At 37.3% G+C, this 144,179-nt stretch overlaps 2 long non-coding RNA genes across 2 annotated transcripts; both read right to left on the bottom strand.

Annotated features, from left to right (window-relative positions):
- Positions 1–30,881: 30,881 nt before the first annotated feature.
- LOC138805680 (uncharacterized) lies at positions 30,882–92,390 on the bottom strand. The gene is made up of 8 exons (XR_011365619.1): positions 92,280–92,390; positions 91,519–91,627; positions 90,490–90,603; positions 89,788–89,966; positions 60,288–60,492; positions 40,638–40,846; positions 32,796–32,961; positions 30,882–32,617 (listed from the first exon to the last, which is right to left on the bottom strand). It is a non-coding gene; the product is annotated as an uncharacterized lncRNA (long non-coding RNA).
- A 26,702-nt stretch (positions 92,391–119,092) lies between these two features.
- Positions 119,093–122,269, bottom strand: LOC138805686 (uncharacterized). The gene is made up of 3 exons (XR_011365620.1): positions 122,240–122,269; positions 121,744–121,872; positions 119,093–119,206 (listed from the first exon to the last, which is right to left on the bottom strand). It is a non-coding gene; the product is annotated as an uncharacterized lncRNA (long non-coding RNA).
- Positions 122,270–144,179: the final 21,910 nt, after the last annotated feature.

Raw genomic sequence — 144,179 nt, 5'->3', positions numbered from 1 at the left:
GCCTCCATCAGAAAGAGTGACTTTGCCCCATTTGTTAGGAAATGGAAAGAGTTGGAATAAATTAAGTGAAGTAAGCCAGGTTCAAAGAAACATAGGTCCCATGGTTTCCCTTATTTGCAATAACTAGTACATGTATAGGACAAGCAAAAAAGCCCCAATGCTATGTACATATGACCATATAAGATGAAGTTAAGCTAAATGAACCCCAAGATAGGGACACAAATATCTCTTCTTTTTCTTGCTATTGTTTCCAACGTATTTATATGTACCATGTGATTTTCTTTTTGTTTCTTTGTATGTTCCTCCTCCATGGCATATCCCCTGTTTTCACTGTATTTGATGTCGGTGCCCTGCATCTTGTATATACACTTCTCTAATTCAGGGAGGAGAAGGGAAAAAACAAAATGTTTAAATAAGGATACAGATTGACCCATTGTAACAATGAGATGTACAAAATATTCTGTTGAAAATGAACTTTACAACTTCAGTGGGTGGGTGAGGGGGTAGTTGTGGAGGTGGGAGGGAAGGCATGGTGGGAGGAAAACAAAGGAGGAGGCAACAATGCTCAATAGGAAATGTACTCATTACCTTGCTCATGTAACTGTAACCCCTCTGTACAGCATCTTTACAATAAAAATTGTACAGAAAATAATTTGAGATGATACTTTATGCATTATGCAAGATGGTAGGATGCATGTCTAGTTATCTCTTTAAAAGCATTCCTTGCTTCTTCCTGATGCCAAAAAAGTGAAGCAATGCATTTTCCAGGTTCCTTCAAGCTAGTTGGGCCATGTGCTGAAACTTTCTTTAATGGAAGCAGCAGCAACATATCCAACCAGTCCTCTTCATTCCCAGAGTGGATGTGCCTGTGACTCAGTAGCATGATCAATGTCGATGAGATCAACACCTTAAGGAATGGCAAACTAGCAAACTGGAGAGGAGTCAGGTTCCCGAGTGCTTCAGGTAGCTTACTTACCTCCTCATCTCACCTCAGAGTGGAGTAAAGTTAGGTATTTTTGTAAGTATTTGGGACCTGGTGAGAGTATTCTAGACTTATAACAATAACATGGATGGTATTTGAACAAAACAATAACAGGGCTGGAAGATATACCTCAGTGGTAGAAGATTTGTCTAGCATGTGTAAACTCTGGGATCCAGCCCCAGCAGTGCAAAAACCTATCAACCAACCAGTGGAACAAGACAAAATAAAATGAAGTGGAACAAAAAGATAACAGGAAGTACAGAGAACTTAAAAAGCAGAATAGCCCCCCCCAAAAGAAAATATTAGAAGATGACTTCAGAATATATCTCAGTCCATGCAGCTAATAAAAAAGGTAGAAAAGCATGTAAGAGAACAGATAATAGATATCAAGTATCGCCAGGCACGGTGGCACACGCCTGTAATCCCAGCTACTCGGAAGGCTGAGCCCGGAGGATCGCTTGAGTCCAGGAGTTCTGGGCTGCAGTGCGCTATGCCGATCGGGTGTCCGCACTAAGTTCGGCATCAATATGGTGACCTCCCGGGAGCGGGGGAACACCAGGTTGCCTAAAGAGGGGTGAACCGGCCCAGGTCGGAAACGGAACAGATCAAAACTCCCGTGCTGATCAGTAGATATCAAGTATCAAACTAGAAGGTCCAGCACTGTAGGACTTTGAGAGAGGGATGAAAAATGTGAATAGAAGAAAATCATTATGGTAGTCCTATGCTAGTTCTCTTATGCAAAAGACAAAAGCAGTGAAATGAAATTGTCCTTTTAGGCACCAGGCTTGGAGTTTCCTCAGTGGGGTGATTAGAAGTGAGTATAGGAAGGATCCTGGGGTGCTGGGATCATTTTGTTTTCTGTTTGTAGTACTGGTTATCAAGGAGATGTTCACTTTGTAGAGAAATATTGGATTTGCTAAATAACTAGCCTTTGCTCTCAGTATATCTTATGTGAAGACAAAATTTAAGATGCATAAAATAAAGAAATAGAAATGTAAATGTCCATCACTGAAGGGAGCTGAATCTTTGCTTCAAGAGAGCATTTGAAGAATCCCCCAAATAGGACCTACAGAAAAGAGACATCATGCTATACTTTCTAAAAGTTTCCTAAGGACAAAGAGAAGATCTCAAAAGTTGCCAAAACAAAAAAAAATTAGTCGTGTACTTAAGAATGACAATAGAGCTCAGTGCCCATGGCTCACGCCTGTGATCCTAGCTACTCAGGAGGCTGAGATCTGAGGATCGTGGTTCAAAGCCAGCCCATGGAAGGAAAGTCTGTGAGACTCCCATCTCCAATTAACCACCAGAAAACCAGAATTGGTGCTGTGGCTCTGGTGGTAGAGCTCTCACCTTGAGCTGAAGAGCTGAGGAGCAGTGCCCAGGCCCATAGCTCAAGCCCCATGACCAAAACAACAAAAACATGACAATAGGTCATTGGCAAACACCTCCCCACTAATAAAAGTGCTAGAAAGAATAAAATAAATGCCTTTAAAAGTTTCACAAAATTACCTTGTTCTAGAATTCTAGAAGGAACCCAACTAATCAGCAAATGTGAGTTGTCACATCATATTCAGATATATGAGGATTCCAAGTGTTTGTCTCCTTATTCCAAATTAGTCTTCTGAGGATATGTTCTAGTAAAACAGAGGTTAAAAGCTAGAAAAATGAAGGTATTGGCTAAGAGGGATAAGCGAGAATCCACTTTACAACAGGAAAATCAAGAGTGTGAAGTTATTTCCATCTATCCTAATCAGCATGTCTTCTGGAAGAAGAGATTGGATTCCCAAACATGATTAGAATGGTTGAGATCTGTAAACCATCAATCACATTTTTCATCTCTTAAGACAACAGACACTTGAAAAAAAACAAACAAGATTATTGTGTCCTAAATATAAAACAAGTTAGAATCTGATGAAGCATAAAAGTCAGTATCCATTAACTTAGGATGTGTCTTAGAAGCATTCTATTTTGTGTCGCATAGGAAATTGTAGAGAAAGACAAAGGGACTAGGGTACCATATTGGATCTGTGGTAGCCTCTGTATTTACAAAGTCATAAGGCAAATGCTTCAAACCTTGGGAAAGAAAGTTAGACATTTAGACAGTTTTGTAAAACTTTCATTATAGAGAGCAAAGGTAAATGTTATTAATCTTGATCATCTGACAGTAAAATTACAATTATACCTATATCTCAAAAAATTAGGCTAATAAAAGAGACCACAAAAAATAGCATTTGTATGACTTCATTTCAAATCTTCATTGTCATGAGAGTTTTTCAAAATTGTGCTAAGTCACATACATTTGTCCACTTCTGAAATTCAAACAAATGGTTTGCCATATTATGAGCCAGAGCCAGATGTGCAACTTCAAATATGTGATGAATAAAAGCAATTGTTACACATTGTCAGTGAGCAAAATATTCAAAGGAATCTTCTGAAAACTCAACCCAGAACTATAAGTTTGCAGCCTCCTGTCTAGTACATGGAAACTCAAAATAAGTAGTTGGTAGGTGAATTAATACTTCTCTATATTGTTCTATTATTTTTCCCAACGCAAATTGCTCCTCTTTTCCCTAGAGTTGGTGCTCACATGATGGATATTTAGTTGTTTTTTCAGATCCATCCCCATATTATTGCATAATACCCAGGAAAAATACTTATCTATAGAAATCACTAATGAGAATGATATCTTTTTAGATAAGCTTTTATTGAGTTAATTTTGTTATGATGTTTCCGAATTAATTCACATCAAGGTGAGCTGTTACCTACCCACAGATTTCTGGTCAGGTATGCAAATAGTTATTTTCTTTTTGTTGTTGTTTATTGGGACTTTCTGTTCATTAGAAGCACTGTCCCCAAGATTGGTAGTGTTCCATGCACAGTGAAGCACCTAAACACTGCTTGATGTTATAAATTTTAAAACACAGAAGTGAAAGCTTAGCTATGGTGTTGTGCAGCACCGTAGTTATGTCAGTAAAGTTTATTTAGGTCATAGAATGTCCTAAAGTATCACATAATTAACGTTTTCAGTCAGTAAAGACTGGGAGGGAAAGTCAGTGAATTGGATTCAATGTTCTGTGGAAATACATAGATCTAGGCAGATATTGAAACAGAAGTTTAGGATATAATTTGCCTTGTGATGTTTGACAGTCATTGTTTATATTTTAAAAGTTATGTTTTTAAGCTACTTGGGATTGTGTTGGGAGGATCACTTGGTTTGTGAAGGAATTAGTCACAAATGACTTATACAAAATACTGTTATATAGTTGATTTCATCATTTTCTGTTGCAGGAAGCCACTCCACCACAGAATGCTAATATGCCAGTGGTACCCAGTACCTCTTGTATATAGGTTATTGCAAATATTGTTCTGAAATGCTTAACTTCAAAATTACATTTTTTAAAGTAAATAATTGTTTAAAATTTATTTTGTAAAGATATAAAGTACAATAGAATTTCTGGAGTACAGATTAAACTATTTGCACTAACACACGTGATGTGCATGATTTAATAAAATAACTTTACTCTCCCTAAAAAAAAAAAAAAGAAATCACTAATGAGTAGTTACCATGAAAATGAAAGCTGCAATTGTGCACATTTAATGCTCTTTCTGACTAGCTGTCTCTTTTCAGGAAAAGAAAAAAAATCTGTGAGGATTATGGCCCAGTGAAAAACAAGATGATACAGGACTGTTCTTTCAAATAGATAGACATCCCATACCTATTCAGTTCTTCCAGACATATCCAATCCCTGTGACAATGTGTTTCTGTTCCTCCTTTCACCAGTAGAGATAGAAAGTTTGATTGTCTAACAGAAAACTCCACGTTCATTCCCTACTGATCTTTAATCAACAGCCCAAAGCTATTTGTTAATTAGCATTTGCAACTAGCTTTTTTTCCCCTTCAACCCTTAGAGGATACTTGATGAACATGAGTCCCTTCCATATTTTGGGAAATATTAGAAGAATATTCTCTATGTAACATTTTTTCACTTTCAGAGGGATCTTCTATCTTCACATATGACAAGAGTGATTTTCTGATTCTCATTATTGACCCCTTTCTCCATATGATGTGCTATTATCAACCTGATTTTAAAGGGTAAATTCTCCCCAGAGATGACCTTTTCTTTGAAATGACACCTTTTAAGACATAAAATAAGAAAGCAGCTGACTTGAAACAATTAAGGAATTGGGTTTTCTTCATAATGATAGTGTCACCAGTGACAGAATTACCTGGTTGTGATTTCTTTGCCTCCAATTAGATATGGAACTACTTCAGCCTGAACCCCCTGGGATTCTATTCCTCTTAACTGCCTGGGTTTGTATAAATTCTTTGTGTTTTATGTCAATTGCCTTGAATAATATCCATTAGTCAAAAAGAGTGGAGCAGACATTTGTGTGCTCCTATCATTTCCCCATTTGGAGCCTAACGTCCAGGCTCTGGCAAGCTGCTAGAATTGTCATATATATATATATATATATATATATATATATATATATATATATATATATATATATATATATATATATGGAATTTGTTTGCAGAATGGCCAATTTACCTCAGGCCCTGTGTGGCTAACAATGAGTGAAAGAAATGACGGGCATGTCATAGCCTGTCAGCTGCTGTAATTAAGTAATGTTAACTGCCACAACTGCAGAAAGGGGTGGTTCAGAATCATGACACGTTAAAGATGCATGAGGCCTCCAATACCATGATTTTCTGTGGGAGAAAATCGAGTTCAGGGATGAACAGGTTCGTTCAAGGTCACACAGGGGCTTTATCAGGTCCTGATGGTATTGTAATTTCTTTATATCCACCTGCTCAGCACACTCAGCTGCTAGAATGATCCGATGCCAACCCTGTTTTGTTACATCACTACTCCTTGTTGGAAACCTTTTGTGAGCCCCATTGTTTTTAGGCTCAAGGCTGTGACGAGTGAGCAGCTGGCAGAAGCCCAGTACTCTGTCAGGGACAGGCACCTGCAATGATAAATAAATGGTCAGTGCTAACAGCAGCTGTAGGAATCACATGACCGAGAGGCAGCTCTTTGAGTGCATCTCTCCATGCATCATTGCAACAAGCTGTCTTGATTTTGGATAAACCCCTTCAGTAGTCTGGACCTTGATTTTCTCATCTACAAAATGATCAAGTTAAGACTAATTGATGGCAATGACTTCTCCAACTTGGAGATTCCACGATCCATTGTTTTCTTCAAAAGCATACTTGTCGAGATTTAACATATACCCATTTCCTCTGAGAATGTTCTAGCTTGCCCCAGCCCTGTCTTCCAGATACAGAATGAAGAGGTTGTACTTGTCCAATCAGAATCCTATCATTTTCTTCTCCTAAAGGACAGAAAAACTGCAGGAATAATTGAAATCCAATAGTATCCTCTTCTGAATGCACTTATTTCTTTCAATACATGTCCACTCTATTTTGAACTAACTTTGCAGCCTTGGCTTCCTTCCTCGACTCCATTCCTCTCTTCTACCATTCTCTTCCTTCTGTAGATTGACCTCTGATGCTAGCATGTTTCCTTTTTTCTTCCTAGCCTTCCTTGATGACCTTTATATTTTCTCTGTTTCTCTTATTCTTTTAGTTTTTCTCATCTAGTGGCAAACATCACCTGTCTGCCACCATCATGAAAGTCAAGGATGATTTTTCACGATGGGAAAAGCAAGCAGTCAATCACAAGTATTTTTCCTTTAAGTTGGAATCAATCTAGATGGATGTACAGCAGAATAGAAATTTCTAAAGTAAGAAAGATATTTTTCCCAAAACACAGAAATAATATTTCTAGCAGGAAATGACCCTGGTCTTTGCCCTTCAACATAACGGAATCATTCATCGAACTGCTTTCTTCATCTGATGGGAATGACCAATATAACTTCTACAGCCAAATATTCAACTGAGATGCTCAGTAAACTTGCAGGAAATCTCATCTCTGGTTTGTTATGAATCAACTAAGGGAAGAAAAGACCAGTCATACTCCAGATCAAGAAAAGTTAGTAACGGAAGCTTAAGATGGAGATTATCAAGTGTCCAAAGGCTAGAGTTTCCAACCTCTCCCTTGATACCCTTTGACCCTTAGCAATAAGCTTTGTCTCTGTGGCGAGAGAGGACGAAAAGAAACAGAGAAATAAAAAAATAAAAGGAAAGAGGGACCAACCCCTCCCCCAAACACACAAAAACTCAGCATGAAGGGAGAGAAATGAAGGTGGTTCTCATAAGGGAGTTGTTATTCCACGGCTTCCTGAAAGGTATTCTCAACATATGCATGCTGAAACACAGGATTCATTGCACGCCAGTCAGTGCGATTCCCAAGGCTCTGCTTTCATTAAATGCAATTGCTTTTCCTCGGGCTTTGCATTTGTGGCAGCACTGGTTATGGTTTGGGATATTTCATCCATTTGTGACCTTTCTCTCCTGACACCGTGCTTACAGGCAAAGTGTTCATGCCAGTTAACCTTCTCTGTTTTCCTCAAGTGACCTTATGAATTTCCAACAGGAAAAATACAAAATCGCCAATTTGTTTTTTCATTACCCAGAGGATAAACACAAAGTGGGGAAGCCTTTTATCTCGCCGCACCGGCAAACCTCCTCATTACTCAGCATCGAACAAACATTTGCTAAGAGTTAATAAATCCAGTGCATGGCTTGCTTTGTGCAGCGAATGTCCTACCGTCCAGGGCAATCTCTCATTAAGAAGAAAGAAATAGATTGTACTCATATTTTATTCATGGCTTCAGAATCCCAGGAAGAAAAAAGAATCCCCAAATTTATAAATATGGTGAAACCCCAAATAAAAAGACTCCTACTTTCTGATTTCAAATGCTACTTCCTGGCTTCCAGCCATTTCTAGGAGATTTTGATCCTTCTACACAATCGTCCCAACACTGGTGCCATTTTAGCCAACATGTCTGAGTGCTGATATTGTGCCCAGTGACAACTCACTGTGTCCCAATGCTTAAAAGGGACTGAGGTTTATTAAAGCAGAGCCCTGAATACATCAACTGGGCAATACATTTCATTGTCATCAATTATAAATATCCTCTCAAGACTATTTAGACCTCCCCTCCTAGCTCTCCTCTTCAGAGGACAGGTATCTGGGCAGAAGCCACATTTAGAGGCATCTGCAGAGCTACTCTAGCAAGTTTTAATTTACCGATGATTCCCTTTCAGCTAGCCAAGAGAGGCTTTGGTGATTTATTGGATCTGAGCAGAACTCTCATCCATTATAGTTTGTCTTAACTTAATCAAAGGTATCTTCTCCCTTCGGAGCACCTCACCTACAACACTCTGCGGTCACCATGATAAATGTGCCCGCTTGACTTCTTTTTCTGATTACGGTGAATGAAGCATCACAAGCAACTTGGTCCATTCTGTGAATGCCGTGGCTTTCGTGCAGAATGGGAGGGAGCAGAGGCTCGTGTGAGGAGCTGGAAGGTGATTGCACTGGGGTTTTGATGGAGTGATGGAATTGATGATTGGGAATGGAATGGAATTCACTGGGATTTCTTGGTTATTTAAAAGATCAAGAAAGCTAAGCAGTTTCCTTGTTTGTTAAAAAAGAGGCCTTTACATCCCTCTGCCACCTGCAAAACGCATACCCATCCCTGAATCCACACCACACAGCCACACTTTTGCACAAAGCACGAGTGACTTAGAACACCCATTCTCTGCCTCCTTTCTGAGCATAGTGATGGGTAGGAAGAAAGAACTGGTTATCTGCACAAATATGGACTAGAGGAAATAACAGGTATATTTAAATTTTTGTAGTGAATAAATCACAGTCAAAAGAAAAGAGAGCCATCTAAAAAAACCATGTCTTTTTCTACATGGCAGAAGGTTTGTTTTAAAAATGGTTTATGGCAACTATAAGTTATCAGCCTATAAACTTAACAGACTATTTTTAATAATGATTTTAGACAGATGATCCTAAATTTAAAATGTTATTCTTTGACTAATTCACTTAAATTCTCTTCTTTGTAAATTCTGAGATCTTATAAAGAAGAGATCGTTTTACTCACTTGCAACTGCTATGATTTCGATAAATATCTTGAAAAGGGCCATGTGTAAAAGGCATGGAAAAATCTCCCTGATACTAGTTTGCCTGCATACAGAATACAAGAGTTATGGAGCCATGGAGGCTCTGAAAGTTATGATAGGATATTGAAATGGACCACTGTAAATACATGTATCACTGGCGGAGCTTTCAGAAATTCTCTGTAGTTTAAGAGAAGGGAAACTATTAATTTCTAAGGCTCTCTATTAACCTGGCAACTGTACATACCTAGCAGGTGTTGGCCAGGAAGCCGTTTCCTCAGAATTAATGACATGACATTATTGTAGTAATTTTTCTAAGTCTCTAGAGTGTCCATAATTAAGAAGTTTAACTGTACTTAAAATGATATAAAGTGTCATTAGTCCCATGCTAAATCACTTCAGATTACTGATTTATTTTCCAGTGAAATTATCCAGGTGATTTTCTCAGCCTGACTAATGTAGAGCTTCACACATGAGCACTCCTTACAGGATGGAGCTTTGGGTTCTCCTTCCTTCCTTCCTTCCTTCCTTCCTTCCTTCCTTCCTTCCTTCCTTCCTTCCTTCTTTCCTTCCTTCCTTCCTTCCTTCCTTCGTTCCTCCCTCCCTCCCTCCCTCCCTTCCTTCCTTTCTTCCTTTCCTTCCTTCCTCCTCCTTCCTTTTTATTTTTCTTTCTTTCTTTCTTGGGAAAAAAGATTGCAAATACCACAGTATTATCATACAAAAATTCCTTGTTCATTTCCTTCAGTCTTGATGAATGTCTTTACTGAAGGAGGTGATCTAGACCAATGGTTCCTCACTTCCATGTAATCAATGGAAGCGTTCTTCTAAGCACAACCATTATCGAATGCCCAAAACAACTATAGCTGAAGGAGACAGCCAACCTTCTGCTACCCCTCACAGCTTCTAGAATTCCCTGGACCAAATGCCCTGTCGGCTCTTCTAATTTAATAATTTCACTTCCAAGTAAGAGTTCCATTTCATGTGTTTAGATGATTACTATACTTTTATTTTCTTTATCCATGTCCTAATAAAACTCAAAGAAGTGAGGGTTAGTACAAGGACTAGGGTGCAAAATTCTCTTACATATATGCTTCAGCATATTGCCTTAAATTAAAATGAACATAGATAAATAAAAATAAAGTAAAAAAATAGAATTTCCATATTGCTTATGTGCAGATTTCAGTATAACAGATGTATAACATAAAAATCATTTGTTTTCCTTTCTATTCTCTTCAATGTATCATTCTGTTGTAAGTAACTGTTTCTAGCTATGGCTTTTCTAATAAATTTAGTTACTTGGCTTTATAGAAATAATCTGATAACCAGTCCAGTATTGAGCACAGCTTTAGCCTAGTTTTGACTGGTAAGGTAAGAGATATTGTGCTATAATTCAAATGGACCAGGAATGGCATTGGATAGATAAAAGGGAATAATATCATGTGTTTGAATTCAGAAACCTGAAATTTGTGTCATTATCACTCATCCTTCCTTTTGATTGGCGATATGTTGCATTGTTTTATGTGAATTGTCCACAGTTTACCTTGTTGATTTTTCATCCTCCCAGGTGCTTTTGTGCTTTAATTTGTAATCACAACAACCTGTCTAAATCCTCCTGCCTAAAACATTTCCTTTTGTATTTCTATGTTTGAAAATCTGCTGTCATCCTTTGTGTGCAGAAAGCATGATGCTGCTCTTATTTTTAATGGTATCTTCATTTAGCTGCAGAGTTTCAGGTTGGAAGCTATTATGTTCCAGGCTGGTCTCATGGCTTGAACTCAGGGCCTAGTGCTATCCATGAGCATTTTTGTTCAAGTACTCTTATCATTTGAGCCACGGCTCCACTTCCAGCGGTTTGGTAGTTAATTGGAAATAATCATGACTTTACTGCTTGGGCTGGCTTTGAACTGTGATCCTCAAATCTCAGCCTCCTGAGTAGCTCAGTGACATGAGCTACTAAGTCCCAGCTGCTCCAGCTTTTTAATAATACTCTTGTATAAAGGAGTTAACAAAGCAGTTCATGAATACAATATATCTATTTCAGTGTCACCTCTTTCAATATTCTCACTATCCCTCCCTATCTTACCCACCCCTTCCTTCACTCTTCTTAATTGTAGAGGCTATATATTAGATTCTTCCCCTCTTCTCCTCTTCATTTGTCCACCCCTTTCCCCTTGACCTCACTTACCCCTTTCCAGTACCCACTTCCTGGTCTTTTATTTTGCTGAACTTTGACTTTGCCTTGCTAGGGAATTAAACTATTTGAGTTCTCCCAAGAATCTACCATATTTCAGTTAATACATTTGTATACCTTTACAGTGCTCCATTTTCTTTGTCACCATGATTTCCATTTAGAAGTATGATGTAGTCTTCCTGTGGATCCTTTTAAGTTAATGTATTTTTCTGTGTTTTAAGATCTTTTCTGGGTTTTTTTTCACTTCCAGTTTTCTTATTCTAATGCATTCAAATGTGGTCTTTATTATATGTTTCTTGAAAGACTTCAAATATTTTGAATCTGGCTGGAAGCCTTTCTTCCAAAGTTTTCCTTCCCCACTGTAACAGCTCTGAAGACTTATTTGTTTGTTTGCCAGTGCAGGAGCTTGAACTCAGGGCCTCCCATTCTTGTTCTGTTTCTTCATTTGTGGATGGTACTCTACCACTTGAACTATGCCTCCCTTCTGTATTTTTGCTAGTAAATTGGAAATAAGAGTCTCAGATCTGTCTGACTCAGCTGGCTTCAAGCCTTGGTACTCCAAGTTGCAGCCTCCAAACTAGCTAGATTACAGGTGGGAACAGTAGTTCTCAACTTTCCTTTATGTTTCTACACCACAATCAAATCTAGCCACTGAAGTGAGGGAATGGGTGACATTGTTTGTAAAGAAGTGTACTCTTTACCTGACTTATGTAACTGTAACCCCTCTGTACATCACCTTTATAATAATAATAAAAAATTCCATCCACTGAATTTGTAAACTTTCAGTCTAGAATTTGCATGAATTCTTAAATTTTCAGTATCCACCTTCTTCTGGAATTCTCCATTTCATTTTTTTTTCTAAATTTTCTTTAGCTGTGCTGAGGTTTGAACACAGGCCCTTACATGTAAGTATGCATGACCCCCTAACACTTGAAGCATGCCTTCAGCCCTTTTGGTTTTTCATTGTTGTCAAATCAGCCTCTCTTTTTGCCCCAGGTGATATAAACTACAACCCTCCTGTTTTAGGAGTATTCTCATCTTTCCTGTGAGACTGAAGTGTCAGGCATGTGCCACTCTACCCCAGTTGTTTTTTTGGTTGAAGTGTGGGCTCGTGAACTTTTTGTCCAGGCTTGCCTTAAACTATGTCCTGCCACTCTCATTTTCAGGGATGAGCCACTGATCTGATTTCATTAAGTTTTCAAGCATATGACAGTTTTCTCTATATGATTATTTTTTTACTGTTTCATCATTTATTCTCTGTTCTGACATGCTGGGAAAACTTTTATTGAAAATAGACACGATGTATAAAAAGCTATTGAGGTGATTTGAGACACTGATGTTTCCTTCCTCAAAATCTCCACCATCCAATGTAATAGCATATAAGCATATGTGGCTAGCTAAACTTACTTTAAATTAAATTTAGTTTAAAATGATTTCACTGTTCATGCTAGCCATACTTCAAACTCTCAGCCACTTGTGGCTACCTCGCTACACAGCACATGCATAGAACATTTCTATAGCCACATAAAGCCTTTTTGAATAGCTTTACTGCAGAGAAATTTATTTTGCTTGAGTTTGTGAATGAGGGTAAATTTGGGTTTTATTCTTTGAGAAGGTCAGTCTATTTCTTTTTCATCATGAAAAAGATTTTCACAGCCCTCAAGTGAAATTCTGAATTATTTACTGCTCTCTTCTCCCCTGTAATACTTTGGTCTCTAACTTCTTTGACTATCCATAGGTTGGATCACCTTCCTAATTCCTTAGCTTATCATTGTCTGCTTCTCCTCCCACTTTCCATTCCAGGTATCCACTATAAATAAGCATTTCTGAAAGAGGCTAACAAATGTTGAGCTTCTCTAAGCTCTCTTCATTTCTCTCTAGATTTTGGCTCATTACTATACTCAGTCTTGGTATTTCTTACATATCATAAATAGATTTTTTAATCCATCTTTTCTAGTTAGTTCAAGAGGAGGTTGGTTTGCTATCATCATAGCCAGAAGGAGAGTTTTCCATTCTCTCTAGAATTCCCTGTCATCAGGTTTTAATTATCTATGAAATATGAAGTTATTGAAATTGTCTCAAAGTTACTAATGATGTCTCTGCTATTGAGTTCAATGGTCAATTTGTACTTCATATCCCATATGGACTTACAGCAACATTTGAACTCCAAACATATATATTCAACTTCCAACTTGGCTTTTCCAATTAAAAATTTAATTGGCATCTAAAATGTAATTCATCTGGTTCTAAATCCTCAAACTTGCCATTCTGCTACTCTCTTAGTCTTGTCACTTCCATAAATGACAATCACACAGAATTCCAAGTGTTCTGACAAAAGTATTTTGCAGTCATTTCAGGCTCTTCTCCAGTGGCTTCCAATTTCATCCAGAAAACCATTCAATCATCACAGTATAGACTCTAGGCCTTAAATAATCTGTCTTCTCTGTCCCTTTTTACTTTATCTCCTCCCCTCCTTCTCCTTCTCCCCCACTTCTGCTTCACTCCAGACCCATCTGTCTCCTTCTTGCTCCTTGAGCATTAAAAGCTGTTTTCCTCAGCAGGATCTCATAGTAGCTCTTCATCTTAGCTTGGCTAACCAGGTGAATACACGTGCACACATGCACATGTGTGTACGTGCAAGCACACACACATACACAATTTTTATTAAAGCATTACTCTTCACAAAAGCTTTACATGATTACACCATAAAAATGACTAATTTTCCCATTACTTTCTATCCCTTTACCTTAGTTTTAAATTTTTTTGTGCTTATCATTACTCAACAAAGCTGTATATTGTTTTCTATCTTCTTTGCTAGAAAGCTCCATGAAAGCAGACACAATATATTTTGTTACTGCTGTATCTTCAGTGCTAGTCACATGAATGTAGAAAAAAAATCATGCACATTTTATACATGAGGAATGGGGAAAACCCCCAGAACACATGGCTACCGAGTGATAAAGCTCAGCTTGCACCTGACAGATTGACTCCAGAATCATCCTTTAGTGACATCAGGTCCATTCCCCAAATGAAGGAGGATTAAGTTAGTAATCTGGATTATATAACTATATATGTGTATATATAGTTACATATTATATATGTTTATGTGTAGATGTATATCCCCATAACTTTTCACTGGTTCTGATTCAACCTAAAGGGGAGGAAAAATAAATGATGGAGACATGAACTTTTCATAGAAATCAAAATAAACACATTAACTTAATAGTTACCATTTGGCAGGTGGAGCATCTATGGAATAGTCCCAGGAGAACATGATTGTGAAGTGTATATCTTACCCCTGCATCCTTTAGCTCTCTCTTTCTGCTCTCCATCCACTTTGAGGTGAGCAGCTTTGTTCTGCCATGACCTCCCCATGTGATGTTCTTCTGGCAAGATATAGGCCCATAGAAATGATGTCAAGTAGCATGAACAGAAGCCACTGAGCCCAAAATAAGCTGTTCCTTCCTATGTTGGTTTCTAAGTATTATGTCACAATGACAAAACAAAAAATGGACTAGTACATCTCTTTTAATAGACTTAAGATACACACCTTAACATGTTCTACTCTACAAGGTTTTATAAGTGATTGATGCTCAGTATGTTGTTAAATAAATACTGGAGAGTTGGAACACATTTCCATAAAGAGAATCATTACAGGTAAATTTAGTTTTATGCTTCAATCACTGAGTAAGGCTCTTAGTTCATTTATATTTAATCATGTGATGTGAGTTCTACTGTTATTCCTATTTGATGCAGACAAAATGTACACTCTGAAAATGGAGATGAATAAAGTTCATGTGACATTCTTCTAATCAGTAGATGGATGGCTTTATATTCCATCTGTGTTCAAACCCTGCGTGTATGGTGTATACCACAAGGTAACACATGCTTCCTATTAGCAATACTAATTAAAAATAGCTAGGCCATCCACACAGGATTTTGAGTAAAGATAGACTGGATTGCCAAGCACCAATAGTGAAGAACTGTTATAAACTGGATTGCCAAGCACCAATAGTGAAGAACTGTTATGTTGCAAAGTAACAGACAGTACTGCTTTGTATGGTGGATACTGCCAAAATGGAGCTCAACCAAACAGGCAAGAGACTGGTAAAGTCAAAACAGGGGGAAATGCACCCCTTCCTGATAGTAGATCGGTACTGGCAGTGAGTACAGAACAGTTTACCTTGGACTGGATGCAGAAGTACACTTGAACCCTTTGCCAATAACTTATACTCTGAGATTTCTTCACACGACAGTGGAAAAAAAATCTTTGAATAGCAGCTAACTAAATTATATGTTGTACTGGATTGAGTTCATCAGACATTCATTGAAGTTGTCCTATGTGCTGGGCACCAGGCAAGGACCTGAGCACGCAATGAATAGGTATGGGCTGTACAATAGACATGAAGAATACTATGTGTATGTGGTGGAGTTCATGAATGTCTGAGTAATGATTTACAAAATATACTCTTGGCTTTAAAGGAACTCACAGTCTGGTGAGAAGCCTGCTAAGTAAAGAGACGATCCCAATACAGTCTGACTTGTATTTTAAGATGTGAGTCCAGAGATGCGGGTAGACCGAAGAACAAAATGGACTACCTAACTGTAAGACCCCTTATGGAGGATAGAAGGTCATGATCTCTAATCTCTTGCATAGAGTGGGAAGTTTCCAACTAAGGAAATCTGTGGATCCCTTTTACTTAAACTATCCAGGATCCAGGAGTGGGGCCAGCTATTTTTAATTAGCACTACCAATAGGAAGCTCCCGTTATCTCATGGAATGTAGTACCATCCATGCAGGAGTCCAAGAAAGCTTGTGTTACCCTCGACTCTACCTCCTCCTTCCCTGCCTGTGTTCAATCAGTCGCAAAATCCTTGTCTAATATTTCTCCCTAATAGCTTTCTAATCTGTCCCCTGGTGTCTCTATCTCTGTTGCTACCAGTGTAGTTGGGTTAGGATAAATTCTCCCCTGGATTACCATGTGGGTCTCCCTGCCCCCTATCTTATCGTTTGCATCCACCCTGCAGCTACAGAGAACTTCCTAAGGAGCAAAGTGGATGAGTTCTCCCTGTCTCAGAATCTTAAGTGGCTCTCTATCGTATACAGATAAAAGAGAATTCTTTTTTTTTTTTCATTCATCTTTAACACTAATTCTCCTTGAACTTCTTTCTGAACCCGAGCCCCTGATGGACTGAATTGATTACATGATCTTGAATCTTGTCATGGCAGATGATGTTTCCCAGCTTAACATATGCTGCTGCTTCATAGTGAAGGTTCTACATTCCCCTTTCACCTTTCTTCCTTGGATTTTCTCCTAGTTATCCTTCAAATCTTAGCTGAGATGTGACTTTCTTGACAAGCCTTTCCTGGCCTTGTAAAAGACTGAGTTAAACCTTCTAATACAGTAGTTCTGATAGCACATCATAATTATTTACTGAGTCAACTACTTGTGCTAGAGAGAAGTCAGGGTCCTGTTAGTGTCTCTTTCTAATGCCTAGGGTAGCCTCATCACAAACAGGAGTTCAAGAGATATTTTTACTCAGTGAAGATAGGAAATCAGCTCCATGACAAATTTCCTCTTTTTTTTTGTTGGTCATGGGGCTTGTACTCTAGGTTTGGGTGCTGTCCCTTAGCTCTTCAGCTCAAGGCTAGCGCTCTATTGCTTGAGCCACAGCGCCACTTCCAGTTTTCTAATAGTTTATTGGAAATAAGAGTCTCACAGACTTTCTTGCCCAAGCTTTTTGAACCATGATCCTCAATCTCAGCCTCCTGAGTAGCTAGGATTACAGGCATGAGCCACCAATGCCCGGTTTACCTTTCCTCTTAATAGGGATGACACTCTGAGTAGAGAAGCTATCCCAAGGAACTTTATACAAGTTAGAGGTTGGATAAAGGCTGTAAACAGAGACCTGTGGGTGTCCCGATAAAAGAAGGGCAACTATGCAATATTTATATAATCAGTACTAACTGAATAGACTGAATAGAGGAAATGAGCTTGGCACCCAAAAGCTCTTCCCTGGCCAGTCTGGCCAGTATAAACATTGCCTCAATCATCATTTAACAGGCCACCTGGAAATACCTAGTCTTCCAAAGGTACACTGGCAGTGAAAACAAGAAAATTTCCATCCTCTGTCCCAATGACAAGAATGTAAAACTACATAATCCTTTATATCAATGACAAGAATATTTTTATATTCTGAATGTGATATAAAAGTCATAGCTCATTATGCATTACATTTTAATTAGAGAAAATGATATGGAAGTTAATGTGCATATTTTTTGTGTGCGTGTAGAAACTGCTACTATTATCAGCAAAAATAAAACACTGAAATAAGATTATTGAAAAGGAAGTATCATACCTTTGTTTCTAAAGAATTTGCATTGAGCTCAAAGAGAGCAAATAATGAGGAATGAAAGGAGGCTTTGTTATTCAGTGATTTCTTTGATCTGCCAAAATGTCAAATAATCCATTTAATCAATCAGAAAATTAAAAGAATGTGACAAACGTCGAAGTAGTGTGGGACTAGAGCTGTGCTGAGTATTTCAACTATAGCATGAAGCTATGTCACAATAGCAATTATTCAATGACTCATTTTTCTATAACTTTGTGGATGCAGGGGTACAATTTAAGTTTTCAAATTAATTGCAGCTGTGCTCTTATTTGAAGCTTGTATATTTTATTTGAGGATGCTCACACAAATTCTTCCAACTAATACTTGAATGAAACTCACTTCAATAGGGAGCAGGATGCCCATTTAGAAGCGATTTATGCTATGAATTTAGCTGGACCTAAAAGATAAGCAAGTATGTAAGTAATACAGGTTCAGATAGATAGATGGATGGATAGATGGATAGATAAATAGATGATAGATAGATAGATAGATAGATAGATAGATAGATGAGATATAGATAGAATGAATATTTGTAATTATGGAGCTGTTTGAGAGGATTAAAGTTGGTCTGGGGGAAAGAAAATGTTAGGCGATAAATACTTCCACAATATGCTAAAGCTGTGAATGAAGATGGCAGAATTAAACTCACTGACAGTAGTTCAATAACAGGGAGTGATGAGGTGGGACTTCTTTATTCAGTCTAAGTACTGTTTATGTGGTGAAACTCCTCTGAACAATTGACATACACATAAAAAATGAGTGATAGGAATGCAAAATAGGTCCTATTTGGAGGTGTAGGTCCTATTTGGGAGTGTAGGTACTAGTGGGAGAGGGGAAGGTGAAGGAAAAGGGTGGATATCATCAAAGCACTTGATGTTCATGGGTGAAAAATGGAATAATGGTGCTTGTGAAGACTGGCTTAGGAAAGAGGGAGAGAGTGAGTGAGGACAACAGAGTGGGCAATCTGATCAAGGACAGTGTATGCATGAAAATCCACCACAGCTCAGAAATTCATGTCTTTGGAATAATTTAAGGCTTAGAGATGATTTGGAGATTTTTGACATGAAATATAAAATACTCTGATAAGATGGAGAAGGGAAATAATTTATTTCAATCATTTAACAAAAGTTAAGTTCCTTCTGTATATTAGGTCCTTTGGTAGGTTCTGGAGGAAAAAAAAAGCAAAATCATAACTATTTCATACTTTTACAAAGTATAAATTCTAAGTATGAAGACCATAGTTTCTCACACACATGAGTAACTATGTAGAAATTCAGTCAAACATCACGAGAGAAAGAAATGAGATGGTTACCAATGGCTCACTCCTGTAATCCTAGCTACTCAGGAGGCTGTGAACTGAGGATCATAGTTTGAAGCCAGCACAGGCAGGAAAATCTGTGACATTTTATCTACAATTAGCCACCAAAAACAAGCTGAAGGTGGAGCCATGGCTGTGGTGATATAGCACCAGCCTTGAGCAAAAAAGCTAAATGATAGTGCCTAGGTCATGAGTTCAGGTCCCAGTACTGGGACAAATAAAAAGGAAAATAGAAAGAGGGAAGGGAAGGAAGGAAAGAAGGAAGGAAGGAATGAAGGAAGGAAGGAAGGGAGGGAGGGAGGGAGGGAGAGAGGGAAGGAGAGAGAGAGGGAGAGAGGGTGGGAGAGAGAGAGGGAGGGAAGGAAAGAGAAGGGAAGGAAGGGAAAGGAAGGAAAGAGAAGGGAAGGAAGGAAGGAAAGAAAGAAAGAAAAAAGAGAAAGGAAAGAAGAAATAGAGAGAAAGGACTTTGGGGGGAAACACATATCGGTCAAAGTTGATATAGACCAGAAGGCTGGGTCGATGACACACGGGGGAAGGAGGGACAATCACTAAGTGCATAGGATCATATATAATGAAGCATATCAAGGTGAATTCCAAGAATTGGAAACCAGAGGTTCTTATTATGTCCTGTATGTGGTTATTTTGATTTTTTTCTTTCTGTCTAGTTTTCTGTATCCTTTGTTTTGTATATAAGCTTATCTGATCCGTGGAAGGAAAAAGGAATCATAGAAATAGCAGGACAAAGAATGAACTAATGCAACAAAGATCCTCACTAGACACTATGTTGGAAATGAACTTTACAACTTGGGGTAGGAGTGGGGAGTGGTAAGTGGGAGAAAATGAAGGCAAGGGTAGCAGTACCTTACTTATGTAACTGTAAACCCTCTGCTCATCATTTTTACTGGGATAGATGTTAACCAGAGTGCGGTAGCATGTTGGACTGGGAGAAGTGTCTAGATGAGGGACATGAACGTAGACATGTGCAAGCATGTGTGAGAGTGAAATGTCAATCACTAAGGTGAAATGCCAAGTGGATGGAAAAGGTTGTAGAAGCAGACGGGATCTACTACCATGTGTACTACATGTACAACTGTGTACCATGAGAGTAACTTGGATCTTTCAAAGTATTGGAAACACATTAAAGGTTTTGTTTTGTTTTTGCCAGTCTTGGGGCTTGAACTCAGGGCCTGGACGCTGTCTTTGAGCTTCTTTTGCTCAAGGCTATCACTTAAGCCACAGCACCATTTCTTGCTTTTTCTGTTTATGTGGTTCTAAGCAATCGAACCCAGGGCTTCATGCATGCTAGGCAAGCACTCTACCACTAAGCCACATTCCCAGCCAGCATTAAAAGGTTTTAAGGAAGGGAGGGTCATCGATGTGAAACAATTGAACTAGAAGAGCTATGTCTACCTGCACTGTAAGGCAGGAGTTATGCAAGAGGATTCAGAACAGACTACAATAGTAATCTGGTATAGTAGTTTTGCCATGTTGGTCTTGGACATTGGTAGTGAGGATGGAGAAAAAGAAGATGATATTAACAGGTCAATAAAATGAAAATCGCTATGCATTGGCATTAGATTAGAAATGGATGAGAACATGTATCAAAGTTTATTTCTGGACTTTAGGGAGCTCTGAAGGAGGTCAAAAGTTTAGGGCAGCAGATATTTTGTTTCAAATGTGTTCCAAGTGACACACTTTAGTGAGAATCTCTGGAAAGGAGAGAAAAGAGGGAAAAAAGACACCAAACCTTGGATAACTTTAAATCAAAGATAGAACAGCCTGCAAAGGGAATAGAGCCATTGTTGGAAAGATTTTTTTTTTAATGAGTAAATAAATAAAATATCATTTTGGCATACAGACCAAATTGGCACAGAGGAGAAGATATATTTTTAAAATTCACTGATCAACAGATAGCTGCTATGAAATCAATAAAATGGGGAGTTAAATAGTCCATTAGAATTAGATTTAGCTACATGGAGGATTTTTGGTGACTTTAGTAAGAGCTATTTACAGATATGAGTCATATGTGATGGGAAAATTGGAGTGAACTGAGAAGAAACGGGAGGTAAGAAAATGGAAATGAGAACTATAATCATAATAATATTAGTCTATAGTTATATAATATGTTCTATGTTCCAGGCACTATTTTAAGCCACACTTCATTTAATCCTTACGACAACCTTTCAAGAAACATCCTGTGATTTTACCACTCCTCTAGAGAGAGGCTAAATCATTTACCCAAGGTCACTCACTATGAAAAATTCTCAAAAGAGGGTTTCTATGTAAGGAAGAGAAGAGATTTCTTTAGAAAATGTTGTGGGAAGTTACGACAGTAGAGATGGAGCTTTGGGGTATCTTGTCCTTTTCACCTTTAGAGAGAAGCCCATCACTTACGTATGCAGAGATAGGAAATGTGTGTCAATTCCCTCCAGGAAGGAGGGCGCTGGTTCTCATTTTATATCTATCAATCAGGAGAAATGAGGTTGCATCTCTCAATCATGCTTGAGGAAATAATGAGCCCTGCTCATATTACTGAGAAGGATCAGGACAGAAAATGCTTTGTGCAGAAGTGATCACCATCATCCTGAGCCTTTCTTTTTGTTTTTACACCTGCATGACTGTAGAAGGATCCAGCCTGAATCCTTATTTAAAGCGTGGAGATTGGGAGCAGTGGAAACTCTCAGTTCTGTGCGTTCTAGTTTTGATAGTTAAGGAAGTCATGACCTTGTCCGCTGAAGCCAGGGTGTGGCGGGTTGGATTGTAAATGTCCTTAAACATCTCAGGTATTGAAGTGCTTTAAACTCATGAATGGATTAATCCATTACAGTTTAATGGACTATGTGGAGGTCTTGGAAACTACAGGAGAACCTATAGGAGGTAGGACTAAGTTGCTAGAAGTGGGTCATAGAGTTTGTGCCCTTGAAGTGTGTGTTTTCTCCCTGCCCCTTCTCCTCTCTGTCTCTGACTTCCTCACTCAGGCCCAACAGAGTATCTCTGTTCTGCCACATGTTCCCCACTATGATATTCAGCTTTGACACAGGGGCCTAGCCCTACAGACCAGTGACCATGGACTGAAACAAATAAAACCATGCATCCAAGTAAACCTTTCCTCCTTTTAAGTTGATTTCCTCAGGTAAATGGTCACAGCAATAGAAAGCTGACCCACACGTAGAGTGAGATGTTGCTCCACCAGGAAGCCTTCTCAGATCCAAAAGGCAGCCTTTCATATCTTCCTTAAGCCCTGGTGTCCCTCTTCACAGCACCCAAACCACTTTCACTGCTAGTTCAGTCTTCCCACCATGTTAATAGTCCCCACTGGGGCCTGTGCTTGCTTTGTTCTTGGTAAGATCTCTGTCCTCATCACAGGACTTGGTGAATGAACCAGAGAATGAATGGAAAATCTCCTCCTTGAATTTTAAATGGAATGTCATTTTTGACCTTTCAGTGTCAGCATACAACACAGTAATCTTATAGATGCTATATGTCCACAATACTGTTCACCAAAACATTTCAGCTTATGAATGTCTGAGCTGGCCTTCAAGACTAAACTAAAATAGATTAAAGATAAGTAACTTGGGAGTCACAGGGGTAAGGACTTCATGGTCACATAGCTAGCCAGGGGCAGAACTAGACCTTCTTGCTATAATTCCTCTATCCTGTTCACTAATGGCTATTGCACATTGTGTTCTATGTTGCATTATGAAAAATTTCAATGCACTTCCCAAAGGATGGTTTAGTGTCTTTGAAATCTCTACTTCTTCCTTCTTCTGGGTCTTAGATATCCCTAGTATAATTATGATAAAGGTCCCTCTCATTGGCTTTGTCCATACAAGGAGGTAGAGATTGTCCAATGATTTCCTTCACAGAGACACAGTGAATCTTGACCCTTTGTTGCCCTTGTGGGAAGCAGGAATCCTGCTCCTCAAGTACTCATGGGACATCTTGCTCAGATAAGGGCTTCCTTTCCTTTCCTAACATCCTTCTGACATTTAGCAAGAATCATGGAAAACAGCTGTGAACCCAGGCAGAATGAAGGAGGGAAGTTAGGCTTTGAGCCTTTCCTTTTCTGAGCAAGTTTGATCACTGGACCTAAGGAAAAGGGCCTTTGTGGCTGTGCTGTACCAGCACTCTTTGATCACAGAACAGGAGCAAGTATCCCACTGCATAACCAAAAGCAAATGGTGGAAGAAAGACGGGAGCTGAAAAATGATCATCATAACAATTGCCACATCCAGTGTGCATCAGGCCTTGACTTTGCAGGCTGACATTAGAGAGATCACAAGAATACTGTGCAAAGGATCCCGTCAACTACACACATTTCTTTTTAGAGTCTCCATTTCCAAATCTTGAGAAACCATGGAGGACACTCATCTTTTGTAGTGTTGAATAGGATTATGTGTAAAAGGCCTGGCTTCTAATGGAATGTTGGAAGATTATTGTTTTCTTAATTCTTATACATATTGAAGAGTACAGAAATAGAATGAGTAGTGGGGAAGCCACATGAGAGGCTTAAAATAACTTAAAAATACTGGAGTCTGACTGTCTTTAATGATTTAGATTTGATAAAACAGGAAAAATGCATTGAAAATGAATAAGAAAAAGCCATGTATATAATTTGTACTGCTTGTGGAAAACCAGGTTTCTTTTGGTTGGGCCTTCTGCTTTTCTTTCCTTCAGTTTAATATAACTGTGATTCCCTGAAACAAACACATATACCTACTTATACACATAGAATCATCTTAAGCAATCAATAGAACATTCCTTACAAGTTCCTCTTGGAGTTTTTCTATTAGTTTGAGCCATTTGCTTGTTTTACTTAGCAACTTCTCTCTCTCTCTTTTTTTTTTTTTTTTTTTTGTCAGTCATGGGACTTGAACTCTGGGTGCTTTCCCTCAGCTCTTCAGCTCACAGCTAGTGCTCTACCACTTGAGCCATAGCACCACTTCTGGTTTTCTGGTGGTTTATTGGAGATAAGAGTCTCACAGACTTTCCTGCCTGGGCTGGCTTTGAACCACGATCCTCAGATCTCAGGCTCCTGAGTAGCTAGGATTACAGGCATGTGCCACCGGCACCCAGCATTCTTCCCATTTCATTAGGGAAAACAATAGTTTGTAATATTAGAGTTTATATTTAGAGGAGATATTCCAGGTGAAGACATGGATTCATGTACTAATATCTCTTCTCAGAATACAGTGCTCAATGTAGGCTATTAACTAGTTTATTCTCCAAGTTTCTGTGTGTAAATAAAATGAGCTCTGTTATTTGTTCATGTCATCAAGGATGTTAATTACTATTTGACCTTTAGCTGTCGCATTCCTATAGTAATTCAACTCAGGAGTAATATAAGAACTCCCTACCTGAATCATATGAAGATATACACAGGTGAGTAAAAAGTACAGGACAAAATTTTGAAGATTTCAAAGGAAAGTCAAAATATAACTTGAAATTTTCTATTGAAGTATATTTCTCTACAGAGAATGGAAGGTTGAATATGTGTATCATTGAAAACGGATGTGCTATGTCTTCAAAGATATATGTGAAAAGATATGCTCACTTAGTCATTTGCATAGTCTCCAAATGATGATCTTGCAATGGTTCCAGAAAAACACAAGAACTTTTTTTTTTAGTAGGAAGACCATACATGTAATTAATTTCTCTGTACTCACTATACATTTCTTGGTTATCTTATAAGAAAGAAGATAAATGTAAAGGAGTTAGATTGCGTAAGAAACTAAGATAAACAAAGGATTCTAGAAAAAGTTAACATCGCAGGGAGAACAGGTAGTACTCCTTGAAAGTTAAACTGTATGTGCTATAAATAGATCTAATCTCTCAACATCAAGAGATAACTTTGTGGCCATCTTGACATTCATTTTAATAAGGAACAGGTAGACCCTGTATAGAGGGTAGCATGGTGTACTCTGATGTTTATTAGCTTTCAACATATTTTCAGGTGCTGACTTGAGGCAGAAATCCTGAGTCCCTCACTCCTGGCCTTTTAATCATCAGAGGGATGGTTTCTAGTTATATTTCCTCATATGGAAAATAGGGGATCTGGAAAACATACTTTATAGCCTCCTTTTACTTCTCAAATAATGTCTTTTACTCTAAAATTATGAAAGCAAATAAAAACAGCATTTGGCAGGCACTTCTAGAAGGAACAAAGAAAAGAAAGGAGATAAAAGAGAATCTGGTTCCCTTTGTAGAAATCAGAATAACACTGATTTTTTAAAGTGAAACAAAAATTGTCTGACATTTACCTCCTGCTAGGAGTATGGCATGCATGAAAAGCAATTTTGTTGTGTGTATAAAGTCATATATATTAGATATGCAATATCTAATATGCAATAATACATATATGTACACATATATTCACACACAAATGTGTGTTTTGTTTTGTTTTGTTTTCCTGAATCCTAGTCTAGCTGTGTTGTCCAGCCTGTACTTGAACTCTCAATCTTCCCATCTTTCCCTCTAGAATGCTGAGATTTCAGGCCTGTTCTGCCAAGCCTGGATCCTGAAAACTAACTTCTGACTTAGTAATTCCACTACTAAAATTTTATTTTAAGAAGGGTGGACACAAATTGATGGGAAAACATGGACTGGAGTATTATGTTTAAAAGGGGTAAAGTAGAAAGCAGAGCTACCTAAGAAGATAATGGTTAAGGCTTGGCTAATTCACATGGTAAGAACTACATGTGTTGCCCTGTTTTATAATGTCACTATCTAGACCTACGAGTGCCAGGAAGTGTCAAATATGTATTAACTTGATTCAACAACTATTTGAGTGTCTACCACATGCAGGCATGATTATTGTCTCTGGGACAAAACAATCAAGAAAAGAGGCAAATTCTTCCAGTTGGCCTCTTGAAGTTTATGTCCTAGTGTGGTAAGACAATACACAAAGAGGCAAGTAGTATGTGTGATATTGGAGAGTGGAAACTGCTACCCAGAGAAGAAAAAAAAATCAAGATAAGGTGTGATGGGTCTGAAAGTGCAAGAGACACAATTGTAGAGTGGATGGCCAGGACAGTCATTAAGTCATTAAGAAGCTTTGAGCAAAGTCAGAGGTAATGAGACCGGTAACATTCTGAGTAGTGGGGATAGCTATTTCAAAGGCTTTAAGATAGAAGCATATTTCGCAATATTCCTGGCATAAATTTAGTAAGGCTAGGGTGGATGAACTGGGGGAAGGTGACAGATGAGATCAGAAAGATGGAGTGAACCCACGCCATTTGGGTCTTGTGGCTCACTGTAAGGACTTTCTATGTTTCAACGAGCAGTTAGGCACCAATTTTTACTTAGTCTTTGTTGTTTATCCTAATTTTGTACTATTGTTGTTCCTATAGTCTCTGATAAAAACAGACTCCCAGAACATATTTTTACTCTCTTGGCTAGGAAGTGTTTTATAGTGCCAAATGAATCATCTGAAAGGGCAGAAAGCTAATGGAGTGGACAGCCAACGATGAGGACTAATATTATTACCTTAAATCAGCCAATTTATTTTGCAGTCTTTGTGGTTAGGACAAAAGGGAGAGAGAAAGTAAAGAAGGCTGAATCACTGCCCCATGTCGGGATTATCCGAGGTCCACTAGTCAGTCCCTTTCATAGAAGGTCTTGAGAAGCCCAATGCATAGAATGCTGAGAGATGTGCTCCGTCTCTACCCTGCCCCACTCTTGGCCATCACCATTTTACTTCCATGTGGTCTGTGGGTAATCTTCTTTAGGGTGGCTATCCTTGGTAGATCTGACTCTAGAAACTTGTTTAGAAATAGAAACCTTATGCTCATAAAGGTCATGATGCTGGTCATACACAAAATTCCTGAGATCTGCTTTCCTTTGATCCAGAACCACTGGTCACATATCCCTTTAGTTATCCCTTGCATGCAAATTTCAGTGACATTAGTGATAAAGGCAGGCAAGAAAGTAGAGAGTGTGTATGTGGATCAGCATGAGTGGATTCCCTCCTGTGTAAAGACAGCTCAGAGTATTATACCTATTGGGGGAAGCCTAGAATGTGACTAAACAGCTTACCTTTTCCTTTTCAGAATGTAAAGTACTACCTGAAGAATGAGGAGATTCTAAACTTTATTTCATCTTCTTTGGTGGCCTTAAACTTTATTGTATCATTTTGGGATCTGAATGTGTCAGACATACATGTCTACCTAAGTGTGTGTTTGAATGTCATAGTTTTTCTTAAGCTATCCAGATTCAGTCCCATGACTGTTTACTCTGTATTCATCATCAAGGTGTTGGTAAAACTTGTGATGAACACAGCAACTTCTGAGGAGAGCATGAAGAGCATGGCCCCTTATTGCTGTCTGCCAGGACCCTGGTGAGATGAAGAGTTATACTCATTTACTTGTTGAGTGGGATCAGGTTTCATTGCTTCAATCTGCTGTACTGGCCGACCCACTTATGTCTACTTTCCACAGGACTACCATTGGAGACTTACTGCCACCCCATAACCCTGAAAAGGCTAGTGTCTATTGGGAGATATTGAGCTCTTACTGATGACTTTCCTGTGAGTTACCTGAGAATTATATGAAGTACTATAGTTTAAATACAACCATGTAAGTGTGTGTGTGTGTGTGTGTGTGTGTGTGTGTGTGTGTGTGTGTGTGTGTGCGCGCATGCGCACATGTGTGTTGGTATCAAATGGATCAAACGTATACCCATCCTTGAGACCATGGGCATGCTGATAGCAGAGTCTCATCCTACCCCATATGATTAATAGCTAATTGAAACCCACTGAGACTCAGCAGTAATTAATTAATCTAAGTGTGTCCATTAAATCTGCTATCTGCTTCTAATGGCACTTGTGAAGATATTTAGAAGCAAATATATTCTCCAGGGTAGAATACTTTGTGCACTGGAAAAAAATTCCAAGTAACCACTCATTGAAGCTTGTCACAAATTTCTTGACAAATTAATTTTAAATCTTTGACACTATGGAAAGCTGGCTGATAGTCTCTATCTTGGTATGGATCATTCCTGATTCTAAGCAACTTTCCTTTGCTCTGGATCCCAAGAGTAATTTTGTCGATGCCATTCAAACTACATTTTATCTTAAGTTAGTTGCCTCTTGGGGAAGAGGGAGGATATAGTTCTCGATAGTTCTTAAGGAAGGTATATTAGTTTTCCTTCTAGGGCAATGTAGATATTTTTAAAACATTGGTCAAACGCTCATTTTGTAGGAAGGCAAACATAGGAAGCAGAAAGGCAAGAAAAATAGGAAACAGGAAGGTAAAATACAACAGAAATCAATTTTATTAGAATTTTCATTGAAAAAATACAGAAAATCAGTAAAAATGAATATAGATCAAGAGTTAATTTTAAGACAGTTCAAACAAAAATAAACATACAGAAGGCAGTAAAAAAAATGACTGTAAGTCAATAGTCAACACTAAAGAGCTCTGGTTAAAAAAAAGAAAGAAAGAAAGAAAGAAATGAAACTAAATCCAACCTAGTTGTTTAAGCCTCATAGGGAAAGGAGGAACTAGGCATTGTTGAAGAACTCTTTTCTCTCTCAAAGGTGCTGCTTAGATCCAAAGGTGCTGTTTTACACTAACATCTGAAGGAAGGGAGGAGGGAGAGGAGGGAGAGAGAAGGGACCAGGAGGAGAGGGAAGGAAGGAAGAAAAACTATTTCATGAGCTTTTAAGACTGTGATATGAATTATTTCATTATATACTATATGGCTTGCTTCATTTAATCCTCACAACTCTGTGACATTGGTGCTACATCTCCCTGTTTTAAAAATAAGAACTGCCCAACATTTAAATGATTTATGCTAAGACACATAGTCGGAGTGACTAGAACCCAACTTTACTCCAAAGTTAATCCTTATTTCTTATTCTATCAAATGTTTCTCCACTCTCGAACACCCTTAAGTGGGAGATGGCTCTTGGTAGATTTTTTTTTAAATCTCCAGAGGTACTGATGTAGCCCATGCAATGTATACCTTTTCTGATTTTTTTAAAATTTTGATTTTGGTTTTTTTGGGCTTGGGAGTAGAGAAATCTGGACCCCATTTCCAACAGGATAAGTCTGGTTTGTCTATTTCTTCTCTGTTTAGGCACAGAAAGGCCTAGAAGAAATAAATGCTACCTGCCAGACTGGCAGGCTATTAAAGTTTTCCTAGAGTTTATTTGTTAGTAGAAAACAGAGGAAAAAAAATGTATGATAAACAGAAATGTGCAAGTTCAAATGTACATGTTAATTGATGATTACAGAGATGAGTCAACTCATACAACCTAGATTCTTCAGCTGTCAGAATCTAAGGATAAAGAAACTCAAAGACACACCAAGCACATGGCACAGCTACACAATGTCATTTCTCCACCACATTCACAGGTCCACTAACATTCTCTATACTGATGGTCCCTTCTTAGTTGATGATATTTCACTATGTATTTCATGGCTTCCATCCCTACATGAGACTTTATTACTATCACATAGGAATAAAAAGCCATAAAGCACTAGAGTGAATTTATCTTGGTCGGATGCAAAACTTATTTTCTTCACACGGCTTCACAACCATTTCAATGCTAACCGATCATTTCATGCTACATTAAGGAAACGTTTTTAAACTACATATAAGTGACAGGAAGCACACTTAAATTGTGACATCACAAATTAACAAGATTTTAGCCTTCAACGACATTCTTAGCTACAAGGACCAGGAAACAAGACCAGGAGACACTCGGCAACATTCAACCATTGAATTCACCAAAAACAAAGGACACTGGGGAAATAACCCCAGAGAAAAGCTCATCACTTAGACATTGAACTTGGAAACACATAGGAAAGACAGAGACAGACAAATCACTGGTACAAACTGGGGGGATTATTTCAAGCCTCTTGCTATCAACTTCTCTCTCAGGAAGTTTTGTTTTTCCCCCACCCACTGCTGGCTTTTAGAATTGTCATTCTGGGACAAGAGGGGAAGAAGAAGGGCAAGGTGTCTTGGCACCTGCTTGCCCTATGTAAGCTTTAAGCCTTCCATACCCAAATAACAAAAAAGGAAAGGAAAGGGATCAAACCTACAGCATAGTAAGGAACCACAAGTGTCATCCGCTCATCTCTCACCTTTCATAGAGGTCGACACCATTCCCCCTCCCTTACCTAAGAAACCAAGAGTCTGCCTAGGCCAGAAACAATAATGCGTGCAGAATGAATGAATGTAAGCTAAATCACTCAGGTCCAGACTCCAAGAACACTCATTATGCTGCATGCAAGTGGCCTTGCTCTCCGTATTATTCCAACACTTGTGCAAGTAGCCACATTGAAACTCAATTCTTTGGGACTAAGATCCTACTGATGTTTTGGCCTCTCAAAAATAAACTTAAGGAGCCTATTGACCAACTCTTGAAACAGCATTCCAGACTAATAGGCACTGCCTTCTGCTTAAAAGACAAAACAAAAAAACAAAACAAAAATTACGTTTTTCCAACTCAAATTGTAAAATTTAAAAAAAAAAATCTAAGAACTCCAGTTCCTTTTTAGAAATAAAAGCTAGGCCAGCTATTTCCACCTGGAGGTTTACTAGAATGAAATCTTGGTTTAGGTGAATCACAAGGAGACTGGAAATAGTTAAATGAAAGGAAGTGCATACATAAATTCAATTATCATGCATGAAACATGCAAATGATTTAAGCGCTGCATCTGAAGCTCTAGTTTATATTCATTAATCTCAGGTTGCACTTTTGAAGGAGAAAGACATGCTAATTGGGTCCAGATTAATGCACTCCCAAACCTCTCCAATTTGTTTTTAGGTGAGGGTTAAATGATATGTATTAAAATAAACACAGCTGCTCATCTGCCTCCACCTTACCTCCCCCCACCACTCCACCTCTACCTCTACCCCCAGCTGGCTACTTCCCAGCCTCACTGTCCCCCCAGATGGCTCACCCCTCTCTGCCCTCCCCCATCTGTCTCCCCTCCATTACCCAGCCTCTTCTTCCCTTAGAGAAGGCATTAAAACAAACTAGCATCCTAGCATCATCCTTTTGAAATATACCCTACTTAGTCATAATGATAGCCCTACTGATTTAGTCATTTCAGTATTTTCTCTTTCCCCACAAGTCCCCAAACTCTATAAAGAAAATTAATAATATCTCACATCCAACCATGCTGAGTTGTGGTATCTGAAATGTACACAAATGGGAAAAGCAGTCTTAACATATTTGTGGACAGTGCATTCTCTCTACAAGTTTGAGTGATCATCTTTTGGACAAGGACTGAGGGTGGTTTGAAAGAGTCAAGTCCCCAACTTGCTTAAAGCCCTAATGCTTACGGTTGGCATGGTGATCTTGTGACTCAGTTATGTGGGAAACTAGAGACTTGGGAGTTTTGTTACATGCTTCTGTGGCCCAAAAGACCCTTGCTTTCTTTTATCCCTCTTCTCTGGCAAACTTAACCTTCAAAGAAGATAGTTATTATTTATTTACTTATTTATTGAGACATTACTTAAAGACATAGAGGATATGTTTGGAGGATAATCTTATCCTGTAAGTAATGACACTTTTGAATTAGTAAAATAATCTTTTCTTGGATCTAATCTCCAGAAAAATAAAACAAAGTGTGTGGGGGGGAGGGGAGTGGAGTAGGAAGAGACCACGAGTTACTGGAGATAAACTTAGGCCCAAAGCTGAGATGGAAGGGGATCCTTTATTGAAGGCATAGCTATCAAAACCCCCCATCAAATCCCATCAAGGGGTTAAATCAGGCACACACATGTACACATGCACATATGTGAGCACGTGCACGCGCGTGCACACACACACAGCCTTCAAACTAATTTCACACTGAAAGTGACGTTTAATTTGAATCAAGCTTGTCCCCTAAGGAGAAGGTTGGGCTTGTCAGTGTAATTATTGGACTGGTATTCCCTCCCCTTTCCTCTTTTCATAGGAATTGGAAATTCAGATTGACCATTAATCATGATGTGACATATTCCCTCTCTCTCTCTCTCTCTCTCTCTCTCTCTCTCTCTCTCTCTCTCTCTCTCTCTCTCTCTCTCTCTCTCTCTCTCTCTCTTTTCCTATTCCAAAAATCAAATGATAGCCTTGAATCCCATCTGAGTCCCCATTGGTTGGCTAATTTTCCCAACCGGCATTCACAACAGAGAAGACAAGAACAGAGAGCACACATACACAGAGAGACAGAGATTACTGGACAGGCATGCACAGCACTGCACACAAAATACAGACAGCCTCAGGCTCAGAGGGCCTTTCCACCTAAATTGATTTCTGCATATTTGCAAATGGAAAATTAGTCATAGTAAATAACAACAAGAGTGAAAGTGATATTAAACCTGTCAACATGATGACAAATGGCCTGAGCACTCTCTGGTTAGGCAATACACTTAGGATAGTCATTGCTCCTAAAAGAGAAAATGATTACATGCTAACCAAACCCTAAGTACAAGCTAAAGATATTCACCTCATGAAGCCATTCCTCAACTAGCCCCTTGGCACTCGCCGGAATTATTCGCAGCACGAGCTCTACTTTCTCATTTTCTGCTGTCTCCATGTGGGTAATTTCTTTCTCGTGATTAAAAGTGAGCTTGGCAGATCCTTCAAAGCATGGTTTGAGATGTGGTGGGGCTTGGCAGTCCATCCTTTGTTTAAGGCAGATTTCTAAGATTCATCATTGGACTTTTAGCTGGTCATATCAGGGCCATCATTACCTAAAAGGAATGTATTTTAAAGACAAAAGTTGATAGGTATATTTACATGAACATATATATATATATATATATTTATATTTATATAGAGAGAGACAGAGAGAGAGACAGGCAGACAGAGAGAGACAGAGAGAGAGAGAGTGCTAAAACATGCCACTGACAGATGAAATGAACTGTTTACCTTGGAAAGAAAGGCGGGCTTTCTCTCTTCCAAATAATCAGTCTAGCTTTTCTGAATGTCATGCAGAAGCGATTCTGTCTCCTTGGACTTATCCAGCATCTGAAGTCGTGAGATAACCCTGTAACATTTGTCGTCTTCTTCCCCTGGCCCCTCCATTATTAGCCTCCTGGTGGGTGAGATAGAATACAGTGAATGTAATAACCCTACTCCACACAACAGGCTCTCTCTCTCTTTTAAATTGAAAATCCCCTTATTACAAAACAAGGGGTGTTCTTTTTCTTCTACCTTTAAGTAGGACTGCCACATTCATTGCTTTTTACAAAAACGCAGCTGCTTTTTTAAGCTACAGATAAATAGAATCTGCTAGGCGGTAATTCGACTCAGTCTGAATGCATTATTTTCTTAGACACTTTGGCGAGGGGCTTTTTTTTTATATTATGAACTGGAAGGAACAAGGAAAATCCTTTTCTCTTCTAATCATGAATGTGTTTTGTTCCCTACGATTAGCCTACGATGTCAGATTGATCTTTTTTTTACTGTAGCCAGTTCGATAAATCAACTTTTTTTCTAGATAATTAGAGGGCTAATGATTAAGTCTTTATGAACTTCAATGACAAAAATAGAAATAGCGCAGGGGAAAAGCAAATGCAAATGCTGAAGTCATAAACAAAGACCATGGTCCACTGATGTCCAAAGAAATGAATCTTGTTTTGACACCCAAAGGTAAGAGAAACAGGATGTACTTGTTGATGTTACTTCATTCAACTTCAATAAAAATTAAGGCTTTCCATGCATCTTATTGTATCTGTTCAATTAGAAAGGAAAAATGACATACAAATTTAAAAAGTTACATTGCTATATGCAGGACTCAGACTCCTTGGGTGTCTTGTTTATTTCTAGTAATAGTTGCTCATTTTAGTAGTCATTCTCTTACTTTCTGAAGCAATACAATGAAGAGGAAATACAGTGACCAAGTGTATTAGAGCTAAGCTTCTGCTGATGTTGTTGGAACCCCGAAGATAAACACTTGAGAAAAAATGGTGAGTTCCTAGTAGTATCAGAGGGCAGCTTCAAGTCCCTATTAGCCTAGGCATTAGATTAATTTTGATCCCAAGGTTGATATTTCAGACTACAACGTTACAACAGACTACAGTGGTCATGTACCAATTCTACATGGAAATATTATTGCCTTGCCAAGGGGGAAAGAATCCCAGAGGGTGTCTGTGGGGTTCCAATTAAGGAAAAATAAATTCTGCTTCTGCTGTCACCCTGGCAGGAAGAGGAGATGACCCCTGCACCCCAATGCACAGGCAGGAGACCCCTCCACAAATGAAACGCAGATGGATGGCCCTGGCTGTCTCGTCCTATCCCTTCCTGTGTCAGGGACAAACTACATGCCAGATAGGATCAAGAGTGACTTATTCTTGTCTGCTTATATTATTTGATTTTGTTTATGATAAGGGTATTGGGAGCAACGAAAGGCATCTTGCGCAAAGTTCCTTCCCATGTAAAAACCTATTCTTTTCACCCCATTTTCCCACCACTTAATACCAAATCCAGTTTTTATTTGTTGTTGCTGTTTTGTAAACTCTCAGAGCCTCAGTGTCTCCCCCTTGTAAATGGAGGAAGATAGTTATACCAGTCATACTCGGCTCCTTTGAAGACTGAGGTTACATGAGTTATGTGTGTGAAATCTGAAAAATAGTAAATATTTAATAAGAAGCAGCTATTAATATTCTTGGCACTGTTAATTAAGTTTCCTATTCCCTTTGCGCCTCTCTACCTGCAAGTTCTTTTGAATTCCTCAGTCATCCCGCAATCTCAACAAAGCAAAATAATACCCCAGCCCACCTCCTTGCTTCCTTCCACTTGATTAAACTCTCTGTGCAATGACAAGGAAAAGTCTGAGATGTTGTCTTTATTTTACCTCTGGGTCTGGAGGGGTGAAGAAAGATATTTCTTAAAAATGAGAAAAAGGGGGCTGGGAAGGTGGCTCAGTGATAGAGCGCTTGCTTTGCATGCCTGAGGCCCTGGGTTCGATTTCTCAGCACCACATAAGCAAAAAGAAATAAGCCAGAAGTGGCGCTGTAGCTCAATTGGTAGAGCACTAGCCTTGAGCTGAAGAGCTGAGGGACAGCACCCAGGCCCAGAGTTCAGGCCCCATGACCAGATGCCCAAAAAAAAAAAAAAAAAAAAAAAAAAAAAAAGAGAAAAAGGAGGCATTAAATATGTAATGATGAGATTCACTCTAGCTCTGAAAGAAAATACTAAGTCTAGCCAAGTTTCCAAGGTAGTATGACCTCCACAGAGAGAAACTAGAACCCATTAGGCTTTGAAGTTGTTGTTTTCTGATGCCCAATTCGAGTTAGTGCATCTCCCTCATGACTGCACACCCATGCAGACATACACCTACATTCATAGCCTCTCGGGTGCCCCGCAGCAGCACGCAAGGAACAAACTTGCTTTAATTACCATACCTAAAAGTCTTCCCCAGCTGATGATAAAAGCACTAAGCTTACTGCCAATATTGGGTAAATGTGAGTTTGCAAAACTGCCGGAAGACTTCATCTACTATTAAATAACATACTAGTGAATCATGCCCAAGTTTTAAAAGACAGCATCAGGGCTAGGATGAAGAAGGATTAAATTTCAAATGACAACATAGTATGCTTCGTAGAGATCATTGTAAATTTAACCAAGAAAAAAAGATTTAAACATTGTTCTAAATGGAAATGATAAGTTACAGGGCTAAGGCGAACACTGGCATAAGTACATTCAGTATTTTTTTTAAATAAAAAACAAAACACATAGAAGTCAATTTAAAAAAAATTAGTTCTCTACCCCCTTTCGAAGCAGGGTCATTTGAAATGATTTGATTTTTATAATGCCAAAAATCTTATGATGATCAGACTCGACAAGCATCGTCCAAGAAAATAGTCTCTTCGAAGGGCAACTTCAAAAAGACATTTTTTCCTTCCTATGGCTGCTTGCCTCTCAAGCCACAAAGAGGGCTTCAGGCTCCACTGGCCACAGGAAATTCCAGCCAAGATCCTAATCTCTGCAGAAGGCAGAAAAAGGGGAGGGTGGCCCAGGGCAGCAACCCAAGAGTGTGCTATTTTATTCAGTATGTCTTACAAATGAGGAAACACCAAGAATCACATTGAGCATGGAGATGCTCTGAATATGAAAAGTAACACAAGCTTTTAAACTCCTTGTCAAGATTTCCTGACATCCAACCATCTCATGAGGTCAAGAAATATGTCCCTAGCTTCTGTTTTTCTGTTCTCCTTCAGAGAACATAGTGAAAAATGAGGCCACTTGCCTGCCTTTTAGACTGTCACACGTGGCTAATTCTTGCCTTACCACGAAGTATGTTCATAGTATTTGGGTTCACAGAAGAGAAACCCAAGATCGATTTAGAACAAGAGAAATTCACATATTTTAGCTTCTTTTATATTTTTTAAGAGTGCATTTGGTCTAGTTAAGTTGAAACAGAAAGTTTTATCCAAAGAAGATCACGAAGGCATATGTAATGTAGGTTATAAATGGAGACAGAAGATAGAATGATATTTAAAAGCCAATTAAATTTAATAAGGGCTTCTCAGAGATCAACAGGCCAGCTAATCTTCTGTGGGAATATTTTGTTTTATGAAGAGGTCAAAAAAGTGGGAAGTTGTTATGGTTATATATTCTGCAGTGTGATCCACTAGCAAAAAAAAAGAAGAAGGGGGGAAAAGGAAAAGATGAGATACATGGATTTCTATGTGGAATGGATGGCAGAGCGGGGATGCAAAGAATAGATAAGTTAGAGCTGTGGAGGAGCTAAATTTGAAGGCAGACAGTAAAACGGATTGAACCTTATTACCTTGAGTCCCTGAGAAATTCTCGAGACAGTTGGATGCAATTTGAAAAGGTCAGAAAAATATTTCCTGCACAGCATTACTGCTTTATGGTTTAAGGGTGTACATTTGTGAGATGCCAACTCTAATCATTTTTATTGACTTTGCTTCCCAGAGACAGACAGACAGTCTGGGAGACAAGACTAGTAGATAAGAAAAAGGCAATCTTATAAAATGAAAATCTCTCTTATTTCCTTCTCTCACTAGTGACAGTGAACAATTCCAAATCTTGCCCATTTAAGAAGAAATTACCCCAACTTCCCACTTAAGACTGATAGAATGGAAATAAGATCTAAGAAAGTTATTACTTTATGTCTAGTGAGGTTATTTCCTTTTAATTGTGATTTATTTCACTAAGTATTAGGAAAGAATAATGTCGTTACACTGTAGCCCAAAATGTGAATGTTTAAAATGAAATACTATTAATCATATGGTATGGATGGATAGTCATTTATTGGCAACATCTCTTGTGAAGGATGGCTTTGTAATCAATCAATAAACCAACCAATCAATAGAAAAGGGGAAACCCATGGGAAAAGTAAAAATTAAATTAAGGTATTATTTTAATGAAGGCTCTATTATTATTAAAACCATTCCAAGTACATAGGAAACACAATTTCTTGCTTTACACTAAATAAGATTGGTATAGAATAAGAGAATGTGTTAGCAAATGTGTTTATGGGTATTTTAAGCTGTCTTTATTTATTTGTTTTTGCATGCAATTATAAGTCACAGTTGACTTTTCAAGACAGAATGGCACAATCCATTTTAGCCCAGCAAAGTTTTCGTTAACATCTAACTTCTTTGTCTATGAGGGGCCTGTATCTGAGAGGCAAATACAACCTGATTGTTCTTCTCTTGTTCAGGAGGAAGACTAAACATTTCAGTGATCTTAAGACCTCCCTGTATACTTTTAAATATATAAATGTATTTTTATGGTGTTTGGGGCCCATCAGAAGATCCTGGAAGCTCACTGGGGTATTTTCAACTTGTAATATGATGTCTTTGCCTAGGGTCAGACATTTTGCTCTGATCAGTTCAGCAGCCCACGGGACTCAGGCATTTCCTTTGATAACTAGGCCACCATTAACAGCAGCACAAGCATCCAGTTGTAGGGTGATTTTTCCCCTACTGTCAGGACTCTAAAGAACAAATAACAGTGCAAGCTCACTAGTAGACATCTGGATTCTTGGCAGAGAGGATAGAAACTTCTCACTTACAGCTAACTTTTTTTTCCCTTTTTATCTCACTTGAATTATTTGGCATTGGTTAGATACAGGCAAAGTTTAGTGAATCAAAAGAATTTTCCCTTATGGAACCTCTTAGACCTATACGATAAGAAGAATCTACTGAAATTCATGATGATGCATAGAAAGCAAATGACTCACATTTTAAAATCCGAGGTGTCTCACATCTTAGTTTTTGTACTCTTTGTCATGCTACCAGAAAAAGCATTTAATACTCCTATCTTTGATTCCTACTATATAAGTTCTTATGAGCAGGAATTCAGACCCTTTTGCTGACTATTTGATTATTTATAGTGATGATAGTAACAGCAATCCTGAAAGTTTCATTAGTATAAAAAGTAACAATGAGGAAGTGGCACTGTGGCTCAAGCGGTAGAGTGCTCGCCTTGAGCTGAAGAGCTGAGGGACAGCGCCCAGGCCCAGAGTTCAAGCCCCATGACCGACCAAAAAAAAAAAAAAAAGTAACAATGATCACAGAAGCAGTGACAGTGAATTGAGTATATACCTTGTGTGGGCACAAGGTCCCATGCACATCAGCGCCCCATTTAACCTTCACAACCAGTGGAAGAAAATGATGATAAGGGGGCTTGGGCGGCCAAGAGATTTGTCTGGGGTTGAAATTTTGTCTGTATTGGCAGTTGGAATCAAACTCTGGCTCATTTCATTCTATTCTCTATTCCAAAGCTGTGAGCTTTTAACCAGTTTCCATGGGCATTACAGAACCTGAAGGGCTGACACAACATCATTAGAGGTGTGTGGACCCAAATCACTGCTCGTATCCACTGAGCCCCGGCCACATTTGCTAGATGTCTACTAGTTGTAGTTAATTGCAGTTGTAGAGCTGTAAATGAGCAGTTGTTTTTAGGCACTTTTTTGTCCTCCTGAAACTTAGATCAACAAGCATATAATACACAAATAGTAGACTCCTTAATCCGACTATAGCATTCACTAACACCTAATAAATTCTGGAATCTAATGACACAAAAATTGCTTTTCTATTTAAATTATCCTTGAATTATATGCTCAGAGAAGACCAGGAAGAGAAAATTTCTCCTTAGATAGGGCTGCATTAAGGACAAATGTGTTGGCTCAGTGGATCATTTTTCAAATGCAACTTTAAAAGGGAAAATGTATAGCTATTTTGTTATTATCACAGGCAAACCAACAGAATAAAGAGAAAATAACACTAGGTCACAAAGGTTTAGCACACAAAACAGCACAGGGCTTTTGATTGCAACAAGATGTAACAAACATTGCCAGGTTTCAACAGACAGTGTGATTTGATCATTATTTGACAATCATTTGTTTCAACCAATTTACTCACTGTACCCTTAGCAATGTTTTATCTTATTTACAGACAGAATATGGCCACAGGTGACAAAGCACTGGTGGCCATGCCCAATACAAATTGCCCATTTTCACTTGCAGCAGAGGTGTCTTTTGTAAGATTCCTCTGATTCATTTCTGTCTGGTTTTCCTTGGCAGTCCCCTTGGCAGGAGGGGATATCTTTTCCCCAACTCTGAAAGGAAATTCTTGTACTACTAAAGCTGTCTTGGAGCTCAGGAGGCATTAAAGGAGGCAGCAGGAGAAATACTAGCAGCTGGCCTCTACCTATTATAGAATGATATTTCTGTTGAATTGGAACTTTGCAGCTTCCTGGAAACTGAAGAGAATAGGTAAAGAGGAGGCCAATCTCTCCCCATCTCAAAAAACAAAACAAAAAAGAAAGAGTTGAAGTCTGCAGTAGGAATTTCCCAGTTTCTAGATCTTTGCTTATCTCAACAGAGCAGGAGGAAGAACAACAAAGAGTGGTCTCTATAATGTGTGGTCTTGGAACTCCTGAAGTTCTTGGAAACGAATGTAGTCAAATTTTCAACCTAAAATATCCTGCAACATCATTTAGATTTAATAGCTCATATTAAGAAATTAGATTGTAAGCCCTATTTATCTTTAAAAGAAGATTCCTGAATCCAGGCACTAGTGGCTCATGTTGGTAATCTCAGCTACCCAGGAGGCTGAGATCTGAGGATCACGGTTTAAAGTCAGCCAGGGCAGGAAAGCCTGTGAGACTCTTATTTCCTATTAGCCACCTCTTCTCCCCCCCCCCCCAAAAAAAGACCTGAAGTAGAGCTGTGGCTCAAATGGTAGAGAACTGTCCTTGAGTATAACAGCCCAGGAACAGCACCTAGGACCTGAGTTCAAGCCCTAGAACTGGCACCAAAAAAGAAAAGAAAAAAGAAAAAAAAAGAAAGGAAGATGCCTGAAAAAATGTTTTTAAGACAAGCTAATTGGCTAATGTCTATTTTTTTCCCCAAATAGCAATTTACTTGCAAAATAAGGTACATGTGCACTTAAAAAAAAATCTGTAATCAAAGTGCTAAGAGAAAAGATCAAGGTAACTTGTTTATATGAAGTTTCTAGTTTCCCAGATTCTTCCTGTAAGTACAAACTCTGCTTCAGGCGTTAATATTATTAGAATTGACCCTCCAGGTCTAGTGCTAGGAAACAAGGAATCATGGTAGTTCTAGTAATGGAAGCCATTAACACACCTCAGACATTGTGGAGAAGAAAAACAGAACTCTTCCAACCTGGATCAAATGTAATCATTAAGCAATTTCTAGAGGCTGATTATTAGATTTTTATTCTAATCATTCCTTCAGCAGTTCAATGTTGCAACGTTAAAAGATTTGTGTACCTGGCTGTCCTTCTCAAGAGGATTCTGGTAGTACGAGAACCTGAATTCTATCCCGGTCCATTTTCTGTGAACTAGAGGATTCTCCAGAGCATATTACTTCCTATGTCAAGAGAGTGCATGGCTTAAATATTTTTTGAATAAATTTTCAAAATCAAATTTGAAAGTTTTTGTGAGAGATGATCCTCCCCGTGGGTGACATGAAGCAGAACCTAAGGGGCAAACAGGAAAATAATTAGCATAAAGTGTATTAGCATATAGATGCCTTTGAAATAATAAACAGGAGAAAACCAAAATGTTTATCCCCAAAAGAAAGTGATGAGAAAATACGAAATTAGCAAACATTTCTCGCATGACAACCCTTGCCTGAAAGTCAGAATATTCTCATCCATGAAGGTGCAATGACCAGAAAGAAGAAAGAACTCCCAACGCTCTCTATCTTACTCTGTTTTTCTTCATTAGTACTACATTAATATTCTCAATTGATGGTTCACCTCATGCCACACCTAAAAAGAAAACTAAGAGGAAAGCTAAGTGCCTTCCTCTACTTACTCCATGAGCCACCATGAGGTATTCAGAGGCAATATTCTCTTTGCCTTGTATTTTTCCTTCTTTGATCTGTGGTCCTATTTTTGTTTTTTAAGAAGGCATACCAAATGCTGGGCTTGGTAATTCAATTAGCAAGGGGTACCAAGGAGCCTCAGGTTAAAAAAGAAACCAAAAGGTACAATATTCAGTATTTATTTTAACCATTAACCATGAGTTCTATGATTTTGTTTATATTTTAAATGGGTCCTGTCTCTCAAGATAGTAAAATAGCATACTATAGCGTAATAGGAAGAATATACTCATTGGAGTCAGTCTACATTTTTAAATCTGACCCAGGCAATATTGGATAGGATGATTTAGCGTAACTATTTTTAGTTTTCTCTCTTCTAAGACAATGATCCTGTAATCCCCTAGTCCTGGTGGTTGTCACAAATAGAGGGGATGTTGGGAAACTACCTATGGGGCATCATAGGTGTTCAATAAAAATAGCTAAGTTCATTTTCCTCACTGGCATTAATTAAAACACCATAGATTTGTCCCTGTAGGATTTGGTAAGCCAAACACCATCTCTCCTCCTGGTCCCATCAACATTCATTATTAAAGAAAGAAGCTACAAAACACGGCTTGCTCGGGATCCATGGTGGCAAGGATTATAGGGTAGAAAAATTACACCATAAACAGCAAGGTCAAGAAAATGTGCACCCTGGAAGACATAGTTCATCCCATGAAGATAAGGATGAGCTTTGAATTTACCTTTGAAACCATGAATGTTTTATATAGCTCAAAGGAAGGCTAATTTAAAGATTTGCCTAAGACACCTGACACCAGTGAATTCCCTAAGTCTCATGTTGGACAATTAAACTATAATACGCCCATATCTGGATGCCATAGCAATATTTTGTTCTTTCTTTTTTAAACCATTTAGTTATTTTTTAATATTTTTTATTGTAAAGATACTGTACAGAGGGGTTACAGTTAGAAGAGAACATTTCCTATCGAGCATTGTTACCCATCCTTTGTTTTCCCCCTACTATTCCTTCCCTCTCCACTTCTCCCCCGGCCCCTCCCTCCCCCCCTGCAAAGTTGTAAAGTTTGTTTTCAACATGGTGTCTTGTATGTCTCATTGGTACAATGGGTCAACCTGTATCCTTGTTTCAGCATTTTGTTATTTCCCTTCCCCTCCCCAAATTAGAAAAATCTATACTCAAGATGTAGGGCACTGGAATCAAATATAATGACCACAGGGGTTATAATAGGGGGAAGAACATACAGGAAACCCAACAAAATCACATAATCACTATCAATATAACACTTTAGCTCATTTTATCAAAGGATGCGTTTTCCCAGAAACCATTTGATTTTGGTTCTAAACTTCATTGGTGCTAATGACTTCAGAAATCTATATTTTGGGTTTTTGGGGATACAAAATGAGAAAGGAAACCTTCATTACAAAATTCTCAATTCCGTATGGATTTGGGAGTCCATTTTGGTTTATGTTCCTCCTTTCTTACAGGTCTCCAACTCATCTTTCATTATTTAACATTTGCTTATGTGCCAAGAGCTTTATAGCCTGCAAAATGTAATCATCACTTTCTTGAATCCTTATATCACTTAAGTACTCAAGATGAAGAGTGGGACAGAGAAAAAGAAGAAACAAGGACAATGACAAGATGTTCAAACTGTATGTTTTCTTGACAAAGATGTGGCTTAGTTGAGTTGAATTTATGAGAATCATGTTGTTGAGAAATTTTGACTGCTGTGCATGAACACAGAGAAATGGTTCTATGTTTGCGCTTCGAGTTTAAACCTCCCTTACTGAGTGCATTGGGTGGCAGACACCATGTGTGCGACATTCCTGCTCAATACCATTTTATCCTCAATCGGGACTCTCACAAAGGCCTCATTTGCTGTCTTTGGGGGCTAGTTTTAAAAATAAATAAACCCAAACTAGTGTTGGCTTGGCTTTCAGGTTTGCAGATATTTCGATATCCTCATGATTCTGTCAATGGCTCCTCAAGCTATGAAAGGAAAGGGCCTGTTTCATGAAATCAAAGAAATGCACATGCATAGAGAAGGTCTTCCCCACATTCGGCTAGTCATACAGTTAGGTGATCCATGCTCTCTTCTTCAATCTAGAGAGGATTTGAGGCTCTATCAATTTGTTTCCTTAAGGATATTTCAACTTCTTACAGGGTCTTGTTTTAATAATAATGATGTACAGATACATTTGAGTTTCAGAACTTGAAAACCTTACAAAGGGAATAAGATAAAAATTAAATCTTTTTACTCAGGTTCTACTAGTTATTTAAAGAATTCACTTGGCTAATGTCTCCTATCGGAAAGAAAGAAGTTAAAATGTCCCTGTCTCCATGCAATATGAACTTTCCACAAAAAATCTGTTCTAATTAATAGACAAAGTCAATAAAAGTTGTCATACAAAATCAATACACAAAATAATCAGTAGCATTTCCAAATACTAACAATAAATTATATGAAAAGGAAGCCAAGAAAAATATCTCATTTCTAGTAGAGACAAAAAAAACAAATAAAACACTTATGAATAAATTTAGCCAAGTAGGTAAAATATCTGTAGGAAAACAAACATCAAAGGAAGAAATGGAAGCAATGAAAATAAATGGAAAGATAGCCTGTGCTCATGAATTAGATTTATATTATTAGAAATCAAGTGTTTCCCAAAGCAATCTAAAAAAATTAATACAATCTTCATCAAAATTATGAAAACTTTTTTTCATAAAAATAGAAAAAAGTCTTACACTTCATGCATATAGGAACAGAAAAACACTGAAATAGATAAAATAATCTTGGGTAAAAAGAAACAAAATTAGAAGCATCAAATACTTAGCTATCATATACAACAAAGCTCTAGTAATCAAAACAACCCGGTACTGGCATAGAAACAGACACAGACCAATGAAACACACTACTGAACCCAGAAGTAAATCAACTTATTAACAGTCAATTGATTGTCAACAAACATTCCAAGAATGCATGGTGCTGGGAAAATTGGATCTCCATATGTAGAAGAATGATAATAAAGCTTATCTCATGCCATATGCAAAATTCAACTCAAAATGGGTTAAAGACTTAAATGTAGATCTGAAACTATAAAATTATGAGAAGAAAAGATACGGAAAGAGATTTCCCTGAAATTGGTATATGGCCAATGACTTATTTTGGATTTGATTCCATAAAGCTCAGGCAAAAATTTAAAAAGAGACAAGTAGTAATTACTTTAAAAAAAATCTGCAGAGTAAAGAAAAACAACAAAGACGAGAGAATCTACAGAATAAGAGGACTACTTGCTTTCCATATATGTGAGTAGCTAACATAAAGATATATAAAAAACTCAAACAACTCAACAGCAACCTAACACAATCCCAATTAAACAATGGGTAACATCTGAATAGAGATTCATATAAGAAGACATGTGAGTGACCAACATGTACTTATTATCACTAATTATCTGAGAAATGCAAATTAAAACAACAATGACATATCACCTCACAACTATTAGAATGTCCTTTATTAAAAAGATGAAAGATAATATGTTGAAAGAATGTTAATATGCCCTGTGTGGGAATGTAAATTAAGTCAGTGTGGAAGTTACTTAAAATATTAAAAATAGAGCTGTCATGTGACCCAGGAATCCTATACTGACTGCAGATCCAATGGCAATAAAATTAGTAATGTCAAAGCAATAACTGCACTTCTGTGTTCACTGATGCATTAGCCACAGCAGTTAAGAAGTGGAATTTACCTAAGCAGTGAACAACAGATGGACATATCCACAATGGAATGCTATCTGGCCTTCAGAAGAGAAGGAAATCTGTCATATGCAACATAGATAAAACTAGAAGACATTAGGTGAAGTGATATAAACCAGATACAGAAAGGGAGTTGAGAAAATGTGCTCAAAGACTACAAAATTTCAGCTAGGATGAATAAGTAGCAGAGATCTATTATATAGGAAAGAGAATATAAGTTATAACAATATAATGGCTTAAAAATCACTAAGAATAAAGTTTATTTTCAAGACATACACAAGAAATAAGTATGTGGTGGTAGTCCATATGTAAGTAGGCCAATTGAACCATTCTAAGTTGTATGCATATTTCAAAACAGGATATTATGTACAATAAACATGCATCTATTTTATGTTAATTCATTTTTCCCCAACCATACATGGTGGCATATTCTGTAATCTCAGTATTCAAGAGGCTAAGGCAAGAGGATCATGATTTTTGAAGAAAGCCTGATTTACAAAGTTAGACCCTAGATAGACATACATATGTATGTATCTATACATGGATACACATGTATTTATGTAGCTATATATAGATACATATGATTGTATACATCTACGTGTGTGTGTATATGTATTTACTTTCCACCACTACCGAAGAGTCAAAATCATAACAATTAGTATCTTTCAAAGATCCTTTATGACCACAGAAAGAAAATCTCAACAAAAATATCAGTGTTCATCCACTTCAGGTATAAGCCATTGAATTATGAATGTGAAATCTAACTTGGGATATATGATAGAAAAATAACATTCATTAGTTGAGAATAGTGATGGGGTTCTACTTCAATCATCTTCACACAGTTCCTACTTTCTCTTGTGTATAATGACTAGATACTCAGAATTATACCAGCACACAAATCCTTTTACTTATCTAGAATACTTATGTCACTTAATATATATATATATATATATATATGTATATATATTGAAGGAAATGGATTAGATTAGAGAAAATATGATGTTATCTGGGTTTATAGTGGTAGAATGCTTGACATGAGGCCCTGGATTTAATTTTCAGAACCACAAGTTGAGGAGAAAGAAGACAAGAGAAAACATGATGAAGAGCAATGACAACATTTAAAATAAATATTTTGTTAATATAATCCTAACTAGGAAAAACCATGGGGGACAACCCAAAGGTTTTTGTGTAAAGTGATTTTCTTTCATTTCTCTCCCAATGTATTTGAATATATAGACAAATAATAGGTGACTAATAACAGATATAATCATTGATCAAAGTTTGTTGCTATAGACTTGATGTTACTAAGAATTCTGTCATTAAGTTCATGGGGTGGGAATTGATATCCTACCACATTAGGTAATATCAAGGGTCTATAACATAGAGATTCTTGCTCTCTATATTAGGTAACATGTTATATAAAAAGAATCAATAGTATTACATAAGCCCAAATAAAACTATTTCATTTTTGAATGAGATTTCATAGAGCTGGTTCAAGAGGAACCAATGCAAGAAAATCGATTTGGCCATCTGGACTGAGTAGCTGGAAAATGAACTGGTCAAAAAATATACCTGTGGATGGATGGGTACTGGAGAAGGTTTCAACAGGAAATGTGTAGCAAGTAAGTATAACGCATGATCCCAGGAAAGGTAGACATATCTTGCTATGTGGTCCTGTTCCCTCAGAACACAAATGCATCCCTGAAAATCATACCATCCATCTGGCCATGACATTCTATGTGATGTTCACTTGATGTGTCCGGAGGACATTTTTAAGAGTTTTTAGGGAATTTCCAATGATACATTTTTCCATTTCCCTCCCTTCCTTTGTCACCTGTGACAAAGCTTACATCATTAGGTCAGTTCTGTGCTCAAGTATACCAACTGATATTTACACCTAACCAAATTCAAGTAGGCACACACATTGATCATGACAAGTTGTAGTAATATGTTTTAATTTCAAACCTAAATTTCATTATTCTATTAGAATTTCTGTAGAATGAACTTGAGTAGCCATGCATGAGCTTAGTTGGAATTAGTTTTCCGGTTAGCTTGGTAATATGCTCTGGGCTTGTTAATATAATATTTTAACTAGTACAGAGACCCATGGTGTTTATTTCTGGCATTCATCATCTAGTTTCCTCTTATGTTCCTTTTCAACTGAAGGGCAAGTAGGTGGGCAAAGCAATGAAGGGAGCAATACAAAATAGGGGAAGTGATTACTTCCACAAACGCATTCATCTTGGAGTATTTGGAAGTCATTCTCCTTGCACTACTGGACCCCACTGAATGAACAGCCCAGAACTAAATAGATCATGGTTATGTGATGGTTTTTGCTAATTGGAAGGGTGGATAAGCTTTTGAGATGACTTATTTTCAAAGCTCAGAGGGCACATTTCAACAATATGCAATGTAGAAGATCAGGCTACTGAGGATGAATCCTGCTTCTGACCCATAGTATTCTTTTGTACTTCAGTTTCTCTGGAAGAACAACAGCCACCATCTCAAGGATTTCTTTTTCTCTGAATTAGATGTGAAGTGGTGAGCACAGTGCCTGGCTCACAGTACACATGATATAAATATTAGGCATCAATATCATTGTTCATGTCACATGTACATCAGTTTAGAGACAAAAGGCAATCTCTGTTATGCTAGCTTCAGCACAAGAGAGAAGTAAATACCATTTAATTATCTTAGTGATAGCCAATGTACTCATTATCATGTGGAGAGTGTTATACCAAGAGTGCTAAACAGGGCAGAAAAATGTCCTATCCTTACAGAGATTACACTGTAATGTTAGCCCATAAGTATGTTAATAATATAATGTCATGGAATGATGTGTACTATGCTGAAATCTTAAGAAAAAAAAAGCCAGAGTGATCTTTCACTGTCTTTACATTCAAACTTGGTTAGTGAACGGCTCACTTTGAGTCTCTGTTTTTCCCTCGAGAGGAATTTTCTGTGCTGACATTCTAGGTAACTGCTTCACTGAAATCCCAACCATTTGGATGCAACAAAAATAATCTGACATATGAACACATCCAGACAGTCATATGTACTCTGGGTTTCTAAATTGTAATGTGTATGTAATTTCCTGAATGGCTGCTTGTCACATCCATCTGGTCTTATTTCCACAGCACTGGAATACACCACAAGGATAGAAACCCTAAAAGTCAGAAAACAGAATTTAAAGACCCAAACACATATGAGGTATGTTTTCCCAAGCAGCAGACCGCAAACAGGCACTGTGGTAACTTTGTTAACTCCCCAGCCACAGCCGAGTGTAGCTCAGAGTAGAACATAAAGGCCACGGAACATGAAAGACATTCCACCGCAGACCTCATTAAGTGAGCTTAAGAGAAGCTTGACAGGCTAATGACAAAAACCTAATTTGGACTTTCTGGATGTAAGAACTCTAAGCAAGTCCGGATAGACCCAAACTCTACCATGCATGCGATCGAAAAAGGCAGCCACTCAGTGTCAATTAGGCCTTTGGAGTTCATGAATCAAAGGCCAGGGAAAGATGGGGGTCCCTTTCAACCACACTGAATAGGAAATGGTGTCCCGTGTGCTTTTGTGTTTGGGCTCTGGTCCTATTTACACTGTACAGATGCCATAGGTCCCTAAATTAACAGTAGTCTCCTGGGAAATGTTGACCAGACTTCATGCACTGGACAAAAGCATGGCTAGACTTGAACACCACAACACTGAACAGGATTCATTTCTGTGATTGTTTGGATTTACTGGGAAAGCCCTTTCCTTTCTGAACATTCTGTCAGCCTCTATGAGCCTGGACCATGTTAGCTTGCATATACATTCTATGTTAAATTAGGCTGGTTGCTTAATGTGTTTATGTCTCCTCTCCAACTACTTTTTCATCCATGAGTGGAGAAGTTTTCACTCTCATGAAATAATGATGACAGACACCTGTGTATGCGGTGCACAGTGGGAAATACCTTACAAGTAGTATGAATTTCCCATATCCATATCATTAAACCCCATTTTAGAGAGAAGGAAGCTGAAAATTCAACGTATCCCTCCCCCCACCTTTAATTAATGGAGAACCAAGGACATAACCCCAGGCTATCTGACTTCAAAGCCTTCATATTTCACTAACCAGAGTGAAAAGAAATAAACATTTGCTTAATGAATACATAAATGAATGGGTGCATTCCTCAATATCTTTAGAATTAAAGTAGGAAGACTTGCTTTTTTAACTAGACTTGTTGTTGCAATAAGAGGTACAGGATGACAGAACAGTGATCTGAAATCCTCCATCACAGTGTTTGGTACTCTTATTTCCCACCTGTGCCTTTAAAGGACCTCACAAATACTTATGAGATATTTATTGAATCAGTAAAATATTCTAACCTAATACAACAAATGATAAATGGCTAAGATGGCTTTCTTGGGACAGTTTCCTTCTCCTCTATATATGAAGGAAGAATTTTTTTTCCTAATATTTAACTTCATATGCTACTGTGTTTGACTATTGTAAGCAATGTAATGAGTCAGCATGTCTCCAATAAGTGTGGATAAAAGAGAAAGTATCTTTACATCTATCAAAACCTAGATAAATGCTCCAGATTTTCCAACATAATCATCCCTAACCTTATAATCAGATGCAGTACTATTTACATAGAACATTCCTCTGTTTGCCTATATAACATGGAAAAAGAGCCTTAGTAGGTGCTACTGCTTCTTTTTTTTTCAAATGGTCTAGGAAAAGACTCCAAGAATAGTCTCCTCTATTATTCTCTGCTCCTCACTGCAGTAAAGACCTTCAGTAAGTCACTATGCACCCCATTTATAAATAGGAATGTCATATGACTCATCCTGTCTTTTTCCTGTGAAATCACATAGAGTGATGTGTACAGATGGATTGTTGAGCGACGATGTGTAAGATGTGTTAGATAGATGTCAAAAATTGTCACCAAAGAAGGAAGTCAGAAGCTCATGTATCATATAACTTTCAGGAAGCTAGGTGTTTTATCTTTCAATATATGTAAACACACACACAACATATACAGAGAAAGAGCTAGTGCAAATGGGGCATCTGCATACATATACACACAAGTTTAATGCTTAAAAGTTTAAGGAAGTAAATAATACTGGTTTTAAAATTATTCTCCAATTACCTCTAGTTCTATCCCCGCGCTAAGTATTTTGTGTAGCACAGACAACTACTGTTTCCTTTCAATTCGGTGCTAGGTGCTGGGTTAAAGGGTTTGTGTCCATTATGAAATTCACTCACCTTTTCAGTGCCCTAAAAAAAATATTATTATCTCTCTTGTGCAGATGACTAAGGCCCAAAAGAATTAAGAAAATGTCCCAAAGTTACATTGCCAGCAAAAATCCAAGGGAAAACCTGAAGTTAAGTCAGTCTATGGACAAAGCTACACTTACAGTTCAAATCCCATTCACTTGAAATGTACTTGAAGTCTAGCATATGCAATTCTTTTCAGAAAAAAATGTCCAAATGAATCTCATCCTTTGTGAAATATGAGAGTTCCTTTGGCAGAATACAAGCTAATAAAAAAAAATTGCTGCTTTCTCACCATAACCAGAAACTTTAAAAGATGTTTAATGTCCTCACAGGGTTTATGGTCCCTGGGTTAGGTAATGTAGCATATCCTGTAATATAACTACTAAGCATTACAGAGAGGATTAATGGTTTTTAATTCATTGGCAGCTCTTCACACTGGGGAGAGAGGGAGGCACATTGAGTGCCTACTATGCATACATCATAATGTACCTACTGTGTGCATGTCACCTCTTAGAAATAAAGCATTGTGAAGGGCAGGGGAAAGGCTTAGCAGAATGGCAGAGATTCCCCTCAGGGAACCTACAGTCTATCCTTTAGAAAGGAAGTCAGAACACATGAAGTGGTGAGGGTAAAATTAATCTTTGAATGCATTAGCAATACTTAGATGTATTAAAACGAAATCAAAATTTCTTCAAAGGATTAAGTCCTTTCAGCCTTTAACTCCACCAGACCTGCCTCCTCCACAGGCCAATTAGAGTTCAAAGAAAAGATTCATACACCTCATTTGCAGATCAGTTGAACCTTGGGCATAACTGATAAATCCTTAATAAGTCAGAGAGATAGCTATATTTATTCTTAAAATTAACTAATTTGCACACCGAAGTTAAGAGATTTGCCTCAAGACAATTCATTGCAAAGTCTGATAAAAAAATTCCCTAATTCCACTTCTGATTTGACGTCCCTGACCTGCTTTCTCATTTAAAGGTTACTCTTAAAAACATATTCCTTGAACAGAGTCTCATACAAGGTCACATCGAATGTGGAGACAAAACAACAACAATAGAACTTTTACTGAAATATTTAGATGATCACACAATAAGCAAAGAATACCCAGATACTGCTCTGTGTAAAACAGCCGTCGGTTTTGTAGAGGATTTTGCTTCCTTTGTCCTTGTCCTAAAAGCTGACAGGGTTTCTAGCAGTTTCTTTAGAGAACCCAGAAATATAGAAAGTAAATATACTAGACAATCAACCTAGTTGGCCCCTTCCAGTATCCAAATTGAACTCTGCTTGGGTGATCTGCACACAGACAGACACAGACACACAGACACACAGACACAGACACACAGACACACAGACACACACACACAGACACACACACACACACACACACACACACACACCACACGTCGAATACATAAACCTGAACTCTTGAACTTTTTTAGCTACTAGGCAATGAAAACATAAGTTTTCATCTAAAAAATATATAAACTTACCTATAGGTAACTTTGGAAGGAATGAAGCTAAAATGATCATCATAGGCAAGATAATTTTGAAGGAGACTTAAATTTTTTTTCTAAAAGTTTGCTATTAAATGATCACCACTGAAGCATATGGATGTTATTTTTTAAAATACTGATATTAACTTCATTAATTAGATAGCAAAGAGTAATAATATTTTACCATTGATAAGGATACAGTGAATGGAATACAAATGGCTCAAGCGTTTAATTCAAATTGTCCTTTCTCTCCCCTAGTTATTTATTCAAGCACTTTCTGCTATCCTGGGCTAATTAACAAGACGTTCACATTTTCCATAGTAAAACAGAGCAACAGAGCAGAGTCATTGTCTCAAAGTCCTCAAATTTCCTATTAGACACCATGGTAATTCTGCTACAACTCAACTTATCTTAGAGAATCCACATGACACAAAACTTTGGGGGTAGAAATTAGCATAATTGAAATAATTAAAAATTTTGGTAATTATAATTCTCACTTAAAACTAAATTAAATATGCCAAACTATAATTATGCTCAAATTTGCATCATGAAAATTACCCCCCATTTTGCTCCTGGCATCTTAAAATATCTAATAGGGGATCTTAAGCCCTTGCAGTTGAGTCAAGAGGCCCTTATCTTCACCGCCTTTGGGAAGAGGAGACTCATTATGCATTAAGCACAGTTAGTTAGCCTCTTGGGGGAGGGAAGATGCCCATTACCTCCTTGCTATGTAACATACATGATTGGTACTGCAATCCTTGGGTACCTCAGAGTTACAGTACCATTAACGAGTGCTGAGTGCCACACACAGCAGATGGTTTGTCTTGTCTTGTTTAGTTTTTAAAGAAAAGATTAATCCTTTCTTTGGAGAGAATCCTTAAGCAAAGCAGGTCATATATTAGGACAAAGGTAATGGGAAACAAAGACACACAAAAAAGGCTGTAATATTTCAAATCAGACACTTGAAAGGAAGCACTACTTTAAAATGATGATCAGATGAGAGGCAAGCTAAAGGGACTCATCACTCACCTTTTCAACCCCAGGGAAGGTTCAATGGTTTTTAAGAATCCTGGGATCAAATCCTTACAGTGATAATCTGTTTTTATTCTTTTTGATATAAACACAAAATATTCGTTCTCATAAGCTGTTTAACCCTCCTGCTATAAAATTCACCAGCTGATGCAATTAAACTTGCAAGAGGGCTTATTTATCTTCATCTTTGGGATGGTAGATGGATCCTAATCTGTGACTATGCTGGTCAATATAAATAGATGAGACTATAAGTACAGCATTGGCACATTGTCAAAGCACACAATGGGTTTCTTCCCCAAAACATATGAATATAGCCTTAGTTGAGTAAAATATTCACATTAATAACGGAATAAGGCAAAAGAACCCTGGCTGACATCCCATCTGTTCTGATGAATTAAATTTAGAAATCATATGTAATATAGACATTTCTGTCTGAATATCATAAAACCCTGACACATCAGGCTTTCATTAGAAAGCTCCACAATGTGACTTGAATAACAATCTGTCTTAGCTAATTAGTATTTTCAGTTTAGCATATTCACTTTCAGACATATTGCTGTTTGCACATGGTAATTTAGGTAAACAGATACCAACCACAGCTGCGTCAATTAACACTGCTAATCAAAACTGAATTCAGGTAATTAGGCACATTTATGCAAAAATTGTGTAATTCTGGAAGAAAATCGAGATTCTTCAGTAATATGTCAATACATAAAAATCTCATTTTGTTTATGAAGATGGGGAATGGTAGAGGGGAGAGAAATCACCATTAATGTATACATCATGCCCACAGAATAAAATCCCTAAATTAAACCTCAGTCTTAATTGGTCTGTATGTTCAGAAGTTGGATCAACTTTATTCATAAGTGTTTTCCTCAATGTTTCCGTATAGTAACGTTGATTCACATCTGCCTAAGAGTTTAATCGTCATCACGCAAGACTCAAATGGTTAATGAATTCTCAAGTATTTCTGTAATTAGGAGGGCAGTTGGTCAAGCTCATTCTTTCTTCTTGCCTAACATCTCTTCAGCAAGTCTCCCTCAGTAGGTCTCTTTACATACTTAAAAGTATGCTCTTTTGTATTCAGAATTGTAATAGTATCTTCTTATTTTTTCCTGAAAATACTCTGATACGCAGTGCTCTTTAATTGATATTTAATCTAAATCTGTTTTAAATGGGTATGTGGATTGTTTCTTTCGTCTCATGTCAAACATAAACTACACTGATAATTTTGCCTAAATATACTGTGTAGAGAAGTAATTTAATTTTGGTAAGTAGTAAGTGGCTAACCAATGGCTAACAAGTTCAATGAGAGGGGACTATTTTGGTATAAAGTCAAGGTTACAGTGAAGGGAAAACTGGACCAATTTTTAAAGCATTGTAAAACAGAGGTGGGAACAACTTCAAAGGAATCTGTCTATTGTCTGTCTGTCTTCCTATCTATCCATCATCTGTCTAAACTTCTTTCTATGCTCAGACTCTAAAGTTGAGATTTATTTCTTAATAAAAACACTTTTTTTTTAAACCAAAGTATTGGGTTCAGTGTCCCTAGCTTTATGTTAATGGTAATAATCACCTTCAATCCTATTTAACAAATATTCCTTTGATACCTCACATTTATTGGGACCTTCCTAAAAGCTCTATGGGTAGACGCAGAGAGAACTTCAATTAGATTCCTGCGAGCCAACTTAAGAGCATTTACAAACCAACAGAAACAACTTTAAGAGGAGGGAAAGTGGGAGAAAAAAAGGGAGGGGATAACATGTTTGACAAGAAAGGTACTTACTACCTTACGTATGTAACTGTAACCCTCAGTATATCACCTTGACAATAAAACTAAATTTAAAAAATAAAAAAATAAATATTAAAAAAGAAGTGATTCCCAACTTTGGAGCTTCCTGAGCTAATTTTGAAGAGGTTCTTTTTTTAAAAAATATCTAAATCCTGATCATTGTTTTGTTACCATAATATATCAGGGGGATGAGATTTTAGCATGCTATCTTTTTCTCACATATAATTTAAGTTTCTTTTTTTTTTTTTTTTAGTATTTATCAAAAGTGTTTTCTACGTATCCTGTAAATGCAACTGGATGATTTCCTGTGGCATAAAAACCTAACAGATGCTGTGCTTGAAACACAATTTCAAGAGCAGGAAATAAGAAATTTGAAGGCACATTTATCAGTGGGTTGTCAAGTTAATCACACCAATGAAATTGGGTGATGTGAGTCAAAGACACTTGTGACTTTATGAGTCTGTTAAGCAGAATTATTTATGAATTTTAAATGAAAGGGAAGTAAGCACTAACATTTTAAAGACAATTTTTAAAGTGCTCAGGGACTGATTTTCAATAAACTCAATGATTAAAAATTTTAGAATTTCTGACCTCAGTGAAATGAGCCAAGTAAATGAAGTTTATTGCATGAGTATATCCATGAATAATCTAAGATACCCTAAACATTTCTTACTTCCTCCACCAGAGTGAACTGGGAGAGGGCTAATTCTTTCACTGTAGTTCGTGAGCTGCAGTAAATTCCATTTTCCAAGACTCTGGATCTTGTAGTCAGTAGGTTTAGCAAGGAGAAATTCTATAGATATGGCACCAGTCTTAGTGAAGGAAGGCTTGAATTGCTAGCAGCTTCCACTCTGACTGATCTACTGACTAAATGTTTAACTTAGGAAAAAATTTTCCCAAAGTTCTAATTTCTGATTTATAAAATGTGGCTCATAGAACTATTCACTGAGTCATGGGGGTTACACAGAATTTAGGAAAAGGCTCCAGAAAAACCTGTTGAGCCTGAGTACATACACATCAGTCAGAAAATGTTAATGCTGAAAGTACTTTAAAGGCCTCTATCCTTTTGAGGTTTTACAGACAGGGATTTTCAAACTATGTACAAAATATTTATGTCATTCTCCACAGGTATTGTAAATAATCTAGAGATGATTAGAGTCTATAGGATATGTGTAGCTTTTTATGCAAACAGAATGACATTTTATATACAGGATATGTATGTTTTATATATGTGTTATATATAAGGATATGTGTGTTTGGAGATCATAGGGTCTTAAAACAAATCTCCAAAAGGTGACAAATGAGCACTATAATGCATAGAATCAATGTAACGATTTTAACACCAATTGCATAGAATATATCAAGTACACCTTGTAGTACTGTTACATAGCATGAGGTTACCTCCTGACTTAGTTGAAAACTAGTTACGAAACTTAGCTCTCCCATTAATGTAGAAAGGGAGTGGGATGGCATTAGGAAAATTAACATTTATAGAGTCATTTTTATAATATTTTTGGACAAATTATGGGAAATAATTCCCTCATGGTTACTAATGAATTATTTTGTTCTAGGATTAATGTCTGTTAGAGAGTGACATCTTAAAAAATGCTTAGGTGTCTACTTTCTTATCCTGAAAACACTGGAAATTCTTAAATCTGCCACTTATTAGCTTGCCTTTGTTTAATAAAATAAAATTGCTTGTAAAAGTCTTAATCTAAACTTTTGTGAAATTAAGTTGCTGACTCATAATACACAATGACTAAAACAATATACAGTGGCTAAAATGACATCATTAGTCATTATTTTTAGAAGTCCGCTTTTTTAAATACAAGGACTCCAGCTCAAGTAGGTAGTCCTTAAAACTATCAAATGGATTAATGATGGCTTGTTTCTGGCAAAGGATATTACTGTATAACTACAAGTGAAAATGTCAGGGCTGGGCCTGGATGAATTAAAGAGGAACTGAATGCCAGAAATCCAAGAGAACACAAGAAATAAAAATGTCTTTGAGGTACACTAAAGCAAAACAAATAATTGGATTTAAGACTTAGAAAATATGATCTTATTTTCTTTTGGTTTTTCATTAACACTTTTTCTCTACTAAGACAATATGAATTCCACATTCTTGAGCAATGTTTCCCTTTTTTGAAAAGGACTACTGATCATTAATAACAATATAAAGATCTTATCTGTAATTTGGCACATAAACTTTTCATGCTTAGAGAATATTATTGTAATGGCAACAAGTATGAATACTTAAATTTATTTTCATTAATTTTCATAAGTGGTCAAATAAGATTATTCTAAATTAGAGATGATCTTTGAATTACAGCTGAAGAATTAGTAGTGTGTATTTTATGGATTTATATAGCAGTCATATTTACTTTTTAGCAAGGATTATCTACAATAGGAAACAAGTATTACCAGGGACAATTGAATTCTTTAAAGGTTGACAACCCATGGCACCAGAATTAAAGCTCAGAATCTACACTTCATCAGAAAAGTTACAGAAGGACATACTTGTTTATAATTCATGATGAATATTTATCTCACAATGAAGAATTAGGAAATGATCCTTACAGCAAACAGATCTTAGTTAAACATGTTATTAATCTCTGCTTCAAGGTATTATCCAACTCTCTAGAGGAAATCAGAGTCACTTTGCCAATGGAATAATCTCTGTGTGTCTCACACATGTGTTTCATCTTTAACTTTCTTCAGAGCTCTTATGGTAGAAGCAAGCCTTCTTTCAGAAGGATGTTAAAAGCATACATGAAAAGCTTGTGCAAAAATAAACTACAGCACCTCAGGCTTCTTAATTTCTACACTATAATGCCTTAGACTTTTCTACCCTGACACATTCAGAGTAAATTCTTTGATGAAAAGAGAAAGAGGTAAATTAGGTATGGAATGAAGAAAATCTTTATTACCATTTTAATAGTTCACAGACACATAAAAGGAAGACACATTCACTGTGTGACTGGACCTAAAACTAAAAAGATTCACTGGCTAACAATAATAATAATAATAATGATATTAAAAAAGAAAACAGGGTTTTGAAACAATCTGAATACAAACTTTTAAAAACACTTCAAGAAAATTAAAGGAAGAACAATAAAGTTAAACCATTAGATGGCATGACAAACAATTAACTGGCTTCTCATGTAACATTTTCAAACTTAATGAAGATACTGAGTTCCTCCTTCTCCCCCCCACCCACACCTGCCCCACTACCCCAAGACCATCAGATGTTGTGGGGAATGGAATTGTAGACAGGATAAATCGGCAACTTTTCTAAACAAGTGTACCACAAAGCATGCGCTTTCAGGAGCCGTTCTATAGGTTAACATGGGTAAAATATGCAGTTTAGCTCATTCATATTGGATGACAGATGCCATTGCTACTCAGGACATCTTGATCATCTTGCTTTAGGGAGTATACTTTTATTACTTGGACAGAAAGGTTATTGTATTCCATGCCTTTGTCATGATGATGGTTTTGTTGCTATGTAGCAGGGAGAATAGAACTTGGACAAACATTAGACACATAGTTCACTCTCCAAACATTATTACAGATATATTATTTCTAGATTCTCTGCCAAGAGAACATTGCTATGTTCCCTCCCAAGCAAAATAGCACTTAAATATGCAAACAAATGAAAAATAAAATAGGTTATTATTATTATTATAATTACTTGATTGACATAAAACCTAGTAGATGTTTGCATTTAAATGGGACAGACTAATTCAGATCTGGCTTTTAATTTCAGAAAGGTTAATTGCCCCAATAAAGGTCAATCAAACTTTAATCTTCAATAAAATTGCAACAGCCCCAATCACCTGCAGGACATTTATTATACTCTTATTTCCATGTGAAAGAATGCATTTTATTCATTATGCATCACTAATCTTCCAACTCTTTATATTAGCCCATTTTACCAGAAATATTAATTCCTTTGAAATTCTGATAAGAGTTCATTTCTATACATCTCAGGAGATAATTCTGGGGGGATTTTTTTTGAAAATAAAAAAAAAATAAGAGGTTATCAGCTGACCCTGTAATTGTCATAGACCTTTGATACTCCACTACCAAGTCCCAATTACACAAAATGTCATGGAGGTTTAGGTTAAGACAACTAAAATGTAGGAATTTAATCCTCCATACGCCATTCATCTGTTTGTCTATATTCACCTTGATTAATGCAGGCAAAGTCAATGTTAGGTAATGTTATATTTGAATAAAAGTAGAAACATATTCATTAACTCATTCATCCAAATAAATATTGAGTGCCAGTTAGGTGCCAGATACCAGGTGGAAATGAATAAAAATTATCTCTACTATAAGACTACAATTTTTCTCTGAAAAGTTGTTCAGAGCACAATAAAATAATGAACAAAACCTCCACATGTAGCTTTTCTAATCAGCACCATTAGATTTTAGCAAAGACTGGAGAAATTGTCAATCAAATTACACCCAAATTCTGATAGTGTTTAGAATTATCTGAATACCTAAAGGTTTCAGATCTCATTATTCCATAAAAGAATGACTTGTTTTTATTTGAGAATATGACATTTGATTGTTAAAATTTTAAGTCACTATATTGGGAACATCCAGCCTGCCGTGGTTAGGGGGGGAAACATAAAAAAGTTTCAATAGTCTTATTCATGTACATATGTTAGGAACTAACTTATTTTAAAAGCATTCATGTATAAAGTTTAAAAACTGCCATTACCACAAAAGACAATAAGAACGTGAAAAAGAAAAATTGTTTGTTTGGGTTTTTTCTTTTTTTGATTTGATATTCTGGTCTGAATGTACACAGAAGTTAAAGAAAAAGAATGTTAATATTTGTCTCAGTTATTCTGTAAATTAGTCATCATGATTTTATACCAGCATGACATAGCATACATAACTCAAACTTGCCATCTATATGTTTTTAAGACCCTTTTTCTCTTTAGGGCTGAAGTACACAAGCACTTGCAAGAAGCCCTGAGTCTTTCCTCTGTAATCTCTATACTCATTAATTAGCAATATATGAATACTACCATTCAGGAAAGACCTAAAGCTTGCATATTCAATCAAGCAAAGCAAATAACAATGAAAATACAAGTGTAGATGGCAGACTACCATTGGAAAATACCATATCTTTTAAAGACATACTCTTATAAATGTAAAAAAAAATCTCCAATTACTTTATGTGATTTAAGTCAGTATTTCAGTCCCTTTTTTCTCTCACTTTGAAGACATCTTGAAAAAAAACTATGTGTGTGTGTGTGTGTGTGTGTGTGTGTGTGTGTGTGTATTCTGTAACTGTACTTTCTTCTTTTTCTTTCCTGCAAATGGGTTTAAACAGATTCAAGCAAAACACCTTTTACCTTGTTGCGCAAAATAAATCCAATTCTATACAATACAAATGTTCAACTGATGTTTGCTCTCAAGTAATTATTCTGAAAACTAGTAAATATTAGCTATTGAATCCTTATCAATAGCTATGGGGAAATGATTGCTCTATATTCCGATCCAGTATCAAAATCTATTTAATACATTTCTGCATCTCTGGAGTTTTAGAAGGAAAAAAAAAAAAAACAAGAAAATCAAAAGCTGTGTAAATGCTCAAAAAATATTTACGGATCTTTTTAATGAAATCATTTCTATCATGAAATACAAAACAACCAACCATCAAACAAAACTCTCCATTTAAAACACAATGGCATTAAAAAAGAAACATACCTTTTGGTTGAACAAGTACACAGTTTTTCATCATGCCCACACTGCTTTGCCGCTCCACCTTGAATAAGAAGAGGCTCCTGGTCTCTTGTGATTTTTGTGACAATGCCATCAAATCACCGGTAAATTTTTCGATTAAACTTTACAGATGTAGCAAACTTTGTTAATTATAATATTAGTCAGCTGGCCCGGTAAAATCAGTCACCCACTGTAAGGAAGCCAGACAAAGAGACATCTAATCATTGCAACCAGAGCAGATAAATTTTGTTCCTTTCTATCCCCGCTGACCCTCTCCTCAGCCACGACTGTCAAATTGAGATTCTGAGAGCTCCCAGCTCCACTGTATCCTGCCTCACATCTGCAACTCCTGCTTATCAGGAAGACACACGTCACTAGCTGTCTCAGAGCAGGAAAGCAATCAGGTGAATATTACTTATTATCTTGCATTGCTTTCCGAGGAGTGACAAGATTGATTTGGGACCAAGAACACATTCAGATCCAAGACATGTAGTTCCTAGGGTTTTGAGTTCAGACAGAAAGGTTATGAGAAAAATTTCAATAGCAACTCCAACCCCACTGTATGTTAGAATTCCAAGAAGAGGTTAAAAAAAAAATCAGTTCCTTTGTCAGGTGTCCTCTTACTACCTTGCTTACCTCTGCGCTGCCTTAGTAACGTTTATGAATGTTCTGTTATCTGGAGGATCTAGATTAATAGCTAGGTAGCCCAAGTCAGATGTGGAAGCCGGATTCTAACACTGCCAAGTCATCTCTGCCCACCCCTTTTTCCTCTGATGTCATTTCAGCAACAAAGTGTTCCTACTCCCCATACTTGGTTTATTTAATCTAAAAACGTGAGAAGATAAATGTAGAAATATTTCTTTATACAACCTAAGCATATGCAATTGGAACAAGATGCTATTCTCAGTTGGGGAAGAAAAACAGGTTTCTAAATCCCACCTAGAAACTGATGAGAAGGGGAAAATAAGATTTCAGGAATTCTTAGAAATTGTACATACTAGGTGTATACCGATTTGGATATCTCTTTGAGGGTGAAATACTCTTTCATCTTCACCTCTCGGGATGGTATTTTTAAATGAGTCAGATTCCATAAAAGCAAAAGAACAAAGAAGTTGGAAATGTCAGAGGATTGAGTTCCTTGTGGCAGCGTCAAGGACAAAGAATCTTTGATGACCACTTTCAGTATTGCTTTGTTTGGAAGTGAGCTGTTTCCATCAAATTTACTATCATAGCTTTGGCAACTTCTCTGGGACCCAGCACATAGTAGTTACTCAAGAAATGTGTTCTGATACAGAATAAACACCTTTGCTGCATATATCATCATCTTCCAAATCCAGTTTAACTACTTTCAAATGAAAGAATCCAAAATTCACTCATTAGGCTTTGCATTCACTATTAGATACTAATTATTCATACACTCACTCAAAACTATGTTTTGGAAATACTGGAAAAACCAATCTTAAAAAAAAGAAAGCAGACATTTCTTTAAAGAACCCCATGTGAATGTTTAAAGAATGCTCTGGTGAAAATGATTCTAACCCAGGAAGTGGAAATGCATCAAATGAGTTTGACTTTGCCTGGAAAGGAATAGTCTCCTAGGAAATTCAAAGAGAATAAAATATGCTACATCTACAATGTTTTTCATTGCAGTAGAATTTATAAGAGGAAATGAACAGAAATATATGAATAAACACTTTGGCAATTATTCATATGCAATCATCTAATAAGGAGGAAGCTTTGAAAAAAATGAATTCCTCATGACTGTGTTGAATGAAAAAAAAGAATATGAAAATGTACATATGTGGATGGTGGCGCACATTTGAAAAAAATCTGGAGGAAATTTAGTCATCCTTCAGTCTTATTCGTGGGAGTATTGCTTCCAAAACACTCTTGATATTAAACTCTGAAGATGTTTAAGCCCCCTATATAAAATGAAACTACAATCATCTTCCAGAATATTTTAAATCAGATCTAATGACTTATAATTAACATAGGATACATAGTATATAAAGTATAGTTATACTGTACTTTTAGGGACTAAAGTATGCAGAACCAGGTGGATGCAGATGTAGAAGTAAATGCTAGAAATTCCCTTCTCTTTTGGGCCTCCCATCACAAATCAGACACTCAGACTCTCTTTCATTCCTAGCTTCTAACTTTATTAGCTTTGAGACTTTGGGTAAGTTATCAGACTTCATTACAACTATTAAACAATACCATCATGTAATACTATTGTGAGAACTGTAAATAATACAAGTTAGCTACTTAACACATAGTAGGTATTCAATCAATGGTCCATCACAACCAAAAGTTGCAATAGAATCACTTGGCTCAGCAAAGGGCACAGAGTCAGCTTCTTGGATGGATTCAAATCCTGTCTTTCTCAGATCACTAATTACAGTAATAACAATAATAATATCTTCCTCATAGCCAGCAAGAATAGCTTCCTCAGAGAGAAATGAGTTGAATGTCAGCTGAGTGTCTGTGGCTCACGCCTGTCATCCTAGCTACTCAGGAGGCTGAGATCTGAGGATCATGGTTCAAAGCCAGCCTGGGCAGGAAAGTCCATGAGACTCTTATCTCCAATGAACCACCAGAAAACTGGAAGTGGTGCTGTGGTTCAAAGTAGTAGAGCACTAGCCTTGACCAAAAAGAGGTTGGGAACAATGCCAGGGCTTGAGTTCAAGTCCCTCAACCAACAAAAAAGGGGGAAAAAAAGAACAGTTGGTACCCTGGGTATTGTATATACGTTTATGTGACTAGGGAAGGGAAGAGGAACAACAGAATGATGAGACAACGGACAAAGTGGGAACCTATGCAACAGCGATACTCACAAGACAATATGTGGGAAATGAACTGTACAACTCGGGGGTGGATAAGGGGAGGGAGAGAGGGAGAAAATGAGGGAGGGGTAACAAGTTAGACAAGAAATGTAATCACTACCTTACTTATGTAACTGTAACCCTTCTGCACAACATCTTGACAATAAAATTAAATTAAAAAATAAAAAAATAAGAAAAGAGTTGGATGTCTATTCACACAATACTTGCCCTATAGTGGTGTATCTAATCATTTCTGTCCTCCCTTCTTTGCTATTTTTCACCATTGTATCACTATCTTCAGTCAAGCAGAATTTTTAACATAAAGATCCAGGAATGCCTACATCTATATATAGATGCATGCATGTTTGCTTGATAATATATGAACAAGAACCCTAAGTACAGCACTATTTACAATGGTAAAAGATAATATCACCTTAAAAAAAAGCCAATTAGAGAAGTATTTTATATCCCCATGGATGTACCATGAAATCAATAAAATAAATTAAGAAGTGCTGACAGGAAATAATTCTATGACACAGTTTAAGAGAAACAAAGGCTCTGAGCTATAGGCATTGTATAGTATCCTTTTGTTTTATAAGGATATATTTGGAGTGTATCTCTTAAAGACTACATGAAGAATTGCTCCATAGGTTCCCAACAGTAAGTAAACTTGGGCCCTGGTCACAGGAGAGGAGAACAAATTATTCTCCACAATATATCCTCTTCAGTTACATTATATACATAATTCTCATTATAAAACACTAACACACTTACCAACATTTAAAAAAAATGTAAGAGCTGAGAAGGTGGCTCAGTGGTAGAGTGCTTGCCTTGCATGCATGAGGCCCTGGGTTCGATTCCTCAGCACCACATAAGCAGAAAAAGCCAGAAATGGCACTGTGGCTCAAGTGGTAGAGTGCTAGCCTTGAGCAGAAGAGCTGAGGGACAGCGCCCAGGCCCAGGATTCAGACCCAAGACTGACCAAAAAATAAATTTAAAAAATGAAATACACCTACTCAAACGGGCAGTTCACTTTAGTCTCTTTATAGAATGCTGTAGAATTTCCTCATGTTGTCACCCTTATGGACACAATTGAGAGTTCAGCAGTGTGCACAGCCTATGCTATCATAATGTGACCCTGCGAGCTTTTACACCTACTTTTCATCTTCATGCTACTTTCAATGGTATTTTTTAGGGAAGTAAACTTTCCTCACTCAGTAACTGTCCAGAATATTGACATGCCTGCAGCATCTCCTTTCTCAAAGGAGGTTTTCCTTTGAAATATTTTAACTCAGGCATGGCACTGGTGGCTGATGCCTATAATCCTAGCTACTCAGGAGGCTGAGCACCAAAGAAGTTCAAGCCAGCCAGGGCAGGAAAGTCTGTGACACTCTTAATGTCAATTAACCACATAAAAAGGAAGTGGAAATGTAGCTCAAGTGGTAGAGCACTAGCTTTCAGCACAATAACTCTGGGACAGTGCCCAGGCCCTGATTTCAAGCCCCAGGACTGGTACTCATGTAAGCATATGCACACCCCCACCCCCACACACATACACACGTTCAGTATGAGAGAAACAAACTGTAGTCCTATGTTCAATATAATACTAGAGTCCTGCCAAGTAAGGGTCATCTCATGTTCCCGATACATAAATGTTTCTCTTCAAAGAGGCAGGTAAGCCCTCTAATTGCCAGTAGGATATGAAGGGCTAAGGGTTTCTAACAGGGCAAATGATGCTCCATGGTACATGAAGGCATGTACAAAAACTTATGAACCGATCAGTTGAAGATGTGATGTGGGCTCAGAACTTTTCCAAGTAAGACAATTTGACAACATATTGCTCATTACATAGACAGATGCCAATAGCTCTCTTCACCAAAATCTTCCAAGGGTTATATTTTCTCTTCTTTCAAAGTATATAGCTTTTCTTCATTTTAAAAGGCTAAATTATCACACATACTATTGTGGGTACATTTGTGCTTGTCATTCTGGATTTTCAAGGGGATAATGATTAGAGCTAAACATTGCCCTGTGTCTGAAAAACAGTACAAAATTCATAGATGGATGACAGTTAATTGAGTTAATTGGTGAACTAGACAAATGGTCAACACTTGGAAACACTTGATAACCAATGGGTATTCTCATCAACAGGCACAACATTGTCCTAACACAGTGCAGAGTAATGGAACTGTTGGGTTCTTTCCATATTGTTGTTGTTTCTTTTTTGGAGCAAATGGTATTCATGAAATCCAGCGATTGGTAACACTTACCTTATATAGCAGCATTTCTCAAACTTTAATGATCATGAAATCCATGGGGACCTTATGGAAATGCAGAGTTTGATTTAGTAGTTCTGGGGTAAAGCTTAACCCTGATATTTCTGCCAGGCTCTAAGGGGCTACTGATGCCAGTGGTGATGAAGTATCAAGGTTGTATTCCACATGGATGTGACAGAGTAAATATGGCCCGTCTGGTAGTGACACAATGGCTATTAAACCATTTACTTATGTGAGGCCTCTCCTGTGTGTTCTTACTCTGCTAAGTAACACTTAAACATTTCTCAGTTCTGAAATTAATATATGTATGCAATAGAGAAAAATTATAGTTTCTTCCCTATGTTAACTCCTGGGGGATACAAAAAGGAGGAAAATTAATAATTACATCATTTGTAATAAAAGAAGTATCATATTTACTTTATAAAACTTTTCTAATGATTTTTACTAGAAGATTTTCTTAGAGATGATGACTGATTTTCTTTCTTGACATACACAATTATACAGTCATAATTTATATTTACTGTTTTGCCCAACAACAAAATGAGGTATTAACAAAATCCCCTTTCTGTGAACTGTATGTTTCTTTTGTGCAATTAAATATTCATGTTTGTTCCTTATACAACTACCTAAAGCTAAATGGCTTAATCAATAAAACTGATGTTCCTTCTGTAAGCTGATAGGGTGTAGCTGGTAATAATTCTGGAAGCATTTGCTAAGCTTCCATGATTATCTTCTATTACCAAGAGCTAATTTGCCTGATTTGCTTGAGGACAAGTGTTGAAAGAAAATAATAGAATCTGAATATAGGAAAATAATACTTTAAATTCAAAATCCTAGCACCCAGGCCAAAGCTTACTAGCGGCTATATGATTTGGCTCAGTGTTTGGTTTTTGCTTTGTGTTGTTGGGTTTTTAAGTCTTATTTTACTTTTTTGCCTTTTGCTTTTTGTTTGGTGCTGGGGATTGAACCTAGGACCTTCCTGATGCACACTAGGCAGGTAATCTAACATTGAGTTACATTTCCAGCCCCAGTGTTTTGTTTTTTTCTGACTTCTTTTTCATGGAAGTCCCATAGAAAGACAGTATCTACCTCACAACCAAGTACCACATGCATTCAAAATATTTGTAATATATGTCCATGATCTAATATTTAGCCTTACTCTGTAGTACATTCTAATATCCCCAATATCTAGCTTATTTATTTTCTAACTGCTGGTTATAATGTATCTACTGAGTTGATTTCCTAATTATTAGTGATCATGTAAATATCTGGGCTTGAAAATAAAATAGCCATGTGTAAACTCTGGGAACTGTTACTGCTTCTCTGGAAGTTATGGTATGTATAAAATACGTTGAGCCAGGCACCAGAGGCTCATGCCTTTAATCCTAGCTACTCAGAAAGCAGAGATCTGACAATTATAGTTTAAAGCAGGCCAGGAGAGAAAAGTGGGACACTTACCTCTAATCAACCACCAAAAAGCTGGAAGTGGAGCTGTGGCTCAGGTGGCAGAATGCTAGCCTTGAGCAAAATTGCTCAGGGACAGTGGCCAAACCCTGAGTTCAAGCCCCAGTATTAGCACACACAATAAAATAAAATAAAATAAAATGACATCTAATTCTTTCAAATAGTAGATTAGTTGTTTCAATAAGAATGTGACATTTTCTGGTTCAAATAATTGTAAATCTTTGTGTGTTCACAGGGGTAAGTAGACTACATTGTTTCTCCAATTATTTCTCCAATATCACTTCAAAGCATACATCCTTCCTTTCAAATATTTATTTTGAAAAAGGATGATATTTTAGTATTCTATAACTCAGATTGGTTTCTTGATAACAGTTGTTCTAATTCTGGTTTTCTCTGAAACATAGAATTTTCCACTCCTATCAAAAATATCTATATTTGCCCATTAAGATTTTATCTTTTGCTGGTAGACTTTCTAAGTATGTTGTATATCTTTTGCGTTATTGTGGCCTATTAATGAGCCATTATGAATGATTGATTTTGTAAGTTATAAAGACTGACCATCATCATTTTCTTTGCAAATTTGACCTTACCTACAAAATATGAACAACTTCTCAGAGGCACATAAATACTCCAGAGTGGAGATCTCTTTCAGAGCAACGATATTAGATTGTTGGGGATTTTAAAAAAATTACCATGCCAAAAAGAAAAAGAAAAATCTCCAAGATGAAAACTTTGGGTGTGTGCCTGAGTTTTAGATGACAATCTTTACTTGTTTGTTTGTAAAATTATTTATTTCTTTTAGGAACATCAGCCAGAATAGGAGTTTGGAAGACTATGCATTAAGAAGGAAGATGAAACAGATGCAATGCACAGTTAAGATCAAAGGCCCATCAATTCATTCGGGGAGTCAAAATCCAGCTGAGCCTCAGAGCCCTGCCTGCATAATAAGAAAGGTTGACTAAAACATAAGGATTAAACAGATGAGCTGTCTCCTGCGGAGGCATGGGAGGGAAACCCCACTGAGACTCTTGTAAAGACACTTTGGAAGCACACACCTGCTCCTCCATAGTCAAGCCTACAGGAGACCCACATGGTCAAAGAAGGTCCATTTATGTACAAAATTGCCAACTTTAAAAGGAAGGAATATATGCTGTCTGGTAGACATATCTTTTGTCAAAATGTTTTCAGTATGGACAAATTAATTGATAGCTTCCATTTCTTCAAGGTGACTTACCAAGTGTCTGACTTACAAAATAAAAGAAAAAAAGATTGAAAAAAATTTTCTGGGCCTCCCAACTCATGAATATTTACTCTCAAATGAATAGTACAATTCTTGGGAAAATCCAGAAAAACATTGGTAAATATAGTTCCACTTTATACTCTCAGAATGGTATTACTTTAGAAGCATAAGATAAATCCAATTTCTATTAATGCTTTACCAGATTACACTCATAAGTATACAAACTTTTATAATCTAGCTGTATGCAAGAATCAAGTACACTTAAGATTCTGTGGCTGTCACAAAGATGACAATTTATTCTAATGACCGCAATACAATGTTAGGCTGTTGCTACTGGTAAGTTACTTTGAACATCAAAACCCTTTTCTTTTAAGAAAATCAACCAATTTTTTAAAGTTAGAAACAAAGACCTCTAGAGGAAGAAAACTGCAGGGGTTTCTAACAGTAGATTTCAAATAAAAATCTAAAAAGACTCTAAATTTGATATATCTTAACTTTCTCAAGCACTGAATGTCAAGTGATTTAATACGCTATTAATAGATTTATAAGTAGTAAGCATTAGCTTTCATTCTATTCATCCATGTGAGGAATAACCAACTTGAAGTGAAGGCCACAAAATTTCTCAGGAGTAGAAGCAGTCACAACCTGTAAAGAAGTGATTTGGGGAGGATAGGGGGAGGGTGTATAGTAGAGACTTTGGCAAGTTCCTGACATCTTCTGATGACATTTATTCTCTCACTCAACCAGCTATAAAATAGTGTTGGTTATTTTAATTTTGTGTAAAGTATGACAAGGTGTTACAGAGTGGCATGTGAACCCTAAGCAATAATGCTAAACCCTGATAATAAATGTGACAAGATACACACTGGGAAGTTGATCACCGAAGGATGAACAGACAGACGTCATCACTGAAGAGGTGGAGTTTGACTTTGGACTTGAGGCAGGATAGAGATAAAAGGAAAATGGCTTTCAAGGTTGGGTAGGGAGAAGAGAGACTGGAGAAGCTAAAATCAAGTGTGAGTGAACGTGTAATTCTATTGACAGAAGAAACAAAAAAAAGAGAGAAATCAGTTTGAGAAGGTTATAAAAGTAATTAGGAAACATCTTCACTAAAAATAAACAAGTTGGCTTTTCCCCCCCAGTTTTTCTCCAGATATGAGAATCAACTGCCATTCTGTATGAAAACTCAAGTTTTCAGATTACACTTTTTTGTTTTGTTTTGTTTTGTTTTACTCTCTATGAGGCAGCAGGAATCCATAAAAGTGTTCTGGAAGGAGAGGCTAAAGGATATTTTAGGGCCTTGGGAAAGGAGGGTTAAGAGATTACAGGAAGAAATTCTGGGTAAGAATAGGAAGAATAATATTAAGTCCTTTGCAAGAAAATGAACTGATCCAGAAAAAATTATGTTAAGTGAAGTAAATCAGGCACTGAGAGATAAATGGCGCATGTTTTCTCTCAAATATGGAAGCTAGGTCTAAAATTTAAACATTCATAATAACATATACAGGGCTCTATTCATATTCACACAAACACACTGATTAAAGGATGGGATACTGGGGAAGAAGTCTAAAGGTGTAACTCTTCTGAACAACTAATGAGCTGTTTATCAAAATGAATAACAAGAAGTAGAAACATGTTTTTAGGGGAAGAGAGCACATGAATGGGGAGAGGAAGGGTAAGGAAATGAATGTGGTCATTATACTCAATGTATATTATGCAAAAACTGAACTATGTAATTTGAGGACAGGGGCTGGGGAGAACAATGGAAGTAGCAACATTGAAAAATAAATATAAAAACAAAAAAAGAAAAAAATCAAAATCAGAATTTCTTACTTCTCCTCAGGTGGATGGTAACAATAATTACCTTTAAGTAAATGTCAATGTTTTTATTTTCCCCAAAAGCATAAGCTTTGGGGACAAAGATCTCATTGAATTTTTCTATATATTACTATTCAAATTTAGTTTTTTGTTTTTATTTATTTATTATTTATTTTGGTGGTTGACTGTGGGGTTTGATCTCAGGGCCTGGGTTCTGTCCCTAAGCTCTTTTGCTCAAGGCTAGCGCTCTATGACTTTGAGCCACAGTTCTACTTCTGGCTTGTTTTTGAGTGGATAATTGGAGATAAGAGTCTCTCATGGGGACTTTTCTGCCCAGGCTGGCTTTGAACCTCCCCAGACCTCAGGCTCCTGAGTAGCTAGGATTACAGGCATGAGCCACTGGTGCCCAGCTCAAATTTAGATTTTTTAAGAATGACTTTGAAGTTCAATTGATGTCAGTCAAACATGTTTATTATTTTCAAGGAAAGCTCAGTTCTGCTTCTGATAATTCTAACTCAAGTGCCCATTTTCACATCTCAATTGTGACCATTCAAAAAAATAAAAGTTTGGATAATCTTTGGAAAAATGTGTGAATCGTATGGACATGGCCACATTGGACAACAGGTAAAATAATTGGTAATATTTGGTATTGGTGAGAGTTCTGAGAAGAGGAAATTGATACTTTTGCATTGAAATTTAAGTTGATATTCCATTTCATAGGTCAATTGGGAACAACTAGTCAAATGTGTAATGCACATACTCAACAGCAGCAATAAAAATGAAATTAGAGTCAAATTTAGAAGAGGAACTAGAGGCCATGACAGTTAATGGAGAGACACTAGATAGATAGATAGACAGACAGAAGGCACACACATACCTATAATCATAAACTTACAGGAAAACATAAGACAACTTACAAGCCAATCAATGAAGAAATCATTGCATCAAGGCATATATAACACATAGAAAGTATGTAACTATCTCAAATTCTGAAAAATTCATGATATGATAGAATATCAAAGTTGAAGATGAATATTTATCTGAAAAATCAAATTGTACTGAAATATGTATGGAGTAATCTATTTTAATTAAAAATAATGTGTGTCTATATGTGTTTTTATGTATGTTTCTCTGCATATGGGAAAACCTTGATTAACAGATCTAGAGAATGGGACAATATATGTAAACAGGATTTTCCCTTTTGATTTTATCCATGTGACTTTGATTTCTTAATGAGCAAAAGCTCTTGTTTAAAAAAAATAGTATTTCAAAAGCAATTAAATTTCTCACTTTGCAATAACTACAAAAAGTGTATGCTATTTGAAAACTCCACTAAGTGACTGATAATTTCTTTAAACTTTGCTGAAAGAAAAAAATCAATATATTTTCCAAGGCTGAACAGGCATTTAAAGCAATGAATTGGGTACTGCCAGAGAAATTTAGCTTGCCAAGAGCTTGGGACAAACTAATTAAAATCCAGAAAATGCACAGAAGGGCTGGCTGGTGAAATATATAGATATACCATAGAAATTAATATTTGGGCATTAGAATAACCTGGCATTGTAGAAATACTTAACAAGTGTTCACCATTCATTAACTTTTTGAGCAAAAGAATACTTTCAAAAAAAACTAGAGAGTTCAAGAAAATGAAAACAAAATATGAAAGTTTTTCTCTAAGAATATTATAGAATGAAATAATAACTGTCATGGGAATAGCTTCTACATTGTTTAACTATAAATCTGTAAAAGTTGGAGAATCATTTCCCTATTGTATTAATGACCTCAGAGTTTCAGAAATACTTTGAGCCCGAAGAGATAAACTTTGACGTATTTTGTTCATGAGTTTTCTAAATGCTTACTGTTCAGTTTCGTTGAATTGTTTTTAATTCTCCTACAAGCCCATGTCTGAGATTTAAGTGTTCTGTAGCCATACAAGAATGTAAAGACTACCCCCAAAATATTTAAAGTATTTATGTCGTTTATTAGTACTTCAAGAAATATTTGGCTGCTCTGATGTTTTTTTTTTCTTTCTTTTTTTGGCCGGTCATGGGGCTTGAACTCTGGGCCTGGGCGCTGTCCCTCAGCTCTTTAGCTTAAGGCAAGCACTCTACTGCTTGAGCCACAGCACCACTTCTGGTTTTCTGGTGGTTTATTGGAGATAAGAGTCTCACAGATTTTCCTGCCCGGGCTGGCTTTGAACCATGATCCTCAGATCTCAGCTTTATGAGTAGCTAGGACGACGCCTGGCTTGCTCTGAGGGTTATTTTATGTTTGATGCTATGTTGGATCAGATGCTGAGTGACTATGAAGTAGAGAGGTCAGGTCTGGCTGGCACCCTTTTGGCCACCTGGTGGATGGTAGGATCTGGCATCCGTCTTCATGCTGAGGGAAGGGAACATCCCCACCTCCCAGGTGATGGGCATGCCTGGATCCCTGGAAGCAGGGTCGGGCAATTGGTTGATAGGTGACTGAACCTGTCAGTCCAGTGCCTGGCGCTAGGAATTTCCTGTGACTTGCTCCCTGCCCTGACACTATTTAGAAGCATAACAGTACAGGTGCCATTATTCCATGCGTCTTACCTCTGTGCTCCAGTCCTGTGTTCTCCCTGATGTCCCAATTCAGCTCTCTACCCCAAGGTGAATTGGTTTGTTGGTATTGTTTTTGTTTTGTCTTGCCTCTCTGGCCTGTTTGCTAACCGTATTATGTGTACTTGTGACCCGCAGGTCTTTCTAACAGTCAGCCTGAACTCTAATAAAGACTCTAAGATTCCACCTCTCAAAATGTGGCTTTTCTGATAATTTGCTTTAAAACAATGAAGACAGAAGATGAATAAATAAACTCCCTAAGCAGACATGAACTAATTTTCTCCTGGAACCATTGGCAATGTTTTAGAATTCTGCCAGAACTTCTTTCAAAATACATATACTTTTTGGTTTTTATGTCTTGTTTCTCATTTTTTAAAATAATATATACAGTGACTTTTAGCTTATCAGGTAAAGGACAAGCAGTAAGACAATAACAAACATATTACCCATCAGGCCTAACTCTAAAGAAATCAGAGTGAAAGGAAACTGGTTGCATTTTAAATTAAGATTGCATAAATTAGAACATAGACTGCTCTCCATGAGCTTGATAGTTCAAATTTAGTTTCCATCGATCGTGATTTATTTTGGCCTAAGTTAATTGAAAATTATCTCTCAGTGTACTTTCCTATCACACAGCATGCTCAAGTGTGTGGAGGAGGGTGAAGAGGGCCGAGTCACTGTCATAGTTTTAGCTTTTCAAACATTTTTCAAAAGATTTCATAGAAGCAGTACCTCCAAAGTACTAAAATTTAAAAATCTTTGCAGCATTTGCACATGTGGAACTTTTCATTCCCACCCCCCCCCCACTCCCACCCCTGGAAATACTTGTACTTCATCAACAACAGATGAATTCATTAACTTCATAATTAATTCAAATCATTTCTTTTTCATTTTTGTAAGCCCCAACTTTATCTCACTAAGATCAGCTCTCTCACTGTGTGTATTCCATAAAACATAATCAATCTCTATTATAGTCATGAAAATGGTATTTGTTACTTTGCTGAAAGGAAAAAAAATCAATATATTTTCCAAGGCTGAACAGGCATTTAATGCAATGAATTGGATACTGCTAGAGACATTTAGCTTGCCAAGAGCTTGGGACAAGCTAATCAAAATCCAGAAAATGCATAGAAGGGCTGGCTGGTGAAATATATAGATATGCCATAGAAATTAATATTTGGGCATTAAAATAACCTGTCATTTCCAATCCTGACAAGAAAATGGATTTAGACAGGCAAATCTCCCAGGGATCAACATTTACAAAAATATAAAAATAAATCCCACCTATCAAGAAAATATTTCTTAAATAGGGCTGATAAATAAGACTTGTTTTTCTCTTTTTTATAAAATTTCCTTGAGAGACTTGTAAAATCTTAAAGGTCAGATGCTTCTAAGGATATTCTCATGTACAAATATATCAGCTCTTGGTTCTTTTAGACTATGAACTATAGAGCCAACACAAAGTTCTAGAGGTTTAGATGCCAAAGGATGTTTTTTCCAACCCTTGCTCTGACAAGCTTCTCTATCCTGTCCTTTTGGCTTATGCTGAGTTCCCTCCAGAAAATGGGAAACTGATGACTTCTTGTTCCTCAATAACTGGTTATAGAATTACTCTTCTAATAAGAAAATTCCTGTCAAGCTAACAATCTACCTTTTATAAACTGCCATCTTGATTTCAGTCCTACATTGGAATGACATCAACTCTACCTGCCACCTTTCCTTCGTATGAGCCCCTCAAATGGCTGAGGTAAGCTGTCATTTCTTGTGTTACGTTTCTTATCTGGACACAACTTATCTAGTTCCTTCCGAGTGATTGTCAGAAAATTCAGGGTGTTAACTTCCTGAGACCTTCCAGTTTATCAGTGTCCCCTTTTGATTTGCATTGCCAAAAAAAAAGAGAAAGAAACATAAAGAAACAGATATTATAATCATGAAAAGCATTGGAAACGTCACAAAGAAACGCCCCTAGTTCAACTAATGGACTATAGTTAGAAGTGATGATCTCTATGAGTGGTTTTTCTACCACTTATTTTCCCCTTTCTTTCTCTCCCATGCAATATATCAGTTTTGTTTAAGGTAAAAGCTCCAGGAAGGGAGAACTTATTGCCTGCTTTGTTCCCTCTCAATTTTCAGCACTGAGCACACAATAAGCACTATTCAATGTTTGATAAGTGAATGGAGAAATGTATAAATCAATCAGTCAAGTGATCAGTCAACTGAAACTGGGGTTCTGTGTTTTCATCATACTATTCACAAGTCAGGTCCCTTCTATTCTCCATTCATAAAACTGCTTAAAATCTAAATATATGAATTTAATTAAGGAATATTGCCCAGGTGGTTTAGACTGAATGTGTACAATAGCTAAAATGGTCAAAATACATGCATATGGTGACTATGAAATAGTAGCTCTGGTTAGCTTCTGAGACGGGATAGATTCAATTATTTTGTCATTGTCACACTCTATAGTTTTCAACTACAAACTGAACATGTCTCTAAGGGTTAATTTATTATACTCAATTCCATGACTAATTCATTTCATTACTCTTCAAAATAACACTAATTTCCTACATGAAGCAATAGAGGCAGACTCGGTAAGATTAATAACTTGTCCTAGCCATTTTGTGACTCTAAGTTTGGAATTCAGGATCAGGTAACCCAGACTCAAATTCTCTGCTTTTTTCAAAATTCCATACAGTCCATTTTAGAGAGATAGTGAAAGAAGTGAAAGAGGAAAGAACAAGGAATTTCTAAGCCAAGCGTTGGTGGCTTATACCTGTAATCCTAGCTACCTGGTAGGCTAAAATCAGGAGGATCACTGTTGGAGGTCATTCCAGGAAAAGAGGTTTACAAGACCCCCTTCTCAATGGATAGCTTGACATGTCAGTACATGCCTGTCATCTCAGGATGAAAAAGGTAGACTGTAGTCCAGGCACATGCCTGGGCAGGTAGCAAGACCTATCTCAAAATAACAAAAAAGAAACCAGCCACAGCTCTACTGTTGCTCAGCGGCAGAGCACCTGACTTTGACCTTGAGTTCAAATCCTAGAACTGAAAAAAAAAGGATCAAAGTATTTCTAAAAAGAGACCCTCTGGAATAATTCATACTTACCCTCATGTAGAGGGAAAAGACAGTTTCTCAACGTTTAAACTAAAAGAAGAAAGAACGACAATAGTGCACTGAAATAAAAAAGACCCATATGCCAATTCGTAGAAATGAGCCAACTAAATAGATTATCAATGATTTAAAATTTTAAACATATTTGACCATCTTGGTGTGTGTCGCATAGTCTGTTCAGTCATGACATGACAAATGTCCATTTTACCTCTTAGATTTCAGAAAGTAACTCACTGTGTAATAAAAGGTTAGGCTATTTTGACCAAAAGAATCGAGCAAGCAACTGCCAATTTAGTGAAATACCCTTCTCAAGTCAGACAACTAATAGTCTACAGAAAGAAATTGGCTAATCATTTCTTTGAATAATGGTATTATGACCATACAATGTACCAGCCTTTTTAACCATCTTGAAAATTCACTTTCTTTTTAAATAAGAGCACATAATGGCTCATCTTTATTTGTAACAAAGCTGTGGATACTCAGTCATTTTGTGACCTACTAAATTATGAATAAATAAGTTATTCAGAAATAACTTATTAGATGACAATAATGCAAAATGAACATCTTATTTTCTTTATAGGCTTCATTTTCCTTTCTCTTTTTTTATGAACACAACTTCTTAATACCATTGTCTATTATTGACACTTAGAAAATGCTTCTCTTAGAAATTTAATAGTAACATCCATGAAAATCAAAAATTGCTTTTAAAAAAAAAACAGGTGACAGAATAAATGAAATTAAATGAATGTCTTTGTATTGAAAATTGCATGATATTATCCCACCTCAAATGTTTCCTCTATTATAAATCTCGTCATCTATCATCTATCTATCTATCTGTCTATCTTTCATCTATCATCTATCTATAGCCTATTATAGATATATATTATAGATTCATTGTTAATTATTAGTTAGATTAATTAACAAAAATCCAATTAATCCACATTGATCGTCCACTATATGGCAAACACTGTTAGATAGCAGAGATTTGAAGAAATAAATCACAATCCTCTCCTTCATGCAGTTGCTGTCTACTGAGTAAATCAGAAAAAAATCTCATACTAGAGAGTAAAGTAGCATTGGAGAATCATTCAAGTCCACACATTCGCAGCAACTGGAAAGGTGTCTACAACACAGTAGACTATAAATACTTGCTGCCTAGCTGAAGAAGGGAACAAATCACCCTTGGAGTAGCAAGATGGTGGAATGGCCTTGCCTCAAGCTCAGATACTTGTGATAGGGATAGAGCGATGGGTGGGATAGAGCGATGGGTAGGGAGGTGATGCTTCACCTTACTTTGATTTGGCCCTGTAATATTCCAACCTCATTCTCTTCCAAGAAAAGTGAAGGAACGGAGGAAAGGTAGAAGAATGAAGTGAAAAAAGAGGAAGGAAAAAAGGCAAGAAGCAGAGAGAACAGGTTAGAACCCTTTGGTTGTCCATCAGGGGAATTTTGTTAGAAGGGAGTATCTCCTGACAGGCAAGTTCTGGGCCTTAACCTGGAGGAAAACAGAGGTTTTTCTTCAGATTCCACTGTGGCTCTGAAATGTAATATGTAGATTTCAGTGGTTGAGGGTAGAATCAGGACAGCGAGTCTGGCCTACTAGGTCACACTCCATGGAACTTATTAGTGAAAAGTCATTTTCTACTTAAAAGCAGACACTGACAAATTTCAATGCCAGTAAATTAAAGGTTTGACTTCAGACGCCAACAGTACGGCAGAACTGAGAGGCAGCCGTACACCTGCCTACCTTGGAACTTTATAAATAAATTTGCAATGATCCCTTCCCAAAGGTCAGTCTTTATTATCCCCTGCTAACTAGAATGTGAGGGAGAATTTAAGCAATTACAAAGATAGCCGTTGAGAAAAAAAAAATCTCCTGGTTAAAATCCTATTTAAAGGATGAACTTTCTGAGAACTCATTTTACTGTAAAAACTGAACAAAATTAAGCCAACGAGGAGTCTAGCTCTGCTCCATTTGTTGCTTCATACAATGATGAATCCAGTAGAAGCGAAGGTGATTCCTGTCTAAATATTTGTCTTCTTTTAAAGCAGCGTTAGAATAAATTAAGCCTTGCTGCCTACACCTCTGAGACTGTAGAGAAAGCAAAAGCAAGCTACGTCTCTGCCACCTCCATCTCCTCCTGGCTACTATTTTTTGTCCTCTATCCATCTATCACAACTCTGAATCAATCTCCCATGCTAGGACAATTAATAGCTCTTCTCTACTCCTGTCCCCAAGCATTTTAATGAGGCCAGCGTTGTGGGGAGGAGGGACCTCCAGTTTCAGTGTGATACCCCACTGCTTCTCAGAAATTCCTTCATTTCTATCTACCCAGCTTGCTGCCCAAGATCTCCAAGAAGATATTTGTTACCAATCTTAACTGTCCTACAGGCCTTGCAAAGGCCTGCCCTTGTACTGGAATACTTCTAGTACTGATGACAATGGCAGTAGCAGCTGAAATCTAAGCTGCTAAGCCATCTTTAAGTGTCCTCATCTTCTGCCCCACCTTCTCAGTAGGCCACAATACTGCTGACTGTATTTCAGAAAGGAGCATGGAATGTAACCTCTCTGCCATATTCTCATCACTATGCCCCAGATCCTCACTTTAGTACTTGAAGATCTGGAAAATTAAGAAATCTTCATAATCTTTTCTCTCTTGCTCCTCCTTGTGCCAACAGATATATTTTCCTATGTTTGGCAGAATGATCCATCTTAGAAAAATAGCATATTTCCAATCACTTACAACTTCGATTTGTTGAAAACAGAACAAAATGACATCAAAAAATGGGAAGGATGGTAAGGGGAAACAAAGGAGGAGGCAATAATGCTTGATAAGAAATGTACTTATTACCTTGCTCATGTAATTGTAACCCCTCTGTACAGTATTTTTACAATTAAAAAAAAAAAACCCTACAACTCCATCATGTCCATTGGTTAACTATTTCCTACAAGTCTTAAAAAAATCTAGATTCCTTTGCTTTGTATTCAAAGCATATAGCCATCTGTCTTATCATGTCTTTCTCAGTAATTGTCTACCTTCTTTTTTTCCCACTGAATTTACGCTAGCTGCTCTACCATATTGAAATTCTCAGCATGACTGTGGTATATCTTTATGAATGATACTTTCTCAGCCTACAACAATCTTCCCAATGTCTTTATTCTGCATACTTCAGTAATCAATATCATCTTTTTAGGTGAAGCTAGGCCCAGTTACCTTATAGAGATTTATTGACACCTTCCTGTCTAATTTATTGTGGTAATCCATTTCCCTGTCACTAATTTGACAGTGGAGTCCTTTAGGACAGAATTTCTTTTACATATCTCTCCATCTTTAGAGCATGGCACAGTTCCTGACATATAGAATGAAATCAATAAATACCATATTAATAAGTGAATAAGTAAATCAGTAAATACCATATTAAATAAGTTAATGAGTATATCTTATTAATCATTGACCTTTAATGATGGTAATTCATCTAAGAAAAGACTCCCACTGTTATTTTATTTCAACATCTGTCCCATTAAATACAAACTTTTCATGAATCAAAGTATTCAACGAAGTTATAGTATAAATCTGGACAGTTAATAAGCTAGCTTGGTGGCTAACAAGTGCCTTTTAATTATAAAACTTGGCACATTTTTTGTGATTTGAGAGAAAGTATTACAGATTGCCTTAGACATTTTTATAATTTGGACACATCAGAAAATATAAATAATATATGTGTAAATCTCCACTATTTTCTGGAGTTTTCCAGACAAAGGGGAACAAGCCAAGCACAACAGTCTCCCTTTTTTTGCATTTTGCTTTCAATGCAGTTACTCATAGTAAAAAATGAGGAAGAAGAACTGAACATATTAATGGACTATCCAGAAACAAACTAAACTCAAAAATAAAACTGAAAAATGTCGACTAACTTTTATTGATATCCATAATTGTTCTATTTATGATTAATTGTTATTGTTAGTCTAATATTTGTTGTTTTGTTAATGTCTCACTGTGCCTAATTTGTGGTTAAAATTTGTCATATGTGCCATAAGTTTCAGGTAGCTGTAGCAGGCTTTGGAACATAACCTAAACTGGTAAGTGTAAACTATTACATTTTCTAATTACAATCTTAAATTAAAAAGACTGGTCAAATGAAATGTGAGATGCTAAACAGGGGAAGGGTGAGAGAGTTTTACAGGAAGGTAATCCTTTCTATATTATATCCTTTATCATTTCCTCAGCCACAGTCTTTTCCTAGGCGTTCAAAGACAAAATTCAGTATAACAATAAGTGAAAAGAAATCACCCATTTTTCCTCTCCTATCCTGGAATTTAAGACTAAAGCCACATGAATAATACCCAACATATGATTAAAAAATAAGTATAAAAATAAATATGTGTTCCCTTTTAGCAAATATGTTTTTTTCTAGAAATGTATCATGTTTATAGAAAGAAATGCCATACCCAGAATCCTTTATTAGTATTACAAAAGCTAAAAATAAAAGTTTTTATGTCATACCTATTACCCATGCCACTATTGAGCTATTAATACATCTAGTGCAATATTTAATATGATCATGTAAATGCTAACATAAAATAAGATGCATATGTTAAAAGAACTTACTCTTTAGATTAAACCTAATGATTAAAATATGCACTGTGCATCCATAATCAGATATTTATGTCTAGTTGCAGTTGGCTTAAGATTGAATATAGCTTAATGAGATAGAGTTATAATAATAAACAATGAACAAGCTTCATATGTCTTGCTCATCTTAAGAAACTTCTGGGAGTCCACCAAAAATAACCACCAGCCCTGTAATTGTGTATTTGTGGTTTGAAAGAACACTGAGAGATGAGAGTCAAGAATAATGAGTCTCAGAAGATTCAATTGGCCTGGAAAAAGTAAAAAGGACACAGCTGGATCTTAGTAAGACTGGGACTGAAGTGTACAACACACAGAGATCTGGTGGGATGAGTGAAATGAAGACAAAACAAAAGGAAGCAGGCTGAGTTCCAGTTTTGACTTGGATGCCAATGTCTGTTGGAGCTACCTACAACTATTTGAACAAGGACAAGGACACAGTCCATCTACAAGTTAATCATACATTTGGCTGAGGCCTTCATTAAGTTACTTGCGGTCAAGCAACATGCCTTAACTGTCTAGCGACCAGGAACACAAAGACAGCCATTTGCATTATTCAGCACTATAGCCCATATTCTATCTGCTCACCAATGAGTGTGGCTCACTTGTGCAACACTGATAATAATTTCAAATGACTGGTGATGGACTTAATATCTATTATTCGTCAAACCTGAGGTTATAGTCCACCGCCAGAATTCGCCAATCTATCTGGATCTATGTTTGAGTATGTTTATGTGTGGCTTGACTGAGGTCCCTTCACTATTAATGTTACCTTTCAGTTCCTTGAGTTCATCATCAGTCATCTAGACCTTCCAGAAATAATTGACCCTTTGAGATAATTTTACCCAAATGATATTTCCCTGCCATGTAAAGTTTTCATAAAACCTATCTTGAGCTGGTGGCTCATATCTATAATCCTAGGAGGTGTTAATAGGGAGGATTTCAAGGCCAGCCCTTAAAAACAAGTTTTCAATACCCCATCTCAACCAATAGCTGGTCACAATGGTTCACACCTGTCATCCCAGTAATGGTGGACTGGCAGACATACAAATAGGAGGATTGCAGTCCAGACTTGGCTGGGCAAAAAGTGAGACCCTATTTCAAAAGTAGCCAGTACATGAAAGGGCATGGCTCAAGCAATAGAATAGTAGCCTAACAAGCACAAAGCCCTGAGTTCTTGATGCATGTTTCAGTGCTCAGAAAGTGCTTTTGTGTGTGTGCATGTGTGTGTGTGTGTGTGTGTGTGTGCGCGCGCGTGCGCGCACATTTCATACTATAAGATGCAGTCATCCTATGAGTTAGGCAAGGGATATATCACTTCTGCATTACAGATGACATAAAGAAGCAATGAGAAACCAAGAGACAAAACCAAGTTGAATCCTGCTAAGTATCTAGGTTGACAGTAGGTCACAGGTCTTTTGTTGCCCAGTAACTCATAATCCCAGATGCTTCCAAGTTCTGAGGGCTATATCTAGGATCTTAGATTCTGTAGATGGAACCCACATGCCAGGCAAGTGCTACACACTTCTTCCCATTCTTTTATTTTATTGTAAAGATGCTGTACAGGGGAGTTACAGTGGCATGAGTAAGGTAATGAGTACATCCCATTAACTTCTTTAAGAAAACCTTACTTTTAAAGCCTCCATTTTATTCAGGTGTCTAAACTAGAATACATATAAGCATTTTTAAAATTATAGGCTATCTTCTAAGAAGTATACCTTGCCTTGCAGTTCCATGAGGGCAAAAGTTCCATTCTTTCATTGTTAGAAACTCATTAACTCTTGGTTAACTTTGTCAAAAAGAAGGAAGAAAGAAAAATAATCAGCAGATGGCTGAAACTAGAAAGAAGCTACTGTAATGGATATGGTATATACAGCAGCAAATAGATAGATAAATAGATAGATAGATAGATAGATAGATAGATAGATAGATAGATAGATAGATAGATAGATAGATAGATAGACAGACAGATAGATAGATAGATATTGATATTGATATAAATAAAATGCTGCTTTTAAACACACAAAGTCTTCTTGCTCTGCCCAGCAAGAATAAGTGAGAGGCAAGAATTTCTCTAGTCACCATAGAAACTAACCACTAATGTTTGCCTTGCTGTCTTTGCTATCAGGTGTCTTTTAATTTCTTGAGCCTTCCATAATATGGCAGAGTACAATATTAATCAACACAGCAGTGAGCCTGTCCTCCAGAGAGCAAAGCAATGTATCTGCCATACAGTGGTATCTCTATTTTACCAAATGAGCTAATTTACAGTGGTCTACATTTCTTGGTTTCATAAGTGAAGAGACCGTAGACCTTCAAGCAATAGACATATGCCAAAGGAAATTAATTTAATTCCTGATGAATATAGTTAAGATGTTCTGTTTACCTTTGGCAAGATTAAAAACACACAAAAAGTAAGGGCAAAGACTTTAATGTCTATCTGTATTTTAGTATATTTCCTACCTGGATATTTTTCAAGGGCTCAGTGGTAAATATTGACATTTAATCCGTGCTATAATGTAGCACTGCTGCTAATGAATAAAGAAACTGCCTTATCTGTGGCTGGGATACATTCCAGAGGCTTGCAGGAGCATTTCTCAAAGCCTTGTCTACAACTGGTACTGAGTCAAGGGTTGGAAGTAGCCAACCACCGCATAACAGGCTTAGGGATGTAAGTGAGCGTTTGGAAATGTCTACAGCAATAGTATGGATTCACGTGATGATGAACTCAACAATAAAAAGTTGAGTGCACGTGTTTTGTATGCCTGGTGTTTCTAAATTTTGTTCTAATCCAATTTTTTCTTTATGTTTTTCAAATAATTAACCTATAATCGATCACAAATTAAAAGAAAAACCAAAGAAACATCCTTCTCAATAATCAAAGTGCTCAGAAGGAAGAATGGTATAGTGTGAGGGGTCAAACAAGCTCATGGGCCACATGAACAAGGTACTTAAATGTTCCATGTCTCAAAGACCCCCATTACATCATCTGTACCTTGTGATTCTTTGAGAAAATCCAATGAGCATTGACTTTGGCATCATTGAGCCCTCAGTTTGCTCAGCTTTATAACAGCCATAGCAATTTTGCTGTCAGTGGATGGAACGAAGCTTAGATTATGAGTAAAGACTGTAGCTAATGCTTCTTCAGCATCTGATAGAACCTCTAAGCCATTATTATGATAGACAGCATCTTATACAGAGTAAGTTCTCATTAAATACTAGGCTTCATATATTCTCATATGTGAAGGGCATCCTGAAATATCATGCCTGATGGTGATCTGAGTGGCCTGGGACCTCTCAGCCTGACCCTGCTCTACATAGGTGTTCTAAAATCAATGGAGACCCAGGTAGAGATGATTAGTACAACTCATTCTGCCCATCAGGGAACAATTCTCCTGTGATATTTACATCTGGGAATATTCTCCTTTGGGCTATCTTTGCATTAAATCATATAGAGCTGGGAGTAGCAACTCACAGCCATGACGTAGGAAAGTAGAAGAGTATTTTCTGAAACGTGGAAGGATGAAGAGAGAGAGAATCTTAAAAAAAACATTTCTTGAGGAAATAGTTATAATGGAATTGTGGAGGGGTGTGAGAGAGTGTGTTTGTGTGTGTGCGTGCACACACATGCACATGCATGAGCACACAGAAGAACTGGAGCTTCAACTCAAGGCTTCAAGCTCTTGCTGGGCATTTTTTGCTCAAGGCTGGCACTCTACCACTTGAGCCATACCTCCACTGCCAGCTTTTTGCTGGCTAACTGGAGATAAGAATCTCACAGATTTGTCTTCTGAGCTTGTGAGGAACTGAAACCCTCAGATTTCAACTTCCTGAGTAGTTAGGATTGCAGGCACAAGCCACCAGTGCCTCCCTATACTGGATTGTTTAAAGGTTAAGAAAACCTTTTACACAACTTTTACATTTACAAAATGCAGTGAATTGATTTAATTCTTGAAAACCATGGCAAGACCCTTTCCTTCCCATTTCACTCATAAATAAGGCTGAGAAATGAAATGTTTTTCCACACATAGACTACTAGTGAAGGCAATCTTAAACTCAAACCCAGTCCTTCAAATCCTAAAATTTGCCCACAGACAATACCAGTAAAGCAAGTTACATAAAAGAAAAGAATACTTCAAAAGAGTGTCTCAGAAAAAGAAAATAGTTTGATGTATGAAAACCCTTAAATCATGAATATAAACCTTTATGGAAAAAAATACAATAGACAACCAAGAATGAATATATGGATGAGACGTGGATAGAAGAAAAGTAGATGTGTATCTAAAAATAAAAAGAATATTAGGAAAAAAATGTTCAAAGGCCTACAGCTTGTGTCTCAGCATAACAAGATTCAAAACCCACAGACACAAATGAAGAAGGGAGAGAATGGAAAAGCTGACAAATGTTCCTAAATGGCCTCACTGAGAGAAGGCAGCCTTTGAGAAGTCAGACCAACCCCACAGTGAGCAGGCACCTTCAGTAGCTAACCTAACCTTACCCTCTAGCCCACTTAACCATTTCTACTCTCGGGACATCTCCAGAGGTCAAGGGAAGAACCTCTCCTGTCAGATAAACTTCTCCAGCCTGTAATCTCTTCAGTTCCATACTTGATCCTTGACCAGAAGTTGGTGATCTTTCCAAGAGCCACACCTCAAATGTTCTCCATCTTCTAGATCTTTGTGTGAATGAAATGCAGGTCTTGACTTGAAATGAGATTTTAAAGCAGCAAAGGGAAGCAGAGAAGGCAGGGCGCTGGGCATTTGAAGGCAATAAGAAGGAGGTGCACCTGTTCACTAAAGGTTGCCAGTGCTGAAGGCGCTTTGTGGCTTTTCACGATTTTCCCTGATAGGAGCCAACAGTTCTTGACTATGTATTATGCTAAAAGACGTGTACGTGGGCTATGTGTGCACAGACAGGCACACCATGAACAATAGCAATACTGACCACCGCGGCCGATGCCTACTGACCTTTCACCGTATGCCAAACACTGTGTTACTGGCTCAGCATCCCATTTAACCTTTAAAGCCATCCTGTGCAGATGTGTATGATTACTTTTCTCATTTTATACTTCAGGAAGCATGTCAGTTTACACATCAGGAATTGTTTGCATAGCTCGTAGACGGTAGAGCAGGAATTCAAACCAGTTAAACCAATTCCAGTTTAACTATTATGTCTGAATGCTAAACTTGAGCTGCAGTGTTTTCTTTATAGTCACACCATACAGTAGTACACTCATACACACACACACACACACACACACACACACACACACTCATACATAGACACACACCCAAATACATGCACAAAGGCATCCTTACAAGGAAGCCAGTGCAGTCTATCCCCAGCATTTTCCATCTCTTGATTTACCACACGCTAAGCACACACAAGTTGGATTAAGAAGGAAAAATGCAGCTGTTTATCTTCAGAGAAGATAAGAACCGAGGAGGGAAAATGTGAAAAATGCAATCAAATCATAAGGGTAGAACATTTATCAAAGGCAGACTCGGAAAACATATCCCTCAAAAGTAGACAAGGAAAATGTAATCTGCAGATTGAAGGAATTGCTCTAAATTCAATAAAAATGTATAAATCGTGTAACGGAGATTTCTTCCAAATTCTAATGATGACCATCTAAAATCTCTAGAGAGAAAAATGCACCCTGTATCAAATAATTACACTGACTTAGAATATACCTATTTGCTTCTAGGTCTGCATCTCATAACCCTGAATTTCTCCAGTCTATGCTTTTCATACTTGAACAGGAGTGTCTGAGGCAAGTGAGAATGTTGAGGGAAAAGGGGTAAAAAAAAATAATAAAGCCTGGTATAAAGTATAAGCTCAATAACTTCTCTCAGTCAGGAAAGAGCAAACATGGCACACTGATCTCAAATATTATCTTTACTCAAAGGCAAGCACGATAAAACATTTAAAATAATACAGCAATCATGATACAGGATAGAATAGAATGTAAAATAGTGTTGAATATCTCAAGGTCATATATGAAATTGAAATGGTGCTGCTTTGGTATCTCTTTAGAGTAATACTCATAGATCTTGAGGAATCCTCTCTGTCTCTCTGTCTCTGTCTCTGTCTCTCTCTTTCTCTCTCTCTCTCCTATCATTTTTATTTTCTGCCTGAAGCATTTGGACAAGAATGCACGTATGAAAAAGTATATATGGATAGAGAAAAGAGAGATGGGAGAGGGGATAGATAGATTCGTGTATATGTAGGTGTTTGTCCTAGGTCATGGACTGGTGATCTTCCTATTTAAAACTGAATCTGTCCAAGGTGGATTATGATTTTTCTCCATGTTAGCAGGAAATGTACATGTTCTTTTGAAGCTGTAAGCTTTTCAACTGCCTGTTTGCCTATGGACCCTAGGAGTAACTGAAGGGGAACTGGTCCTCCCCTTATGCTTCATCATGGCAATCCTGCCGTGATTTGCATTTGATATGGCTATTTAATCTAAAACCAAAAGTATGATATTTTGTTCTCTTGCATTTGTCACTTAACAAAGTTGGAAAAGAAACTAAGAAATGACTCATCTTGATGCCCTACCTCTCCTATGCTGGCCTTGCTATCATCTGGGACTAAAGAAAGTGTTTTGAAAACCAAAACATACCAACTAAAAATGAAAGTGAGACCTCAACTTACTAGACAATAAAGGAGAACATAGGGCACTCATGCGCACCAGAGACATCTCCACCCAATATCTGAATGAGCTGGCCATCACGATCTCTATGGCAATGTTGCTCAAGTTAAAGAGAGGGGAAACTTAGAAATATTCTTGACTTAATGATTGTGACCTTTCAGAGAACAGATGAGTGTTCAAGCTACCTTATCCACCCTGAGCAACAATTATAAATAGAAAAATCTTTGTCAACCTGGACAAATTGGCTAAAGAATTTATTTCACTACAAAACCAGAAAGGACTATGTGCTGGAAGAGATTTCAGAAAGAACCACATCCTGGAAGAGATTTCAAGGCCTAAAAACGTTCCTATTTTGCTTGCTAACACTCGTGAGCAAAAGTTCTTTTCCTTTCCCACCAACCCCCTCTGTCAATGCTTGATTCAACATACACCTATGGTAAAGTGGCACAGATACAGGCTCCAACTCCAGGGGGAAGAGACTTTGTATTGTGTATTTCAATGGATGAGCATGGATACCAGCTGAGAGACACTTTGATTAATTCATAAAGGGAGCTATGGTCATATCACTGTAAGTTGACACTACAGTACTTCACACTTTCCTCTGTCAATGTGACTATATATTTATTTGTCCTAGATGACTCTTGTAAAAGGAGTCCTAGACAGATATTTCTTAACAAGATAGTCAGTATGGACATTTGCAGAAAGGCAACCAGTATACAATCCACTACTGTTTAGTCTTACCTCCCCTCAAACTCTCACATGCATGGTGAAAGGTCAAAAGATCAAGGAGAAAGCTATGTGATATGCTTTATGACATTTGGTTGACTAGATGAGCCTCATTCAATACAAAGATTTATACTCAGCATTTAGGAAAGAATAATCCAATCAACAGAACCCAGCCAAATTATCTTGATTTCTTTTTTCTAATAAAAAGCCAAGGAGCATGTACCATTTGAGGAACATCAAAAATATATGTATATTTAATGAGAATTTTTATCCTTTGAATTTCATTTCTGATAACCTAGGAGCTATTAATAAAAAATAATTTTGAACTCTCTCACTACATGCTACTTAGAGTAGTAGGAATGGCCCAGTGGTGTGTTGAGAAGGGACACCCATTTGAGTTGACAAAATCCACCCCAGTAATCCCCAAGAGTGAAATTTCTAAATGCTGTAATCAGAAGTTGCTGAGTATTTGATTAAATACCCCAGTCATTTGATTCCCAACCTACTTTCATTTCTTTTATCCTCCCAACCCCCACTCCCCAACTGGCAAATAAGAAAAGTTCTACCAAGAACTCGAAGAAACGTGTATTTTTATTATTATTATTGTTATTATTGTTATTATTATTATTATAAAAGTACTTTATCCTGCCATCCTGCTGTGAACCAAATGGGCTGGGCTTTCAAAATGTTAAGCCAGCTTAATGCCCAGTTGGTGGCACTGGAAAAATGTAAGGCAGGCAGCCTTATTGCTATTTTGTCCTTTAACTGCCAACTAGAATATGATAGAGGAGTTAGGAATGAACAGAATAGATACATCCAAAAAGGATCCAGAAGAATGACAAGAAAGCAAGGATCAATGTGTTATTGAACCAAGACACTGCATTCTATAACACTGGCATATTTCCACAGAGTATTTCCACATTGGGGATAATTATACCTCAATTAATTGATACTTCTTCCCCCTAGATATTCATATTTTACAAACCAGTAATTATGTGGTAGATACTCATCATAAAATATGTTTAACCTTAAAAGAAAATGGTTTTAACACCTGACTCAGACCTGTACAACATATATTTAACTTAATGGAAACTGTATTTTAAACTTACAGGGTTAGCAATGTTCAACACATTTTTACTTTCTGGCACTATGATTTGAACTCAGGGCCTAGAATCTGGTTGGTTAGTGCTCTGTCATTGAGATTCAAGGGGTACCTAGGAGTACAGGTATAAGCCACTTACGTGCCCAATTAAGCATTAAGGTTTTTGAGCTACAGAAAGAATACTCCTATTTTGGTCAATAAAGTATTATACCAAATGAAGTGGGTTAGATCTTGGGCTACCACACAGTGTGTCCCCAAATACCTGGAAGTTTACCTATGTCCAGCTGTCCAGCTTCTCCTTCATCTTACTATTGTCTTCTTTTTGGTCTTTTATTGATCATGGGGCCTGGGCACTGTCCCTGAGCTTTTCTGCTCAAGGCTAGTGCTCTACCACTCTGAGCCACAGCACCACTTCCAGTTTTCTGGTGGTTAACTGGAGATAAGAGTCTCACAGGGTCTTTTCTGCCAGCCCAGGCTGGCACAAGCCTCAGATCTCAGTCTTCTGAGTAGCTAGAATTACAGGCATGAGCCACCAGCATCTGTCTCTACTATTGTCTTTTCTACTTCTTTATTTCTTTCATATAGACATTTCATTATTACAACAGCAAATGCAAGAACCACGCTTAATCACAAAAATCTTTTATTTCCCCTTTTAACTATAGAGTATTTGAAAGTGCATTATTTGTGTTTTCAGTTGCTTATATTTAAAAATTCACATATCAGAAACAAAGCCTCAGCAAGAATTATAAGAAATGGCCTGTCTTTTCTCCAATAAGAATGATAATTTATGTAATTTATATTTTACTTAAATATATTCCATAATATGTTATGGTTTGTTAAGCTACAAAAGATGGAATAAGAATAAAAATAACTTTGTATATAAGCAAGCTCATTAAGTAGCACACTTTTAAGCATCTCAAATTGTTCCTAATCTAGACAATGCACACAGGATTAGTATATTATAGACTTCCGCATCAAGCTGATACTTGTAAACTTGTGAAGAAATAACGACAAACTCAAATATAATTTCATGGGATATGATGTAAAATCTTACCTCATCCAATGGGGAATCCAAAATCTCCCACTTTCCAATTACTTTATTAATAATGCAGCAGTATTTAATGGGCATCTTTTTTATAGTACATTTTCTCTGGGTACAATCATTCAGGATATTCACTAGGTGATCCAAGCTTATAATATCAATTATGAACAATTCTTGTTGTTTTGGCCAGTCTGAAAGTTCGGGTTAAGAAAAAAAAATAAGAAGAATTTTCTACTGCCCAATAAAAAGAAAAAAAAATCCATATTAAAGTTTCTATTCTCATTACCATGAACTTACCAGCATTTTATATATCTTTAACTTTCTTATAATCAAATTCAGATCACACAAATGACTATAACTCAGATTATATCTATCTCTAGACAGAGCAAAGTAGTAACTTTTAAGACTTAAATTATTTTCCTCAATCATCTAGTTGCACAAATTCATTATAAAAAGGACCAATTTACCACTTTGCTTCACCCAAGGAAGACAATACTACAGAACGTAGGTCCCAGGGTAGAACCATCAAGTGCTACCTGGGGACAGATGAGCATGCTACAGTGTGAGCATGAGTGACTTAAATGGTTTCCATCATTTTCTGGCTCATAAAAACCACCCTATATACTCTCTATTACAGGGTGCAAAAATATGCCCATGGAAGCAAAACATACTTTCTACCTTTGAAAGTCAACTTCCAATAAATAAATCTCTTACCTTGTAGAAAGATGGAAGTGTACCGTGCTCATGATAGAATGAGGAATGCAGAAAATATTCTTGAGTTGACTTCCCGTGGGATTTCTCCTCCCAACCTCAAAACACACTGGCTGCCTGCACGGAAAGAATGCTAAGCAATGCAATAAAACAATGACTATGCTATGTGTAGTTTTTCAAGTCTGAGAAATCTAGAACTGTCAAACCACTACACAATCAAGTAGCTCAAAAAATTATAGCACAAATTAGCTGGAAAAAAATATGCTGTTTAACCCAAGAAGGTCAGTGATAGGCTCATATTTTTTAGAGAAATTATGTAAATAAAGTTTTATTCTTAGGAGTTGAAGGGTTGCTGCATCTCTGAATATAAAATCACTGAATCTGAATTATAGACAAAATGTCATGAGTCAGGCATCAATGGTTCATTTCTATAATCCTAGCTACTCAGGAGGGTAAGATCTAGAGGATAGGGTTGAGGACAGCCTAGAAAGAAAGTCTACAAGATAAATCTAAGAAAAATAAATAAGATTCTCTCTTTTTAGTTTTTGACAGTACTGGAGTTTGAACTCAGTGCCTCATATTTACTAGACTCATACTGTATAATTTTGACTCACACCCCTACCTTTATTTTTCAGATAGGGTTTCACATTTACATCCTGGCTAGTCTGGATAACAATTAGCCCCATTTACACTTCCCAGAGAGTTAGGCTGACAAGAACACCATGTTGAGCTACTACTTAACCTGACATCTAAAGAACACTTTGTCTGAGATGTCCTCAAACCATATCTTCATGATCTCTATCTCTCTAAAGAAGCTAAGATTACAGGCAGGATCAACCTGGTTGGCCAAGTGAGATAATTTTATGTGCTCAAATTCTGATTAAATGAGCTCATTCATTTGTTTGGGAAAAAAATCACTAACTTTCTGAAAGTGTTGTTTCAAACTACACTTGTTGCCAATCTACATTTATTCTCAGGTCCATGTGTCATATTTCTTCAAGCTTAAGAAAGAAAATCAATGCCCCAACTCACCTTTGGAAGTATTTCACTGCCAAGCCTCCATGGTTCTATGAGATCCAATAATCCGTAGCTCGGTATTGATTTTTGTATGACACCTGTAGAAACAGCTTCTCCTTCCTTTCTAACAAAATACAGCAACAAAAACCGTGTAATTTCTGAATGACTTAAGCACAGGCTACTAAGCACAACTTCAACCTGTAAGGAAATGTAGTTTCTATTTTCTCAAGATGTTAATATTGCCTTATTTTTCTGAGCCACTTAACAAGGACTACTTAAAGACTATGTGACCATCTATTTTAAAAGATCATTTGAATGCAATCTCCTAGGCTTCCTCACAACTAACTCGTATACCACCAATAGCATTTGTTTCTCTGAAGGAATTGACACAGTTAGAAGAAAAAAGTATCAAAGCTGAAATTCCAATTTTTAAATACCTCCAAAATCAAAACCTTTGTTGAATATGGGGAAGAAAACCCCACAATCATGTTTTGAAAATATAAAACTTGGTAAGACCTTGATGGGGTAGATTGGAGCCTATCAAATCCTAGTAGAGGATGGGTTAGATCGGGAGGGTATTATACATCATGAAAAGTATTTTAAATGTGGGCAAAACTCACTGGCTTTCTCTCTTCCCATTTCTCCACAAATACAAACCCACACACACAATAAAACCCAAAACCACCCCACCTAAATTAAATAAGGATCAATCAAGAAGTCATGTTTCCAGTATTCTTGACACACATGATTTAAACCTGAAAAGTATGGGAATTCACCTTGGTCAGCATATCTCAGCATCTCTGAATACATTTTCCACAGCCATTCTGAAAGAAGTGGCGTACCTACAGTGGATAAATATTACTTCTTCATTTACTTCAATAGCCTGAGAATCTGCAAAACAAAAATACAGTGTTGAAAGAAAAGTTCATTTTATGTTTCCTCTACCCAATAAAATTCCTCAGGAAGGAAATCCAAGGTGGATTATTTTTCTCAAGACCTTATATGACATGTGGTTAAAAGTGACAGGACCCAGCTGCACTCTGACAGGCTTAGTGTAAAGAGCCGACAGACATAAACCTGCAAGAACAACTTCCCTGCCACAGACACTTAAGCTCCCATTAAAACCTTGATTTGCTTGTCCCTTGATTAGCCTTTGCAACCATTGAGGGCTACCCCCTTTCGAGTTCATTATAAATTACACTGCTCTTCACAATACTGTTGAGTTGGGCTTCCATTTCACTGCAATACAGGCATTCTGACCATTCATCGGACCTGTAGACATTGGTTTTCTTTATAACTAAAGACTTGGGTCAATCCAAACTCCAGTTCTCAAAGAAGAAGTTCCATTGTTTATCAGGCCATGTCTACACTGGCTGAGCAAAGCGCTCTGTTCAGAAGGAGAAGCGCCTTTGGCAGCTAGAGTGCACATAGCTGACCCATGGATGCTTGGGTGTAGCTTCTTCACCTAATTGCTCATTTCCAATGAAATCACTAAGCACCGGATGAAAATGACCCAACATGATAGAAAAGCATGATGCAATGGTTACTCTAATTTATTTATTTATTCAATGTGCAATTCAATGGAGCTGTGAGAAGAAAGGTGTCCCCCTGGGGTAGAGACAATGGGTATGGTTGATGTAATAATTGATTACTCCACAATCTATTTAAGCTCAGTCACTCTTTCTAAAGAAGACAGTGTTGGTACCTTAACTAGCATAGAACTCCACCTTACCACTCTAATCTTGCAATGATGGAGAAAAACTATCAGCAGTCACATAATCGAAATGATTATTTCAATCTATGCAAATAATTGAAAAGATTGTTTCAATCTCCAGAAAGGAAAAAAAATAGCTGGTCAAAAGGCAATCAATATTTGGGAGGCAATATTTACACTCTCCTGACTTACATGGTCAAGATTTAGTACCAACCATGAGCCAATTCTATTTTAGCACTCCCAAATCATCCTGAACAGAGATTTTTTTCAACCAATTTTTAGAATAAAAAGAGGTTTCGTGGAAATGTTCTTACTAATAGCTATGAAATTACAGGCTTTCCCTTCCATCTACCCAAACATACTCTACCCTGTAAAATAATAGATACTATATACTAATCACCTTTGGAATTTTGCCAGTCTTTCCCATGAGTGAGTTGACAGAGTAGGACCAATCTGCGTGGAGGGAATAAAGCCTGTGTGCGTGTGTGTGTGCGTGTCTGTCTGTCTGTCTGTCTGTGTCTGTGTCTGTGTGTCTGTGTGTGCCAGTATGGGGTTTAACCTCAGGACTTGGGTGCTGTCCCTTAGCTTTTTTGCTAAAGGTTGGTGCTCTACCACTTGAGGCACAGCTTCACTTCTGGCTTTTTGCTGGTTAATTAGAGGTAAGTGTCTTATGGACTTTCCTATTTGAGTTGGCTTTGAACCCCAACCCTCTGATCTCATCTGCTGAGTAGCTAGGATGACAGGCATGAGCCACGAACCCCAGCTCCAGTGATATTCTCTGAAGAAAGCAGAAGCAATGACTGAAGTATGTGGGAAACTAGCAAGATTCTAATCTTGGAAATACACTACCAGTATCACCCCAAGAATAACTGATGAGGGCAAATGCTCACTGCGACTTCCTTTATCACTTGCACTTTGGCAGGCAGGCATTGCTCATATTTTCCAATATACTGGGCTTCAGATGTTCAAGATAAGTTTTCAGTCTCCCTGCCTCAGTTTAATAATTGTGCAATTTATATATCAAATCTCCCCTTGTTGGGAACAATTCCAAGTTCAGACTATGCCATTGCAATACACTAGTCGGTCACTTTGTAAATTACCTCGCAAATAATAAATTCAAAGTATTCTAGATGATCCAAGACCTGCCTTATTTACCAAAGTTGACCAAAGGGGGGGGTCTCTTCTTTTCCTATGCGAAAGCCCTCAGAAACATCTAACTTCATAAAAACCACTGTCAGTATCTTTGCCACACACATTTTAAGCCCTCAAAGATGCAAAGGATGGGGATGAATGTGAAGATAATGATGAGTAGACAGCTAACACCCTTTTGGTACTTAGTTATATGCCAGGTACTCTTCCACATCTTTGTACCTGTGGGACTCATTTAACCTCACAACAATACTTTAAGGTAAACACTATAACCTTGGTTTTGCAGGCAAGGAAACAGAACCACAGAGACAGCAAGTTTGTTTTGCATGGATCACATGGCTTGTAAGTAGTAGAGCTGGAATTTGAACATAGGCAGTCTGGTTCACTGTTATCTCTCTAATCTTCAAAGCTACAATTCATGAAGATTTAAATAAATAAAAAAGAGATTTCTTTACCTTGGCTCTTTTCTTTCTTTCTGAGTGAACTCAATATGCCTGGACTGAAACTTTATGACTTGTTCTGGCCACCAGGTTCACTTATGTTTCTCACTTACAGGTATATTCCTTCCTATTGGCACAGCATCTTTTTCTTTCAGAATGAGTTAGATACCTTAGGAAGCAAAAAATATATTCTCCCAACCCTCATTTCAAGGGATCACTTACACTTTTAAGACATGAACTTTAAGATGCTCATGAATGTAGAAAATATCAAAGAAGAAAAGAACCACAAGAATAAAAATGATCAAAGAGGACCTGGGAGAAGAGCCTGCACCTCAATGCAGCCTTACAGCATCAGCTCTCCTGAACTCAAACATGGATGCTGTCTGCAAATCAGACATGGATGCTGTCTACAAATCAGACAGGGTCTTTAATCTCCCTATGTCCTAGCTAATTTCCTAATCTATAAAATGTAAATTAAAAATGATTCTAAATTCATTCATCCATCCAAAATGCTTAATCCAGTGTAGGCAGAGGGCAAGCGCTTGATAAAGACCCTCACAATTAAAACTGTTATCTGGGTGTGAAATACAGCCTTTAGAAAAATCAGGTGCAGTCAAAGGAACTCCCTTCAGCACAAGACACTTGGTTGGCTTTACATTTTTTACTATCACACATATTCACACATGATTTTATTCCTCTTTATCTTGTAAGAACACAGACAAATCTTGGGTTATGACAATATCTTAGAAGTTATCAGAGCTTATGATGTTGGCAGATACTCATCTATAAGCAAGTTTTTCCTGTCTAGAAAGGTTTTAAATAACATAGAAAGTGTGCTGGCATGATTTTTTTTTTCTATCACAGTTCAGATTTGGGCAGAGTGTTACGCAAGTCCAATTGACCTGAATAGAAATGACGCAATTTCTACCAGTGTGCAGTTCAGCGGGTAGAAAGACTGTCAGATCCATCCAGGTGTCTTATCTCTCCCTTTTCCCCTTTTCCATGCTTATATTTATGCTTACAGCTCAACTCCTTGAGGTCACATGGATGATTTAGAAATTAGAAATTTCCATCTTTAAGGACAAGTACACCAATTTTAGGAGAAAATGACTAGCTGGATACTTTTTGCCATGAAGCTGTTGGTAAGTGATATACAAAGAAAATGAAATATCTTCCCTTCAGCTCTAATGTGTACAATTGTGCCCACAGAGTATAAAACGGCTAGAGGTCCAACAGGAAAAGCACAGAGAAGCCACCCTAGGTCAGTCCTCCTGGAAATCCTGATGTAGCCTTTTAGGGACTTGGTGCTATAGGCTGGGTGACTTCATTTTCCACAAGGAATTAGCAGTGATAGGACCCTCTTCTTCCTTTCCTGGTATCTCATAGACCCAGCATTTTCTGGCACTCTTGAGGAAAAGGAAATCTTAATGTGTTGCGTAATTTTTGGTCCAGAATAAAGGGACTGGTATATAGATGCATTTAGGATGAAGAGAATAGAGAAATGGTAGACAGAGCACCCAACATCTCCATTTTCATTCCATGACTGTCTCTAAACAAAACTCATCTCTGTCAACATCCACCCTCCTCTCCAACAGAGGGGTCTCATGAACTTCCGACAGAGGAATCTCATCCTGCAAATTAGATTTTAGCAATCTTCAGCCTGTGACTCTCTAGATGAGGACAAAATGATCCCGACAAAGCTAATCACCTACGTGTCAAGTGAGGAGTGGTTCTAAAATGAGACACACGGAAAGCAGGTGGTTGGAATGTCAGAGGGGAAAAGAAAAGATTAAATTTGCGGATACACTAATCCAAAATGAGAAGAAAAATGGAAAGGCCAAGAGAGACACTGGCAACTGCAACTAGTAAGAGATGTCAACATTTTTAGTGGTGGATTATCCACAGAGACATTAAAGGCAGATGGAGGAGATGCTTCACTGGACAGTGGGCAACCAAGAGGATTTGGGGAGCCAGGTCAGGAAAGGGGGCCAAACAAAGATGAGCTTCCTATTTGAGTAGATGAGCATCTGAAGCAAAGAGGTGGACTAATCAGTGGCTGTGTGAGAAAGTTAGCTGTGGTACAAGTGTTCCCAGCATTACACAGATCTCACAGCTTCTTCTAGTCACTTGAACACAGAGCCAGGCACACTATGGTCTTCATTCTCTCACACACATTCGTATCTACAACTCTATTGTGGCTACCTCGACTCTATTCCTCTTGGATCCTGTTATCTAATCCCAGCTTCCCAAATGCATTTTTAGGTTGTTCCCACCAAAATACACAATTCTTATTGGGCGCCCATGGTTCAAGCCTGTAATCCTATCTACTTAGGAGGCTGAGATCTGGGAATGATGATTCAAAGCCAAGCTATTCAGGACAGTCTGTGAGACTCATACCTCCAATTAACCAACAAAAAGCCCTAAGAGAGGTGTGGCTCAAGTGGAAATGTGCTATTCTTAAGTAAAAACAAAACAAAACTCAGGGACAGTGTGAAGGTCTTGAGTTCAAGCTCTAGGACTGGCATACACATATTAAAAAAATACACAATTCTTACTTAGTTGTGATGGTTTTATTGTTTGTTACTGCTTTCCATTTCAGTTCACTTAAATTCTTTAAAATCTTTTAACCTAAGTTGTCTAAAAACAATTCTACTAATTTTGCATCATATAGAGATTCTAACAAATAACTCCAAACACCAAATGGAAAATTTGTTTTAATGGGGGGAAAAATGAGAAAATCCATTCTACCCAGCATACCTCACTGTGAATGCAGACCTGCTGTCATTTCCCAGCATCCCTTTTTGATGATTCTGCACATAAATGCAACCTAGGGTGATCTGCTTCTTAATAAAATGAATGTGAATTAATTCTGATCATAAATTTTAATGAGACAGCACTTTAGAGGCTCTCAGACATTCCAAAACTTACCTTTTTCTGTGGAGAAACTAGAAATTCATTTCTTCAGAAACCTTGATTGTTTCACCTCTGTTATTTTTTTTTAACATAATGAAACCATTTGCATACCCAGCAAGGTCAGAGGAAAGGGATCTCTCAGAAGTCTCAGGTTCTGGAGGCTCCACCCCCAACCATAGTGTTACATATTTCTCATTCCTTTCTGTTCACAGTTTTGTTTTTGTTTTTGTTTTTTTTATAATTCTGTAAAATTACAAGTCACCGAGCATGACACCAAGTTTGATCTTCAAATTGTGCCTGATTGTTCAAAATTACACTCATCCCAGAATGCTGTCAGGATTCCTTTCAATATTTTTCTCTGTTGGTTTATTAAGTGCTAGTGTCATTCTTAAAGAATGATGGTTTCTAAGGCCACTCATTCAATTCTTTGAAGACTGATAGCACATTAAAAATTCTTTCTCCCAATCTTCTCCTATTCTTTGTATTCCCAGTATACTCAACATGTCAGAAATAATTATAAGTGGCTTAATACATACAGGAGACATCTCTTTTTAATATTCTAGAACAGGGGAGGACAGGATTGCTTTGTTAGCAGCTTTATATGAGCCAGAAATTTGCATTCAGCATCAACAATATCTCACGAAAAAGTAGAGGCCTGCTCCGACGTTTTAGATTTCTCTAGCTCTTGTGACCTCTCTGGTACTGTTCATTCCTTTCAGATAATTATTAACAGCACTGGCCTGGCTTCCTCAGAGATGGCCCTTACCTTCTCATGGCACTTTTTCTCTGAGCACATTCAAGGTAGTGACTTTGCTATGTCATTTGTTAACATCTGGACCGCTTGTTTAAAAACAGGTTTCTGATTAGAAAGAAACAAAACCAAACAAAATGTAGGAGGTGATCAGAAAAGCCTGGTGTTCAGTGTTCTCTCTTATTTTATATTCTCTGGGAAGAATGGGCACTGCCTGTTCCTTTCATCAAACAAAGGCAGAAAATCTATTTTGTATCCAAGGTAAATGGAAAATGCCTCTTCCCATATTTCCTTTCAAAGCTTACTATTCTCATATATGCTAAAAAGCAATTATAAAGGGCCTCATTCTATCAGTCTTGTTTGTATGGTAGGATAAATAAAGTGACTTCTCTATTGCACAATGCATTCTATGAACCTCTCTCCAGGTGAATGGGAAGAAAGGTAATACTGGAGACAATATCCCTTCTCACCAACAATCAGGATTACGAGGTTTCTGAATTTCTTATTCGTTGGTTGATATTGCCTCCTCTGACAAGCTTGGGTGGGGGGAAACCAAACCAAACCAAACCCAAACCTGACAGAAGAGCTCACAAAGCTGATTGAAATCCCCTGACACAAATTCTGAGAGACGAGTTTCTGAGATGGTTGTAGCTTGATGGAAAAAGTTGTTGACTTCAGCAGATGAAACTGTGTTCCTTCTCCACCACTTATTAGTTACATAGCTGTGAGCAAGCCATTTACATGCCCAGAGACTTACTTTATAGGATGCTGGTAATAATACCTTGTGGAGCTTATATAACAAGTCAGATAATGTATATAATTCAGAAAGCATGAGTTCATAATAAAACATCATACAGATCCTTAACATTCTATAAAAAAAAGACCTATGGCTAGCACAAACAAGTAATTCAGTACTGTAGATATCAAGCAGCAATCTGTACAATATAACCATATTTATTCAACACTGGGGACTTTTTTTCTAAAGAAATATAATCATGGGTAAAATATAATCTTACATATACATCACCTATATAGGTGGGTAATTTTCAAGAGCAATGGAGTAAAGCACTCAAAACTACATACCCAGTTGACATTAACTAACACCTTTTATAATTACAAGGTATTTAATTATCTTATGCCATCTATAGGTCATGAGAGTATGATGATCGGGGGTTAATTGACTAGAGAAATGGATAGAATCCAAATGACTCCCTGACAGAGCAGGAAATAAATTTTTGGAATTAAATCCATGCCTCCCATTTTTAAGACTTTCACGTGTCTCAAAAAATAAATAGCATGACCTCAATAACTTTAAGATACCTGACCTGAACTTTTCAGTGATTTATATTCTCTCTAGATGGATGTCAACCACAGCACAGATTTCCACATTGTAATGTATCACTAAGCAAGATCCCAAAATATAATGCCTTTGGGGAACTAGTCAAGGCTGGAGTTCTTCTACATGTCTGACCTGATGTATCAGGAACTCACTAGAGGGATGGGACACAGAGAGGAATTAATAAGCTGTGTGCTGACTAATGGACAGACTGTCAAAAAGATGAAATGAATTAGCAGCTAAGCAGGATTTGGTAAGTTATATGTCATTAGACATTTGTAAGGGATTATTATTATTATTATTATTAACAATCTTACTCAGTTTACAATGGGTAAGTTATATACAGCTGGAATGAGAAGGGCTCTTTTTCAAATGATGGTACATTTACTCCTCTGTCACCCGATTCTTGCTCTCTCAGCTTCTCTCTCAGCCAGCGTGAGTGACACATAGAGTCTATCCTTATTTTCCTCTGTTTCTATCATAGTTTGACACCGTTGAAATAGATGAGAAGATCTTGCAGAGAATAAGGCTGCAAGTGAATTCTAAAATTTTAAAAATAGCTGTCTCTGAATAGTGAGGTAGAAAGGCATCTGCACACAGGAGGTTTAGAGACGTTCTTTGTTAATATAGCTAAAAGCATGTAGCAATTACTGTAAGGATGGTAGAATATTCTGGAAGCTCAAGATCTTCACACTCTCTCTCCTAGGATGCCATTGTGACAAAAGGCAGATCTGTGTCAGAATAATCTCTGCTTCTGAGCTTGGCCATCTGACTTGTGTCCTTGAAAGAAATAAATCTGTGCATGTGTATGTATGCATATGTGAGCCTGGGCCCTTATGATAACCTAACTATGAGTACAACACAGTTATTCAAAAAGATATGGTGGCTAGGCACTGGTGGCAGCTCTCACCTGTAATCTTAGCTACTGAGTAGATCCAGAGGACGGCAGTTCAAAGCCAACCTATGTAGAAAGGTTTGTGAGACTGAATTTCCAAAATAACCAGCAATAAGCCAGACTAAAGGTGTGGCTCACATGGAAGTGTACCAGCCAGCCAAAGTAGGCCAAGCCAGCACAAAGCACTGAGTTCCAACTTCAGTATAAGAAAAAAAGATTGGGCCGGGCGCCGGTGGCTCACGCCTGTAATCCTAGCTACTCAGGAGGCTAAGATCTGAGAATCGCGGTTCAAAGCCAGCCCGGGCAGGAAAGACCGTGAGACTCCTATCTCCAATAAACCACTAGAAAACCAGAAGTGGCGCTGTAGCTCCAGTGGTAGAGCGCTCACCTTGAGCTGAAGAGCTGAGGGACAGCACCCAGGCCCAGAGTTCAAGCCTCATGAATGACAAAAAAAAAAAAAAGATTGGAAATCATCATGAAAACTAAGGGTACATTGACTAGAGTATTATAAAGCTCTACAATGCCATTGGACACACATTTGTGAATCACTTAAAAGGAAAATTAGATGAACAAAAAAGCAGATATCCATTTCCCCACTATGGGAGGAAGGACTGTTTCCTTTAACACCTTTACTTAACTAATATAGATATGTTTTGAATATTGTTCTAAGTACAGCACACTCCATAGTGCTTAAGTAGAGAGGAGAAACTATAAAATGGCTACATAAAAGGCAGTATGTGTAAGTAGAAAGGAAATGTTTTCTGTTTGCTAGCCTGGACTGATTATAGTACCTTACATACAGTGAGCAAACAACTTGCACAACATTTAGGTAGAAAATGGTCACACTTAGTGTCTTAGACATACACACAGCCAAATATATGTATGAGAAATGTGCTAAAGGCTTGAAAATCAATCTGTTAATGGCTGTTCTATCTGGAAAAACAGTAGATTTGGAAGGGGAGGGACAGGACCTGGGGGGAGGGGCATTTTTAAAAATTCTTTAAATGTCATCATGGCTACTACTATTTTTATACTTAAATTTTAAAGAAATGAAAGAGCTGTCAGCCATAGCAGTTGTCCACGGGGAACAGTGAAGGTAATAGAACTCTTTGAAATTAAACTCACGGTTATCCATGTTGATCACACAGCATATGTCCACTTAGCCTTCACAAGTACCTACAAAGCTTCATCTGGGACATGATGCCCATGCAAACCTCAAGTCTCTAAGGAATAGAAACTAACAGTAAATCTGTCACTCACATTCACAACAAACAGGGTTGTCCTTATTATGTTTTTTAAACTGGAGAGATTAAATCACTAGAGATAAAACCTGTACCCTACTTCTTAAAAACATCCATTCTAATATTTTTCAAAAAATTCCTTAAAGGCTCATCAACTTTTTCTAATCCTTAAATCATTTACATACAATTTTTAATTTTACTAAGAAGAACAGATACATTTGCCTTTATTTTCAAGACCAATAGATTCCTAATGGAAATAAGAAGCTCAATGGGAACTGGCAAACTAAAAACCCAGGGAACCAAACCTACATTGTGGCCTGTCTTGTCCATTGTTTTATTGGTACACAGTCTCACTCACTAGTTTATATCTTGTCTCTGGTTGCTTTGGCACTACAATAGAAGGGTTGAGTATTCACAACAGAGACCATAATGCTATGAGAGCTAAAAATATTCACTCACTGGCTCAGAAGAGAATAAAGTTGCCAAATTCCAATACTTTAATAAAAATTGGGCAGGGTCTTGGGAAAAATGAAATGACCATATGTGTCTGTTTTCCATTTTGTTGTGTTCTTTTTGGGAATCCTTATTTTTAACAGTGATTTTTTTCAAACGTGTGTTCATTCCCTCTCTGATGCTAGGAGGAAGAGTGAATAAATAGGGCTATGAAACATGGATAAAAAGAATAGAACACTGCTTTATAAGCAATGTTTTTTAAAATCCTGCCATTCCTTTACACACATGTTGATGTAAGACACAAGTACAGGGTACCAAGAAAGGCCTGAGTAGAATGATTATGGTTGTGATTGGTCTTATTTAAAGATTCTGGAAGTGTTTATAATATGGTGAATACTTCCCCAACTGCTGAATGTCCTAGTTTTATTTAGAAACAAATCAGGAAGCCCCCAAATTAAAATTGCTTAAGCTAAATTTTTGCAAAAACATTTGCATGGATGGAGCAACATAGCCTAACTGCCAAAGATGCTCCAATTTAATTCTGCCTGGCAAGTTGGTTGGGCTTGTTTGGCATTTCATTAACAACAACAACAAAAATTAAACTTCACTTTTCTTCCTGAGAAAATAGCATGTGCATTATTTTGGGGATAGCAACACTCAGTGTGCTACTTTTTGGTATGAAGAAGAAAATGTCTCCCAAATAGAGATAAATAAAGCTTTCGCAGAGAGTTCTTTTGGCTTGGTATGTGGTAATCCTGGGGAATCTATGCCTCAGGTATGTAATTTGAAAGTAGAGACATAAAATATACCTTTCTAGTTGTGTAACATATGTAAACTTACATGGGATTGGATATATGAGACACACACATATTTACTAATTATGAGACTGTTTCCAGGGATTTCTGAGAGATAGAATGTCGCAGTGTGAACAATACTGAAATGCACTGCATCTGTGAATGAAAATGACAAAAATCAGCACACTGAAAGCTGTGGACTAAGAGTGGATCATGGAATGAAGGATATCAGAGTCACTGAGGTGGGGGAGGTGTCAGTCTGGTTAAAATATTGTATAAGAATGTGTGAAATCTCTTTCTTCTTTTGTGCTAGTTCCTAGGGCTTGAAATCAGGGCCTGGGTGCTGGCCCTGAGCTTCTGTAGCTCAAGATTAGTGCTCTACCATTTGGGCCACAGCTCAACTTGCAATTTTTTTTCCCCAATAGTTTATTGGAGATAAGAGTGTCATGGACTTTCTTGTCCCAGCTGCTTCATACCATGACCCTCAGATCTCAGCCTCCTGAGCAGCTAGGAGAATTACAGGCATGAGCCACTGGCACCAAGTAACACTAATCTCTTTGAACAACTAGCATACAACAAAAATAACTTAAAGACAGGGATGTACAATAGGTTCTGTGCAGGATGTGAGACTTAGTGGGAATGAAAAGGTCAAATGGAGAGGATAAAGAAGGGTGAAGGTGGCCAAAATATTATATGTAGGGCTGGGAAGGTAGCCCAGTGGTTGAGTGCTTGCCTTGCGTGCATGAGGCTCTGGTTCGATTCCTTAGCACCACATAAGCAGAAACAAAAAGCCAGAAGTGGTGCTATGGTTCAAGTGGTAGAGTACTAGCCTTGAGCTGAAGCGCTGAGGGACAGCACCCAGGCCCAGAGTTCAGGCCCTACTACTGACCAAAAAATAACAATAATATTATATATATATATATATATGTATGTACATGTAGGAAATAGAACAGTGAAGCTTGTTGAGACTGGTCTGAGAAAGGAGTAGTGGGGATGAGGGAGGGTGGAGGAGGGGGTGAATCTCTGATCAAGGTACATTGTATGGGCATGGACATATGGGCATGTCAAATGAAGGGTAGGGTTGGGGGCCAGGAACAAAAGCATTATGTCCTTGGAAAAGGTGATACACTTGGAATTGACTAAAGGAAGCCCAGGAGTTAACCATGAGAGAGTAAGAAGTGATTCGGAGATAACATAAAGAATGTAATGCAAAGGTTTGAGTACAGAATTTGAAACTGTGGTATGTTGATGGTGAACGACACAAAAGACAGAAAGTGAGTGTTTACAGACAAAACTAGAGAAGAAGTAGGAAATTTGAGGTAGACCAGCAGTCAGAGCTACCTCCTGCTTTACCTAGAAGGAAGATAAACACAAGAAGATTCCAATCTTTCAAGCAACAGGGCTACTTAGGGTTGAGTATGGGGTGGTTTGGATGGTGACAAGAACCATAGAAGATGAGCCATTTTAATGGGACAGATAGAGAGGCAGTAGAGAAACTACAAGTTGCTGTAGAACTGAACTGCAACCGTGATGATGATGACAACAATGATGACGACAGTATAGATGGCTCTAAGAAATATTTAGGACAGAAAATTCATTCAATCTGGCAATAGCCTTATGTGAAATAACACCAAAAGTGGGAAAAGAGGAACTGTGATCACTCTTGAGTTTCTGCTTTTAATAGATGTTTAGGTGGTGCTATTACAAGATGGCATAGAATAAAAAATCAGCATGAGGATGTTTTGCATAGGTTGGGTTGGATGCTGAGCTGCACAATGTGACAGACAGGGAAAGCAGTAGAATATTCCAGATTCGATTTTACCACAAGGACTTGAGCTACATATAAAATTTCTGAATAACGTACACATGAAAGTACATGTTGAAGGAGCTTTCTTTTAAAAGATTAAATAAGGCAAGGATGACCAAGATCAGAACTGAAGATGGAGAGACCCGGAGAGGAAAAGGACATTCAGAGCAGGTGAACCATGGCCTGTATTTGAACCAGTGGTCATTTGTGTTTGAGTGCCAAACTAGACCAAGCCCACCTAGAAGCTGATCTATCCCCCTTTTCACCCTCCCTTTGTTGGTTCTGTTTCCTGCCACTTTCACAGTTGAGAAAATTTCCAGGCAATTTACTCTAAGATTCTGGGATGGCAGCCTCTTTAGCAAGTAAAATATAAAATAAGAGGAGGTCAGATTTGCCATTTTATTGTTAAATCTCTTACAAAAATCAGAGAAAAGGTGATCTATGTCTTCAGGACTCTGATGTAAAAATCTCTTATTTCATTCTGATTTAAGTTTCTCTACCATTCACAGAGTACTTTGCACTGTGTTGTAATGCTTGGGCAACAGATGGTGAGTATATGCTAACGCACCTACCATGATAAGACCTGAATTATTGCTGGATGGCAATTATAGTCATCTGGAAATCCCTATAGTTTACAGCCTCCTGACCTGGGAACAGACAGTGCAACAGAGTGAAAAGAGTAGGAATATGTTATTCCTGGCTCTACTACCACCAATCATGAAACCTTAAATAAGTCCCCTCTCTGAAGTCAGTCTTCATTATGACTATGAAATTAGGCATATCCTCATTTTCCCCTGATAGTTTCCTTTTCCCGAATTTCCAGATAAAAGGTGGGGGAAACATCATGATAAATAATCCAGTTATAATTCTAAGGTTTAGGAAATTAAATCAAATATGTTTTGCAGAAATGGAAGCAAATACTGTGCGATTCTGAGGCCATAAAATTACAGTATATTAAGATAGAAACATCCACTGCTAATAATGGGCAAAGATCGCTGTATGGATAGCCTTTTCTTTTGCAATGGAAAAGCTCATTTGAATCACATAATATTTTCCTTTCAAAGGCCAATACTAAGGGTCTGATGACAAATCAAAGCAGGATTGTTCTAGCTTCAGCAAACATGTCAGCGTCTCCAAAAGCAACCTCCGAATGACAATTTCGAGAGACAAATGACTCATTTCTCCTTCTACTCTATTCACTAGGAGAAATAACCACAGTCTGAGATTCAATCTGAGGCTCATAACACAGGATCTATGAACTGGCTTACCACACAGGCTGAAGCTTCTTTCTGTAGAGTCTCCCCAGACAACACTGAGTAAAAGTGACCTCAATCCATGCTGGAGTATAAGGGGGTCACGAAATTAAAAAGTGCTTTTTGCTTTGTGTAAATTTAACCAACACATACTTGTGCTCCTGGAGATCAAACTAAATAAATTAAATTGCAAAGAAATATTCTCATTCCCTTTCTTCTTCATTCTAGAGGCAGAAGTAAAAGCATGACAATAAGTACATTTGTCCCTCTATTCTTTAACTTAGCTTGGCTCCATGTATAACTTCTTCAATAAAGAAGCCAAACCTCCAAACAATCATTGGTTCCATTCTTTCCTTTCCTGTTTCTGAATCCTCCCTTCTGTGGTGTTGGAGTTTGTTGTCGTTGGATTTTGTGTTGTATAATACTTCTCTCCTTCACACGTACTAAAATCTCTTTTATTGTATCCACCCCTGCCATTCAAAACCTGTTGGATTCTCTTTTATCTGTCCTTCTGATATCTGAAAGTTAAGACTTTTGCTTGCCTTCCTAAGTCTTCAAAATAACTATGAATATTCAATACATGTGTTCAAACTGTTTCCATGGACCTCATTACTTCTGGATTCTCTTCCCATGTCTATGTTTCCTTCTATTTTGTATTTTAGCTTTCCTAACTTCGCCAAATACATGGGCACTTCACTCTACTACCTTATCTGCTCTTTGTCTCAGTCCTCTTAATTACTATCTTGGGAACTTTTTCTTTTTAAAAACTTGTTGTTTTTCTCTTATTGGGGCAAGGGATTTACCATATAGATGGCCTGGAATTGGCCTGGAATTTGGTATTTTTCTACATCAGTGCCCAGAGAGCTGGTATTACAGATTTGTACTATCATGCCCAACTCTTTTATTCCTACACAATTTTTTCTTAACAAGTCATCTTAATGTTCTGATCATCCATTTCTAAACCTTTTTCAAAAAAGTGTCCTAAGTTTGTAATAATGTCTTTAACATACTCATTCTCCCTTCCTTCCTTCTTTCCTTCCTTCCTTCCTTCCTTCCTTCCTTCCTTCCTTCCTTCCTTCCTTCCTTCCTTCCTTCCTTCCTTCCTTCCTTCCTTCTCCCCACCATGCCTATTTCTAGCCTTCTATGGAAACTCTATTCTCCCTGTAAATATCTGAAAAGCAAAGACCCCTCCATTGCAACTACTCTTTATTTATTTTCCTTTGGTGCCAGTCCTTGAGCTTTGAACTCAGAACCTGGGCACTGTTGCTAAGCTTTTTTGCTCAAGGCTAGTACTCGACCACTTGAGTCATAGCTACACTTCTGGCATTTGGGGGGGTTAATTCTAAATAAGAGTCTCATGGACTTTCCTGCCTGGGATGGCTTCAAACCATGATCCTCAGATCTCAGTATCCTGAGTAGCTAAGATTACAGGCATGAGCCATTGGAACAAAGTTCTATTCATATTCTTAATACTTAAAACTTTTCTATGATATAAACATTTCATGCTTCCATGACGTTCATAGCATTTTCTTCCTCCAAATGTATCGTATCTCCTTTATTAGATTTTTAAACCTAAAGTAAAGGAATTATAGCTATACATCAAGCTAAAAGATGGTATCCAATCATAATTTTTTAATGTAGAAAATCTAATGGCAACAATAAAATAAAAAAGTGTTATTGAAAGCAAATCTACCTGTTCTAAATGAACAAATCATCTTGGTTGGCACATAGCTTGTCTCTATCAGCTCCCCAGTAGGTCTTGAAAATACTAAGCCTATTTCTTACCTTGCTTTCTGTCCTGTGGAGCTAATCCAACCATAGCCTTGCCTTTGAAGTCAACTGGAACACCACGCATGGGAGAGCTCCAGAGTGCACACAAAAGCAAGAAAAGAAAACTGACATGTTATTCTTAACCAAAAGGGACTGGGCTATTTCCGAGTTTCTATATACACTTGGACATCCCACAGACTTCAAGAGCCTACAGATGAAGTAGGAGAAAAGGGTGAAGTGAACAAAGTCCTGGGAATGGGCAACAGAGAAAGCCACAATAAAATGAAAGTTTTCAATTCTAAGTAAATCATTCTCATGAGTTCCTTTCCCCTTATCAAGTTATACAAATCACAAGTAGAAAATTCTTTAAAGCTCCAAAACCACTCCCTGAGAATGTCAAGCTCTTTTGCAAATGGCATCCACTCCTCATCTAAGGTATAAAAATTGCCTTCTAGACTCAGTCAATTCCCTGCAACAAATATTTATCCACAGATATTACTGAATAGAAGTTATGCCTCCTTGAGTTGAGAGTCCCGTCAACATCTTCGAAAAGAAAAGCATAAAGAAGATCTCAAAACAGGTAATCCTTCCAGCCACTTACAAAACATACTCGTAAATAGCATCTGTATGTAATACACCCACATGGGTGAAATTGAGATTATAGTTTTAAAATATAATATTAATATGATAGCATTACTCTAATTCCATACTCAGAAGCCTAAGCTAACTAACATTTGGGGAATGAATCAAATTCATCTATTCATTACTTCTGGCTCCTCAAAGCAAATCCACTGAAATAAAAGAACCATTAAACCAAAGGTTTCACTAGTTAACAATTGGTTCCCATTTTGAGATGGGTTTTCTTTATTGCTCCAAATCTCCAGGAAGTAATTTGCAAATGGCGAATAATAACTTGTATAGCCTGTATGGGGCTGATTGATACCTGACATGTGGGAAGTACTGAAGAAATGTTAGATATGGAAACTGAATAAAACCCTTCATTTGCAGAAGAAACTGCATTTCAAAGACACTAAGATTTTTGTATCCTGGTCCTGGGGATTGAACTCAGACCTGAGTTCAAGTCAGCTTTCTCACTCAAAGATCTATCAACTTGAACCACAGCTCCACTTCTGGCTTTTTGGTTGTTAATTATATATGAGTCACACAGACCTTCTTTCCAGGTTGGCTTTGAACTAAAATCCCCAGATCTTATCCTCCTGGGTGATACTAAGCTATTCATAGTAAGGTCACAGCAAATCTTAGATTGTGATTTAATTTAGTTTGAGTCCAAAGTTTCTATCCTTCTTGCCACAAAGGTTGGGGATTTTCTCAGAAGAGAAGGAGATAAGATGAAAAGATCCCCAAACACCAGAATACGAAGATACCTACATTCTAATAATCTCTTTTTCAACGTCGGGCCCCAAATATTAGACTACTAGACTACCAAAGAAAACACCAAAGGCCCTCAAAATCACAGAGCTCTAAACTTCAATGCAAAAATGATTGAAATAAGGACCAGTCTCCATCGTCTGAAAAAATTGGAACAGGCATTTGAGAATAAGGAACTCATTGATTACTGACAAGAAACGAATTCACCAGAGGTACAAGAAAATTGCACTGTGCTCCTAGACATTGGTGGAGTACTATAACCTAGATTTTCTGTTTAAATATTTCAAGATAAAGCCTAGCAAGATGTATTCACCATTAAAAGCACCATTCTTTAAAAATGCATTCAGTCTATAATAGGGGTGATTTCCTTGATGATGATAAACAACAAATAACAAAGTTAAATTACTATGAATGAATAAGTATATTAAAGACATACCAAAGGGCTATATTATCTCTGGGAAATAAGGAATGCAAGGATGCCTTCTCTATCATTTATTTACTACAGACATATGACATTCAATTTGAACATGTAGAAGATATAGGACATTATGATCCAGCAAGTCAAAGTAAAACTGAACAGTAGATGAATTTGGAACTCAACAAAACTCGATCTTTTCCCAAACATTTTCTTTCATACCTTCTGATTCACAAATTTAACCACATACTGTATTTCCCAATATATAATACATCAGCTTCTTAAGTTGATGCTGTTGTCATTTTTATTCCTTGTTCTTTGCTCCCAACAATGTGGTCTGTGTGTTTTTATAAGACAGAGGACAAAAATAATGCCCCTTTGTCACTAATTTTCATGTCCCATCTAATCAGGAGGGATTGGGAAGTAGGGGAAAGAAAACTCACTGAGGAATTTCTCAGTCATACTTTGTACGGAGTATGAACTCCAACATCATATGGAGTTCAAAGCTGCCTTTTGCAAATGGCTACGAAATTAAACTTGAACTTGGAGCAGATGGCAGTGAAGGCGGGGAGCTCTTATTTGGGAGTCCCAAAGAACATTCACAATCCCAAGAAGGACTGTCCTGTCTTTGCTCCCAACTAGACAAGTAGATGGTGTACCTTGCCTCCAAAGATAGTGAGAATTGAGTCTTCGTATCCTAGATTTTACCTCTACTTGTTCTCCAAGTGAATGTCACAAAGCATCTTTCTGATTCTTCTCTAGATGCACCTGGTAAAATTCCCTTCACACAATAAGAGCTTCAGGAAAGCCAGTTGTGTGCCTCACCCTCTCTCCACTTCAAATAAAAGGAAATGAGTCTTCTGCTTAGAGAATACTGAATGCCATCCCCATGGTATGTACTTTTCTTCCCAGTTCTTCCCATATCTAAGTGGAGAAGGCAAAAGTAGCTAAGGCTCCTTTCTCCACATCTATAAAATACAGAATCCACAAGTTGAAGGACGAGAAGAAATCATCATGGGGCTTTTGATTTTTCAATACCCATGTAAGTAAAGCCACAGCAAAACTCTTAAGACTTTTTAAAATAAAATTCTACAGAAAAAAATTTTGGTTGGGTAAATTTTAGCTTTCCTGGACAGTAAGGATTATCATATATGCAAAACTGTTTTCCAGTTATATCCTAAATTTCTATATTCAAGACAGAAAATAGGCATTGAACCAATACAAAAGTTCTTTGCTTGAGGTTAGATTGTATCTGGAACAGTGTTTTATCTGTAAATGTGTGTAAATGATCCCATTTCTTGCCAGAATATCAAGCCATGGGCAGCAAGGCTAAATGAGCTTTAAAAACTCTTCCACCATGTAGAAAACATTAGGCTTTCTTCTTAAGATAGTAAGGAAGTAGAAATAATTCAAAAGACACATAAGCAATAATGAAACTAGTTTTCAAACATTCATTTTTACAATTATGGTAAAAAAAATTTGAAAGATTATTTAGTATAATTAGGACAACACGAAACTCCATTAACCCTTCAATCCCCAATACACATACACCCACAAACATATTCACATACATGCTTTTATCACAAACCTTCAATCAAATAAGGGATTTATAAGTTTTTGGCAGTTTCTTTACAATAGGACCACAGAGTTAATTTTTTAAATTCTTCATGAAGTGAATACTTTGTGGGGTTTTTTTTTGTTTTTGTTTTTGTTTGTTTGTTTGTTTGTCATTCGTGGGCTTGAACTCTGGGCCTGGGCGCTGTCCCTCAGCTCTTCAGCTCAAGGTGAGCTCCACAGCACCACTTCTCGTTTTCTGAGTGGTTTATTGGCGATAAGGGTCTCACGGCCTTTCCTGCCCAGGCTGGCTTTGAACCGTGATCCTCAGATCTCAGCCTACTGAGTATGGCATAAGCCACCGGTGCCCCGCATACTTTGTGTTTTTGATGATGAAATCAATGGAAAATTCTGAAATCTATTTTCCAGAGCTAGCCTGTATTCGGAATCTTCTTCTTCTTGTTCTCACAACAAATTATCTGACCTAATATTCTAGATGTAAAAGCTGTATTTGATTGCTAATACTGCTTTCTACCAGGGAGAAAATAGCTTTCTCTTGCACAGTATTAAGTATGATTGCTAACAGTAATTTCATTATATTATCCAATTAGTCCTTAAGGTTCTTTTTCTCTCTCCAATTATACTATAGTTGATGAGGGAAATATCACCATTTTCTCCTTTTATAAAATCCTTCACAGGCCTTAGCAACATTGGTCAGATGAAAGGGGAGGGGTGGAAGGAGGTAACAGAATAATTGAACAAATGAATGACTGCAAGTTTTCCAAATTTTGTGACAACAATCCTATTTATTGGGCCAAAGAGATAGCATTTTCATTTCAAAGCTCACACATGATGTCAACTTTTACCCAGCTTGGAATGGGAAACAGTAAATTCCCCAAATACACAGAATTTCTAAACTTCTTAAAACATTCAGTTTTGTAGGAAAGAATAAAAAAATTCTTTGCCATATGTAACTGTATATCTTACTAAATTTAGCCAACCCCAAAAAAGAAAAAACCAAATAAAATTATCCCAGAAATAATTGACTGGAAGGGTTTAAGCTGCTCAGAAGTATTAGAGATCAAATGAGCAGTTGAGTGAACTGAGGTTATTGAATTCGCATCACTGCGTTGAATGAGCAGAATTAAGGTGAGGACTACCAAACTTTGGACTCAAGTCCTTCTAGCACTTTGAGAGTACCAGACTTTAATACAATACCTAGTCTTTAAGATGGCATGTGTATTTATAGAGACAATTCTGTTCTGCACCATTTTCCTACTTGCCAAAGCTATTTCCTTGGACTAAATATTGGCAACGCAGATGCTAAGAGTCTGAGTCTGTCTCATGTTTCCAAGTGTACCTTCTAGGTGATTTCCCTGCCACTTGAACGTTATGCCATTCTTGATATTTTTTAAATTAAAATTAAAAGCTGCTAACATGAAACTATTTCTGTAAATGTCACCAAATGGGATTTCTTTTAAAGATCAACAGCATCATCATACAACATGCCTAAAATTGGAATGGTATTATTTGTGTGTCATTTACAGCCTTTTGAATTTTATTTCATTTTTAATATTAAGTCCACAGTCAACCAGTAAAACAGAGGAATTGATCAACTTTTCTTTCTGTAATCTTTTGACCCCAAAATCAGTTCGTTTAGCATATTTGCCAGTATCTTCCCTCTGATAGTACATGCAAATTAATATACAATGCCCTCAAAGTGTGTATCATATGAATTCAAGAGAGGTCCAAAGGATTTTATCTTCACAGAGAGAAAACCACCAGTTAACTCAAAGGGAAAACACAAACCAAAACCTCCAACCATCTCAACTGGGACTGAATGGAGAAAGCTGGCTGATTAAATATTTCCCTTTCCAGCTTCATGGAGTGTGTTCTTATAGCAAATCACAGGGGCTGAATATTATTCTCCATTTGCTACTTTCAACTGTGCACCCAGGTGGCAGTTAGACACCAACAATTACACACTGGAGCTAAGTGCCAAGGTTCATGCCTGAAATTAGTGTCACAGTGAAAGGACCATAGAAAGTTGGGGTTAAAGGGGAGCCAAGCTCATCCTCAGAATTTTATTGACATCAAGACAGCATCTGGAGCCCAGTTCAGTTTTGGAACTCTCATGAACTAGTCAGCTGCTGCTATTACCAATACAGCAGGCAGAAATCCTGTTTGGTTTCTTTAACACAGAACAGCTCAGAGTCTCATGGCCAAAGTTCTATTTCCAATAGCAAAAAGGAATTCTCAAAGAATGTTCCGGCTGGAGCAGAGCACACTCCAGAAACTGAAAGATATACATACTCTATTACAGTCTTTACCCAGTTAAGTTAGTAGATGCTATATATTTGTTAGGTCATAATAATGCTTCGATGTGCTATCTATATTCATATCTACATATACAATTATGGCTCTTAGAGGAAGTGAAATAGCTACATAAGAGAAGCCAGAGGTAATAGTTGCTTTACAGAATGGGAGTCCACAAAAAATAAAAACAGGTATTTTTTAAGAGATGTCAAGGCTATACTTTTGAATAAAACTAATATATATATATATATATATATATATATAAATTAACCTCTAGAGCTGATTGTTATTAGAGAAGATATGCACAAAGAATTGGTTGTTTAATGAGAATAAATCTGCAACATGAAGTGTTAACTAATAGAACTTCATAATGGTTAAGAAGATGGCTTTGGGTTGGAGGGAGAAAAAAGGAATGACATGTAAATTTATAATAAGGAAATATGTCCAAGAAAATAGAATAGCCATCTGCATAATGAAATAATGAAACCAATTTACAGTCAACCACCTGTGGGTTTTAATGATAAATATACAAACATCATACAATGCACTCTCTCTTAGAGACAACAAAAGTTCATTCTTTATCAAATGTATGAATGTTGATAAAAGTGACAACTTACTCTAGGAAGAAAATGTATTTTAAAGCAAAAATATACCCCCCCACATGTACATACATATTCCTTAACAGGATCTATAACTGTAATATAAATATCTAAATCTTTAGAGCACCTGTGTTATGAATTCAGGAGCATTGTTTTCTCTTCTCGTGCCAGTTTTCTTACAATCCTTCTCTTCTTCCTTCTGTTCCATCCTCCCTGTCTCAAGTATGTATTAACCATTTACCCTATGCCAGGACCTATGCTAGGCAATAGATTCTTATTCTGGAACCTTCCTGTCCTCCTTTTTTTCCTTCTTTATTCACTCTTGGTTCTCTGAACTCTTTGCCAACTTGCCAACTGACTGAGAACATCCACGAACAGAAGCATAAGAAATGTGTATAACTCCTCTACTTTCAAACTGCAAATGCCACTTGTGGGTTAAATGATGGATTCAGGTAAGATAATTTTAGGATTCATTTGCTAAAACTTACTTCCTAGGAGTTATGGGCTTGTACCCAGATATTAGAGGACATAAGGCTTTGTGTGAGTCTTGGTAATGGTCAGAACAAATCCAAGACAAACTTTTGGGGGGTAGGGAGGGAGAAGTTTAGCCTTCAGGTGTGCAATGGCCTTTTTACAATCGTCCCCTATTTCCTCTCAGGAATCCTTGGATACAGACAGGAACAACAGCAAAGGTATCCAGGTAGTTATAAGGTCCCTTAATTGTAAGAACAGACATTTCGGCAATAGGGTCGCAGGTCTTCAAAGCCTGTTATAGACCTTGCTTTATTTTGTGCATCTTGAACCAACTTAGGACTTCATAGAGGCTCAATTATACTTGTTGAATGACTAGAAAAATTAATAGAATGTGGATAGGACTTGGGCTTTGAGTCATCCCATTTCTTATTAGCTTTCTGACCTAGTAGTCAGCTGTTATTTAATTTCCCAAAGCCTTGGTTTCCTTATCTACAAACAAGGATGGTGATGATTCCATTCTCAGAAGGTGACAGAAAAAAAATTAAATTGAAAAGAAAGCTAAAGGGCTTAGCACATTTTCTGGATTCTACTAAATAAGTGCTAGCCATTAATAATTAAAATTAGAATTTGCTCAAAATTGCGACTCAGAATTAGAAATCTCTTTAAAGAGTACAAAAATTGGGAGGAAGAATAAAAGCAAAAACAAACTAAAACTATTTGTTTGCTACGTCATGAGCTTAACAGTAGAAGAAAGGATGCAATGAAACATGTTTTAATGCCTTAAAGTAAGTTAAATCTTAAAACACATTCTGACATATATATTGTTCACTTGAACTTGTGTGTGTGTGAGTGTGTATGTGTAATAGACAAGAGAAATACAGTTCTACAATGATATGGGCTGTGATGTGATAAAATATGTACAGCTAGTAAGATTCCTACAATCTGCAAAATCAGACAAATATTCTTAAATACTGAATTAATAATGACTATTTATTTTATTTTTGGATCAGCATACACTTTTATATGATGGTGTTTCAGTGTGATATTTCTAGACATGAACACAGTGCAGTATGAATAAATTTACCCCCTCTAACATATTCCCATTCCATCTTTCCCTCCTGCCCTCTTTATTCAAACAGCATTTGATGGGTTTAATGATGCTATATTTGTGTGTGTGTGTGTGTGTGTGTGTGTGTGTGTGTGTGTGTGTGCACAACATTCTTTGATCCTCTTAATGGAGACGATTAAATTGAGAGTCAAAAGAATATTCTTTTACTTGGGTATCATTGAATAAATGTTTGCTGAAAGAATGAACCCTTTTCTGAATCCATAGGGAAGGATATTTTTTAAATAATTTACTTGAGTTCAGTGTTTCAAATTAAGTTCTTCAACTGTTTCTTGGAAATTCAATATATTTTTAAATGTCTACAATAGACTCTGTTTTGTCTTAAGGTTGTGATAATTAATATATGTCCTATGTTGCTGACCACTGAGTATGTCTTCAACTCTCTGTTGCTAAGAAAATGCCTAAGCAGTAGAATATTTCAGTATTTGCATTTGATCTATGGACTCAGTCGTTAAAAAAATACAGAAAATTCAAAGATTTATACATCATAAATACACTGTGGCTAAATAATGTCAAGACATAGTAAAGACAAAATGTACGGCTTGCATAGATTCCTATACATAAAGGTTCTCAACACCATATGGTGTACTACTAGACATTCGTGAAGTTTTGTAATTTTAGAAGAATTCAAGGTCGTTACAAACTGTATACATACAGTTCATCTCTTGAAAAAGTGCTTGATTATAAGGACCACTAGTCCTTTTTTTTTAATTCAAAAGTCTTAACAACTATCAGTGAGGGATAGAGGGTATAGTTAAATTCTATAGGGCAACTTTTATTGTCTTAAATTATTCTGGTGTCACTTAAATAAAAGCTACCTAACTGATAGTAATGCAAATTAAACTCTGCTGTTGAATGATCAAGATGATTCAATATAAAACCCATGATAAAACTTGACCATAGCCCTTTGTCAGCTTGCTGGGACAGTTCTTTGGGGTGATATCTACTTCACTATCTATTTAACACAGCTGCCCCCCCCACACCTGTTAATTCTCCACAATAAATTTCCTAGCTGATGCTATATTGTGAGCAGATTACACACCTTACTAGGGGTGTGTGCAAACCCACATCCCTAGTAGCCCCTGAAACAATCTCAAGACCAACTCAAATCATACAATTCAAACACAATTTTTAATGAAATAAGTTTTGGACAAATTTTCATCCCAAACTCAGATGAATGGGTCAGAAAAATTGCTTCAAAGTCAAAACAACTCTCCTGGTGACAGAATAATGATACACCAAAAAGACACAAATCAAAATTATTATAGGCAGAAATAAACTATGAGTAATCATTAGTTGCTCTATAAGAATGCCATTTGGAAAGTAACATTATTTACAAATAAAGCAAAGTTCAGGATACTGTCAAATAGATCAGGAGAAGTGAATAATTTAATCAGATATGAGAGCTTAATTTTACCTTTATAAAAATTAACACTAATAGCATGTTAATTCAGCAACATTATATTCTGACTTTCAATATTCACTCTAATCAAGTTAAATTGTTGAAAATATTTTCTAATTAGCATGCAGAACAATGAAACCTGGAAGCTTTTTGCTTTTTGTTCTTGTACAGAAAAACTGATGTGAAGTCTTCATTTTGACTCAGATGAAAATTGATCTAATATGTCACAACTTTGGCTCCCAAAGGATGTCATTCTTCAAAAGCTACACGATTGACTTTACTTGTGTGAATATCTCCCCTAAAGAATTGAGGTACAAAGATATTCCTTGTAACATTAACTGAAATCTAAGTTTATCTATCTACACTTGGCTGTTCAGTAAAAATAACTATAACATCTGCATATTTATGTATATATTTTTAATTTCTTAATATAATTTTAAATCTTATAAGTCACAGAACATCTGGAAGGCAAAGTAAAATTAATTTTGTGATAGCGCTTAGTATTTGTTGCTTCCGTTTTCTTAGCTCTCTCAGTTTGCCATTTTACTTCTCCTCTTTAAATCACATGCTATCAACTCAAATGTTCTTTTCTTGAAGAAACAACTAAAGTATCCTTGGGAAATGCCTTGGGAAAGTAGAAGTAATCTAGAAATAACACATTATTTTATTTCAAGAGTTAAATGGAATTGTTTGAGCTGGATTAAATTCATTAAGACTTGTCTGAAATAACTTTTACATAAGGACAAATAAAATGATCTCTACATAAAACGATTACCAGCTAACGTTATTGCTCCCAGAAAATTGTAAGCTAGAATGAGCAATAAAAACATTATACTTGGAATGTGATATTAGAGAGAGGCTATTAAAATATTTTACTCAATTTCTATTACACCTTAAAATGAAAGTCATCAAAATGTCATTACAGGCCCTTTCCTCAGATTCTTGAGAGAGGGAATTTACTCATTTCGGGAAATGGAGGGCTATCCAACATTCACTTAAAATCCATTGAAATAACAGCAAAGCAAAACACGATGTGAAATTTGTAAAGCATTTTCTATCAAAATAGGTTCAGATACATACATAAATACATACCAAGGATTATTTGTCTTCAGCTACCTAGAATTAAATATTTTGTTAATGAAATTAACCATTCCCATAAAATATTACCTTCAGGAAGACCTGGAGAAAGAATTCCTGGTAAAGGAGCCACAAGTTGAATTCTGCAAAACCGGGGTTAACAAAGCACTAATATAACAGTTTAAAAGAAAAAAAAACTTCATTAAAAAAAATCAATTATTTGGAAATTATTTCCAGCCACAAAATGACTCATTGGATAAGGTAGCATAGAACTTCTGACGGCTGCTCAAATAAAAAGAGCTGTGAGTTGGGTAAAGTGTAATTATAACAATAGAGGAATGGGCTATGGGTTCTTTCAGAAAACTAGTTCTGGGTGAAGCATTTTGAATCAGGAAGAGATCTTTGACATCACCCAATTCTGGCTAGCAATTTACTGGTTCTAGGAATCAAATCTACATAAAATGAATATTATTTTAATGGCCACCCATCCCCCTCCCCATCAATTCCTCTAAAGAAATAATAAAGCTGCCTATCTCCAAAGCTGAAAAGAAACATAGGCAGTACCTAATAATATTTTATAAGCAAAAGTCAGACGACTTAAATTTCTTTTAAGTTGTTATCTTCAAAACTTTCCTATTTTTTTTTTAAATCAAATGTGAAGAGTCATACTTAGCAGTATTTTTTTTAACATTACTGGCCAGAAGTAGGTGAGATGATTTGAAAAATGCATTTTAAAATTTAAAAAAGAAAGGAAAACGTTGGATTTTTTTTACCTTTTAGTTGAAGGAGGGCGTCACTTCTTACGGGGTTCTCAGGAGCCTGAAGATAATCAGTGCTGGCCGATTTAGAATAAAAACCATTAGCATATTACTTAAAAAAAAAAAAACCTGACCCTACATAGCCGTGACCTCGGACGGAAGCTGAAAGCACTTATAGGCAATCAACGCCTTTTGCTGATAGGTATTTGATCAACCTTATCTTATTAGCAGAGTGTCCGTCCTGTTCCCTAGCAGGCAGCCAGGAGCAGCTGTTCAGGGACGGGGCTCGCCCCTGCATGCTCGCCCGGCTCCCCACCACCGCGGCGGCTGCTTTCTATCCAGATGCTACGATACCAGCGAGTCCCGGGGACCAAGAAGTAAGCCTGCGAGCAGAACACCAATATTGGCCACAACTTTCCCTCCAAGAGCTAGCCTGCTGCGGCTGAAGGGGACGGGAGCTGAACAGCTCCTCGTGTAACGTTGGGGGCTAAGCAGAAGGCACCCTCCTTCCACCTCTCCCCACCCCTCACCCCCCTCTTCCCACAAACTACTACTGACTTCCGTCTCCAGCCCCAGCCACCTCCAGCCACTGGGAGACGCAGCCTCAGCCCGAGAGAAGATAAGAGGGCAAGCAAAGCTCACCCACCCTCTTTCCCTCACTCCACCTACAGCTCCATCCTGGAATCCCAACTGAAATGCTAATGGACAAGAAAATGAATGCCAATTTCCTCCACTTTGCTCCAAGTTCCAGTGAGGGCCCCCACCACAATCAAAGATAGCTGTTGGTAGAGAATGCCTTGTTCCATACCATTAACTCAGAACAAAACATATTTTTCGTGGGACAGTGGTGTTTACTTGTAAGAACTGATGAATTGTTCGGCACCATTTATTACTGGCAGACAAAGACAAGCAGCCACGGTTTTGGATATAAATCAAGGTACATGCTCCTCAGATTTAAAAAATAAATAAATAAAAGATTGCTTAAGGCGGTCCCCCCCTCCCCCCCACCCTCCCCCCCAACCATAGAGATTGAGGTCAAACTGGCCATAGCAACCACGAAGAGAACTTAGGCCTCCAGAAAGACCTAGCAACCGATAAATGAGTTCAGATCTCTTTTCAGCTCCACTGGTGTGAAAGGCAAAATTAAAAAGATTAGATCACCCAGCACCCATTACAAAAGGTGCCACAATGAAAAAGTCATTTCCAGCCTTTGAATCACATCAAATAAATAACATTCATCCCAGTCATAATGAACAACTTTCAAAGTAAATTGAATCTCCATAGTCTGACTATTCTTGATGCACAGTATTTACATAACAATATATCAGAGGAAGCCCAGAATGGGTCTTATAAGTGGAGAACTGGAAGGGGAGGGGAGGATTAAAAAAAAAAATCTTTAGCCCAGATTACTGTATATTCAGACTGCTTCCCAGCTCCCCTCAATTAAACAATGTGTTCTATCAGGAACATAAACAGTGTTTTTAAATTGTGGGAAATGAAAGTTTTCAGTACATTTTCTAAATGCCTGGATCCAACCCCATTCATTCCTTTTGTGGGGCACAGAGAATGTAAAAATCACTTAATGTCCTAAATCCATGCCTGAGACTCTGTTTTTCTTTCTTTCTTTTCTCTTTCTTTCTTTCTTTCTTTCTTTCTTTCTTTCTTTCTTTCTTTCTTTCTTTCTTTTTCTTTCTTTCTTTCTTTCTTCTCTCTCTCTTTCCCTCTCCTCTCTCTCTTTCTCTCTCTCACTCTCTCTCTCTCTTTTTGTGACAAAGAATTCTCATCTATGGGTACGCTTGTTTCTTTGTTCATGCCAGCATTTTTAAGCGTAAATATCTGCTGACTTAAAATGAACACACATTCACACATTTTTTTTAGCATGTGGCTCATTCATTATTTGTCATTTCCTCGAAAGTATAAGATATTCTCCATTCTCACAAGGATGTCTATGAAGTTTTCATTAAAACTGCACACACAATGTTTATCTGCTCGCTACAGTCTAATTTGGTCTCCATGTCCGTCATTAAAAAAAATAAATGCTTAATCTCCCGAATCATATCTATTGCCATAACTCTTGCACATTTCATATATTTCAAGTGGAGTATGTTCAAAATAAGACAGTTAAATCTATTTAGTAAAAATATACCAGCATAATTTTATCTCTCAACTCCACAGGGAATCTCATTAATTTTTTAAAAACTCTCTGACCTCCGTAGAGTTGAGTATAAAAATAATTACAAATTAAGAATGAAAGAGCATCACTTGAATTCTACACAGCCATAGGATCTACACTGCATGAAACGTTGCTAACATTGCTATCATCAAACACATTTTTGAAAGCAGATATAAATTTAAACAGCATGATAAATGTCACCACATAGACATAAAAATCAGCTCACCCTTCCACCGGCTGGGGCTCATACTTCACCTCAGATCATTTTAGTCACACAAAGCCCGCCCGGGAAACAACACAGATCCCGGTCAAGTGACAGCCACCGCGGAGAAGATGCCCTTTCAAAAATATTTCCCCGCGGAGACTTCTTCTCTGCCAAGGCACCTCAGTCACTAGCATGCAGAAATACAACAATAAGAGTACGCATCAGTATTTTCTTACCTAAAACTTGTCTGGTCATTGCTGTCCCCTCTGGTGTCCGGGCTGTTGTCATCGTGGAACCTGGTTCCACTCTGTTTATTACGCTGTGCCTCAGTTACAGATTGTGACAGTCATCTGCCTGCCTTGAACCTACGAGGGGAAAAATGAGAGAGGGAGGAGAGAATAAGACAGAGAGGTGTGTGTGTGTGTGTGTGTGTGTGTGTGTGTGTGTGTGTGTGTGTGTGTGTGTGTGTGTGTGTGTAAGAGAGAAAGCAAGAGAGAGAATAGAGAAAGAGAAAAGATATGAGAGAGAGAGAGAGAGAGAGAGAGAGAAAGAGAGAGAGAGAGAGAGAGAGAGAGGGCTGACTTGAGCCTAAGAACTAAAACCAAGTCAAGCCTGAGCACAAATGATCAAAGCACTGTCCTTTATCAAGAGAGTAGACAGCTAGTTATTTAGCTGTTTTTGTTTTTGTTTTCTCCTCTCCTGAAAAGTGGGACTGTCATTGGGGATTCTCACCAGGAAAGCTCAGGCAGAGACAGCCCTTCTCCAGAGTGCTAGCGCTACGCAGCAGTCCGTGCAGAATACAGGTACCTATTGTTCCAGAGACAGATATGTAGCCAGCCAGTCAGACTCTGACAGATCTCAGCAAACCAGTGAGCCTGCTTTCATTTTAACTCCTTATTTACTAGTGCTTTTTGGTGAGCTGCAAAGGTCGTCTTATCACCCACGAGAAATAAATGGAAATGATGCAGATGATCAAACTGTAGGAACTAAGCCTGGATCTTTTACAAAGAGAGACTTGATCTGCCATTACTGAAAGGTTGAATTTGATGCAAACATCTTATTTTTCTAGGTAGAACTGAAGTGTTTAGATTATATACAAGGAAGAGTTAGCAAGTAAAAGGAAAAAATAAACCAACAACACAAACCATTAGCATCCAACATAAAAACAGTCAATTTAATGAGGACAAGAGAAATTGAGGTGATTTAAAATACCCCAAGTGTAAATAAATATGCTCCGGCACGGATGGGGGGGAGAAGGGGTTTAGACAAAACCAAAGGAGTCCCGATGCTTTTGCCTAGGGGTGTGGCCCATTGAAAACATTCTTCATAAAAAGCCACCCCATAGACTTGTTCCCATAGGAAATGAAGTCTTTCTAGTCCCCCCTCTTTTTCAAGGCTCCACTGCTTTCTCAAGCAACCCCTCCCCCCCCAAAAAAAACCATCTCCGAGCTGCAGTGCCTCACTCATATCTAAATCATGCAATAGTAAAGAAGCTCAGAAACAATGACTTAAGACATTGTTCCTGATGGATCCTGAGAACCAGGGGGCAAACTTGGGTCTTTAGATTCCTTGACCTTAAGAGAGATTACAGTGAGTGTCTAACTTTCACTTTTTGTATTAATTGAAGGATTTTCTTTTAAAGAGTAAAAGGAAGTCACAATGCCTTGTGTTTGACTACTTAACAGCAGTAGAAGACAGGGAATAGAATAACAAAAAGAAAAGTAGCTTGTCCTTGAGTTAAGATAAGAGGTAAAACAATCCTCTCTTCAAAGACTTTAACACTTTGTACTTTTTTTTTCTGGAATGAACACCAGTTCTCATTGTTACCATTTCACCCAAGCAACACTACATTCTGATATATAGTAAGTACACTGTATAGTGTAGCAAATGGGTATGAAATTCCTTTGTAAAATTTAGACTCAGGAGTCACTTTAGAAAGCGAGAGGGTCAGTATTCAATGCTATTGGGGAGATTTAACCAGGCCTAGCTGTTAATGGTAGTGAGGCATGTAGATCATACCTAGGCACTGTTGAACTGCTTCTCCTAAGTATGTGGGTTTATTTCCTTTTTTTTTTTAAAGTAAAGTAATAAGAGGTTGCCTCATGGTGTTTCAAAACCCCACAAATAAAAAATAATAATCTCAGAAATATAGTGATTTCCTTTCACACTCTCTGTCCTGAATCTCAGCATTCTGAAACCATTTCAAGACAAGCTAATTGAACAAAAACTCTGAGCACTGGATATGGGCTTTAGAAACACAGAAGTTAACATTGCTTAACTTGGTGACATCTGAAAAACTGCTGCGTGGTTTCTACCCAGGGGTTGCTTCTATTATGCTCTCGGGATGACAAATGATTGTACCTGAACCAGGTGAGAGAAGGATTCAGGTTTTCTTCCTAAACACATCTGCACCTGTAAGCCAAGAATAAAACAAGAGAACCCTGTCACCGGGTTGTTACCCCTGTAGAGAAACTGATTTCTCTTTCACATCCATTTTAAGGAACATGCTAGCATTCTAAGTCCAAGGAAACAACTTTGTTTATCCTGACTATTCTTCATGGCAAAATCACAGAAGCCCATTCAATGACAGCAAACAGGAGAAAATCTAAGTGCTCAAATAGAACAGAAGTCTGGACTAGCACAGAAGTGGCTGCTTCCCTGCACCTGTCTCGTGACGGCCTTGAAGGTTGCAGTTTAAAGGGGAGCCCAGGAACCTCTCGCTCCTGAGCATGTGACACGACTTAGGTGTAAGTACATTTAATTAGAGCATTACCCAGACCCCCATACAGATGTTATTGTCTTTTATGTTGTTGTTGTTTTTTCTTTTCTTTTGATCTCTCTCTCTCTGTTCCACTCCTGTTGTCTTCAGAAAACCAAGCTTAGTGTGCCAAACAGGTTTTTAAATATTCAGCCCTTAACATGTTTGAATACAGATAGTTCTCACAGCTGGGGGTCCACTGTCTTCTGGAGGAGTGAGCAGAGAATTATCCATATGAATGGTGACCCAGTGCACACACAAATAAAATACAGATGCTCTGCTTCATGGGTGTATGTGTGTAATGTGTGTTGTGTCTGTGAGTCTTTGTACCAAAGGGTATCTGTATTGTGCAAGATATACATATTTTTTTGCCTGCTTCATGAGAAGAGAAAAAAGATCATTTCCCTCCTCCCCCTTTAAGGTATTTGTGTGAAGTTCCCATTAGGATATATCCGTCCCTAGAGTACTGCTGCTGCTGAGTTCCATCCTGTCACTGTTAAGTTTGTAATTCACATGTCAGTCCTAGATTTGTCAAATAATTCATGTCAAGTAAGAGTCAGACAGGAAGGGCCAACTGTTTCTTAAAAGAAAAAGCAAAGGCAGAGGAGCTAGATGCTAGACCATTCCTAACAGTTAGGGCCGGCTCCAGACCCCAGAAGCTGCTCTGGTCTCTGTTCCCCCTCCTCCACGCTCTCCCCGCCCCCTCACCCCCCCCCCCCCCCCCCGGCCCCCATAGCTTGATGAAAGCAGTTTTCTCAGGAGAAATGTAGAGGGGAAAACATAATGTCTTCTTTATCTTATCGAATACTTCAATTATTTTATCATTTTTTTCCTCAAGATGGACCACAGACATATTTGGTTATTCATTCACACAATAAACCTCATCCTGTCGTAACTTTTAAGGGACTGTCTGGGAATATTGAAAGTAACTCAACTCCAGCAAAGTTAAAACAGTCTCTTCATCAAATTAAACATTATCTAATGTCTCCACACAGCTATTAAGGACATACGCAGCTATGTGCATACTCTACAAATGGCTTCGATTACATATTAAAATTCTAATTAAAAATTCTGTCTTATCTCCACTGCTGATTTGAGATTACACTGTAAATTGTGGTTTGGGGTGAAAGCTCATGAAAAAAGAAATAATAAAGATTTCTGGAGGTTGAAAGTTGGAAGTTCAGGGCAGAATTAGAGTATTTCTGATAGGAAGAACAGTATACAAGATGATGAACAACTTCAGAGACCTTTCGATCCATGAAGGCAAACCCTGGTGAATTGAACTCCACAGTTTAGTTTCTTAAAACTTAGAGCAAGACAGACACGGGAGCTGCAGGATGTAAGAGAAAACTAAATGGAAAAATTGCAATCACGAAAAGCACGAAAAACTTCACCATGCAATTTGGCTAACTAGAAACCACATTATAAAATATAAACTAAGGTTTTCTAATTTTTTAGATCCAGAACACAATAAATGTTACTTAGATTGCCATGTAATTCATAACTAGAGGAAATATTATTTGTGAGAGTGTTTCACTGATGGATAATTTAATGAAAAGTATTAAAACCTACAGTATTCCTAAAAGGAGGAAAAGAACACTTTATTTCTCTTCCCCCCACCCTGCCCCGATAATTCTCTCCCTTCAGCACAGTTATAGACATTTTATAGTTGATCTGATCAACTTCCTGACAGACCATTTGAATTAGATAACGATTTGGCTTTTAGAAAACCTCAAGCAAATCAATTAGTAAAGCAATACAATGTTCTGAAGTAATAGGAGAGTATTTTGTTCCACTTCCAGCTCACTGTTGGAAGTCTACTCTGAGCATACAGAGAACAGAATGCTGATATTTCGAATGGTAACAAAGAGAAATTATTCTCATTGTTGTATGTGTAAATGAAACAATATGTTTTCCACGTTTCTATAGATGCTTGCTCAAGGGGTCTCAGACTTAGAGCACAATGAACAAAAAATTAACATGTAATTGATTGATTAGAGTTGATATTCCACACAAAAGCATTTCAGAGAAGTTGAGAAACTCTTACAAGGGGATTAGGCAGCAAAAATAAAAACAAATTGGTAAAGATTCCATTACATTTACTTTTCATAGCTTTTCTATCCTTTTCTTTAAAAAAAAAACGCAGAATATTCTAGAACACAAATATTTTCTCTAATAGTTGCAATTGTGAAATTTTTCTTCTTAGCACACAGTGATTATTGTGTTTCTTGTTTCTTGATGGAAATAGGACTTACCTGGTTTCTTCAACAATTGTTCCCAGAGCTTCACGGCAATTGCTAATGCTCTGAAACAGGAAAGGTTTCAGGAAAAGTGCCGAATTCCTGTCTTTTTGTCAAGTGCAAGTTTTCTCCATCCAAATCTTTTTGATAAAAGTCAGTATAAAGCATGATTTATTAATATGCCAAAGCCATTACAATCCTGAACTAAAATGCTGTTGGACCTTTCCCTAGCTACTGCTATTTAAAGAAGTCTTTAAAAACCAATTTAATTTCCTTCCACCCAGTCAAGTTTTCTCCACAGATAATTGGCTTTCATTATATACACAAAAATGCATCAGTGAAGTCAATATGTATTAGGTATTTAAATATTTTCAGGAAAATCTGAAAACTATGCCTGTTGTTATGTTTGGGTACCCAAACACACACTCATTTGACTCCATGGAACTCGTCATTAATACTCTTATCATGTAAGAGTTAGCACGGTGGAAATAGTAGAAGTCACACAGGCAGCCACATTAATCATTAGTAGTAGTAGGTGTGCCACAAAGCAAGTTTTGTATATAGATGCTATCTTCTTTTATTTTAGGCAAATGCCTTATAAAGCAATGGTAATTGTGTTGGGTTTTTGCATTCTCATTACTTGAATATTTCCATTTCATTTTCTGATTTTTTTCCCCTAAATATCATTTACGTAATATGCCTTTTAGGACTTAGAACTTATTTTGGTATATTATTATCATCAAAAAGTATGTTTGAGATGCTAATGCATGATCTCGCTAATTGTTCCTAAGTAGCTTGAAACATTAGATTAGCAATGTTTATAATACAGCATGACAATATGAAATCAATTACTATGCACATCAGTCTTTGACATTTCAATGCATTGCTACTGTGGTAAAGTTGCCATAAACTTAAAATGAAAATCGAACTAATGAAATGGTCATTGAAAACATAGCACTAATCATCAAAGTTGAAATGGGGTCTACTTACTTAATATACATCCTCCTCTGAATTCTCTGTTCTTGAAGTTGAAGAGTTGCCATTTAAGAACTTCTCACAAGTGTCCTCTTGACCCCCTAAATTCCCCTCCAAGGAGGAACTGTTATCAAATAAGAGATCCCCATTTAAATAACAATACAACAATGCTATGCTATGCTATAAAAATCACTTAACTTCTGAGAACTAACTGATACGCTGAAGCTCCTTCCTGGACATAAGTCCTTGCTGCTTTCCAGTGACAAATTAGAGTCTTCAGAGTTGGGACTTTAGGAGAGACTTTATTTTTAACCCCAGGGATCTGAGGTGGTATGGGGAAAATGATTTCTTGGTATTTACTTGCTTTCTGAAGGAGCAAACAAGGTTAGCATTTTTATTTTTTCAATCCAAGATCAAAGACAGACATGTTACAGGAAAATATCATCGTTTTCTGAGTTTATTTTGAGGTCTGAGACTTGTTCTTCTCAATGAGAAATAAACTAAAACAAACCACAGAGCTCTCCCCCCGCCCCCACCGCCCACCATTGCCAAAAAAATTTGTGTGTGTTGATTCTGTCTTGTTACTTCAAATCAAAAGCAGACAATCACACCAGAAGAGGAAAGAAATAAGTACTTTTAGGCAAAGACCTTTCTCTTCTCAGTCTTACTTTCTGCCCTTTGCCCTATGACCTCTCTGTAGATCCTGGTGTGTCTTCCTCTTGAGGAACAGTAAATACCCCAGGACACACAGACAGCACTTATGGAAGCCAACTTCAGGAGACACCAAGTTGGCATTTGCAGTGGTAACAAACCAGAAATGATAGCATCATAGAGGTTTATGAATTTTTACCCCCATAGTCACAAACATCAGACGTTTACTTTCTAAAGAGAGCTTTTAGATCCTTCCTGCAGTTTCCATAGTGATTTCATCCCCCCCCTTTTATAACAGATTGGCTGAAGCACTCCTACCCTTTGTACGTTAAAAGGCCTGTGCAATACCAACTGTTGCTATAAAAGGTAGCTGAGGTACAGATGCAGTACCTACTGCCGAAAATAATTGAAACAGAGACATACTGGTGCAAGGTTCCAATAGGCTTTTTTTCCCCCTCCTGTATCTGTGTATAGTAGAGGAGAAACATAATTTTGTCTGAATTCTCATAATTACCTGAGTTAAATGTAGTTATATTTTACACAGTGTAGCATACTTATATTAAAACACTCATCATACAAAACATAATCCTTTCATAAAAGGCTTTAATATAGCTTACATTGTTCCAAGTGTCTGGGCTTGTTAAACACAAAAATTCATTATGGAAACATTTTCACTTCGGTTACCTTTTAGTTCCCACGGCACTGTTTATTCCAGTGACTTATTCTTCTGTTTTCTCCTTCTTATTTCTCCATTTTAATTTATATCTTAATACCAACGTATAGGTATATTTATATTTTCTATTATTTCTGTTAAAAAGAATACTGCACCATGTTTTACATGGTTCTTCTTTCTATTAAAATTGAGCATTTAAATGAATTTGAAATGATATACTGACTTTTCTTCCAACTCTCAGAGTATTTGATAATGTTAGCACCTACATAAACCCGGTCACCAGATGCAATAATCCTAAGAGAAATGTCTATTTTCTACTTATTAAAAATACTGAATTTTTGTCACTGTGCTATACACATATGACAAATAAACTTTTAACTCTAAATATCCTTTTTTTTGGATACTGTGAGAAATGGAATCTTTGTATATTTTATCTCTACATATGAATTGACTGAAATGACTATAAATACAAGAATGATTACCACTTTAGAAAAAAATTCTAAGAAAGCATTAAGATAAAATATATTCATATATATTTCATATTCCATTTCCAATTTACATAAAGATATTGCTTTGCTTTGTGGTTATTACAATCTACACATTATTTCATTTCAAACTGCTTCTGTTAAAGTTTCTAAACAACATCTAGTCTCAACTTTTTGCTCAACTTAGGAGAAAATATTTTTGTACCTCTTTTATAATCTTACTTTTTTTCCAGGGAAAATGAATCATTAAAGTAGATTTTGAAGAAAAAGTTATGGATTGACATATCCAGTGAAAATTCCAAGAGTTGATGGAAAGGTAGACACGAATAATGATAGGAGAGCTCTTCATAGGTCAAGAAGTAGGGATTTCCTGCATCTTGATGAGTGGCTTGGTTGCATGTAAGAAAACTCAAAGTACTAATTAACCTGGAGATCAAACTTCTGAGTCAAAGAAATACTAGATCTCATTCCATCTAGAACTAGTTCAGATATTTTCAAGTCTAACTTTTTCTTCATTTTTTTGTTGGTACTAGGATTTGAACTCAGAGCCCACTGCTGGCTACACAAATACTCTACCACTTGAGATTCACTTTGGTCCTTTGTGCTCAGGCTTGTTTTTCAGATAGCATCTTGTGGCTTTTGCTTAGGCTGGGCTCAGACTGAGACCCTCTTAGGTCTCCTCCCACGTAGCTGTGATTACTGGCAAGAACTACCACACCCAATCTGACAAATTCTCCTTAAATACATTATATGCTAGACATTTTGGTAGATGTTGGGTGTTTCTGCATTTGTGAACAAAAGGTATCAGTCTTGAATTCATGGGACTTCCAGTTTGGGGCAGAAAAGGGAAAATACTATAGTAAGCAAGTAAAATACATACTTTTATTAAGGAAACCACTCCGCCCTGTCTGTTGGTCTGTCTGTGTGTCTATGAGTGTGTGTGTGTGTGTGTCTGTGTGTCTATGATTGTGTGTGTGTGTGTGTGTGTGTATGTGTGTGTGTGTTGGGACTGAGGCTTAAACTCAGGACCTTGACTCTGTCCCTGAGCTTTTGTGCTCATAGCTAGCACTGTATCACTTGAACCACAGTTCCACTAATGTCATTTTTTGAGGTGGTTAATTGGAGATGAGTCTCATGAACTTACCTGACTGGGCTGGCTTCAAATGACAATCCTCACTCAAATCTCAGCCCCCTGAGACAGTGGCATGAGCCACTGTCACCCATTCAAGAACAGGTTTTCATTTTCATCAAAGATTGGAGGAATGTGGCACATGTAGGCTATAGGGGAGGAGTATTCCAAACACAATAAGCTCATTCTAAGTTTGAAGAACTAGAAGGCTAGTGTAAATGCAGCAAGAGTGATGAGTAGAGAGGGTATAAACTGGGGTTATAGGTTCATTTCATTCCAACCAGAATGGGGCACCATTGGAAGGTTATAGACAGAAACATGACATGATCAGATTTAATTTTCAAATCATTCTGCATGCTGTATGTAAAGGAGTTTGGAACACAAAAAGATAAATTAGGAGTAAGGGGTTATTCTAGAGAGCCTGTTAAGAGATGGTGAAGGCTTGTACAGGGAAATGAGATCAAGAGTAGCTGATGAAAACCTATTTGAGCAGACAACTGAGAAGAACTACAGGTTTTAAAAAATATCATAGGCTTTGAGTAGATGACCAGATAATTTCAAGTTTGTTTTGAATGGGGCTTTGGGGGACTATATATAAAGAACACAATGGGAGGAAAAAAATAACAGGATGGGGAAAATACAATTTCAGTTCTAGATGGGTTAGATTTTAGACATCTTTGAGTATCTCAGAGACATAATCTGAGTTGAGGGTAAATAAATTTGTGAAGTGTTAGCATAAAAATAATACCTCAAGATAATTTCTTCTTGTTGCAAAAAACAATACTCCTCTGAAAAAGCTGTACATAAAATAGAAACTGAGTTCTACACTGGAGATCTGAACAATATCAACATGTAAAGTCTGATGAAAGTTAAGGAGATAGTAAGAGATGGATGGAGAAGAGAGAAAGACAGCAGTACCTCAGAAACTCAGGCAAGGGCTCACTTCAGAAGGCCCAGTGCTCAGGAAGAGATGAACAGAAAAGACTCCTTTGGATTAATTCACATGGAACCAAGGTGGCTTGGTGGACTAGGAAGGAGGATGCCTTGAGAGAGACAACTGGAAAGTAAGGAAGTAGAGCTTCACATGGCATAAATCTTTGGAAGTTTGCTCATGAAAGGAAGCACATGATTCAGTAGTAGTAAGGGAAGAAATGAATTCAGAGATTTCTTCTTGAACTCAAAGGAGGTCTCCTCTTCCTCCTCCCCCTCTTCCTTCTCCTCCCCCTCCTACTCCTCCTCCCCCTCTTCCTCCTCCCCCTCCTCCTCCTCCTCCCCCTCCTCCTCCTCTTCCCTCTCCTCCTCCTCCCCGCCGCCCCCTCCTCCCCATCCTCCCCCTCCTCCCCCTCCTCCTCCCCCTCCCCCTCCCCCTCCTCCTCCTCCTCCTCCTCCTCCTCCTCCTCCTCCTCCTCCTTCTTCTTCTTCTTCTTCTTCTTCTTCTTCTTCTTCTTCTTCTTCTTCTTCTTCTCCTCCTCCTCCTCATCCCCCTCCCCTCTTCCTCCTCCTCCTCCTCCTTCTTCTTCCTCTTCCCCTTCCCCTTCCTCTTCCTTCTCCCCTCCTCCCCTTCCCTCTTCCTCCTTTTCTTCTTCCTCCTCCTGCTGTTTCTTTTCTTCATCCTTCTCTTCTTTCTTCTTCTTTTCTCTCTCCCTTTCTCTTTCTCAAATGATGATTTTAGAGGATGTTTAACAGTGATTAATTTACCCATGGAAAGAATGTTTAATGGATAAGGAGAAAGAAATGGGGAACCATTTAAAGTCCTTAATAAAGTAAGAAGAAGCAAGAGTCAGAGCAGGAGTAGAAGGATCCACATTGACTAGGAGAAAGAGCATTTTCTCAAAATAGGAGGGGGGAGAAAGCAAGGAAGGGCAAAAAAAAGCAGGTAAAGTAAAAAGGGGAAATGAACCAAACACTTCCACTGTTGAAGTTTAGGGTAAGGTGCTCAGCTGAGAGAAAGGAGAAATGAATACCCTATGGAAATGTGATGACAGACAGCAGGAAATACATCCATTTACACCAACAAAAAAATATTCCTGACACTTGTGAAAGAAGGCAAGGAAAACTGTATTCATGTGAGGCTCTTGCAGCTGTGTTTTGCAGTAGGAAAATTAGACCAGCTCTACTCTGAATGTAAGGACAGGTGTTGATTTATATAGCCAAGGAACAGAGTGGAGATAGTGAATGGAAAATCACCAAGAAGACACATTAGGGTAATGAGGTTTTGGTTAAGTAGATTTGACAAGATTCTGAAAGTAGACAGTGGTGATAAGATGAAAAGGGTAGAAAGATATGATAAAAAATATTCAGGGCGGGGATAGTATCCAAAGTAATCAAATAATAAGGGTATGGCATTTTTAACTGCACTGCCTCAGATTCATTATTGGTAAAACTAAAAAAAAAAAACAGCTTAAGTTTGGAATCTAAATTAACAAAGTTCATGGGAGAATGTGTAGAGTTTGCTCAATGAGAAAGACTTACGTCACTGTGGGATGGAAATAGGAGCTTCCTTGACAAATACAGGATTGTCAAGCAGGTTTTTGTGCACATCTGAGATTTATGATCTTGAATCTAAAGTGAAACAATTCTGGATGCATGATTGATTTTCCCCCTCCCCCAGTGAAAGGTCGCTACTAGATATTGTTAGGTTTTTAAAAAGAGGTAGCCGAGTAAGAACAGCACCATGCACGTGGTATTCAGGTAAGGGGTAGGTTTATTCATCGTTCCAGCTGGCACCAGGCCATGTTGGCACTTACAAGGTGGGGAAAGGCCTGGGAAAGAGAGCTGGGAGAGCTGGGAAAGAGAGAGTGCTGGGAAAGAGAAGACAGCTAGAAAAAAGAGCTGGGAAAGAGAGCATCTGGGCCTGGGCTAGGCCTTATCTAGGGTATGGGCTGAGAAAGGTGTGGCCACATCAAATTCAGATGTGACCTCAGCGATGCAGATGTGACCTCTTCCAAGTCTGCCAGTTGCCTAGGTAACGCAGGTACTGGGTAGAGACTTTGCTGTGAGGAGGGTGGAGTCTGCTGGCCATCCAAGAGTAGACCTTACAGATATGGTACCAGACTGAGGCTTTGCTAAGATTATCAACCAAGTAACTGATGTAAAATGAATTGAGAATTGGAAGGAGAAGCAAAGAAATGGTGGGACAAAGGGTGAACTAATTCAGCAGTTATATTCACTAGACAATATGTTGGAAGGGAACTATACAACTTGAGGGGGGAGGAGAATTGGGAGGAGAAAGGCTGGGAGAAAATGAGGGAAGGAATGACACTGTTCAAAAAGAAATGTACTCAATACCTGACATATGTAACTGAAACCCCTCTGTACATCACCTTTACAAGAAAAAACATCATCTTGGATAAAGTTTTACATTCAAAAAATTCAAATCTCTTCTAAGAACTCTTTCATGTTTTAGCATTAGGAACATTTTTGGATTTCAGGAATATATAATAATGTCCATGCTTTTTATTTCATCATGTCTCTATTGCAAGCTAAAGTACTGGTTATTAGGAGCTTGTTAATATTTTTCTAGTGAAATATATTTGTTTGATGCAAAATGAGATAACAAAATTCATCCACATCACATAAGGGCAAGTCATGTTTTGCAGTCAAAGGAACTTTAGTCAAAGGAGGATGAATGAGAGGGGAGGGACAAGAAGGAGGGAGGGAGGAAATTTGGTCTTCAGCTCTAGTTTTAGAATTGCAAATAAAGGATTGTGGGCCTATAACCTTTAGAGATCACAGGGGTAGATAGACAGGGGTAAACTTTTAAAATATTTTAAAACAATATAGCAAGAACAGTAGCCAAGCTAGAAGAGAAGCCTAGAAACCAGAATTAGGGAGGGACCCTAAAACTCCCTACCACATTAAGAGTTAACCTTCTGGTTCTTACACTTTGAGAAAGTCCAGCAAAAGCCGGAGATGACTTGGGGACGTCAAGAGACTGTGAGTGAAGATATGGAGTGAAAAGATGATCTTAAGGCAACACAGCTTTTAATAGTAAACAACAGTAGGGTATATTTCTTATATTACCAACCAGTACCTTGGAGAGAGACCATTATATTATAATGATATGACGCTGTCATAATCATACATACACAGTGGTGTAGCATTAAGGAGGAAGAGCTGGTATATGGGAGTAGACTAGGGACAGGTAGGAAGGGGATCAGAAAATATTTTCATTATACTTACATTTTATTAATCATGTAAGTAATGATAAAGGCATATAAATACTTTATACTTTACAAAAATACTCATTTAATCCTCTCACTAACTCATTTGAAAGGGTACTAACAACTATTCCCAGTTCACAGATGAGGAAACTGAGGTACAAAGCAAGTAAAAAAAAAAAAAAAGGCTTGCAGGCTAAATAATCACTACACAATAGACCCAGGATTTCAACCTAGGCAATCTGGCTTTCAAGCTTATATGTAAAACCACCCCTTTCCACATGGTGCTGTAAGTGAAACTTTCTGCTTCAGTCCTCTGCACCAAACACATGAGCCTGAGATATGGCTGGCTTCACTTATTTCTACCTCCTCTGCACAGGGCCCGTGTCCCAGTTGCACAAGAAATGGCTGTTGTTACTGTTGCTGTGTGGTGTGAGATAATGCTGAAAAAGCTATTCTCCAGTGAGGCCGAGATCTGGAGGACAGGAGAGGCAAGGATCTAGCGTGGACTGGACAGCATTGTGTGCACTTGTGGCAGCAACTCTCAGTGTGTTTCCATTTTCACTACTGAGGAGGGAACATCTTGAAATTGAAAAGGGGCAGAACCAACAGAGGCTGAAAATTCCAAGTAAACCATGGCACAAATGTGTGAAAATGGTAAAAGAGGAAAACAGAGAGCAGAACTGGAGAATGAAGGCCCCGCCCTCTCAGGGCTTCAAGCACAACTTCTGCATCCTTTGGCTTACAAGAATTTAGAAGTGAGGTGATTTAAAAAAATGTAAAGACACTTATGGGCTTTGCAAAAGAATTTTAAAATCTTTGTAAAAAATGATGAGCTAATAGGTACATTTTTGTTCCTCTTTTTGTAAATAATAAATAGGAAAAAAATCCAGAATATATGACTAAGCAATGGCTTCCTACCAAGAAAAAGGAGAAAAAAGGGGAAAAAAGTGATTGGATTCTTGAGTCTGCTCCTCCGTGAGGCTCATGCCAACATACGGAAGAAGAATTTCTAAAAGTGATACTTGGATGGATAGGTTAGGCACAATTACCTAGGGCAATGACCATTTCTACCCATAGCAAAGAGAACAGAAATAATTAGAAAAGCCTTTATATATCTTAAAAAATTATACTAAAGTAAACGTATCTTCTTTGATAAGAACTTTTCGGGCCAGCAAACTGATGTTATAATCTCACACAGTGAAGACCAGGAACCACCAGATGGATCTGTCACTAAGAAACTCTGGTCTCTGGTTTTTTGCATTTCTGCTTTTGCTCACACACAGTGAGAGCATCCAGTTAAATCAAGAAAGAAACCTGAAACTACCTTATTTTGTAGAATAACAAGATATTTGGCCTAGAGATAGACAAAGATCAGGAGGAGCTAACAAAATGCTGTCTTTCTAGACTTTCGGTTGTGTTATATGGAAGAAGAATTTAGGTGTGTGGAATACTTGGGAAACACAAGTTTCCAGAGACCCTCCCCAACTCCAGGAAAAAGAATGTCTAGTAACTAAGGAGGACTCAGATTGGTCAAAAGTTTTATCATCTAGTGAAAAATATCATCCAATTATAGAACGTTATGAATAAGGAAAATAAACTGAAGAAGAAAGGTGGTTTTATCCACTGCTGTTGAGCACTAAGAGAAAAATCAAGATTTTGAGTTTCTAGTTCCACATTCTTTCAATAAATCTAGGGCCTCTGGATCTCCTTTGGCTTCTTCACAGCCCTGGGGAAATAGAGGAAGATGGCACTAATTATCCCACTAGATACACCCGCCTTTCCCGCAAAGCCATAACATTCCAAGTGGAAAGACCAGGAGCTCTGGGTTTGGAAAGATCTCTCAGCTCACAATGGCATGTGAGCTTCAAGTGTCATACAGCAATTGCTTCCTGCTGAAGAATGTCATCTGCTCTGTGAGGCAGACTGAATTTGACTTGTGGGTCTGTACTAAAAAATCTGTTATTTCTGGTTGATAGTCAAGTCGATTAGACTTGACAGAACTCAAAACCAAGTATGCAAATGCTCGCTCCATCAACACATTAACAAAAGTTTGGGGTGCCAGTAAGCAGCACTCTTCCATCTTGAATACATGTACGTTTTCTCATCATTTAGCACAGCAACCACCCTGGGGGGTCATTTTATAAACCACTTAAAAACTTCATACAAAAACATAAACTCTGCAATACAGCTCCATGTCTGGCAACTCTGACAAGAAATATTTTCTTGGTGCCCTTCCTAGGAGCACTCGAATTACCTACCTCTATAAAATAAAATGCCAAACTTCATCCAGACAGAGCTAAGAGGCTCTGTCATCTTTAGAAGAGGAAAGGACGAGAGGGAGGGGGTAACAAGTTCGACATGAAATGTATTCACTACCTTACTTATGTAACTGAAACCCTTCTGCACATCACCTTGACAATAAAATTAAAATTAAAATTAAAAAAAAGAAGAGGAAGGGACATTAGGATCAAGCATATACTTTTATATGCCATGCATGGTTAAAACAGTTATTCCCAAAGAAATCTGTGAAGTATTTTATTTGCTACCTATCGATCTGTACACTAATTTATCAAAATAAGACGATGTCAGCTATTAAATAGGTAATGTCACAATAAGGAAACCCAGATGCCAGCTAATAAATGGAGGGCGGCAGAATCCAGCACCGATCTACTGATGCCAAGACTCTGTTCTCCCTCTCTTTCTCTCTCTCTCCTTCTCTCCCCCTCTCTCTCCCTCCCTACCCCCCCTCCACTCCTCTCTCTCTTCAATTGCAGGATCATATGGATGAAAGGGGCTCCTTCTAGCTGACATGAAAACCAAGTTGAAAGAAAGTGGACTTGGAAATGGATATGTTTTAATGGTCTTATTTTTCTATTTATATAAAATCCATACATTTTCTGCTATTCTATTTTAAGCTAAATCAACAAGGAAACTGTTTTAGTTTTGTTTTGGGGTATGTGTGTGTTGGGGGGGAGTACAACATGTACCAATATTGGGGCTCAAACTCAGGGACTTATGCTCTTGCTTGGCTTTTTCATCCAAGAGTGGTAATCATTTGAAACATACCGGCATTTGTTAATTCAAAGTTACAAGTCTCTTGGATTTGTCTGCCCCTGTAGGCTTCAAATCTTGATCCTCAGATCTCAGCCTCGTGACTAGGTAGGATTACAGGCACGAGCCACGAGAACCCAGCCAGGTAGCTGCTTTTGATACAAAATTAAGGTTCAACACTGGGTCTAACCCTTATCTTTTTCCATGAGCAAGGGTGGCTAGGAAAGGTTTAGGAGAAAGATGTGTAGAAATTAGGATCCTCTCTATTGTCCCAGCATCCATTTTATAGGTACCATTTTCTTCATCTGTTAAACTAGAACCATTGAATAGATTATTTCTACAGTCCCTTCCATCTCTTACCTTAATTTTTTCACTTTATCTCAAGAACTCAAAGTAGCTCCAAATGCAGCTATAATCAGCAGGTACCAAAACATGGAATACATATGAGAAATAAAAAATCTGAACCTGAAGCAAACTTATTTGGATCCAGAAGACAAAGACTTAGATTATAATACATTAAAAGATATATGCTCCCTTTGCTGCCTCAAGCATTCTGATTTAGTACAGGATCAAGGATAGAAATAAGCAATGTGTGGGAAAATTTGATCTGCCGCTTGTAATTCTAATCCAATTATAAGCAGAAAATGCCAAATATATCTTCTAAAGACCCATCATTAAATTCCTTGCTCATTTTTATAAGCTTAAGAGTTTAGATAGTTTTGATGCAAATTTTAAGACTCCTGGGTACCTTTCATTTTCAACCAACATGAGAAGTAAATATGCAAAACTTTACAAGATCAAAAATTTCTCCTCAAGGACACTTAATTAGACTCATTTCTTTCTTTTTTTTTTCTTTGCCTCATATTTTCTGAAAGGAAGACCTGCTTTTGTGATTAAAAAACATATACTTGACACAAATTAGTAGTTGATGATAAATGCTAAGTATCATAATTACTTATTTCACTCACTTATTCGACTAGTAACTATAAATTACCTACTATGTGCCAGCTACTCTAATATGCACTGGGAATATAATATTGTTCATAAATAAATAGGTTTGTGGAGTTTAAACTAGTGGAAATGACATGGAAAAGGTAAAGGAGCAGTGTGGATACTCTGAGACAATATAGAGTAGCTAGTCAAGGCAGCCATTGATTTATATTCTACAAGGTACCAAAGATGCGTCAGTATTTTAAGAACATAGGTGGGTGGGTGGAGGGAGAGGGAGTTTGATAGATTGTCTTTTCTAAATTACTGTAATTTCAATATTATTTCTGACAACATGTTTTTTTTCCTGCTTAGCACTAATTCATATCATTGGTAGTATGTGGATGGTGGTGGTAGGGGTTCTATTAAACATTTTCCAATTAGACCCAGCTCACCAAATAAACTAAGTCAGGCTAGTGGACTTGGATTTAAATGACCTCACTGCTGGAACTCATCTTCTCCTATGGTCATACTATACAGCCAGAAATGTTTTCTGACTCAGACAAAGAAAGACAATAGAAATTGAATACTGACATGGGAAAAGCACTGTGTCTCTAGTTATTTTATTACTGCTACTAAGAAAACAATGGCACAGTTAAACTTAGACATTAATCCTCTAGATCTTAAGAGTCTGTTAATTCTTATTTTTCTCTCTCTATATGAAAACGTAGCCAGGTACCAGTGGATCACACCTGTCATTCTAGTTATTCAGGAAGCTGAGATTTGAAGATTGCAGGTCAAAGCCAACTGAGGCAGGAAAGCCCATAAGACTCTTATCTCCAATTAACCACCAAAAAGCCAGAGTAGAGCTGTAGCTCAAATTGTAGAATGCTAGCCTTGAACAAAAAAGCTCCCGGACAGTGCCCTAGCCCTTATTTCAAGCCCCAGGGCTGCCAAAAACAAACAAACAAACAAACAAAAACAGGGGTGGAGGGACTAACATGTGTATGTCAAGGTAAAATCATAATTGTTTTACTAATTTTTGGAGACATTTATGAATAAAATGTGGATCCTCAAAAATTGGTTGAAATAAAATAATGACCAGAATAAGTGGCAATTAAAACATTTTTGTCATCTCTGGTCATGTGAAATGTAATTATTTCTGATGAAAACTAAAAAGCATCACTGAATTACCTTAAAATCCTCAGTTTGAACTATCATAAAATAGAAACACCCTCTGGTTCTAGAAAAATAGGTTGTCAGGCAGTGTCAGATGGAGACAGCAGTCCCTAGATTTTTCTTTCTTTTCTTTTCTTTCTTTCTTTCTTTCTTTCTTTCTTTCTTTCTTTCTTTCTTTCTTTCTTTCTTTCTTTTTTTTTTTTTTAAGGCAAGGACTCACCCTGAAGCCCCAGAGTGGCCTTGATTCATGATCCTTCTGCTTCAGCCAACTGAGTGCTGAAATTACAGGTGGGCATAAACATGTTCATAGAGTCCCTGGATTTGGTTTGGTTCTGAGAAGTGAAGAATCCAGCAAACAAAAAAATAACACAGTGAAGCTAAATTTTGCAGTGAGAAGCCTGTGATCGTGGGAAGAAGGGAGAGTTTGAATCAGGATTCACCCCACAGTTCTTTAATAGCGGTGGAGATGTTTAGAGAGCGGTGGAGATGTTCAAGCAAGTTCCACACTATCCCTTAGCTCCCAAAGAAATTTCCTTACTCAACGGATTCAGTCGTGGGTCTTTCCCCCACAGAAGCTTCCTGAAAACACTGAGTACAGAAAAGGACATCGTTTATTAAAAAAAAAAAAAGGAACAGAGAGGAATAAGGATATTATCTAGAGATACTGCATCATGAAACTAAGAAGAAAGAAATCAGAAGTATAATGATAAATGAAGAATATTCATGAGAATTTCCTTTTTCATTTAAATTTTCTTTTTTTTCTTTCTTGAATTAAATCCAGGGACTTGTGGCAGACAGGAAAGCCACTCTACCACTGAACTGTACTCTCATTTCCAAAAGGAGTTCAAAAGTTTCAAAGGGGCAAATGAAAGCATTAAAAAAAATAACTTAACCATGAATGAAATGATAGTACAACATTTCCTTCCATGAACCAAACACACAAGAGTACAGGATCTGAGGAAATAGACAGGAAACAATGGAAGGTGACACATGAGCATTCAGAGAGCTGAAAAAATCACGAAAGAAAACTGTAATTAAAAATAAAGATGATGAATTACAGGAAGCACAAGAGAGAATGGACACTGATGATATCACAGCAAGAGATACAAGGAAGAATGAAGAAAAGAAAAGAGTGTATGGCGGGAGAAGAAGCTGCTGGAAGGAGAGAGAGGCGGGAAGAAGGATATACAAAATACGTACAGGCCTAGAATACCCAACATATGCCCAATTGGAGTCACAGAAAATAAAAACCAATGGAATAGAATATAAGTATTAACACCTATGAAGAAAATGTTCAAAGTTAACCAAATAATTTAATCTTAATCTCTTCCGGGAAAGTACATCACATCATGCAGATAGGGAAGGAGGTTAAGAAATGAGTTCAATGCAACTTCTCAGTGCTGAGAAGTTGCTAGAGTATAAGGGCAAAAATTTCCATGTGTTTCCAGGCAAAAATACATCTATTTCTCTGTGGGTTCATGTTAAAACAAGTACAGGAATCATGGTAGAAAAAAGACTTCGATGGTACACACATGAAAAGTTTTAGAAGTTAATATGGAAGATGAAATACTGGTTTTTCACAGATGGAGACCAAAGAAAATCAGTTAAAGCTGACATATGGAAGAGAAACAAATTTATTTAATATTACAAAGGTGGTTATGAAAGATAAGCTGCTTGTCTACAAGTAATAGTGAGAGAGAAAGAGGAAGGGAGGGTAGAAGCAGTGAGAGAGATGGAGGAAGAGGGAGGCCTAAGAAATATTAAGCATCTTCTCAGCAGGCTGAGGATCGTAGTTCAAAGCCAGCCCAGGCAGGAAAGTCCTTGAGATTCTTATCTCCAATAAACCACCAGAAAACCAGAAGTGGTGCTGTGGCTCAAGTGGTAGAATACTAGCCTTGAGCTGAAGAGCCGAGGGACAGCGCCCAGGTCCAGAGTTCAAGCCCCATGACCAACAAGAAAAAAAAAGAAAGAAATGTTAAGCATCTTATTGTTACACATAGTAGGGAATTAAAAGATACTAGCAGGTGGAATAGAGAATTAGAAAAAGTTGTTATAATGAAAATTATAGAAAAGACGTCAATCATCAAACATAACTGAAGAAACATGTACAAACATAAAACAACAAAGAAAAGCTACATTTGGATGTATTTATAAGTGACAAATCAAAAGCTAAGCATAAAGTCAGAAACCTAAGACCAAGCTATCTGTGACATCATTAAATGCAAATAACCTAATCTCACTAATTAAAAGAAAAAATGTTTGTAGATAGAATCACAGAGATAATTCCATTCTGTGCTGTATGAATAAAAAGTCAGGCAAAACAAACAGATTAGGGATGTTTGAGAAAAAAAAAAAAGATGAGGAAATACATAGCAAGCAAGTACAGACGAAATAAGATACTATGATCTTAATCTCAGCCAAAGATTAGTTCAGCACATGAAGTACTAAGACAAATAAAGACACTCTGTAGCATTAACAAGTATAATCCACAAAGAAGCTCACAATATCCATTTACCAAAAAATATGCCAACATTCCTGATGCAAAACCCATAAGTAAATTGGTAAGAAAAGAGTCATACTAAAACATGGACTTACAAATACATACATATACCTTCTATAAACATATAATAGCTCTAGTGAATACATATCAAATCGCATATCCAAAAACAGAGACTACATCCATTTTTAGATATCTAATTAATCATCATAAAGGGATATCTATTTTAGACTAGTAAAAATTAAAATAGTTTAAGAAGTAAAGATAGTATTGAAAATATTGTCTGCCCAATAAAGCAACAAAAAAGCAAAAATATGGAAAAAATCATCCATTTCCTAAAAATGTAATCGTTTTATGTCAAAGGACTACTAATTTAAAGGAATTCATAAATCAAAAAAAAAAACTGCAGAGGATCTAAATGATGACAACAAATATCTAAGTCCTAGAAAATGGTGAATGCTCATTGGCTCACCCCTGTAATCCTAGCTATACAGAAGGCTACGTACTGGAGGATTTTGAAGCCAGAGTTTGAAGCCAGTTGGGGAAAAACGTCCAACAGACCCCATCTCCAATTAACTCCTAAAAACTCAGACTGGAAGTATTGCTCGAGTGGTAGAGCACCAGACTTGAGCAAGAAAGTGGAGTTAGGGCTCCAAGTCCTGAGTTTCAGCCCCAGTACCAGCACAAAAACAAAGCCAAACCTAATATGATTCAATTAAAGCAACCATCATCAGTGAAGTCACACTTGCATATTTATGTTGCTAAACAAAGAGATTTAAATAAATGTATTGAGTATCCAACTCACAATATGAGAAACATCAATAATATAAGCATAAGAAATCAGATGATTAAAGTTGGTAAATCTCTTACATGGTCGGGGCAAGTGTTGTATATACGTCCATTGTAGACAGGAGTTACTTTATGGACCTGAGGATATACGTCATCAATGGAAGTACAGCTGAGCAAAGAATCTTTAGGGCAACATTTGCACCCAACATCAAACCATGCCTATAAGTACTCATCTCTATACACAGATTTTTAGCTCAAATTTATTTTTCCTTTTGCCTTCTTGAAGAAAGTTGTAAGTTGCTCACAACTGAAGAGACTTGGCCGACAATTAGTAGCCTTGGTTATGAGTCTCTGCCTCATAAACTCTATTGAAATATGAAGAAGCGAGAAACTCACTCACGGGATAATGGTAGACTTATTGAAATGATGGTTTTTAATCTAGCTCTAAAGCCGTTTTTCTTCCTACCACACCTTGAAATAAAGGTCTCAGTAAAGAAAGAGGAAAAAAGAGATAAAGGATTAATCTCTCTCTTGAGAGAGATATATAGATAAATAGAAGGATAGATAGAGAGATACAAGTAGATATAGATACATGATAGATATATCTGATACACATATATAGACATACATTCATAGATAGATCTACCCACATATAGATAGATTATAAATAGGTAGAAATAGATCTATTTATCTATACAGATAGATCCATCTCTATCTCTGAGAGAAAGAAATGAGTGAGATAGAGAACTTGTACAAACATCATTAGCCAACAACATCAAAGATGGGATTAAATCAATAATGAAGGGTGGGGGGGAGGATGCCTGAATAAAGCTAATACAACTATTAAATGGAATGGTGGCACAGTATTAAAGACCTAAAGGTTAGTTCACGCACCCAGCAGCAGCACTGGCCTGCTGAATGTATTTAAAGCACCTTTTAGGTTTTCTCTTACAGACTGTGACCAAAGCCTTTTGACTATCAGGGTAAGATTTCTTGACTTGTTTCTTTCATGCTTCTGAAAGAATAGGAACATAAGAGATAAGCTAATGAAATATGGTTAATAATTTATGTTAGGACTTATCCTTTACAGGCAGTATTTCTTTTGACATTTTCTAAAAAGGAGGGGGAAAGAAAGTGAACAAAAATCTTGCCCCA

This window comes from Dipodomys merriami, unplaced genomic scaffold (assembly GCF_024711535.1).
Source record: "Dipodomys merriami isolate MVZ:Mamm:240054 unplaced genomic scaffold, mDipMer1.0.p SCAF_10, whole genome shotgun sequence".
NCBI lineage: Eukaryota > Metazoa > Chordata > Mammalia > Rodentia > Heteromyidae > Dipodomys > Dipodomys merriami.
Note: the sequence above shows the minus strand (reverse complement) of the source record. Positions and strands in the feature narration are given on the sequence as shown.